The following is a 144179-nucleotide window of genomic DNA, read 5'->3' as shown; positions in this document are numbered from 1 at the left end:
ACTTACTTAAATCTATGGAAGCTCAGCAACTGTTTCAGGGACAAGAACATAAAATAAAGTATGTACTCAGCTTGGATAGTTCAAATTGGAACGGAGCTCTGTAAATTTACCAAAACGGGTCAGGTCAGTTATCTCCTACAACCGGTGAGATTACAACAACAGAATAATAGCATATCAACAAAGGCTAAATTATAAAACAATTAGTTGAGTATTTCTGTGCAATTTTGTTCTGTTCATACAGTTAGCTTTTGGACAGAGAAGCATTGAGGAGGAGGATTCCAATTGGCATCTGTTGCTCGAAAGGCTTCTCTGGAAAACACACTGAATAAAGTTGAAGAAAAGGTTTGAAAAGTACAAAATATCACAAAGGTAATTCAGAACATGCAACATGGCTCCAGATGGTTGATTTTCATTATTAATATCAATATAATTGATGTGACTTACAGTGCTGCATCACGACTAAATTATCTCTATTGTGTTGATATTGACACAGCTCGGTAGAGAACCAAGCGTCCTGAAAATATGATGAGATTTCGGTGCCAATTTTTGTTGCTTATTACCAACAATTTCACTGTTTCTCCACACCCACAGCAACACGGAGATCCTACTCCGATATGGCAAAGTGAAGAATTTAATTTCCTGTTCGTCTATGCATTACAGAGTAGCAGTGAAAGTCAAACAGCTCAGCTCCTCACTGCTACATTTGGAATACCATTGGAATAAAAATGTGCTCTTCATGTGCACGTAGGAAGGGGAAATGAACAGAAATTTATTTGAACCAAGCTTGGACTATAATTATATTCTAAAATTTTAAGTGTAAGTAGGAACTAAATTTTTCCAAAGTTGATTCTTTGCATTAAAGAATTGTGATGTTGGGAAGAGGAATTCATTCTCACTTGACAGAGTAATGCTAGGATCTACAATAGGATGGACAAATAAGTAAAGATGTAGCTCGTCCACCAATGTACACTTTAGGAGCATAATGGAACTTCCATTACTCACATGATTCTTCCGCTAATTCTTTCAAATTTACGAAGAAAGGTTGAGTTAAATATGAAGGGATAGCATTAGGTGAAAAGAGCAATCATTACTGACTCTGGAGCTGTGTGGGTTAGGGATTGACATCAGGAATAGCTTCCAGGCTTTCTGCCTTATGCATTGGTGTTCCTCAGATGTAAGGACCAGCAAGAAGAATTGTGATGATTTCACAAGTTGACCAAGATGAAAGTAGGATGCCACGACTACAATAAATCTAAGTCTCCCTGAGGATGCACGGTCTTCAATGGCATTGCCCAGCAAAGAAATCGAAAAAAAAATTTGTCTGTAAACCATACAGAGTGTAGGAAACAATTATTTGTGGTACCTTGTTTAGAATCATAGAGTAGAATCAAAGAATTTTACAGCACAGAAGGAGGTCATTTGACCCATTATGTGTGTACCGGCTCCTGGAAGAGCTACCGAGCGAGTACCATTCCCCAGCCCTATCTCCGTTGCCCCCTAAATTTATCACTTTCAAATATATACGCAGCTCTCTTTTGAAACTTGCTGTAGAATCCACCTCTATCCCTCCCCCAGGCAGCGCATTCCAAATCTCAACAACACTCTGAGTAAATACATTTCTCCTCATCTCACTCCTTGCTGACAATCTTCAAATTGTAACCCCGAGTAGCTGACTTACCAATTGGTGGAAACAGAATATCCATCTTTACCCTGTCAAAATTGTTTATATGTTTGAACACCTCACTAACGTTCCCTCCTAATCTTCTCTGCTCTAAGAGGAACCAACCCGGTTTATATCACTTAATTGGACAGCTGGTTCATGATGCAGAGTGAGGTCAGCAGTGTGGGTTCAATTATTGTATCGGCTGAGGTTATTCATGAAGGCCTTGCCTTCTCAATCTTGCCTCTCACCTGAGGTGTGGTGATCCTCAGGTTAAATCACCACCAGTCAGCTCTCCCCCTCAAAGGGGAAAGCAGCCTTTGGCCATTATGGGACTACCATGACTTTACCTGAACGCTATGCCTCTGTTTATAAACCTAAGGATCCTATAAGCCTTCTTAGCAACTGTTTCAACTTACCTGGCCACATGCAGAGAACTATGCACTGAAACCCCAAGGTCCCTCTACTCCTGTACTCCCCTCAAAGTTGCACCGTTGAGCCTGTATTGTCTCCCCATGTTTTTTCTCCCAGAATGCATTACTTCAAATTTCTTGAAAAAAAGTGTCGGGAGAAACAAAAGTGATGTCAGACTAAATAAAAATTTGAAAGCCAAAGAGGCAGACACGGGTAGGGAAATCACCAAGGAAAAATGCCAAGAAAGCCTTGGAAGCTGAAGGCAGAAGTTTAACATTCTTGAGTGCAGCAGAAGACACACAAGGGGCGCGATTCTCCACTCCCACGCCGGCTGGGAGAATCGCCTGGGCCGCCAAAATTTCCGGGGACGCCGGTCCGATGCCCTCCCGCGATTCTCCCAAGCGGCGGGAACGGCCCGGTCGAGTTTCGCGGGCCGCAGGCCGGAGAATCGCCGGAGACACCCAAAATGGCGATTCTCCGGCACCCCCGCTATTCTGAGGCCTGGATGGGCCGAGCGGCCAGGTCAAAACGGCGGGTTCCCCCCGGCGCCGTCCACACCTGGTCGCTGCAGTCGTGGGCGGTGCGTGAACGCTGGGGGGGCGGCCTGTGGGGGTGGTGAGGGGGGATCCTGCACCGGGCTTCACCTGGAATGTGGGGTGGCCCGCGATCAGTGCCCACCGATCATCGGGCCGTCCTCTCTGAAGGAGGACCCCCTTCCTTCCGCGGCCCCGCAAGATCCGTCCCCCATCTTCTTTTGGGGCGGATTTAGACAGGACGGCAACCACGCATGCGCAGGTTAGCGCCGGCCAACCCGCGCATGCGCGGATGACGTCCGTTATGCGGCTCCGGCCGCATCATCTATGCGGCGCTGCTTTTACGCTGGTGACAAGGCCTGGCGCGTGTAGATGACGCGGCCCCGATCCTGGCCCATTGTCAGGGCCTGAATCGGTCGGGACCGGGGCCATTCCGCCCCGTCGTGAACCTCGACGGCGTTCACGACGGCGCGGCCACTTCGGCGTGGGAGTGGAGAATCCCGCCCAAGATCTCTTGGAAGTCCAGCTTCAATACCCAGAGTGCAGAGTCAGTAGGCTCAGCAGGGTTGAGCTCAACCTTTTCAATTCCAGGGTTAATCAAGCCCTATGAAAAGTTTTAATAGATCAGTGGTCAGAAATTGCCAAATCAGTCAGAAAAAAACATATTCCTCAGCGGCGATCCTTCTGAAAAGGAAACAGAAAATTAATTAATTAATTTAGAGAATTACGACTAAAAAACTAAAGAATCACCTTTAATTATCAGTAAAAGTCAAGATTTGATAATTTCTTGACCCTAAAGCATAGCACTGAAACTGAGGACTGCCGTTGGTCAATCCAAGCAGCCATTGTTTAAAAACATTCTCAAGGTTGAGCGCCAACTCCATTTTTCGTCAAAACTGCCAAGCGCAGGTAAATCCTTTGTCTTCAAATGAACAGTGATGCCATCTTGAATTTCAACAACTTTTCAAAGTTAAACCTGCACTTAAAAATGTTTACCAATAGAACCAAAATCCATCTTTCCAGATCAATTTAGACTTAGCCAAGGCCCAGATCAATCATATAGTCAGGGACTTTTGTGGTAAAAGTTTCCATAGATACATGAGAGCTGGATAAAAAGATAGTGAACACTTTAACACACTGAAGTAAATACAGAAAATGCTGGATAAACCAACAGGTTATGTGTGGAGAGAAACAGAGGGCACGATTCAAATTAAAGTCATCTGAACGGCGTGATTAGCGGGGTTTTTCTCAGCAGGCTGCAACACCGAGAAATAGCCCACTTTCGAAAGGCACTTTGCCATTTTATTCACCTTGGGGGGTTTCTCCCCGCCGAGGCCGCACTTGGAGGGATTTCCTGCGGCGAGCTTCAGCTCCTCACAGGTCAGGTCGCCATTTTTCCCCTCCTCTCTTTCAGGTACACGCTCCATGCCTTGTAGCCATCTGGGATGGCCACTTCCAGAATACAAAATGGATGCTCACAAAGAATGTAGGGAAATGTGGACAATGCTGGACGACAAGCAGGCACAGTGCCTGAATGTATATTTGGGATGCAGTTACCAGATGGAATCGAAACTCTGGGTCGATTAACATATTGATGGCCCATCTCCGAGGAACAAAGGACTAATACTCAGGTACCCGATACTGTTTCAGACATCCCGGCGCTAGTAGCCCAACCGAAAGACACAAACAAAGCAAGGCCAACGGCCACCTAAGACACGCCCAGCCATCAGGGCACCCACCCCTTTTATTGGTTAAGATCGATAACAATGATCGAGAAGCTGCCCAATTAATTGGAACCAAGTTTAAGGCCCGCCTAAAAGCACGTGAAGCCCCTCAATGTATAAGAAGGAAGCCCCACGAGAGATTCGCTCTCTTGGATTTGTCTCTCAGGCGAGAGACCTATCCACCAGCATCACCAGAAGCAAGTAAGTTAAAGGTCAACGCTCGCTACCAGACGAACGACCTTAGCTGTTCTCCTGCATCACTTTAAACCAACAGCCTCAGATCTGAACAACGGCCATTGTTGCTCTGACTAAGTAGGCACCGAAGTTAAGTATAGGCATTAGCGTTAGAGATAGCTTAGTTTGTAGTACTGTTGTGCATGAGTAGATCTTACTGTGTGTGTAAATAAATAGTATTGACTTTGAACTAACTAACTGGTGTATTGGCTCTTTGATCGGTATTCGGGTTAAACCTTGTGACGGTATCGAGAGATACCTGGCGACTCTGAAAGTAGAAACATAATTAGGATTAAGAAAGGCGACCATATTGACCGCCATATTCATAACCAGATAAGCAGAGCAACACCCTCACCCCCCTAACCTTGGAAAGGCCCTTGGGAAACCCCCTCTACTTGTCAAGGCCCCCCATGCCTGAACCCTGATAGTGCAAAATTCTTACCTGGGCACTCTGGCACTATCAACCTGGCACCCTGGAAGTTCCCCTGGCAATACCATCCGGGCACCCAGAGCGAGTCGGGTGACTTGTGTAAGCCTGGTGCAGAGCCCAGTTTGGGGCTCGAGCGCGATTCACCCCAGATTGCCCCCAGATCCGTGCTGGGCGGAACAGGGTCGCTGAATCGTGTGTAGAGTTAACGTTTAGGATCTAAATGATCCTTCTACTGTTCCAAAACCTTGGGCGGGATTATCATGGCTCCAACGCTGAAATCGCATTCGGCGATCAGCCGGAGAATCCATGTTGGCGCCAAAATCAAGTCCGGCACCACTTTTGCAATGCTCTGCCCCCTCCTGAGGCCCTCCCCCGCCTCCGATGGGCCGAGTTCCAAACGGCGCTGGTCGCAAGTGTTTTTTGGGGTGGGAACTCGGCATGGCGGCTGTGGAGTAAGTCAAGGGCCCCCACAGTCAGGGGGGAGCTGATCCGTGGGCAAGGAGCGCTTTGGTGGGGGCTGGGGGCATTGGTGGCGGGTGGCGAGCCTGGCCAAAGGGGGTCACTATTTGGCAGGCCACCGCCGTGCACATGCGCGGCCATGGACCCAGCAATTCTCCGGCTGTATCTGCAGCTAGAGCCGGGGGCTCTACGCTGCATGCCTGGCAGCCCCACCCACCAGACAGAGGATCAGTGGCCGTTTTGCGCTGTTTTTTTGGCGTTAAACGCCACTGTTCTCACGCCGGCATCAGCACTTAGTCTCAACGTTGTAGAATCCAGCCCATTAACTGTTTCTCCCTACAGATCTTCTAGACCTGCAGGGTTTGTCCAACATTTCCTGTTTTTATTTCAGATTTCCAGCATCTGCAGTGTTTTATTTTTACTTAAGTTATGTCATTTAAGACATGGATGTTTAAGCAATGTACCTTTAAGAAAACAGTGATGTCATAGAGTGGGTGGAGCTCAGCTCAGGTCAGCCATTTTGCAGGTTTTTAGTTTCAGTTTTGAAAAGTGCCTGGCTGGTTTTGCTGGGAGCAGTTTAAAAGTGCCTGGCTGTTTTGCTGTGAGCTGATTAAAAGGAGAAAGCCAGTTTGAGACAGCAGCTTTAGAAGTTCTGGTTTGCTGTGAGTTGTTTGCAGGAAGAAAGCAAGCTGCTGAAGCTGAAGTCACCCAAGCTAATATATCGCTGCCATTCTACAGAAAAAATATATATCCTTTAACCTGATGTGATACTGTTTAAAGGTATTAAGTCTCTTGGAAGTTTGAAGGAACATTTTAAGGAGTTATTTACTGTTGCAATATTTTCTGAGTTATCTTTGAAGTAAGGGGTGTTAAGAGATCCAATGTTTATTTAAGATGTTAAGTTGAGTTCATGGAATAAACAGTGTTTTGTGTTTAAAAACCCACGTGTCCATAATTGTAATCCCACACCGAGGGAAAAAGCCGTGCGCTAGGAAAAGCAACAAATCCATTAAAGGGAGAGATTGGTTGAACTCCGTGATACATTTTGGGGTTCTGAAAACACCTCGCCCATAACAGTTAGCACACTGCTTTACTTGGTAGGCCTGATATCGGATGACACTGTTGCTAGACAAGGAATCAACAAATCATCTGCTAAATTTGAAGAAGTACTGAAACCATTTGATGTTTAGTTTAACCTAAGAAACAACAAAATTTTCAAAAGGATTCAATTTAATAAACGTGTCGAGCAGCCAGGAAAACCTGTCAGTTCGTTCATTAATGATCGATACAGAATGGCTGAAGGCTGCGAGTACTGAGACCTAAAATTTGAATTTATCAGGAATAGACTAGTTGTAGGAGTAGCTGACAATGCACACTCAGACATGCTGCAAGTGAAGGCAGATGTAACCCTCTTGAAGGTTACCCAGATTGTTAGGCAGCCTGAACACTATGTGCAGCACAGGTCCATTAAAAGAGGAGAATGTAAGCTGGTTTAAGGAAGCCCCAAAGCCCAGTTAGTTGAACAAAATAGAAACAAGAACAGTCCAGACCTGCGGAAGCATTACCCTAACCAAGCAATAGAGTGACTGTGCCAGCTCCGTGGAGCAATGTGCCCCACAAACGAGATCAATACCCTGCAGCCCAATGCTTGCAATGTAATAGAATTAGGCATTCTGGCAAATTGTGCAAGGCCAAGACATCTAAAAACACAAAAGACTCAAAGATGATTCAGGAGGTTGAAACTGCACACCAAGAGAACACAGCCATGCTTCTTGGATGAAGTCAAAGATCTTGGGTGGGATTCTCTGTTAGCTGACACCGAAATCGCAAAATGCGATTGGGTGGAGAATAGGCTCCGACGCCAAAATCACAGCGGACACGATTTGACGCCAAATTGCAACTCTCCAACACCGCGACAGCAGCATCAATGCGGTCCGGAATGCACATGCAGTAAACACCGTTTGCATGTCATTAATGGAACCGACCTGCTATTCGCCGGGGAAGCCTCGGTACTCCGTGTCTGATGGGCTGAGTTCCTGACAGCGCAGATCACTTGTGCTTTTCAAAATTGTGAAACCGGTGTCGTGGCTGCTGAGGGAGAGAGAGGGGGACGGAAAGTGCTCAACTGCCACCATAATTTGCTGACAGTTGTGCTGCTGGCCGGAGGGCTTGTGCCAGGGCCGGGGGAGTAGCAGGGGGTGGGGTCGGGGTGGACAGGCATGGAACACAGTTGCTGCAGCCGGAAAGGCAGCCATGCAGCTGCGCACACCGCTCACAGCCCACTTTGAAGTTAGGGCCATAGGTTGTACAGGTGTCCCCCCCCCCCCAGGCCACCCCCCTGGGTGCCCTCTGGCCCCAGCCGACCCATCAGCTGTATGGGCGCCCTCCAGCGCAACCAGTGTCATTTTGTTGGCTGGGATGAGTGTGCGTGGGGATTGCAATGTGTGTATGCTGCTGCAGCTTGTCAGACTCCCGAGTGTCAATCACGGACCCAGCGAATCCCGTACCATTTTTCATTGGAATTGACGGCGTTCCACGTGGCGCCGGTGCTAGCCCCTCCACATTTGCTGATTCAATCGAGGTTCAGCGCCAGTTTTGCTGTCGTGTAAGTCCACGAATTCTGCCCCGGCATCAACACATAGTCTCAAAAATGGAGAATCCCGCCCCTTGGATTTTTGTTCCTGCCTTTTTGGTTAACGGCCATCTCACAAACTTGAAGTTTAACATGTGAGCCAGTGTTACAGTTCTATCAGGCAAAGAGCTGAGGCTAAGACACCTCGAGCTCCACATTATGGGCCATGGAGAATTTGACTTCCAGTCATAAGTATAATTTTGGAGCGATTAAGGTATTGGTGGCAAATATATCTTTGAGGTGAGGTAATCATCCGTGATCAATCTCTCTTGAGCAGATATGTCTGTCTAGCCCCGAATCTCCTCAAAATGGCAGCAGATGTAAAACTACTGTTGTAAATTATACAGAAATGCATGTTCATGAGAGTTCAAACAAGAAAGAGTATCCTGACTAGGGCTTCAGTCCTCTCTCTTTGCAGAGCTGGCTTTTCCATTTTCATTACAGCTGTTGGAGAGGTCCCATTGGTCAGATCAACCAACCGCTCAGATGGTTGCCATGAAGCCTCCAGTGGAGGACAGACAAGGAAGCAAACAGCAACCAGAAGAGCTCAACGTCCGGCTCTGATAACTGTTGACGAGGTCAACACTGTGCCCGCAAAGCAGACGCTGCAATTCCTAGCTTGACACCAAGCAGTAGCCTCCATTGCCAACAGCACACCACACAGCTAAACGTGAACTTTGGAAAAACCATCTCCTCATGGCCATATCCATCACAGAGGGCATTATAACAACCCACACAATAAAGGTAGAAGATGAAAAATGACGTGAAAATGAGTACAACGTTCGTCCACCCTGCAAGAAATGGGATGGAATTCCCGGCTCTGGGTCACTGTCGTTGTGGCGTTTGCACATTCTCCCCGTGTCTGCGTGGGCTTCGTCCCCACAGACCAAAGATGTGCAGGGTAGGTGGATTGGCCATGCTAAATTGCCCCTTTATTGGAAAAAAAATGAATTGGGTACTCTAAATTTATTTTAAAAAGAAATGGGATGGAACGACACCACCTATCACCACAACTGTCGAATCGACAGAATGCTTCAAACCAGAAAATGGAAAAAGAGGGTGGAATTATCCGCCTGTTCGTTAGTCCACTCCCACTAAAGATAATGGACTTTTGAATGAATTGCTGCATTTTCTAGCTCCACCCCCTCTGTGGCGGGGCTATAACATTCAGCCCAGAGAATGAAGAGGCACCTAGATGCCAGGAGAACCGCCAAACTAACAGAGTTTACCTCAAATGACAGGGCGTATGACTCCTCTGACAATAGGCGCCCTGCATGCAGAACAGTATATTGAAGGCTCCATCCAAGGATGAACTTGAATATTTGTGAATATTAATGAAGCATCTCACCAGGAGGTGACAGACCTGTTGACATCATATTTGCAAGCAGAGGTGATATGTTGCCTAGCAATATGAACAGGAAATGACTTCTTTTTTTGATGAAAAAATAAATTATGCAAAAATATGATGTCAAATCTTGAACATGTAACACACTGCAGAGAACATTTCCTAATACATGGTGATAATAAGCCACATGAAAGTTCACCTTGAACAAAGAAATAAAGCCAAGTTTTTGTTTTACAAAATTAACCGCTTTGCCTTTAAACAGCATATACTTTTCTGATCAATTTGTTACACTTTGAAGACAAGGAGCAGGATTCTCCGTCGGCCGACAGCAGAATCGAGAAACGGGATTGGTGGAGAATCTGTTTTGACACCGAAATCGTGGCGGGCGTCAGTTTCATGCCAAACCGTAATTCTCCGTTGCCTCAGCAGCGTCAGAAATGCTTTCCAGAATGCACATACAGTAAACACTGCTGGCATATCACTAGATGGCCTGACCCAGTATTCTCTGGGGTCTTGGTGATTCGCCGCCTCCACTGGGGTGAATTCCGACGGCGAGGTTCACTTGTGCTTTTAAAAGTCGTGAAACTGGCACCGAGGCTGATGAGGGAAAGACATGGGGTACGAAAACATAAAAACATAGAAAGTAGGTGCAGGGATAGGCCATTCAGCCCTTCGAGCCTGCACCACCATTCAATATGATCATGGCTGATCAAGCACATTCAGTGTCCCATACCCGCTTTCTCTCCATACCTCTTGATCCCTTTAGCCCCAGCCATGTGTCTGGATGATGAACTTGTTGTCGAAGGCGAAGACGTTGTGATCCAGAATGAAGCGGATGAGTTGCAGAATTGCGTCTGGGGATTGGCAGTTGTCGGTGTTGAGTACTGAGGCTGTTGCAGCAATGCCGTTGTCATGGGGGATGCTGGTGTAGAGTGCTGAGACGTCCATTGTGACCAGGAATGTTCCTGGTTCAACTGGTCCATGGGTTTCTGTAAGGCGTCCGTCGTATCACGACAGAAGCTGGGCATTCCTTGTACGATGAGTTTCAAGATGCCCCCGATGTAGCCAGAGAGGTTCTCACAGAGGGTCCCATTGCCTGATACGACAGGACGGCCTGGCGTGTTGGCCTAGTGTATTTTCGGGAGGCAGTAGAGATCTCCAACGCGGGGAATACGTGGGATGAGAGCATATAGGATGCTCTGAAGATCTGGATCCAAGGTCTTGATCAGTCTGTTGAGTTGGCGGATCTGTGGGTAACTGTCTGTAGTGTTTCTGGTTGTTGAGTTGTCATTACACTTCTTTGCAGTTCTGTTCAGTATGACGGTGGCCCCTCCTTTGTCTGCTGGTTTGATGACAATGTTGCGGTTGGTCTTGAGAGCGCGGGTGGCATTGCGTTGTGCTTGGGTGATGTTTGGGGCTGTCTTGTGAATGCGAAGGATGAATCTGGCATTGACGCAACTCCTAACGGCTTGAGCATACATGTTGAGTCTAGGCTGGCGGCTTTCCAGAGAGGTCCAATTCGACTCTCTCCTCGCCGCACAGCAGATCTCTTGGTCTGCTGTTCCGGTTCATTGGTTGTCTCATTGGGTTCGCTTGTCGGCCTCTTAGGGTCTGTGGAAGAACTCCCGGAGCCTCATTCGCCTGACGAATTCCTCCATGTTTGCCATGAGACTGATGGGGTCCATTGTGGTAGTGGTGCAGAAATTCCTCTGCTGAGGACTTCCATTTTGTCTGGTTGAAGGCTGTAGTCTTACAAGTTGACAATAGATTTCCCTGTATTTTTTTCTACTGTGGTACCGAGGGAGGCTTGGTTGCTGCTGGTGGTGATGCCAAGTTTCTCAAGCTTCCTGTTCTTGGTGTGCATATAGGTGGCGTAGTATCATTATCTCATCTGTTTGGCAGTATTCCGCAGCTGGTCTGAAGCGTCCTGAGCGCAAGTTGAGAATATGGACTCTATCTTGGTTTCCAGGTTGCGGAATGTTCCCTTCCAGTTGGGGAACACTTCAGCAGTCAAGGGCATTCAGCCTCTGATCTTCGGGTAAGCGTTCTCCAAGGCGGCCTTCAGGACGTGCGACAACGCAGAATCGCCGAGCAGAAATTTATAGCCAAGTTCCGCACACATGAGTACGGCCTCAACCGGGACCTTGGATTCATGTTGCATTACATTCACCCCCCACCATCTGGCCTGGGCTTATGTGTTCCTACCAACTGTCCTGGCTTGAGACAATTCACACCTCTTTAACCTGGGGTTACCCCTATCTCTGGATCTGTAAAGACCTAATTACCTGCAAATGCTCGCATTCAAAGCATCTTTGACTTTGTCAATATATATATGTTTCTGGAACATACCTCTTCATTCACCTGAGGAAGGAGCAGTGCTCTGAAAGCTAGTGATTCAAAACAAACCTGTTGGACTTTAACCTGGTGTTGTGAGACTTCTTACTGTGCTCACTCCAGTCCAACGCCGGCATCGCCACATCATTCCCAGATCAGTTAGAGTTTGAACTATGTGCATGCTATATCCCTCTTATGAGGACATGATAGGCACAGAGAATAAGAAATAAAAACCTAGGCTATAGCGTTCTTTTAGTTCTCCTCAAAAATTAGCCGACCCATGTTCTACAGCATTCGTTCTATTTGTGCTGTATTTTGAGCTTTTGAATTGTAATAGGAATTGTGAGTTAATAGGATTAGTTTGCTTTGTGGTTAATTATTGAGAAAAAACCTATTAACAATGCTGATTCAGCACCAAGGGGACTGTGATAGCTAGGCATCAGTGAAAAGCTGTAATCCACTCCAACCTGTTTAAAGTGTAAAGGATAATAAGGTGGACAGAAGCAGAAAGTTCCTTTGATGTCCGATGCAGAATCTGACTCTTTGAACTACACAGTGAAGGGGGAAATTAAGACTTGTCACATAGATCACAAAACAGTGCTGCAAGGTGCTGCGGGTGACTAACAGATAAAAAGGTATGAAGCACTGCTAACCTCTGTTCACGTTTGATGAAGATCAGCACTGCTGTTACTATGTTGTTAAACTGTTGGAAGCATAACTGACACCCAAATGAATTTGAACGGAATGTGATGTAAAAATTTGCAAATACCTTTCTGAAATAGAATATGTTTGAACGCGAGAGCCCCTGAATTTTCTCGATGCACAATGTGCCTTACAAACTAGCATCAATTCCCCAGAAGCCGGCAGCATTATAGCTTGATCCCTGAACAACCAATACGCCATTCCTCATTGATATTTTTAAAGGAGATGCAGTGCCCACACAGGAAGTGGCTCCACAGTGCTACGACCCTCCAGAGGATCAGGACAGCGTGTGCCGTGCCCAGTCGAACAAAACCGGTGACAATTTGAAAGACCTCTATCTCGTTACCCCTCTGGTTCTAAGAGAAAAGAGAAACAACGTGTTCAGATTTTTTCAGATAGTTATAACCTTGGAGTTCTGATATCATCCTTATAATTCTTTATCACCTCGAAGGCCTCTATATCCCTTTTGAACATCAAGCAAGCAGATCTGTACACAGTGTTCCTGTATTGTCTAACCAAGGATTGACGCAAGCTTAACACAGCTTCTTTCCTTTTCAATTCTATCCCTTTAGGAGTGGATAGCGGTTCATCCTGAGGGAGTTCTGGCATACCCAGTACTGGCACGTTGATGCATGGCCCGCCACACTAGCTCATCACTGTTTAGGAAACAGGGCCAGTTTGAGCCAGTAAGGTTGCAGGAACCCACTTCTTACTGGTTGTAAAGCTGTGCACCAAAACGTGCTCTCCTTGTTGAAACAATCCTCTTCTCGATGGGCCGAATGACCTAATTCTACAGCTGTGTCTTATGATTTTATGGTCTTATGATCTTACGGTTTCTCAAATCTGATGAAAATCTCATCAAGCTTTTCAATGGTTTGTTCTGCAGTTGTTTACTTCATGAAGACCACCTCAGGCAACTTAGCGTGTGTGTCTATGATGGTCATAAACATGTGCCCCTTGAAAGGACCTGAAAACAAAGAACAAAGAACAAAGAAAATTACAGCACAGGAACAGACCCTTCGGCCCTCCCAGACTGCACCGATCCAGATCCTTTATCTAAACCTGTCGCCTATTTTCCAAGGATCTACTTCCCTCTGTTCCCCGCACGTTCATAAATCTGTCCAGATGCATCTTAAATGATGCTATCGTGCCCTCCTCTACCACCTCCGCTGGCAAAGCGTTCCAGGCACCTACCACCCTCTGCGTAAAAAACTTTCCATGCACATCTCCCTTAAACTTTCCCCTTCTCACCTTGAAATCGTGACCCCTTGTAATTGACACCCCCACTCTTGGAAAAAGCTTGTTGCTATCCACCCTGTCCATACCTCTCATAATTTTGTAGACCTCAATCAGGTCCCCCCTCAACCTCCGTCTTTCCAACGAAAACAATCCTAACCTACTCAACCTTTCTTCATAGGTAGCACCCTCCATACCAGGCAACATCCTGGTGAATCTCCTCTGCACCCTCTCTAAAGCATCCACATCCTTCTGGTAATGTGGCGACCAGAACTGCACGCAGTATTCCAATTGTGGCCTAACCAAAGTCCTATACAATTGTAACATGGCCTGCCGACTCTTGTACTCAATACCCCGTCCAATGAAGGCAAGCATGCTGTATGCCTTCTTGACCACTCTATCGACCTGCGTTGCAACCTTCAGGGTACAATGGACCTGAACTCCCAGATCTCTCTGTACATTAATTTTCCCCAGGACACTTCCATTGACCGTATAGTCCGCTCTTGAATTGGATCTTCCAAAATGCATCACCTCGCATTTGCCTGGATTGAACTCCATCTGCCATTTCTCTGCCCAACTCTCCAATCTATCTATATTTTGCTGTATTCTCTGGACAGACCCCTCACTATCTGCAACTCCACCAATCTTAGTATCATCTGCAAATTTGCTAATCAGACCACCTATACCTTTGTCCAGATCATTTATGTCTCTCACAAACAACAGTGGTCCGAGCACGGATCCCTGTGGAACACCACTAGTCACCTTTCTCCATTTTGAGACACTCCCTTCCACCACTACTCTCTGTCTCCTGTTGCCCAGCCAGTTTTTTATCCATCTAGCAAGTACACCCTGAACCCCATGCGACTTCACTTTTTCCATCAACCTGATATGGGAAACCTTATCAAATGCCTTACTGAAGCCCATGTATATGACATCTACAGCCCTTCCCTCATCAATTAACTTTGTCACTTCCTCAAAGAATTCTATTAGGTTTGTAAGACATGACCTTTCCTGCACAAAACCATACTGCCTATCACTGATAAGTCTATTTTCTTCCAAATGTGAATAGATCCTATCCCTCAGTATCTTCTCCAACAGTTTGCCTACCACTGACGTGAAGCTCACAGGTCTATAATTACCTGGATTATCCCTGTTACCCTTCTTAAACAAAGGGACAACATTAGCAATTCTCCAGTACTCCGGGACCTCACCCATGCTCAAGAATGCTTCAAAGATATCTGTTAAGGCCCCAGCTATTTTGTCCCTCGCTTCCCTCAGTAACCTGGGATAGATCCCGTTCGGACCTGGGGACTTGTCCACCTTAATGCCTTTTAGAAGATCTCCCCCTTCCTTATGCCGATTTGACCTAGAGTATTTAAACATCCATCCCTAACCTCAACATCCGTCATGTCCCTCTCCTTGGTGAATACCGATGCAAAGTACTCATTAAGAATCTCACCCATTTCCTCTGATTCCACGCATAAATTCCCTCTTTTGTCTTTGAGTGGGCCAATCCTTTCTCTAGTTACCCTCTTGCTCCTTACATACGAATAAAAGGCTTTGGGATTTTCTAACCCTGTTAGCCAAAGATATTTCATGGCCCCTTTTAGCCCTCTTTATTGCGCGTTTGAGATTTGTCCTACATTCCCGATATTCCTCCAAAGCGTCATCAGATTTAAGTCGCTAGATCTTATGTATGCTTCCTTTTTCATCTTAGCTAGTCTCACAATTCCACCCATCATCCATGGTTCCCTAATCTTGCCATTTCTATCCCTCATTTTCACAGGGACATGTCTGTCCTGCACTCTAATCAACCTTTCCTTAAAAGACTCCCACATTTCAAATGTGGATTTACCCTTAAACAGTTGCTCCCAATCCACATTCCCTAGCTCCTGCCGAATTTTGTTACACTTGGTCTTCCCCCAATTTAGCACTCTTCCTTTAGGACCACTCTTGTCTTTGTCCATGTGTATTCTAAAACTTACGGAATTGTGATCGCTATTCCCAAAGTAATCACCGCCTGAAACTTCAACCACCTGGCCGGGATCATTCTCCAATACCAGGTCCAGTATGGCCCCTTCCCGAGTTGGACTAGTCAAGGCATAGACATTGCCAAGGCAACGAGTTGGACAAGTCAAGGTATAGACGTTGCCAAGGCATTTTAGGTCACTCCGATGGATACAATGGAGACAATGATGGTGTGTTCCTTACCCATGCACTTGACTGGCACAGTCCTACTTTTTCCTTGAATTAGGCATTGATTCCTGGCCACCAGAAGTAGCTCCTCTCAGGTGCCATTATTCAAACTATACCTAAGTGTCCTTAATGAAATTGTTCCAATGCTCTTTGTCACAAGTTTAGAGGAATTATTACCCTCACCCCCCCCCCCCCCCCCCCCCACACACACACACAACAGGCATCCACCCTAGACTGACAACTCGAGTTTTCTGGTAACATATGGCTTTAATTTGGGAAACGTTCCTGCTTTCTTCCCTTGAACACCATTTCCTGTACTTTCCCATCACGGGATTATTTCTGGTCTGTCGTTGGATCTGGGCTGTCGTCACCAGGATATATTCTCTCTGTGAAAAATAGAAGCTATTTTCACACCTGGTGGTACCTGACCAGCAAGCAAAGGCCAACGTGACAATACGCCAGCATTGTCATAGCTTTCTGACTGACTCGTATAAATGTGTAGATAATATTAAAGACCATTGTTGAAGTCTGCTTGCTGCCAACAAATGAATACCCTTATGTGGTCCAAAAATAGTTGTAAAGGGCCTGTGATCCATGAACAATGTAAAGTGTTCTTTCTGGTTGTATCACAGCCTGGTATGGATCCTGCTCTGCCAAAGACAGCAGGAAATTACAATGGGTCGTGAATGTAGCCAAATCCATCATGCAAAACAACCTCCCATCCATTGACTCTGTCTCCAATTCCCGCTGCCTCGGAAAGGCAGCCAGCATAATTAAGGACTCCACGCACCCCAGACATACTCTCTTCCACCTTCTTCCATCAGGAAAAAGATACCAAAGTTTGAGGTCACGTACCAACCAACTCAAGAACAGCTTCTTTCCTACTGCCATCAGACTTTTGAATGGACCTACCTCGTATTAAGTTGATTTTTTCTCTACACCTTGCTATAACTGTAACATTATATTCTGCAGTCTCTCCTTCCTTCCCTATGTACGGTATGCGTTGTTTGTATAGCATGCAAGAAACAATACTTTTCACTTATACCAATACATGTGACAATAATAAATCAAATCAAATCAAATCAAGTGATGACCAGACAGATATTGGTGAAGTTTGCTCACACCAAAAATAATGTTCAATGTCTCCTTCTCCAACTGGCCGTTATTTGATTCAGCACTTGCTAAGTATGCGTCGCAAAGGCTATTGGTCTTCCTTCCCCTGAAGATAGTATGTGTGACACCACTACCCCAACTCCGTATGGCGAGGCATCACAGGCAAGTTGTCCTGGTAACTTCGGGTTAAAATGTACCAACACTTGACTTCTTCAGTTCTTCTTTCACTGATTGATGTGCATTTTTGCATACTGATGTCCAATGTCATGCTTGTATTATGCACAACAAATTATGTTAAGGGCAGCACGGTAGCATTGTGGATAGCACAATTGCTTCACAGCTCCAGGGTCCCAGGTTCGATTCCGGCTTGGGTCACTGTCTGTGCGGAGTCTGTACATCCTCCCCGTGTGTGCGTGGGTTTCCTCCGGGTGCTCCGGTTTCCTCCCACAGTCCAAAGATGTGCAGGTTAGGTGGATTGGCCATGATAAATTGCCCTTAGTGTCCAAAATTGCCCTTAGTGTTGGGTGGGGTTGCTGGGTTATGGGGATAGGGTGGAGGTGTTGACCTTCGGTAGGGTGCTCTTTCCAAGAGCCGGTGCAGACTCGATGGGCCAAATGGCCTCCTTCTGCACTGTAAATTCTATGATAATTTTTTTTAAAAACAGGTTCACTAGATTTGAAACAAATTTGCTATCATACTTAATTAACCCAAGGAATGATCTTAATTGAGTTACATTTGTTGGTCATGGGGCCACCATGATAGCCTCCATCAGCATAGGTGCCTTGTGTAAACTGTTGCTATCAATCACATAGCTTAAGTATTGTATTGACGCTTGAAAAAAATAATACTTATCTTTCCTGATACGCGGACCATGCATTTGAAGGCATCTTGACGTGACTGCTAGGTTACGGAAATGCTCCTGTTCCTTGGTACCAGAGATCCGTAGGTCATCAAGGTAACATTGTACCCCTGCAGACCATTTAAAATCTGGTCCACACACCGCTGACTCAAAACAGGTTCCGATGTTATACCAAAAGATAATCTCTCATCGTGGAGTAGGCCTTTGTGTGCTGTGATAGTGAGCAGGTGTTGAGATTCAGCTTCAACATTCATTTTGCAGGTAGGCCTTGAAGTGTTGGGTGCTCTGAGATACAGACGAACCAACACGGTTGCGATTGGTACAACGCAGTTTTATTCCTTTAAACTATTTATTTAACAAACTTGGTACTCAGCACGTGGTGACTGTGTGAGTGTCTGGCTTTGAGGTTCTTGCCCTGTGCCGTCTCCTGATGGACTGCCCAGGAAGTGTCGTGTTTCTTGTTTTGTACTGTGTATGCTCTTGTCTGTGATTGGCTGTCGTGTTATGTGTGCTAATTGGTCCATTGTTCTGTCTATCATTATGTATGTGTGTATGTGCTGTGATGTTCACTTGAATATCATTACACCCCCCCTTTTTTACAAGATTATTTGCCTACGTGGTTATAAATAGAAATGTGTACTGAGTGCAGCTAAATGTGTGTGTGTGTAATATTTACAGCATGTACATGGGGCTTAACTATATACAAGGGGCGATGGCGGGTGTGACATACTAACGAGGTTGTACCATAACAAAAAAAAACGTGGAAATGTGGAACAATAAAACAAATGCCTGTAACGAGAAGAACATAGACATGTTAAAACAGTGGTTGCATGAGTTCAACGTGTAAACAGTCTCATAAGTCCAGTCTAGTAGGTGGGCGACGAATTTGGGTTGACCGTCAAGGGGGCACACCATTCATCACCCGGATTGATTGTGTTGACCCGGTTCCCATCAATGACCGCAACCCGGAAGGCGTCTTGGTCATCTGTGTCATCGGTTTGGATGTCGTAATGTGGAGGCTGAATGGTCCGCACGTTCCCGCAAGGTTGTCGGAGATGCGAAAGATCAACAGGTTGAGCCGCTCGACAGTAAGCAGCGTAGTGGCCCACCTTGCCACAGCATAGGCATTGTTGGGTTTTTGCGGGACATTGCCCTTTTAACTGAGCAGCTCCACAGTTGCCGCACGTCGTGACATCATGGCGTTCGTTACGCCACTGCGCATGTGCAGTTCGGTTTTGTGTCGAGCGCGCCTGCGCATCACGTCCCTCAATGTTGCCGTAGGTTTTGGCGCGCACAAGCGCGGGAGGCCTCGAAAATCGCGCGAAACGACTGCCCTCGTCCGGGCCGCGGGCCGGGAGAAACTCGATCGCCTGGACCCGTTCGGCCTCGTGGGGCACCTGGCTCGCCGATCCGGTCACGTAAGACCCCCTCCGCGCCGATTCGGTCGCCTGAAATTGGGCACATTATCTCGTGCAGGACACAGGCTTCAACTGCAGATGCTAAGGTCCGGCCTTTTATTTTTAGAAGCTGCTGGCGTAGGCTGCCGAAGGCAACGCCAAAAACGATCTGGTCCCGGATCATGGACTCTGAGGTGGTGTCGTAACCGCAGTACTGCGCGAGTATGCGGAGGTGCGTCAGGAAGGCCTTGCAGGCGCTGCTGGAAGACATACCTCGCAAAGCTCTAGTTGACCTCAGCGATGAAGTGTTGGTCGAGCTTGAGGAGGACCGTGTCATATTTAGATTTGTCCTCGCCTTCCGCGAACACCAGGGAGTTGTATACATGGATGGCGTGCTGACCTGCGGTGGTGAGGAGGATGGCGATCTTCCTTTTGTCCGAGGCGCCCTGTTTTTCGTTGGCTTCCATAAAGAGTTCGAAGCGCTGCTTGAACAGCGTCCAATTGATGCCAAGGTTCCCAGTGACTTGCAATGGCTGCGGTGTGTTGACAGTGTCCATGGCGCAGGATGGCAGATTTGTGGGTAGGTTTGATTCACTTCTGGTACCATGAAGTGTTGGGTGCTCTGAGATACAGACGAACCAACATGGTTGCGATTGGTACAACGCAGTTTTATTCCTTTAAACTATTTATATAACATACTTGGTACTCAGCACGTGGTGACTGTGTGAGTGTCTGGCTTTGAGGTCCTTGCCCAGTGCCGTCTCCTGATGGACTGGCCAGGAAGTGTCGTGTTTCTTGTTTTGTACTGTGTATGCTCTTGTCTGTGATTGGCTGTCGTGTTATGTGTGCTAATTGGTCCGTTGCTCTGTCTATCCTTTGTATGTGTGTATGTGCTGTGATGTTCACTTGAAGATCATGACAGGCCTGTGATAGATCAATCTTGCTGAACTTCTGTCCTACTAAACAGCGAATGCTCTGATGGTAATACCTTTGAATGTCAAGGGGAGATGATTAGAGAGAAATAAATAGCTGTGAATTGCAAAAAAACACAAAATCCTTTCTGTTGTCAGATTCAGAAAAGTGTCATCTTGCTGTTGCCAGTTGTTTAATGGAAAATTTGATATGATATATGTTAATGACCATCAACCCATCTCTTATTGAGAAGAAAAATTAAGTGCAGTCTCATTCCTTCAGGAAGTGAATTGTTGTTGGTGATTTAAAAAATGGCTCATTTTAAATGTAAACATTGTTTTCTTTTCCTGTCCATTGTTCTCCCCCTTAGTCCAATCTTCATTTCCTTCCATTTCTCTTTCTGTAACTGATATGACATTTGTTTGCCCAATTTCTTTCTCTATCACTCCTCTGTTCCTTTTTCAATCCTCAAGTCTCATTGGCACTGAAGGTAGTGTTTTGGTCCTGTCATTCACCAAGGTGCTAAATGGCCTGTTGCCCTGGATGCACCATCGTCAACTTGCACTTCCAGAAAGTTACAGGGGAAAATATTTTTTAAGCTGAAGAATGTGAAAAAAGGTGAACTAAGGGTGCACATCACACGCTGTTATTCGTCTTCAAATTCTGGGGCAATATCAAAATTTGCAGATGATACAAAACCTGGAGGCATTGAGAACTAGGTGGGTGGTAGGCCCGTAACTTTCTGCTTGTGGCAGGAGCCACGGACCTCTGATTTTAAAAGAGAAATGTAATAATAATAATCTTTTATTGTCACAAGTATGAAATTACTATGAAAAGCCCCTCGTCGCCATATTCCGGCGCTTGTTCGGGTAAGCTGGTACGGGAATTGAACCTGCGCTGCCGGACTTGTTCTGCATCACAAACCAGCTGTCTAGCCCCCTGAGCCAAACCACTGCGCTCCGATGATGTGATGAACCTTCTTTTCTCTTCGGCAGCCTGGAGCCTCCAGTGCCCTGGTGTGCGTAGGCTCCAGCGCGAGGCAGGAGGAGAGCAGCCCCACCCCCTTATGATGTGGTCAGCTTGGGAGCACCCATTGGGCGCAATCATTTAAACAGATACAAAACAACAACCAACTATTTTAACAGGTGTTTTAAAGGTAGGCAGACTTTTTAAATAGTTTTTATTGCTTTCTTTTAACCAGGCATCACTATCACTGTTAATTCTTTTAACGTAATTTTTACTTTTTTTTAGGATTCAAGGTGATTATTTACAAGTGAACAAATGTTTTGTTATTTGTTTTAAATCTGTGGCCATGCTAAGTTGCCCCTTAGTGTCCAGGGATGTACAGGTTAGGTTCCAGGGATAGAACGGGGGAGCGGACCCAGGTAGTGTACTCTTTCAAAGTGTTGGTGCAGACTTGATGGGCTGAATGGCCTTCTTCTGCACTGTAGGAATTCTATGGTTCTATTCCATGATTCTATAAACCCATGCAGACATGGGGAGAATGTGCAAACACCACACAGTCACTCAAGGTTCGAATTGAACATGGGTCCCTGGTGTTGTGAGGCAGTAGTGCGAACTAGTGTGCCACCGTATTAGCTGTGTTAAATATGTTTCTGCCTTATTTACTTCAATTACCTTACTCATTTATAATTATTTCAATTAAATGTTATATTCTGATGTTTCAGTAAGACATTTGTGGAAGCTTATAAAGTTTAATGTGTAACATTTATTAACAAAAATAATTTTCTAAATACAACATTTTGAAACTGGTTAACATTTAACTGAACATTTAACTTTATCAGCTGAATAATTACATAAAATAACCTCAACTTTTAAAAATTTCTTGCAATAAAATATATTTTCTCATTTAAACACAACAGTTCCTTCAATTTGTAAAGGGGACGGAGGGAAGAAGGGAAAGGAGGAGGGAAGGGGAGGGTTTTGACTATTTTTGATTGACAAGCTCAAAGCCTGAAAAGCAGCAGCTGCTGAAGTGCAGTGTCCTGGCACATTTTCTCTGACCTCATTTTGGGAGTACACACTTAGGGGTGGGTGATTGATTCGCAGCAATACCTGTCAGACAGATAGTTCACATTAGCTTACAGGAAGCCTGCATATATCAACTAAGTCATTAAACATTGTTAAACCATTTGAAGTAATCACTGAGGCTTCTAAGGATGAACATTACATCAGGGAAACTCATAAACATCTTAGCTAAAAATACATTGAAAAATCCAAATGTACTTTAGTTCCGAATCAGCTGGGAAGACATTTGTGTCCTTGAAGGGGTCAATGGCAGCATGATCATCCAAAACCAACTCCGCTGGGCCACCCAGAAGCTTAAGATGTCAAAGTCCCGACTGCCAAAGCAGATCTTCTTCAAAGACACCTTGCAGGGTTACCTCAAGAAATGGAACATAGGCGTCAATGCCTGGGAGACCTTTGCTCAGAAGAGACCTACTTGGAGGAACATCCTAATTCAAGGGTTATAATTCTTTGAGAACACTCAAGGGCAAGAGTAAGCCAGGGAAACGTGCCTGCGAAAGGAATACCTGCAGCTTAGCGCCAAGGACCAATGCCAACTTTTGGAAACTCCTGCCAAGTGAGTGATTGAAGATGTGGCTCTAGGATCAGGATCATCAGCCATGCAAGGACCCACAGAACCTCTGATCAGTCACACTGAGTATCTTAGGTAGATAATCATACCTGTTAGCAAGCGATCACCGCATTCTATCCATTATAGTTCCTTTAATGGAATTAAGAGCCTCATGACAAACAAAAGTTTTAAAAAATATATCTTCCTTTCATTTTATTTGCATTTTAAACATATTTATAACTGCTAAACACTAACAGTATAACACATTAACCATCCAAAAATGTCTCCCAATGTCTCCTGCTTCAGCGAGGCCAAAACATTTCTGTGTAAATAAAAAGGTATAAAAACTCACCAAATATCAATGTAAGTGGTCCAAGTTATGGCTGTAGCTGGAATTTTCATTCAGCAGATCCACCTCAGCCCAGGGCTTCAAGCAGTCAATACAAAAGGGCCGGGAGTTTAAACGGCGCGCCCTTCCAGCACGTATGCCTGAAAACCCGCACTTCCGGGTCGCTGGTGTGCGGCGCACCAGCGGGCTAAGTCACAAATCATGCAGGAAGTTACGGGCCATGCTTATAGAACTTCAAAAGGACATAGACAGGTTGGTGGAAGGGCAGACAGACAACTTATTGCAGAGAAGTATGAATTGATTCTTTTTGGACAGAAGAACATGGAGAGACAATATAAAATAAAGACTACTGCCAGACTTTTCCAGTCCCACTGTGGCATTGACATTTGGTGGGACTGGAATATCCCGGCAGCAGGTGGTGCTCGAAAATCCTGGCCTACAATTCTAAGGAGGCTGCAGGAGCAGAAATAACTGGATGTATATATACATTACCAGGATATTGGACCTGGCCCCTACATTTGTTAGGATACTGGACAAGAGCCCCAAGCAATTTGTTTTAATTTGTAAAACTATGAGGAAAGTATATTTCACCCCAGGAGTGATCATTCTAATCTATAGGTATCTTTTATGTTAAAGAAACTTAAAATTTAAACACAAAATTAACTGCATTAATGTCACAGGAAATAGCTTTACAATTATCAGTTCAATGGTTCTGAAGCACAAAGAAAAACATAAAACTAGTAGCTATACCTGCTACTAAATTCAGTAAAGCAACCCAATACAGTTCAAAAGCCACATATGAATAAAGTTAACAAACATATTACTTGCTTAGTTGTGTACATACTTTTGGGGATTGAGATCCTTTCGGGATCAGGTTCTGCACACTTCTGATCAACCTAGCAACATTTGGCAAAAACTGCTGTTCAACTTAAAATCCTTCTGTCTTGTCAGACTCACATTGTAAGGCAAACTGCAAAACCGCAGACAGACCTGGCTCCTCCCATTAATTACATCATCTATATCCCACTTAGTTCCATGACCTGCTTACTCAGACTAAACACCACTCCCTATAACTTATCAACTCTCCAGGGAATCTCCAGCAATCATAACAATGTTCCATTAGTCCTCTATATGTAAACAGGTAAATGGTTAGAAACAATCATGACTTCACCTTTTACAACTCCCTAATTACAGCTTTAGCAGAGACACAGTCTGGATACCTTAACCTAGGTTCTTTAGTGGTATTACTGCAAAAATATATACCTTAACTTGGCCTTTTAATAACATTTCTGCCACAAATATAAAATATAATATAGAACAATTTCTGCATTCATCACAGCATACATCATTGAAGGTGGCAGGACAAGCTGAGAGAGGGGTTACCAAACCACATAGCATCCTTGACTTTGTTAACAGCGGCATAGAATATAAAAGCAAGAAAGTTATGACAACCTTGGTTAGAACACTGTCTCAGCCTCAACCGGAGTACCGTGTTCAGTTCTGGATCCGATACTTTAGAAAAGAAAAGATGTGAAGGCATTAAAGTACAGAAAAGATTCACGAGAATGGTCTGAGGGATGTGAACTTCAGTGACATAGATACGTCAAAGAAGTTGAGTCTGTTTTAGATGAAGATTAAGAGGAAATCTGACAGAAGTATTCAAAATCGCAAGGGGTCTGGACAGCATAGTTATGGAGAAACTGTTCCCATTGGTAGAAGGATCAAGAACCAGAGGGCACAGATTTAAAGTAATTGTCGCATGAACCAATTGTGACATAGGAAGAATACTTTAAACATAACAATTAGGATATGGAATGATTAGGACTAGGAATGGGCTGCCTGAGTTTGTGGTGGAGGCAGATTCAGGCATTCTAGTAGCATGTTGATTATTACCTGAAAGAGACGATTCTGCAGTGTTGTGGGGAGGAGGCAGGAGCCCAGCACGAGGTGAGCTGTTCCTGAAGAGAGCCAGCACAGACATAATGGGTCAAATGGCCTTCTTCGTTTCAGTCAGCTTCCATAGAGATCCACACTTTGAGTAGAAAATGGGCAAGAATTTGGCTAGGTTATATACCCAATAAATTGTTGAACTGCCTTCACATCTGTTATTTGCTGTATCTCTACTGCAGACCACACCTTATCAGGATCATGGAGAAGTCTTTCAGCCATCAGTACATGATCTATGTGCTTGATTTCAGTAATGTTCAGTTGCAGTTTTTTCTTGTTCGCCTTCAGGTTCATCTGATAGGCTCCCTTTAGAAATCTCACTAGATTTCAAACATAGTCTGTGATTGCTACTTCCATCAGATCCCCACACCCAAAGACTGGCAGCTCATCCTCACTCACTTCCACTCTTGTACACCATTGATTATCTCATGCTGTTTATTTTGGTATTTTTCTGGGGTTGTATAAATATCAAACGACATGCACAATCATCCAAACTTGTAATCAGAAAACTGCTGCTTTCATCCAGCGTCACTTGGCAGTATCTGTCCTTAGCTTCCAGATTAGTAAAGATATTTGCCTTGCCAAGTTGAGGCAGAATTTGTTCACTGGTTGCCTTCTCTTTATTTCCATTGGGTCTCAAAGCTTTATTGAGTTCTTCTGGATCTATATACCCTCTCAATTTTGAAGGCTTTTTTCCCTGCTACCATGTTGCGAATACAGTCTGGTGGTGCTGTCGCTTTTGTCATTTGGTGTTACAGAATTTAAATGTTGCTTAAAAAAAAGACATGTCCAAGCTTTGCAGGAATACTGATATAAGGGGAAAACAACATTTTTACTGTATGACAACAAGGTGCTGATTGATTGGCAAGTAGACTCTGGTTGGTAGATGTGTTGGAATGGAGAATGCACCAATCACCTGGTGCATTCTCCATGGCAACAACTCTACCAAATAGAGTCCACTTGCCAACTAATCAGCTCTTTCTCCTTCTACGGTATAATTTGGTGTGTTCCCTCTATAACGGAATTCTTGTGAAGTGTCCTGATAGGTGCAAGATGAAAAGCTTTGGCATGATTCTTTTTTCAAGAAAATTCAAGTTGTCACTTTCTTTATTGCTCCTCCATTTTGTCTTTCGGACCAAATTTAAACACAGCTGGAGCACTCCTCTGAAGATGCTGAGTTGGACTCACACTATCATCTTCTTCAAGATGGCATTCACCAGGAAGACATCCAAGATCTGTGAAAGCATCTTTGTAAATTTTTCAGATCTGTTCAGCAGTCAATGAATTATTGTCCTGCAAAACACTGCACATCTCTTCAGCTATGTGGAGGGTTACCATTCCGAGCCATTGACTTGTTTCAACTTAGAGGAGAAGAATTTGCTTAGTCCCCGCTCTCTGGAACTGAAGATATTTCTTGTCATTGCATTGAACTCTCAGCTTAATTTGCGCTCTTGGGGTGAACATCATTTTACTTTTGAGGGCTTCATATTCAGGTTCCCACCTTGAGCAATTTCACACAATTTCATTTAGGAATGTGAGGCATTGTAACTTAACCCCCCTTTGGGACAACCCCAAATCAGTCATACTGCTCATTTAACTCTTTTTACCTTGAAGTAGACAGTCAGATCCGAACAATGTTTAAAATCATGGGCGTCATTCTCCGACCCCCCGCCGGGTTGGAGAATCGCCGGCGGCTGCCGTGAATCCCGCCCCCACCGGTTGCCGAAGTCTCCGGTACCGGATATTCGGCGGGTGCGGGAATCGGGCCGCGCCGGTTGGCGGGCCCCCCCGCTCGATTCTCCGGCCCAGATGGGCCGAAGTCCCACCGATAAATTGCCCGTCCCGCCGGCGTAAATTAAAGTACCTATTTACCGGCGGGACAAGGCGGCGTGGGCGGGCTCCGGGGTCCTGGGGGGGGCGCGGGGCGATCTGACCCCGGGGGGTGCCCACGGTGGCCTGGCCCGCGATTGGGGCCCACTGATCCGCGGACGGGCCTGTGCCGTGGGGGCACTCTTTCCCTTCCACCTCCGCCACGGTCTCCACCATGGCGGAGGCGGAAGAGACTCCCTCCACTGCGCATGCGTGGGAAACTGTCAGCGGCTGCTGACTCTCCCGCGCATGCGCCGCCCCGATATGTCATTTCCGCGCCAGCTGGCGGGGCAACAAAGGCCGTTTCCGCCAGCTGGCGGGGCGGAAATCCCTCCGGCGTCGGCCTAACCCCTCAATGTTGGGGTTCGGCCCCCAAAGATGCGAAGCATTCCGCACCTTTGGGGCGGCACGACGCCCGTATGATTGGCGGCGTTATGGGCGCCAGTCGGTGGACATCGCGCCGTTTGGGGAGAATTTCGCCCCAGAGAATAGAATCATAGAAACCCTACAGTGCAGGAGGCCAATTTGGTCCATCAAGTCTGCACTGACCCTCTGAAAGAACACCCTAAACCAGGCCCATTCCCCCGCTCTATCCCCGTAACTCCACCTAACTGTTGGACACTAAGGGGTACATTTAGCATGGCCAATCCACCTACCCTGGGCATTTTTGGATTGTGGGAGAAAATTGGAGCACCCGGAGGAAACCCCGAGCAGGCACGGGGAGATCATATAAACTCAACGCTGGAATTGAACCTCGGACTCTGGCGCTGTGAGGCAGCAGTACTAACGACTGTGCCACCATGCCACCCTACAAACGGGTTTAAAGAATTGATCTATCTCTCCCCAAAGCATAAGAGCTAGTCAAGATTATGAGAATCTTCCAGACAGCCTTTCAAAATTTAAGGCCAGATTATAATTTTCCTGGGTATTACAATGGTCCAAGCAAAAACTCACCTGCCTAAGAGAATACAGAGTCAGGTTTGCTAGTCAGTGAGATGAAACACTATGAGATGCTAAAAGTTCTAAAATATATTCAAGTTTATTAAAGAATTCAAAGTCTAGGTGGAAACAGTACATTTCAACATTTGATATGTCCGAGAAGAGAGATGGTTCAGTATTATTTCTAATGGAGATTCAGTTTTAAATTTTAATTGCTTCGGAAAAAATGTTTCAAGCAGGATATCTAGCAAACATTAAAGTAACGTTTACCTTAATCGCTGAGTGAGTGCGACTCGCCTAAGCTGATGAAGCGAATTTGCCTTATCCGATTTTGCTCCGAAATATTTAGGGTACCTTTGAGACTATGGACATGATTCTCAAGAAAGATTTCTGAGAATGGTAGTGAGCGGGAAATGCCTTGAGTTTCCTGACGCTCCACCCAGCGAGGCCGGCAATGCTCTTCAATGTTAATTGGCCCACTTAATGAGGCCTCACAGGCTTTTGGCCGCAAATGAAGACTCACCAGCCAATTCACCAGCATCGCACATGCTAGCCCTCTGCTAAAAAGGTTGAGCAGCACTTAAACAGCTCTTGCTCAGCCAACCCCAGCCAGCTCGCAATAATGGCGCCCAAAATTCAGGGATGGAGATCTGGCGAGGCTGCTGGATGCAGTGGGGGCCAGGAGGGATCTCCTGTTCTTCTGAGGGTCTCGGAGTGTCCGTCATAAGGCACCCAGTACTGCCTGGGATGAGGTGGCGGCGGCTGTGAACGCCGGGAGTGTGACCAGGAGGACTGGCATCCAGCGCCGGAAAAAGGTCAATGACCTACACCGGGCAGCACGAGAGAGTAGAGACCAACAACGACCCACCAGCCCACTCCAAGACCTTTCCGCCCCCATGCGAGGGTCTACCCCCCACTCTCCATGTGACCCCTAACCCTCCCTCCACACCCCTCTCCCTTCACCCTCCCCACCACCACCACTGTGAACCACGTGTGTGGCTGTCAGAGTCACAGGGTTTTCAATTCGGTTTCAGTTTGATACTGGCAGCTTATAGAGAAGACCAATTTTCTTTCCTCCGTTTTTCTCCAGAAAGACTGTGTTCCTGAACTGGCAGGGGGCCTGGATTAATCTATTTACCGGAGAACCGTTACAGGCTCTGCAGGAAAAGGCCAGAATCGGCTAACGCTCTCCAGAACGCTGTTGCCAATTCTCTCCAGAAGGAAAGTTATCTCTCACTCCAATAAGCCTGTGGTTGTTGAATTCCTGAAAATACAGAGGCCTAAGATCAAACCTCGAGCTGAAAGCCCAATTTGATGAAGTGTCTCTCCAGAAAGCCTGCTGCCTGTGAGTACCACCTTTTCTACACCACAGATGCTGGAAAACGAACCATAAACTGAAATCAAGGTTTGAGGAAATTCTCCAGGAAAGGTGTGAGTACGGTTCTTTGAAAAACCACAGGAAAACGGTACGGGCTGTAACATAAAGACTGTAGAGGTTTACTGTGGAGAAAGCATGCTAGGAACCACCATCTGGAACAAAGACTTTTCTCTTTCACGAAGCTTGTTCGCCCTTTTCTACCCCTTGGTGTTTGTCTGTCTCTGTGAGTGTCTAGAGGGTGGAGACGCAAGTTATAGTAGGAGTTAGGTACTTATTAATGTTTAGCCAACCATGTCTGCTGCACATTTCATCATTATTCTTGTTATAAACAAACAGTGATTATCTTTCAACTTTCAAACCTGGCCAGGTGCCAAGAGTTCACTTAAAAATTGGTTGATTCACTTGTAATGTGACTCCGGGACAACTGGGGCTAGAATTGACCATGCACATGCCCAGGGTGTTGTAACAGCTTCAAACCTCCCTGCATATCCATCGGTGCAGGTATCGGAAAATTCAAGACCAGAATGATTCATCCAGCTGTCGATCTCCTGTGCAAAGTTTTAATTATTATTTGCTGTTTCTTACATATGTTGGCAATCTTAAAGGTATAAAACTTCACTCAAATCCAGCTGTACACTTGGAATCATGGTCCATGTGGTGTGCAAAATGGGGCGGGATTCTTCGGAAACCGGCGAAGGAGTGGCGTGAACCACTCTGGCGTCGGGCCGCCCCAAAGGTGCGGAATCCACCGCACCTTCAGGGGCTAGGCCAGCACCGTGTGGTTTGCGTCGCGCCGACCGGCGCAGAAGGTGGTTGGCACCACGCCAACCAGCGGCGAAGGACCTCCGCCAGCTGGCGCGAGTTGGCGTATGCGCCGGAGCGCCAGCTTGTGCTGGCGTCATCCCAGCGCATGCGCAGGGGGGGTTCATCTCCGTGCCGGCCATCGCGGACTGGTACACCAGCCGGTGCGGCGGAAGAGAGTGTCCCCACGGCACAGGCTCGCCCACGGATCGGTGGGCTCCGATCGTGGGCCAGGCCACTAAGGGGGCAACCCCCGGGACCAGATACCCCCGCGCCCCTCCGAGGACCCCGGAGGCCGCCCATGGAGCCAGGTCCCGCGGTAAGTACCTGTCATAACATACACCGGCGGGACCCGCCGAAAACGGGCGGCCGCTCGGCCCATCGCGGGCCGGAGAATTGCTGGGGGGGGGCGCTGCTAGCTGCCGCCGACTGGCGCGGCGCTATTCCCACCCCCGCCAAATCCCCGGTGCCAGAGAATTCGGCAGCCGGCGGGGGCAGGATTCAGGGGCGTCCGTTGGCCACCGTGAATCCTGCCCCCGCCCCCGCCGAAGTCTCCGGTACCGGAGATTGGGCGGGGCGGGAATCGGGCCGCGCCGGTTGGCGGGACCCCCCGCTCAATTCTCCGGCCCGGATGGGCCGAAGTCCCGCCCAGAAATTGCCTGTCCCGCCGGCGTAAATTAAAGTTGGTATTTACCGGCGGGACCAGGCGGCGTGGGCGGGCTCTGGGGTCCTGGGGTGGGCACGGGGCGATCTGACCCCGGGGGTGCCCCCACGGTGGCCTGGCCCGCGACCGGGGCCCACCGATACGCGGGCGGGCCTGTGCCGTGGGGGCAGTCTTCCCTTCCGCCTCCGCCACGGTCTCCACCATGGCGGAGGCGGAAGTGACTCTCCCCACTGCGCATGCGCGGGAAACTGACAGGGGCCGCTGACGCTCCCGCGCATGCGCCGCCCGGTGATGTAATTTCCGCGCCAGCTGGCGGGGCAACAAACGCCGTTTCCGCCAGCTGGCGGGGCGGAAATCCCTCCGGCGCCGGCCTAGCCCCTCAATGTTGGGGCTCGGCCCCCAAAGATGTGGAGCATTCCGCACCTTTGGGGCGGCGCGATGCCCGTCTGATTGGCGCCGTTTTGGGCGCCAGTCGGCGGACATCGCGCCGTTGGGGGAGAATTTCGCCCCAGGCTGTCCCCCGGCGATTGTCCGACCCGGCGGGGGGGTCGGAGAATCCCACCCATGGTTACTGCCCTAATGGCTTTATTTGAATATTATAACCTCAGTGGCTACATGTTAATGGCAAGCCACAGTATAGAAACATATTTATCCAGACAAGGGAGGAGCACCTTGAGCAGAATCCCCATTTTATTTTGTCCTTTCTCCCTCTGCACTTTCTTGGTCAATCCGTACTTCCTAGTTAATCAAGAACTGGAGAGCACTTTGTGACATTTCGTTGAAATGCTGAACAGCCAAGACAGTACTGTTTAAAGTGGATGATTGAGTGTGCAGCCCATTCACGAGGGCTAACAGGCCTAATGGCTATGTCTGATTTTCCTTGTCAGTGGCCTCGCTTTCCATTGAGGTGGCCATCAGAACAGATGCCTGAGACACCATGGAACTCATGCTAGTGTGAGAATTCTCCAGTCTCCCTCCAGATCCACAGCAATGTGGTTGAATGCTAACTGCCCCCTCAGGGGCAATTAGGGATGGGGAATAAATGCTGGTCCAGCCAACGATGCCCACGTCCAATTAACTAATAAAAAAAAAGTTGTGCACAGCACCTCTGGAAATGCTGACAGAATCATACACATTTGTTTCTGCTGCTCCAGCACAGTGCTCTTGATCGATGATCCGTGAGCTTCAGCAATTACACCAAGTCGAGTAGAGTTTGGAAGATTCTGTGACCTCCAATACAGCTTTTCCACTGTTGTCCTTGTCTCCACCACCAACTTCTGCTCAATTGTGATGTGTGCCTGTGTGCCGCACCCGTGTGACTACCCAACATGATGATTACTGGAGGGCCACCTCTGGCTCTATGTCTCCCCTGGGAGTTCTGCATTCTATTCTGCAAAGAGAGAGAGCAGAGATTTATGAAAAATGTGCGGAAAGGCTAGAATGACAACATTTGTTAGTGTGACAATGATGGATGGGTTGGAAAAGGTAATAAAATGAGGTTAAGTGCCAGTGGTGGCCATTCAGATGGGGACTTGAGGAGGTGTCTCTCGAGAGATGAAAGGGCAGTGCAGCCAGATATATTGGGTCAGAGGAATGCTGCGGGAGAATGCTGGGGAAGTCAGAGCGAGGGAAATTTGTAATTGACTGTGGAGTGCAACTTAACTTTCTTGGTCTTTGAACGTTTGTCAGCACTGAATCCATGAGTGAGAGACTCCCTCAATGCCTTTCCAGGCAGCAGTAGAGCTTCAGTCATTCTGCCCACCTGCAGCCCATACTTGAATCCTGATCTCTTTGACAAGGCTGATAAATAAACGAAGGTTAGAGCAGGCTCAAAGGGCCAAATGGTCTTCTCCTGTTCCTATTTTCTATGTATGGTACTTGGGCGATGTCTCCCAGCATAGCCCTGTGCCGTGCAAGCATTTGACAGCACATAGATAGGAGGGAAAAGGAAACATGTAAAAAAGAAAAAAAGAAAAGTTGTTGCTTGTGTCAAGAAGGGGGATACAATCCTGAGCACCATAAGGGTCATTTTCTTTTCCTTTGTGGACTAACCACAGCACATAAACGCCACTTGCCAGTTCACACAATAAATGAAAAATTGACAATTCCCATAAGTTGTCCTCTGTGTGAGATTAAAAAAACAAACTCATAGAAAAATAACAAATAAAACACCCCACTGAACAAAACAATTATTATTATTTGAAGTTGATTGAGAAGCTGTGAGAAGAGAAGTACACCTCATCAGTGACCGTTATCAACTAATTTGCCCAAAGATTTGGCACAAAAACTATTCTTACCTCATGATATGTGAATGTGAATCATATCTGATTAAGTAGCCCTAAAATGTAAACAAAAGTAGTGGGGTTGGATTCTCCATTTCTGAGACTACTGTTGACACCGGGGCAGGATTTGTGGGCTTCCACGACAGCCGAACCTGGACCGACTCAGCAACTGTGGAGGGGCTAACGCCACGTGGAACGACGCCAGTTTCGCAGGGTCCGTGATTGACACTCGGAGGCTGACAGGCTGTAGTTGCAAATACACACTTCACTCCCCACACACACCATCCCAGAGAACAAGGTGGCACTGGTTGCGCTGGAGCACACCCATCCCGCTGATGGGTCGGTTGAAGCCAGAAGGCACCTACGGGGGTGCCCTGGGGGGATAGATATGTGACCTGTGGCCCTAAGTTCACGGTGGGCAGTCAGCGGCATGCGCAGCTGCATGGCTGCCTTTCCGGCTGCGGCAATGGTGCTCTATGCCCGTCCACCCCGACCCCACAGCCCACCTCCTGGCCACGCCCACGCTATTCCCTCTGGCCCTGGCAGAAGCCCCTTGGCCAACGGCACAACTTTCATCAACTATGGCGATGTTCGACACCTTCCATACCCCCTCTCTCTCCCTCACCATCCACAACGCCGGTTTCACGATTTTTAATAGCACATGTGAACCTTGCTGTTTTGAATTCGGCCCATCGGAGGCGGATAATCGCGGAGGCTCTGGACAATACCGGGTCGAACCCGCTAATGATTTGCCGACGGTGTTTACTGTACGTGCATTTATGAACAGATTGACGGCCTGTTGAAGTGACCGAGAATTGCAATTTGAAATCGGTGGCCGGCGCAATTTTGACGTCGGAATCGATTCTCCGCCTAATTGCGTTTCGCAATTCCTGCATCCACCGATGGAGAATCCCGCCCTTTGACGTGATGTCGTAAACCAAATTTTTCTCGGGTCGTTTTTGGGGACTATTTCAGACCTAAAAAAGAATTCCATGAAGGTTGCCACAGTCTGTCTTCCTGAGGGGTATGATAGAAATTATTGTAATGTGGACAATTAGAATATAAAGGAAAGGGAAAATCAATTTTTATTTTATTCATTCACAGGATGTGGGCATTGCTGGCTACACCAGCATTGATTGTCCATCCCTAATGAGAAGGTGGTGGTGAACTGCCTTCTTAAATCACTGCAGTCCATCTGGTTTTGGTACTCCCACCGTGATGTTCGGTAGGGAGCTCCAAGATTTACACACAGCCAAAATGAAGGAGTGGTGATATCTTTCCAAGTCAGGTGGTGGTGCTCCCATGAGCCAGCTTCACTTCTCTTTCTATGTGGTAAAGTTTACTGGTCTGGAATGCTCATGTGAAGAAGCATTGGCGAAGTAATCAGCACATTTTGTAAATGATGTACAGTGTGCTGGTGGTGGAGAAAGTGAATGTTTACAGTGTTGAATGGGGTGCCAATTAAATGGGTTTCTTTTTGTTTCCTGCTGGTGTCCAGATTTGTGAGTGTTGTTGGTGCTGCGCTCATACAGGCAGGTGAAGAGTATTCCATCACATTTCTGATTTGTATCTGAAGATGTTGGACTGGATTTGGAGGATCAGGGCGTGAATCAACCATTGCAGAACACCCAGGCTCTAAACTTCTCATGTAGTATATTATTTATATAGTAAATTTTCGGTCATTTTTAACCACCAGAATATTGATTTCTGGGATTCAGCAATGGTAATACCATTCAAATTTCAAGGGCAGGTAGGTAGATCCTCTCTTGTTGGAGATGGTCACCGCCTTGTACGTGTGAGCCACAAATGGTACATGCCACTTATCAGCTCAAGCCTGAATAATTCTCAGGTCTTGCTGCAAGTCCACACATGGTCTGTATCATTATCTGTGGAGCTGCAAATGGTACTGAAAATTGTACACCCATCAACGAATACCCCACTTCCAACCTCATGTGGGCAGTATATCACTGATGAAGTGGTGAAAGTTGAAGATGGTTGGACCTAGCACACTGCCTTGAGGAACCCCTCCAGTGATCTCCTCAGATAAGATGATTGGCCTCCAGCAACTACATCCATCTTTGTTTGTGATAAGCATGATCTCCAACCAATGGACAAATTTCTGAGGTTCTTGATGCCAAACCAATAGCAAGATTAGTAATGCGTTGTGATTTCTTCATATCAGCAGGACATTTCAAAGTCCAAAGTTACAGTCCTTCCTTTTGATTTCCCTTTGTTCCCATTTATTTTATTTTTTCTTTATTGTTTTAGTTGGTCTGGGGATCATTAATTGAGATATACCTTTAAGTCGAGTTGGAGGGAATACAAAATTCAAAGTTTCAAACAGCTTGACAACTGGAACTATGACTTCAAGTTTTGTATTTGGGAAAGGAAATCCCTGACTTTCAGGCACCCAGCAGATTGGAGGGATTTGGTTCGATTGGTTAGTTGGCAGCCAATCAATTGGCCATGGACAGTGTTCTGCCTGGCAACAGACAGCAATTGCTTCCTGCCAATTGGGTTCTTTCAGAGAGAACAGAGCAGAAGACATGAGACCCTCAAAGTAAGAAGCTGGGATTTCTCGGCTGCTGGCTGCCTGTTGTCTTGGCGAGTCAACAGTGAAGACCATTACAAACTGAAGGAAAAGATGACATCCAATCAAAAACCTAAACTGGAGAAAGACTCTTAACTGGAAGATAACCATCTGAATTCAAAGATTCCAAACTTTTTTTATCTTTATTTGTTTCCCTCTCCACCATCCTTTCCCTCTAAGTTGTGTATCTGTGGCATGTGTGTGGTGTGTGTGTATATAGTATGTGTGTGTGTGAGTGTGTGTGGTTGTATATGTGTGTGCAACTGTGAGTGCTGTGTGTGTTTCAGTGTGTGGGTGCATGCTTGTGTGGTGGGTGAGTGGGTGGGTGTCGTGTGTGGTGTGTGTGTGTGTGGTATGTGCAGTGTGTGTGTGGTGCGTGTGTATGGTGTGTGTGTGTATATGTGTGTGCAACTGTGAGTGTGCTGTGTGTGTTTGAGTGTGTGTGTTGTGTGTGTCATGTGTGGTGTGTGTGTGGTGTGTGTGTAAGTATGTGTGTGGTGTGTTTGTGTGTGTGTATGTGTGTGGGTGTATTTGTGTTGTATGGTGTGATGTGTGTATGTGTGAGTGTGATGTGTGTGTGTATGGTGTGTGTATGTAAATGTGTGTATGTGCGTGCGGTGTGTGATGTGGGTGTTGTGTGTGCGGGGTGTGTGTGGTATGGTTGTGTGAGCGTGAGTGTTTGTGGTGTGTGTATGTAATTGTGTGTATGTAAGTGTGTGGGTGTGTGCGGTGTGGGTGTGTGATGTGGGTGCTGTGTGTGTGTGGTGTGTGTGTGAGTGTGTGAGTGAATGTCTATGTGCGTGAGTGTGTATGTGTGGTGTGTATGTGTGGTATGTGCATGTATTCGTTTGTGAGATGTGTGGTGTGTATCTGTGTGTGTGTGGCATTTGTGTGTGTATGTGTGAGTGTGATGTGTGTGTGTATGTGGTGCGTTGGTGTATGTGGGTGTGTGATGTGAGTGTTGTGTGTGTGGTGTGGTTGTGTGTGTGAGTGTGAGTGTTTGTGGTGTCTCTGTGTGAGTGTTTGTGGTGTCTCTGTGTGTGTGTTTGTGTGTGTGTGAGTGTGTGTGGGGTGTGTGGTGGGTGTGCGAAGAGTTTGTGAGGAGTGTGTGTGAGTGTGTTGTGTGTGGTGGTGGGTGTGTGTGTGGGGGTGTGTGGTGTGTGATGTGTGTGTGGGTGTGTGTAGTGTATGTGTGTGTGGGGGGTGTATGGTGTGTGCATGTGTGGGTGTGCGGTGTGTGTGTGTGTGGAGGGTGGGTGTGTGTAGAGTGGAGCAAGTTAGAAAGGGAGCTGTTAGGAATTAATAGTTAACAAGTAGCATTATTGCCTATTTAATACTGATTACTGTTATATTATGAAAGATTATTTGTGTTTAAATTTACAAACCCGGTACGGTGGTTAATAGTGATCAAACCAAAGACATTGGATGTTTCAGTCACTTTAATTTCACCTGTGTAGCACCCCTGGGTCAAGTGGGGCTGGAATTGACTGTGTCCTAGCGCAGGTGTCGTGATACTTGATACCCAGTTAGGTACTTTTGGAACTGAAGTTCCTGTTATCTATATGCAGAAGCCAACTTACATATCACACATTACATAATAATGCATTACAATAGCAAATGAGATAACTACCCAGCCATCCTGTTTTGGTGAAACTGGCTGAAGGACGAATGTTGGCCGGGTAACATAAGCAAAATACTGTGGGTGCTGGAAATCTGAAATAAAAACTGAGCATGCTGGGTAAACTCCGCAGGTCTGGCAGCTCCTGTGGACAGAGAAACAGAGGTATCGTTCTGAATCCATATGACACTTCAACGCTGAAGAGGTGTAGAAATGAGATGGATTATATAGTTGGAGAGGAAGTGGAGCGAAATAGAAGGTCAGGATTATGATTTCTATCATTTCTAAGCCAGAGCTAAAGAGAGATTGACAATGATATCATGGACACCACACAACAGGTGTTTGCCCAGGACACTGATTGACTGTTCTGTTTTCCTTCAAATAATCTTTTACATTCAGACAGATGAGGCTTAATCGAAAAGACAACATTGCCAACAATAATTCCTTAACCTCACAGAGATGACAGCATATCAACAGAGCTAAATTAATCTAGTAAAAGGTTTGTATGAGCTGTTTCAGTCTTTATTGTGGAATATTAGAATCCCAACAGTGCAGAAGGCCATTCGGGCCCATCGACTCTGCACTAACCCTCTGAAAGTGCGCCCTAGCTAGCCCCACTCCCCTGCCCTATTCCTGTAGCGCCAGCTAACCTGCCCAGCTTTGAATACTAAGGGACAATGTTAGCATAGCCAATCTATCTCACCTGCACATCTTTGGACTGTGGGAGGAAGCCGGAGCACCTGCAGGAAACCCACGCTGACACGGGGAGAAAGTGCAGACTCAGCACAGATAGTCACCCAAGGCCGGAATTGAACCCAGGTCCCTGGCGCTGTGAGGCAGCAGTGCTAGCCACTGAGCCACCATGTCGCCCACATATAAGACATCCAAGAAAGGCCTTGGCAATAAATCAAGCAGCTATCCTCAAAAGACACGATTATCAATGTTGCAGCTTCCCATAAGAAACTTAAAGGCCTTTTGTCGAAGTCTGCTTATGTTAACATAACATTATCTTCAGATATTGTAAGACTTTTAAAGCAACTTCCTAATTCCAAGAGTGACAGATTTAGCTCTGTTACAATATGCAGCCCATTTATCGCTCGCCATTTTAACGTCAGCTGTAGCAGAATTTAGTGTCAAATAAATGTGGTGAATAAATATTTTGGCAGTTTATGTGTGCTATTTTTGTGTATTACTTATTTTTGTCGTCATTCATACTTTTGCTGTGATTCTTCTCAGTGGAAACAGGGGTTCTCCATCAGCGGGATCCTCCTCTTCGACGACAGCGCACCCATGCCAACGGGTTTACAGACAACGTGGGATGGCCACAATGGGAAACCCCATTATCTGGCTCCCGGAACATAGGAACCCATGCCGACGGGGGCACGCCCGCACCAGAAAACGGACTGACGGGACGGAGAATCATGCCCACTTTTTTCCAATTTTGGCACCAAGAAGCAAAATCAAGCCCAGCGAGATCTTGCCCATTACAAGACAGAGAAAAAGTAAATATTGTACCCAGTCATTCCCCATCTTAACTCCAACCTCAATTGAATGTTACCTTGCTCAGGAGGACATAAAAACAGAAGAAATAGGAGCTGGAGGTCATACAACACATAAAACCTGCTCCAACATTCAATCCAATCATGGCTGGTCATCGCCTTCAGCTCCACTTCCCTGCTTGATCTCATAACCCCAGATTCCAAATATCTCTTTATAGTCAATGACCTGGCATTAGCAAGTCTCAGAGATAGAAAATTCCTAACATTTTCAACCCACTAAGTGAAGACATTTTTCATCTCAGTCCTAGGTGGCTAACCCCTTATTCTGAGACCATGGGCGGGATTCTACGACCCCCCCGCCGGGCCGGAGAATTGCCAGGGGACGGCATGAATCCTGCCCCGCCACCCCGGCGCCGGTTGCCTAATTCTCCGGTGCTGGTATTTTGGACGGCCCCCCCGGCGATTCCCGGCCCGCGATGGGCCGAGTGGCTGCCCGTTTTCGGCCAGTCCCTCCGGTAAGGACCTTGTTTGATTTACGCCGGTGGGACCTGTCTCGACGGGCGACCTGTAGAGTCCTCGGGGTGGCGCGGGGGATCTGGCCCCAGGAGGTGCCCCCACGTGGCCTGACCTGCGATCGGGGCCCACCGATCTGCAGGCGGGCCTGTGCCGTGGGGGCACTCGTGCCCGCCGTGTCAGTTGCTGTCAACCTCCGCCATGGCCGGCGCGGAGAAGAACCCCCCTGAATGAAATATATATTCCATTGTTTGAGCAGGATGAATGCCTCCATCTCTCATTTGATCCATCTGTGTTAGGTTTCCTAATTGAGACAAGTCATTGGATTGGCAGTCATGCAGAGTCACTGATGGATTTACATGCTTACATCTACTCAGATGTGGGATGAGACTGAACACAGTCATCTCATTTTAGAGTTCCATCAAACCATCCATGTGACTTGATTTAAACCCAAAATACAAACATCAAAGATGCTCTGCTAAGTCACTACAACACTCAATCAGCATAAAATGTTAATTATTAAATGGAAACCGCCAAATGAATTCTTCCTTTTCAATAGCTTCTCCTACATATTCCATTTTCATAGTGCTCTCCTCCTCTTCCTTTTATAACTTTACAATAAAAAAGTGAATTGGATCCACGATCACATTACCATCAAATGATGAACAAATATGTCCTGTTGTGAATAACAGCAGGCTTAAGTTATGAAGAACAGCGCAGCAATGTGATGGCTCACATTGATTTCATGACAATTTATCACAGAATTGAAGTTTAAATTCTTTCACGAAGATTCATATCCCTGCTCTTGATGCCATGTTCTCCACAAATTTTAAAAATACTTTGTTGAAACTTGAGTAAATACCACGGGCTGGATTCTTTGTCGGTGGGATCCTACATTTCGCCAGCGGCGCACTCTTGCCCGTGGATTTCTCGACACCGTAGGGTTGCCTACAATGGGAAACCCCATTGGCTAGCTGGCGGGACCGAGAATCTTGCTGTCGGCGGGGGCGTGTCGCACCAGAAAACGGGTGTGGCAACACAGAGAATCCACACATCAATCAAGTCATCAAAAACTTTCTTGCCGTGTCACTCGTTGCTTGAGGCATTATTTTCCATGTGTGGAGTGTGGTTTTATAGGTATTACAGTACCTTATAGGCTAAAGCACCATTGATGGAAACTGTATGCTTTCTATTGGTTATAATGTATGATAGCTCCGCCCTGCTAGGCGGGGTATAAGGACCCGTGCCACCCCAGCCGCCTTCATTCTGTACCTGAGCTGCTGGGGGAAACATCCAGCTTATTAAAGCCTTCAGTTGGACTACAACCTCGCTTTAGTGGTCATAGATCGTGCATCAATTTAATAAGCTAGTTTTTTATGACGAAAGGATGGAGCTCCGAATCAAGCCGGAGTGTCTGCAACTTAGCCCCCACACGGCGAACTCAGCGGCAATCTTTAAGCACTGGCTGGCGTGCTCTAAAGGGTATCTCGGGACGGCCGAAAACGCACCCACGGGAGAGCAGAAACTGCACGTCCTGCACTCAAGGGTGAGCCCGGAGATTTACACCCTCATCGAGGAAGCGGAAGACTTCGATGCAGCATTATATTCGCCCGGTAAACCAGTTCTACGCCCGGCACCTGCTTGCAACAAGGCGACAAACCCCTGGTGAATCGCTGGAGGAATTCTACCGTGCACACCTGGTGTTGGGAAGAAGCTGCAGCTGCTCGCAGGTTTCGGCGAGCGAACACACGGAACTCTTAGTCCGGGACGCTTTTGTGGCAGGTATGCTATCTTCATAAATCCGCCAGCGTCTGTTAGAAAAGGACACCCTGGGTCTCAGGGAGGCACGAGCCCTTGCAGGCACCCTGGACATGGCCTCCAGGAACGCCCACGCTTACGTTCCCGACCGCGCGGCAGCCCCCTGGGCAGCGTGGAACCCCTCCACGGCCGACCCCGAGGCTTCCCCCATTCCCCCATAGGCCTGCACTGCAAGGCAGCCTGGCAACCCCGAGGGGCCCCGCTGCTACTTTTGCGGGCAGGCCAAGCACCCCCGCCAGCGTTGCCCAACCCGTGCATCCACCTGCAATGGATGCAGCAAAAACGGCCATTTTGTGGGAGTATGCCAGGCCCGTGCGGTTGCTGCGGTCTCCGGCGGCGAATGCGGACCGCAACCACAAACTTCTCCACGGGCCCCGTGCGGCCAGAGGTCGCCGCCATCTTCATATTCCCGGGCCCCATGCGGACACCGTGCACCACCATCTTGTTCCACGGACGCCACGTTGGAGGGATGGACGCCGCCATTTTGTGCATCCCCAGCCATGTGCGACAAATGGGAGCCGCCAACTTGGATGAACCCCCAGGACCCCAGCTCGGCTGACCACGCACTGCCCGAAGAGAACTCTCAACTGCTGCGAATAGCCTCGGTGACTCTGGTTCAGTCTCGGCCTCGAACACTCTCAACTGCTATGACGACCGTATTCATCAACGGGCACGAGACGTCCTGCCTAATCGACTCTGGGAGCACGGAGAGCTTCATACACCCCAATACGGTAAGGCGCTGTCCTCATCCACCCCATTAATCAAAAAATCTCCCTGGCTTCCGGTTCACACTCCGTGGAGATAAAGGGGTTTTGTGTCGCAAACCTCACAGTCCAGGGAAGGGAGTTCAAAAATTTCCGTCTCTATGTCCTTCCCCACCTCTGCGCGGCTACACTCCTGGGTTTAGACTTCCAGTGTAACCTTCAAAGTCTGACCTTCAAATTCGGCGGCCCTTTACCCCCCTTACTGTCTGCGGCCTCACAACCCTTAAGGTCGATCCGCCTTCCCTGTTTGCGAACCTCACCATGGATTGCAAACCCGTCGCCACCAGGAGCAGATGCTACAGTGCCCAGGACCGGATCTTTATTAGGTCAGAGGTCCAAAGGCTACGGAGGGGAGGGGTCATTGAAGCCAGTAACAGCCCCTGGTGAGCTCAAGTAGTGGTGTAAAGACCGGGGAGAAGCATAGGATGGTCATCGACTACAGTCAGACCATCAACAGGTTTACACAGCTGGACGCATACCCTCTCCCCCGCATATCCGACCTGGTAAACAGGATCGCGCATTATAAGGTCTTCTCCACGGTGGATCTCAAGTCCGCCTACCACTAGCTCCCCATCCGTACTAGTGACCGCAAATACACTGTCTTTGAGGCAGATGGGCGGCTCTATCACTTCTTAAGGGTTCCCTTCGGTGTCACCAACGGGGTTTCGGTCTTCCAGCGTGAGATGGACCAAATGGTTGACCGGTACGGTTTACGGGCAACATTCCCGTATCTCGATAATGTCATCATTTGCGGCCATGACCAGCAGGACCACGACACCAACCTTCGAAAATTTCTCCAGACCGCTAAAATCCTTAACCTTACATACAACAAGGATAAATGCATGTTTAGCACCGACCACCTTGCCATCCTCGGCTACGTAGTGCGAAATGGAGTTATAGGCCCCGACCCTGAACGCATGCGCCCCCTTATGGAGTTCCCCCTCCCTCACTGCTCCAAGGCCCTGAAATGTTGCCTAGGGTTTTTTAGCTACTACGCCCAGTGGGTCCCCAACTACGCGGACGAGGCCCGTCCCCTGATCCAATCCACAGCTTTTCCCCTGTCGATAGAGGCCCGCCAGGCCTTCAGCCGCATCAAAGCAGACATTGCAAAGGCCACGATGCGCGCCATCGACGAGTCCCTTCCCTTCCAGGTCGAGAGCGATGCGTCCGACGTAGCTCTGGCGGCAACCCTCAGACCCGTGGCCTTCTTCCCTCGTACCATGCATGCTTCCGAAATCCGCCACTCCTCAGTCGAAAAGGAGGCCCAGGCCATAGTAGAAGCTGTGCGACATTGGAGGCATTACCTGGCCGGCAGGAGGTTCACTCTCCTCACGGACCAATGATCGGTTGCTTTCATGTTTGATACTGCACAGCGGGGCAAGATAAAAAAACGACAAGATCTTGCGGTGGATGATCGAACTCTCCACCTACAACTACGAGATCTTGTATCGTCCCAGGAAGCTAAACAAGCCTCCTGACACCCTGTCCCGCAGCACATGTGCCACCGCACAAGTGGACCGCCTCCGAGCCCTCCACGAGGACCTCTGCCACCCGGGGGGTCACTCGCTTTTTCCATTTTGTCAAGACCCGCAACCTGTCCTACTCCATCGAGGAGGTCAGGACAGCCACCAGGGACTGCCAAATCTGCGCGGAGTGCAAGCCGCACTTCTACCGACCAGAGAAAGGGCACCTGATAAAGGCTTCCCGTCCCTTTGAACGCCTCAGCATGGACTTCAAAGGCCCCCTCCCCTCCATCAACCACAACACGTACTTCCTGAACATGATTGACGAGTACTCCCGGTTCGCATTCGCTATCCCCTGCCCCGACATGACCGCAACTACCGTCATCAAGGCCCTCCATAGCATCTTTGCACTGTCCGGGTTCCCCACTTACATACACAGTGACAGGGGGTCCTCCATTATGAGCGACGAACTGCGTCAATTCCTGCTCATCGCCTCGAGCAGGACGACCAGTTACAATCCCCGGGGTAACGGACAGGTAGAGAGGGAGAACGGAACAGTCTGGAAGACCGTCCTACTGGCCCTACGGTCCAGGAACCTCCCAGTCTCCCGCTGGCAAGAAGTCCTCCCGGATGCCCTCCACTACATCCGGTCACTGCTTTGTACGACCACCAATCAGACACCCCACGAACGTCTCCTTGTCTTCCCTAGGAAGTCCTCCTCCGGGACCTCGCTCCCGACCTGGCTGGCAGCACCCGGACCCAGCCTGCTCCGAAAACACGTGCGGGCGCACAAGTTGGACCCTTGGTCGAGAGGGTCCATCTGCTCCAAGCTAACCCCCAGTACGCCTACTTGGCGTACCCTGACGGCCGACAAGATACGGTCTACCTATGGAACCTGGCGCCCACCGGAACCCCACGCACATCCCAGCCACCAGTCCCACCCTCCCCTCCACCGCAGCACCTTGCAGGAGGATTGGTCCTTCCGCCGGCCCCGTCCAGGCCCCCCCCACCCACCGACGCCCTCCGCAGGCGCTTCCTTCCCAGGTCAACCATTTTCCCCACCAGCGCCGTCTAGGGATGCCGAAGCTGCCATGGAGATTGAAGCCATGCTCCCGGAGTCACAGACGCCCGAGCCTCCACCAGAGTCACCACCGAAGCTCCGACGATCACAGAGGATGGCCAGGGCCCCGGATCGACTGATTGCTTCATTTTAATTGTAAACTGTAAATATAAACCATCAAATGTACATAGCTATCAGAATTGTAAATAGTTACTAAACACTGTACGGAGGTATTACGGTACCTCCATAACTAATCATACCATGTTGCCATGTTTTGTAGTTTCAGGCCACCACCCCTGCCGGACTCTTTTTTAACAGGGGGTGAATGTGGTATTATAGGTATTACGGTACCTGATAGGCTAAAGCACCATTGGTGGAAACTGTATGCTTTCTATTGGTGAGAATGTATGATAGCTCCGCCCTGCTAGGTGGGATATAAAACCCATGCCGCCCCAGCAGCCTTCATTCTATACCTGAGCTGCTGGGGGAAACATCTAACTTATTAAAGCCTTCAGTTGGACTACAACCTCACTTTAGTGGTCATTGTTCGTGCATCATGGATGTACAGTGCAATGTTATAATGGAACGCAACAAAATGTGCTAGTGAAAAACAAAGTTCTTTTCAAAAGAAATTCAGCTCAGCATTAAACATGATGAGAAAAATCAGGGCCAACTTTCTGCCCAAGCAGTAATTCGTTTAGCATCATTTTATCTTGGGAATCATTAGCTTTTTACTCGAGAAGAGATCTTGCTGGAGGCAACGGACTTTTGTTGAAAACACATGTATTGACATATTAACTACTTACAAATGTTAAGTATGACCAAGATAAAGCTGGAGCGACTCTTCAAGATGCTTCTCAGTCATGTTCTCTCAGTTAGTGTCATAGCTCCTTATGAACATGCTCAGTAGTCATCATCAGAGCTAACCCTTTCAACTGAATCAAATGCCACCCCCACCCCAGTTCACTCTTCCTACAACCTGTTAAGTACATGTACTATGTATAGTTTCCATGCAGCTTCTGCAGCCAGACACCCACCCCTTCCAAGTCACTTTCCCAAAATCATCAATTCTCAACAGTGCTCTCGACTCTTTTGGAAATGATGGAGGCTGGAAATGATGGAGGCTATATGTGTCCCATTATCATCTCCTTGGAAGGCAAACATATTGGTGGACTGGAGTAGCCGCTTCTCCTGACAGCCTGCTCCTGGGCGGTGACTCTTACAATGATCTGAATGTATAGGCAGCCAAGATCAAACAAGCAAAAATTGATTCAAGAGAGAACACCTCAGGACTCAAACGGCCACAACCCCTTGAACTGGAATTCTACCAGTGGTGAAAGGTGAAAGACCCGGCTTGATAAAACAAAGCACTTCCAACCCCCTTGAAGAACATTGCAGCTGTACCATTCGCCACTGCCATGGCAACAAGAGAAACATCCAATTCCTGAGCGAGGACTGTGTCTGATAAATGAAAGGAAGAATGAAGAACATTCTAAAGACACTGCTGGGGCTGAGGAAAGAAGGAATTCCCTCCTACTGGGAATTTCTCTTTCTGAGGGTAGTGGCATTAATTCCACATTTGCACCAGCATGTGCTTGCTCTGCCGCAGACAATGATATCTTGGGGTCAGCTGCAGAAAGTAGGATTGCACCATCATCAACGATGGGACAGACTTCAGGACCAGAATCTACAGGAAGTTCATGCGTGATATTCTGGCCTGTAGACTGCTGTGATGTCTTGTTTGTCTTGCCATACTTTGCAAGCCAGTGCATTGTGGGATTTCAGAATTCATGTTGCTGCTCGTACAATTGTTGAAGAAAAATAAAGAGAAGGTGCAATGTTGAATCATCTCCATGCCAACGTGTATTGATTACTCTGCCCGTAATAAAACATAACAAACTGGCAACAAGGATGACGGACCTTTGCGGTAATGTCACTCAAAAAACGAACCTAAAGTAAGGAAACTTATTTTTTCAACTGCGAAAATGCATTGGATTTGGACTGCATTGCAGACAAAGACTGGCAGAGTTAAATAAAGAATCCTCAGACTTTAAAAATAAAAGAAAGCTGCAGAGCACAACAAACGAATTGCTGACATTTGGAAGATTTGGGAAAAAGGAAGGGCAATCAGTAGCATCGTTGCTTTAAGGAAGAAAAAAGCCTGGGGCGGGATTCACCATTTCTGAGACTAACTGTTGACGCCAGCGCAGAATTTGTGGACTTTCATGGCAGCAAAATTGACGCCGACCCTGGGCCGATTCGGCGATTGTGGAGGGGCTAACACCAGTGCCAGGTGGAACACAATCGATTCCAATGAAAAACAGTACGGGATTTGCCATGTCTGCGATTGACACTCGGCAGGATGACAAGCTGCAGCCGCATGAACACATTACAATCCTCACACACACTCATCCCAGCCAACAAGATGGCTCTGGTTATGCTGGAGCGCGCCCATACAGTTGATGGGTCGGCTGAGGCTAGGGGGCACCAAGGGAGAGTGGCCTGGGGGAACGACCCTTGACCCTAAGTTCACAGTGGGCTATTAGCAGCGTGCGCAGCTGCATGGCTGCCTTGCTGGCAGTGGCAATGGTGTTCCTTGCCCATCTACCCAGATCCCACAGCCCACCTCCTGGCCATCCCCCGCTCCTCCAACCAGCCCTGGCAGAAGCCCCCGGCCAGTGGCACAACTGGCAGCAAATTATGACGATGTTGGACACTTTCTGTACACCCACTCTCTCCCTCAGCAGCCACGACGCGGTTTCACGATTTTTAAAAGCACAAGAGAACCGCGCCATCGGGAACTCGGCCCATCAGAGGCGGAGAATTCAGGAGGCCCTGGAGAATACCGGGTCAGGCCCGCTAATGATATAGAAAGGTATTTTACTGTACGTGCGTTCCGGGTCGCATTGACAACACTGTCGAGGTTATGGAAAATTGTGATTTGGCATCCAATCGCCGCCCGTCTCGATTTTGGCGAATGAACCTATTCTCCACCCAATCGCGTTTACTTATTTTGGCGTCAGCCAATGGAGAATCCCGCACCAGGATTTTAAGAAAAAAGGAAGATTTGAACTGAAGTCGATTTTTGGCACCAGAGAACAGGGGGCGGGATTCTCTCAGCCCACGCCGGGTGGTAAAATCGCCGGGCCGGCGCCGCCCCGCCGCCGGTCTGCCGATTCTCCGGTGAGCGGAGAATCGGCGCCATTGGCACCTGCGTGGGCGGCGCAACGCTGCTCGGGGGCCGCTCTACGCTGCCCCCCCCCCCGGCGACTCTCCGCCAGGATGGGCCAAGTGGCCGCCCAAAAAAGCCCGAGTCCCACCGGCACCGTTCACATCTATGGGGCGAAATTCCCCGTTATCGGCGCAAAGTCCGCCGATCGGCGCAAATCCGACTTGCGTCACGTCGGAAAAATGGGTCAAAAGTCTCCAGCCCGAAATGGGCTAGCAGCGACGTAACGGGATCGGCGCTTGCGCACGTGGTTCACGCCATGCAGCGTCATACGCGCCGCACGGCCTGACGGCTCATAATGCCGCGCTGCTCCCCACCACCCGACCGGAACACCCGACCGGAACACCCGACTGGATGGCTGGCCGCCGCTCAGCCCCGAGGTTCCAGTCACGGGATGTGGAGGCGCTCCTGGACGCAGTGGAGCAGAGGAGGAATGCCCTGTATCCCGGGCACGGCCGCAGAGTTGCCCCACGCCACAGCCGGCGTCTGTGGAGGGAGGTGGCAGAGGCCGTCACCGCTGTGGCCCTGACGCTACGGACAGGCACCCAGTGCCACAAGAAGGTGAACAACCTCGTCTGAGCAGGCAGGGTGAGCCTCCCCCATATCCCCCCCTCCCCCATATACCCCCTCCCCCATATCCCCCCTCCCCCATATCCCCCCTCCCCATATCCCCCCTCCCCCATATCCCCCCACCCCCATATCCCCCATATCCCCCCTCCCCCATAACCCCCATATCCCCCCTCCCCCATATCCCCCTCCCCATATCCCCCATATCACCCCTCCCCCATATCCCCAATACCCACCCTCCCCCATATCCCCCCTCTCCATATCCCCATATCCCCCTCCCCCATATCCCCCCTCCCCCATATCCCCCATATCCTCCATATCCCCCCTCCCCATATCCCCCTCCCCCATATCCCCCATATACCCCCTCCCCATATCCCCCCTCCCCAAATCCCCCCTCCCCCATATCCCCCATATTCCCCCCTCCCTCATATCCCCCTCCCCCATATCCCCCATATCCCCCCTCCCCCATAGCCCCCCTCCCCCATATACCCCATATCCCCCATATCCAACCCCTCCCCCATATCCCCCATATCCCCCCTCCCCAATATCCACCCCTCGCCCATATCCCCCCTCCCCCATATCCACCATATCCCCCCTCCCCATATCTCCCCTCCCCCATATCCCCCATATCCCCCCTCCCCATGTCCCCCCTCCCCCATATCCCCCCTCCCCCATATCCCCCCTCCCCATATCCCCCCTCCCCCATATCCCCCATATCCCCCATATCCCCCCTCCCCATATTCCCCTCCCCATATCCCCCTCCCCCATATTCCCCCTCCCCCATATCCCCCCTCCCCCATATCCCCCACATCCCCCATATCCCCAAGTGAATCCGGCCCTAACCTTAACCTCTGCAATGCACACACAACCGATGGCGTGCATTCATATACCTGCCTAACAGTGTTGCCTTTTACCCCTGCCACCCCCCACCCACCCCCCCAACAGGAGAAGCGCGCACACAACAATAGGGAGCATGTGAGGACTGGAGGAGGCCCCGCTAATGAGAGGCCACTGACCGAACACGAGGAAAGGGCCCTGGAACTGGCTGGCGGACCTGAGGACCGGGAGGTTGCTGATGCAGAGGTCGGGGGCGTACTAGCAAGTGAGCCACCGACAGCCCGTCCCCATTTCCTGGCTCCCCCATATCCCCCCTCCCCCATATCACCTGATCACTGCCTGCGTGTCTAACCATGCATGCTTCATTGTGTATCGCAGGACCAAACGTCCAGGCACCCATCCCCGCAGATGCAGACCGCCTGCAGGATGCCCCTCGGAGGCCACGGGAGACAGAGAGACCCGGACCCTCCAGCATGCGACGCCCGCAGGATGACCCTCGGAGGCCACGGGAAACAGAGAGACCCGGACCCTCCAGCATGCGACGCCCGCAGGATGCCCCTCGGAGGCCACGGGAGACAGAGAGACCCGGACCCTCCAGCATGCGACGCCCGCAGGATGCCCCTCGGAGGCCACGGGAGACGGAGAGACCTGGAGCAACAGGGAGACGACACCCCCGTCACGTGCGGGAGCGACCACCCAGCGATGAGGGGGGCAGCCACAGGCCCCCATCACATCCGAGACAGGACACCACTACCCAGGACACCACTACCCAGGACACCACTACCCAGGACACCACTACCCAAGACACCACTACCCAGGTCACCACTACCCAGGACACCACTATCCAGGACACCACTACCCAGGACACCCCTACCCGGGACAGCACTACCCAGGACACCCCTACCCGGGACAGCACTACCCGGGACAGCACTACCCAGGACACCCCTACCCGGGACAGCTCTACCCAGGAAGACAAAATACCGGACAGTGACTCAGAGTGGATGGGTGGAGACGAACCCCCACCCCAAAGTGCCATGGACTCAGAGTGGGACGAAGAGCACGACACAACGCCACTGCTGTCACCAACACCCTCCATCATCGCAGAAACACTCACCTCGGTTGGGCACTTTAGTGATGAGGCGTCTGGTACACTCACTGGTACACAACACAGCCGTCCTGGTACAGCAGGTGGAGGTAGGAGCAGCAGAGGGGCCGGGCGGTCGGAGGGCAGCCCAGGCCAAGCGAACATCTGCCACCCAGATGGATCCCGGGTTCCTGGAGTTACCACACCCACACATAGATCCGATGCAACCACCGACCCGGAGACGAGCAAAGAGGGTGACGGCCAGCTTGTGGCGGCTGCAGTCGCAGGTGGAGGAGTCCACCCACGTCCAGGAGCTGGAAGTAGTGCCGGTCATGCGTGCCACCCAGGCCGACACCGCACGGGTGGCGTCCGCGGTGGAGGCAATGGGTGCGACGGTGTCAGACATGGGGAACGGTTTGCGAGGCCTGGGGCTTACCGTGCAGGCGGCGTCTGTGGCCCAGGACACGGCTGCCCTCTCACAGGAGGCCATGAGCCAGTGCCAACGCCAGATGGCAGAAGCGCTCAACACCATAGCCCAGTCTCAGCAGGCCATCGCTGAGGGCATCGGCGCCAGTGGCCATGTGCGAGCCGGCGTCGCACTGTCACAGACAGGGTTTGCCAACCCCCTGGGCTCTATGGCTGCAAACCTGCAGACCCTTGTCGATACCAGCACGGGCCCGCAGGACTGGCAGCGCCAGATGTCGGGGGGGCGTCGGCCGGCCAGTCCGTTCTCATCCCCCACCCATGTAGAGGCCTGGGGGCCATCGGGCACCCCGAGGGAGGAGGAGGTGGTGTGGTCCATCCCGGCTCCTCCTGTAGGGGAGGTCCCGGAACACCGCGACACCTCGGACTCCCCCCCTTCCGTCCCAGATGCATCGGGTGGGCAACGGGCAGGACAGGCAGGCAGCTCGCCATCCCAGTAGCCCGGGCCGCAGCCTGGCCCATCTAGGCCAGGACGCCCCAGGAAACGGCCGCCAAAGGGATCCCGTGTCAGAGGGCAGGAATCACAGGAGTCCACCTCCAGTTCTGCTGTACCGTCTGGGGAACCACGTAGACGTAGTCAAAGGGCCCGTAAGGCCAAACAATTAGACACTGAGTAAGTTGGCACGGGTGCAGGGTACAGATGTGTTTTAGGGGCTAGGGCATGTGCATGAACTCCTTTGGTTATTAAAGTCAATGTTACACCTACAGAAGCTGCCTTTGTGCTCTGTCCAAAGCGTGCGGGGGTGTCATGTACATTGAGCGCAAGTGTGTGTGTGAGGGCTGGTCTTACCTCAGCCCCAGGTGAGTCTGCCCCCTTCCCCCTGGGCCGCCATCAACATCCCCCCGGGCAGAGGACGGGACCGTGCGCTGCAGTGTCACAGCCGCATGCAGGGATGGTCCGGGTGGATGGTGGTACTGTGGCCATGGGTCAGACATAGTCCAACGATGTGGAGCCAGGAGCTCACAGCAGGGCGGGTTGTCATCATCCTCCATGGCCTGCAATAGACACGCGTCCACCCGCAACTGTGTGAGCCCGGCCCGTTGTGCCGCAGGTGGATCGGCAATGGGGGGGGGGGGGGTGGTGTGCATGCGGGTGGGGTGGGTGGGGTTGGGGAGGGGGGTGAGGGTGCTGGGTGGGTGGATGGGTGGGGGGTGTGGGTGGTCGGCTGTTGCCATGGTGTGCGGTCTGTGGCCATACTACCCGATTCCCACGCCCATCTAGTCAGTGAAGCGGGCGGCTATCAGTCTGTCCCGTGCCCGCTGGGCCAGCCGGTAACGGTGGGCAGCCACCCGCCTGTGTCTACCCCGTCTGTCCTGACCATTGCCCCCATCCCCCTCATCTGGGGAGGACTGCGCCTCTTCCTGCTGCTCCTCCACTCCGCCCTCCTCTGCCTGCGGCACATCGCCCCTCTGCTGGGCTATGTTGTGCAGGACGCAGCACACCACAATGATGCGGCCGACCCTATCTGACCGATGCTGGAGGGCACCCCCAGAGAGGTCCAGGCACCTGAAATGCATCTTCAGCACGCCAAAGCACCTCTCTATCACTCCCCTTGTTGCTACATGGGCATCATTGTAGCGGTTCTCCGCCTCATTGCGTGGCCTCCGTATAGGCGTCATCAGCCACGATCGCAATGGGTAGCCCCTGCCGCCCAGCAACCAGCCCCTCAGCCGGGGATGGCGTCCCTCGTACATGCTGGGGATGGATGACCGCGACAACACGAATGAGTCGTGTACACTGCCTGGGTAACGGGCGCAGACGTGCAGGATCATCATGAGGTGGTCGCAGACCACCTGTACGTTCATCGAATAGGTCCCCTTCCTATTGGTGAATACGGCCCTGTTATCTGCAGGTGGCCGCACGGCGACCTGCATCCCATCGATCACGCCCTGGACCATGGGGAACCCGGCCACGGCAGAGAAGCCCACGGCCCGGGCATCTTGGCTGGCCCGGTCCACAGGGAAGCGGATGTAGCGGTGCGCCATGGCATATAGGGCATCTGTCATTGCCCGGATGCACCGATGCACCGATGTCTGCGATATGCCGGACAGGTCCCCACTCTGTGCCTGGAATGACCCCGTTGCATAAAAGTTCAGGGCCACCGTAACCTTGACGGACACGGGGAGAGGGTGTCCCCCGCCAATGCTACGCGGTGACAGGTGTGCCAGCAGGTGGCAGATATGTGCCACGGTTTCCCGCCTCATCCGGAGTCTCCTCCTGCATTCCCGGTCCGTGAGGTCCTGGTATGACTGCCGGGGCCGGTACACACGGGGCGCCCTCGGGTGCCTCCGTTGCCGTGGGGCCGCGACGTCCTCCTCCCTCTCCTCGTCCTGTCGGTCAGGTGTCCCTCCAGCCTGGGCGGCTGCCGCCTGCCCCTCTGCGGCAGCCTGCGCCGCCTCTCTGACACGCTCCTCCTCCTCCTCCTCATCCAGGGCAACATGGACATTAGCAGCTGCCGCCATGGCGGCCAACATCGCTGGATGATCGGAAATCATGACGGCCTGGTGGGGGGGCGGGGGGGGTGCGGAACGACGACATGTCATCATTGCCCATATCCCCTCCTTCCCCCCAGCCAGGTGGCATGGACCGCATGAGTCCAACTGTTGGACGCTGGCACCTGGCCAGGTGGACCAACTCACTTGCCCTCGCATCCCCCCTCCCCGGCACGGACCCCCCCCATCCCCCTCCCCGGCCCGGACCCCAACCTCCTCCCCGGCACGGACCCCCCCCCCCATCCTCCTCCCCGGCACGGATCCCAACCTCCTCCCCGGCACAGACCCCCCCCCCCATCCTCCTCCCCGGCACGGACCCCCCCATCCCCCTCCCCGGCACGGACCCCAACCTCCTCCCCGGCACGGACCCCCCATACTCCTCCCTGGCACGGACCCCCCCGTCCCCTCCCCGGCACGGACCCCCTCCATCCCCCTCCCCGGCACGGACCCCAACCTCCTCCCCGGCACGGACCCCCCCGTCCCCTCCCCGGCACGGACCCCCTCCATCCCCCTCCCCGGCACGGACCCCAACCTCCTCCCCGGCACGGACCCCGCCCCCCCCATCCTCCTCCCCGGCACGGACCCCAACCTCCTCCCCGGCACGGACCCCCCCATCCCCCTCCCCGGCACGGACCCCAACCTCCTCCCCAGCACGGACCCCCCTCACATCCTCCTCCCCGGCACGGACCCCCCCATCCCCCTCCCCCGGCACGGACCCCAACCTCCTCCCCGGCACGGACCCCCCCCCCCTCCTCCTCCCTGGCACGGGCCCCAACCTCCTCCCCGGCACAAACCCTCCCCACCCCCCCCATCCTCCTACCCGGCACGGACCCCAACCTCCTCCCCGGCACGGACCCCCCCCCCATCCTCCTCCCCGGCACAGACCCCCCATCCCCCTCCCCGGCACGGACCCCAACCTCCTCCCCGGCACGGACCACCCCCCCATCCCCTCCCCGGCACGGACCCCCCTCCCGGCACTCCCCTGGAGCCCAGCCCACTCTAACCCCCCCCCCCCCGCCGCCGCACACACACACACCCCGAGACACACCTCTCCCCACACATTCAGACTGCGGCCACGCCATTGCCTGCCCAGCGGCCAACCCCCCCAGGCCGTCACTCACCTCCACGCTCGTCGGCGCGAACCTGGAGCACAGGTTCACTCCGATGAAAAGGAGGTTTGATTTACATCGACTTGAATGGTCATCACGTCGACGGGACTTCGGTCCATCCGGAAGGGAGAATATCGACAGGCCCAAAATGGGCTGCCTTGCGCAGACCCGTGCCATTCTCCGACGTCAGCGGCGCCATTAACGCCCCGCCGACTTTTCTCCCTTCGGAGACTTCGTCAACCGGCGGGGGCGGGATTCACGGCGGCCAACGGCCATTCTCCGACCCACTGGGGGGTCGGAGAATGACGCCCCTGGTCTTATCCGGCGTGACCTCGGCATCCATCCTGCAGGGGGTGACCTGGTGGGATGGGGTAGGGGGGTCCGACCCCAGGGGGGCCTCCACCGTGGTCTGGCCCCGCGATCCGGGCCTACCAATCGGCGGGCCCGTCTCTCGTGGTGGGGGCCTCTTTTGCTCTGCGCTGGCCCCTGTAGCCCTACGCCATGTTGTGTCGGGGCCGGCGAGGAGAAGGGGGCTACCGTGCATGTGCGCAATCGCGCCGGTCGCAGTGCGCAAGCGTGCATTCGGGCCGATTGCAGAGCGCATGTACAAACCCATGCTCATTTGACGCTGGTATCGGCAGCTGAAGCGGTGTGGGTCGCTCCAGTGCCGTGCTGGCCTCCTGTAGGGCTCAGGATCGCTGCTCCTGGGGGCCTGTTGACGCCGTTGTAAAATGTGACAGCGTTTACGACGGCATCAACACTTAGCCTCAGGATCAGAGAATCCCACCCAGGATCTCTGCAGGTTTTTTAAAGGAAGAAAACATTTAAACCTTAAAGGGAAGCAAAACAGCCACATTGCTGGTGAGTCCTCCAAAATCTGTAAAGCTGGGCAAACTCACAGCACAGAAAGCTGACAACTGCAGAGCAGGCAAGTGAAAAATATCAGTGAGAGCACCGACAGCTCTTAAAGTGGCAATATGTTTAAAACATCAACACAGTTACTGTCGAAGAAGAGAAAATAAAAAGGATGAAAATGATGTGACACACCGGACCTGTGAAACATTTTGACAAGACTGTTGAACTGTGGAACTCCGACACTGAACGTTTTGAGTCTTTTTTCCTTGCAGATGGAATTGAAAATGATGGAAAGGTGGAAATGTTCCTCAGTGTGATAGGAGGTAAAACTGTCAGCTTATTAAGAAGCCTGACAAACCTCGCACAGAATTATAAAAGGCTATTGTAAAAGGGCATACCTTTATGCTCCCCTCAAGGCAGGTTCTGAGGCGGGGATGGGAGCGTAAAATTAAATGGATAGGAATGCCCCTGGGACCACTCCCACCAAAACCCAGATGCAATTTCATGCTTGGGCAGGACCCGGACGGGAAACCCACCCATTCACCTATTAAGGTCCTTAAATGGCCTCTCAATAGTCACTTGTGGGCCTTATCCCGCTCTGCCTCAATTTCTAGGCTGCCAGGAGTGGGTGGTTGTAGGGTGGCAAAGTGACATTTACACTTTTCCTCATCTCGAGTGGGGAGGGCATGGAGCATATCACTTTGAAGGCTCCCTCACAGTTAGGGCACCCTCCCCCCGGTCTACCCCCGATGCCTCGGTCGCCCACCTCCTGACCCTCCTGGGCATTCCCTATCCTTCTGCCCCAGGGTCCTGGGACTTAACGTTGCAAAAGTCCCAGGACTTGGTCCCAGCAGAGCACGGCAATACCACTTTTGGCCACTGCAGCACTGTGCCTGGCTGGGTCGAAGAGCTGTCAGTCAATCTGAATGGCCGGCAGCTCTAATGTGTGGGTCTTGCTTCCAAGGGTGGCCGGAATTCTCACTCACTGCCAATCAATGTTCAAATGAGCATGAATTGGCAGCAGGAGTTTGACAACCAACGGCTACATGTTAGGCACGGACTGTTGGAATGATGAGCGCCGATCGTTCGCCTTCGTTCAAATTCTAGCACTGGAGATGCATTTTTCCCTTAAATCACTGATGACAGAAGAAATATTTAAGTTTCACAAAAGAAACCAAGAAGGGCAAATCTGCTATATATGCCCTGTTTATGAACAGAACGGGACAGCACACAATCTTTCCACTTTATTACGCACATCACAATTTAAGTTGTTTGTGAAATATGCAGTTTTGACTTTATGAACTGATGTGTTGGGTACTCTGGATCTGTGGAGACTGCGTTTACCTTAGCAGGAACATAGACAGGCTACACACTTGTTATAGTACAACTTTATTTTATTTAACTAAGAGCTGTTAAACATACTTGCACTGTGGGTCGGCACTATGTGAGATTGACTGAAGACCTATGCCTAACCTGACCAGCCTATACTGCTAGCACATGGTGGATGTGTGTGCTACTGACTGCGGGCTCTGTCTGTCTCAGAGGCTGCATCCCGAATGAGCGGGAAAACTAGTGCCCTCTGTCTTTATAGTGAGCGTGCCCTAACTGGTGATTGGCTGCTGTGTTGTGTGTGTTGATTGGTCTTGCAGTGTGTCAGTCAGTGTGTGTCTCTGCACCATCATATACTGATGTGTATGTTATGACATCCCCTCTTTTCTAAAGAAATGTGTGTTCGTGGCAATAAATAATGTAGTATGCGAATGTTCCTAACTATGTGTGGCACATGCGAGCATATTTACAGGACTATGTACAGAAACTCTAAGATATTTACATTAGAAGGTGTCTAGTGCAGATGGACAGTATGTACCACAAAATATAACTAGAACAACTGTATGTACAAACCAGTGAGTTAATCAAACAGGGTAATGAAACAATCAGTTCATGAGTTCAAAGAGTCCATGAATTCAGGCAGTTCATAAATTCAGTCTCTGAGGTGGGCGACGAATTCTGGTTGACCAAAGGAGCATTTGACCCTGTTGAGGCGGAGGCCATGCTCATGGATTCATCGGAAGACACGTTGGAGGCGATCAATGTGCTCCTGCGGTGTGGTAGACCAGACAATGATGTCGTCCACATATTCGCGAACCCCTTCGATACCTTCCATCATCTGCTCCATTATTCTGTGGAACAGTTCCGATGCAGAGATGATGCCAAACGGCATCCGGTTGCAGCAATAACGGCCAAATGGGGTGTTAAAGGTGCAGAACGTCCGACTGGATGCGTCGAGTTGGATCTGCCAGAACCCCTTGGATGCATCTAGCGGGGTGAAAAATTTGGCGCGAGCCATCTCGCAGGTGAGTTCTTTGCGCTTTGGAATGGGATAGTGTTCTCTCATAATACTGCGGTTGAGGTCCTTGGGATCAATACATATGTGTAATTCGCCGGATGTTTTTTCCACGCACACCATAGAGCTGACCCAGTCAGTCGGTTCTGTAACTTACGAAATTACGCCCTGGTCCTGGAGGTCCTGCAGCTGCTGCTTGAGGCGGTCCTTGAGGGGCGCTGGTACCCTGCAAGGTGCGTGCACCACAGGCGTGGCATTTGGTTTTAACAAGATTTTATAAGTGTATGGGAGTGTGCCCATGCCCTCGAATACACCATGGTATCGGGTGATGATGGCGTTCAGCTGTGTCCGAAAGTCAACGTCCTGAGATGCGTAAGCGTCAGCGGGTGACAGGGAGCGAACCCTTTGGACAAGGTTTAGAAGTTTGCACACCTGAGCACCAAGCAGGGAGGCTTTAGTGGATCCCACTATTTCGAATGGCAGGTTAGCCTTTAATGACCGGTGCGACACTTCAAGCTGGCAAGAGCCACTGGCAGCAATGGCATTACCATTATAGTCCAGAAGCTGGCAGGCGGATGGCAGGATGGTAGGCTTGACATGGAGGCTTTCGAGGTCAGACCGCGCAATGAGGTTGGCTGAAGCGCCGGCGTCCAGGTGGAATCGGATGCGGGATCGGTTGACCGTGAAGGTGGCACACCACTCGTCATCCGGATCAATGCAGAATATTGGGAGACACTTGGCTTTTGTCTTCTGGAGCATCTTGTGTTTGGTGATGATGCCCACCCGAAATGGTGCTTTAGGGTCCTCGGTGTCAAAGTCCGGAATCAAGTCGGAGTCGGAATCGGTGACCGGTGGCTGGATGGTTCGGACATCCCTGCGTGGCTGGTTGGAGTGACAAGAGGTATTAGGTTGAGCAGACCTGCATAGGGCTGCATAATGGCCAAGCTTGCCACATTGGAGACAGCGTCGGGATTTTGCAGAACATTGCCGCTTTAAGTGGGAGGAGCCACAGTTGCCGCACGTCGTGACATTCAGTATGCCACCGCACATGTGCGGTGAGGTCGTACGTAGTGTGCGCCAGCGCAGTGTGGTCTTTAGCCTTGCCGTCCCCTCGGTCAGTGCGCGCATGCATGGGAGCCCGCGAAAAGCGCGCGAAATGGCCGCTCTCATCCAGGCTTAGGCCCTGGAGTTGTTTAATGGCTTGCACCCGCTCTGCCTCATGGGGCCCTTGCCGCGCCGTTTCAGCTGCTTGAATGTGCGAGTTTTGGTTAGTGGCGTGTTCATGCAGAACGAAGGTCTCGATGGCTATCGCAAGGGTGAGCTGTTTAACCTTGAGGAGCTGCTGGCGTAGGGGGTCCGATTGCACATCGAAAACGATCTGGTCACGGATCATCGAGCCGGAGGTGGAGCCGTAATTGCAGGACTGCGCGAGGATGCGAAGGTGGGTGAGGAAAGATTGAAAAGGTTCATCCTTACCCTGCAGACGGTGTTGAAAGACATAGCGCTCAAAACTTTAATTTACCTCGATGTCACAGTGACTGTTGAATTTGAGCAGGACTGTCTTGAACTTGGACTTGTCTTCACTTTCAGCGAAAGTGAGAGAGTTGAAGATATGGATGGCGTGGTCCCCGGCAGTGGAAAGGAAGAGAGCAATCTTCCTGGCATCTGAAGCAGCTTCCAGGTCTGTAGCTTTGAGGTATAGCTGGAATCGTTGTTTAAAGATTTTCCAGTTCGCACTGAGGTTGCCGGTGATGCGGAGCGGCGGGGGAGGGCGGACGCTGTCCATACTACCGGATGGCTGATTGCTGGTCAAAGGCAGATCACTTGAAGGCAGGTCTATTAAACTCTAACATCACATACTGGTACCCTGATGTGTTGGGTACTCTGGATCTGTGGAGACTGCGTTTACCTTAGAGGTAACAAGGACAGGCTACCAACACTTGTAATAGTACAACTCTATTTTATTTGACTAAGAGCTGTTAAACATACTTGCACTGTGGGTCGAGACTATGTGAGATTGACTGAAGACCTATGCCTAACTTGACCAGCCTATACTGCTAGCACATGGTGGATGTTTGTGCTACTGACTGCGGGCTCTGTCTGTCTCAGAGGCTGCATCCCGAATGAGCGGGAAAACTAGTGCCCTCTGTCTTTATAGTGACCATGCCCTAACTGGTGATTGGCTGCTGTGTTGTGTGTGTTGATTGGTCTTGCAGTGTGTCAGTCAGTGTGTGTCTCTGCATCATCATATACTGATGTGTATATTATGACATGAACAGTGGGTAAAAAAATCATAAATGTGCCAGTATGAAGGTTGGAATTTTCCAGCCTTGGCATGGTGGCTCACGCTGGGGCGGATGGAGTGAGCCAGCCAATGGTCCATTGACTCTAGAAGGACCGGAAGATCCCAATGGTGGGCAAGGCCAGAAAATCCTGCCTGACGCATTTGGTACATTTTTAAAATAAAATCTGATTTGCTGTGGTACATTTTCCCCCGAAGAAGACTTTGGACAGTTGGGATCAGGGTGCTTATCACACTCTCCGACCCCAATTTGAGTGTCTAACTTTGTTGTGTTCCCTTTCCCGATAGCCACCCAGAGAACTCCAGAAAAGTGAAGAAGGCCAGAAAAGCAATGGGAAAGGCCAATAAACGCTCAACTTTTAAAGCGCCACCACAGTGTTTCCACCCTGCAGGAGGCCTCAAAAGCCCCCTCACTGTATCTGCGTGATTTGTGCTCAAAACCAGTCAAAAATGTAAAAGCAAACTTAGATTTCCGAAGAGCCCAAAAGTCATGAACAGTAGCTTAAATGGTAAGGAGTAATTGATGATGGATTGGTAGCTGCTTTTCGCAACAACAAATATAAACAATGGACAGTAAGCAGTCTTACAACACCAGGTTAAAGTCCAAAAAGTTTGTTTCAAATCACTAGCTTTCGGAGCACTGCTCCTTCCTCAGGTGAATGAAGAGGTAGGTTCCAGAAACATAGATAGAGACAAAGTCAAAGATGCAAGACGATACTTTGAATGCATCTCCACATCATAAACAAAGGAGTTCAAGATTAAATTGCAAAGGTAACATGTCATAGATTAGATCCCTACAGTGCAAAAGGAAGTCATTCAGCCCTGCACCAGTCCTTGGAACGTGCACCCTACTTAAGCTCACACCTCCAGCTTTGCGCAAGTCAAGGAGACACAGCCGGAGTGAGGCATATCCAGAGTGGGAATTTGGAACTTGGTAATTTGGTGCAATGAGGTAATTCAGAGCAGTCTGGGAGAAGGTGCTTTTTCCCTACTGTTTTGTTCTCTCTCTTTCTTCTGGCCTGCAACCTTTAATCTGCAGGGAGAGAATCAGAGAGCATCTGAGACCCTCGGAAGGTAAGTAAGTGATTTTTATTCATTTTTACTTTTATTACCTTTTCAAATTGTGTGGGGGGGGGGGGGGGGAACTGAAGTGACATCACAGAAAAGCTGTGATCTGATTGGCTGGTTGGGAATCTACACTAAATTAAAAAAATTAGCATTGTTAAACTAATTCAACAGAATTATTTATTACTTAATTATAATTTAGAGGGGTATCTAAGCCAGAGATCGGAGAGTACTGTATTTAGCTTTCACATTTATAGTAGAAACTAGTGCTAAGAAACATATAGTTAACAGTAACTTTTTAAAAAACTTTTAAATGTAATTTACGAATTAATTGACACAATGTCAATTAGCGGGGTGCAGTGCTCTGACTGTGAGATCTGGCAGGTCAGGAAGGCTTCCAGCGTCCCGGGTGTCTTCATCTGCAGAAAGTGCACCCAACTGGAGCTCCTCACAGACTGCATGGTTCGGTTGGAGCAGCAGTTGGATGCACTTAGGAGCATGCAGGTGGCGGAAAGCATCATACATAGCAGTTATATAAATGTGGGCACACCCAAGTTGCAGGCAGAGAAATGGGTGACCACCAGAAAGGGCAGGCAGTCAGCGCAGGAATCCCCTGTGGTTGTCCCCCTCTCGAACAGGTATACCCCTTTGGATACTGTCGGGGGGAGATAGCCTATCAGGGGAAAACAGCAGCAGCCAGAGCAGTGGCACCACGGCTGGCTCTGATGTTCAGAAGGGAGGGTCAAAGCGCAGAAGAGCAATAGTCATAGGGGACTCTATAGTCAGGGGCACAGATAGGCGCTTCTGTGGATATGAAAGAGACTCCAGGATGGTATGTTGCCTCCCTGGTGCCAGGGTCCAGGATGTCTCCGAATGGGTAGCGGGCATCCTAAAGGGGGAGGGCAAACAGGCAGAGGTCGTTGTACATATTGCTAGTAACGACATAGGCAGGAAGGGGCATGAGGTCCTGCTGTAGGAGTTCAGGGAGCTAGGCAGAAAGTTAAAAGACAGGACCTCTAGGGTTGTAATCTCGGGATTACTCCCTGTGCCACGTGCCAGTGAGGCTAGAAATAGGAAGATAGAGCAACTAAACACGTAGCAAAACAGCTGGTGTAGGAGCGAGGGTTCCGTTATCTGGAGCTCTTCCGGGGCAGGTGTGACCTGTATAAGAAGGACGGGTTACATCTAAACTGGAGAGACATAAATGTCCTGGCCGCGAGGTTTGCTAGTGTCACACGGGAGGGTTTAAACTAGTATGGCAGGGGGTGGGCACCGGGGCAATAGGTCAGAAGGTGAAAGCATTGAGGAAGAACTACGGAATAGGGACAGTATGGCTCTGAGGCAGAGCAGACAGGGAGAAATTGCTGAATACAGCGGGTCTGGTGGCCTGAAGTGCATATGATTTAATGCAAGAAGTATTACGGGTAAGGCAGATGAACTTAGAGCTTGGATTAGTACTTGGAACTATGATGTTGTTGCCATTACAGAGACCTGGTTGAGGGAAGGACAGGATTGGCAGCTAAACGTTCCAGGATTTAGATGTTTCAGGCAGGATAGAGGGGGATGTAAAAGGGGTGGCGGAGTTGCGCTACTTGTGAGGGAGAATATCACAGCTGTACTACGGGAGGACACCTCAGAGGGCAGTGAGGCTATATGGGTAGTGATCAGGAATAAGAAGGGTGCAGTCACAATGTTGGGGGTTTACTACAGGCCTCCCAACAGCCAACGGGAAATAGAGGAGCAGATAGGTAGACAGATTTTGGAAAAGAGTAAAAACAAGAGGGTTGTTGTGAAGGGAGACTTCAACTTCCCCAATATTGACTGGGACTCGCTTAGTGCCAGGGGCTTTGACGGGACAGAGTTTGTAAGGACCATCCAGGAGGGCTTCTTAAAACAATATGTAGACAGTCCAAATAGGGAAGGGACTGTACTGGACCTGGTATTGGGGAATGAGCCCGGCCAGATGGTAGAAGTTTCAGTAGGGGAGCATTTCGGGAACAGTGACCACAATTCAGTAAGTTTTAAAGTGCTGGTGGACAAGGATAAGAGTGGTCCTAGGATGAATGTGCTAAATTGGGGGAAGGCTAATTATAACAATATTAGGCGGGAACTGAAGAACCTAGATTGGGGGCGGATGTTTGAGGGTAAATCAACATCTGACATGTGGGAGGCTTTTAAGTGTCAGTTGAAAGGAATTCAGGACCGGCATGTTCCTGTGAGGAAGAAGGATAAATACGGCAAATTTCAGGAACCTTGGATAACGAGAGATATTGTAGGCCTCGTCAAAAAGAAAAACGAGGCATTTGTCAGGGCTAGAAGGCGAGGAACAGACGAAGCCTGTGTGGAATATAAGGAAAGTAGGAAGGAACTTAAGCAAGGAGTCAGGAGGGCTAGAAGGGGTCACTAAAAGCCATTGGCAAATAGGGTTAAGGAAAATCCCAAGGCTTTTTACACGTACATAAAAAGGAAGAGGGTAGCTAGGGAAAGGGTTGGCCCACTGAAGATAGGCAAGGGAATCTATGTGTGGAGCCAGAGGAAATGGGCGAGGTACTAAATGAATATTTTGCATCAGTATTCACCAAAGAGAAGGAATTAGTGGATGTTGAGTCTAGAGAAGGGTGTGTAGATAGCCTGGGTTCCATTGAGATCCAAAAAGGCGAGGTGTTGGGCGTCTTGGAAAATATTAAGGTAGTTAAGTCCCCAGGGCCTGATGGGATCTACCCCAGAATACTGAGGGAGGCTAGAGAGGAAATTGCTGAGGCCTTGACAGAAATCTTTGGATCCCCATTGTCTTCAGGTGATGTCCCGGAGGACTGGAGAATAGCCAATGTTGTTCCTTTGTTTAAGAAGGGTAGCAAGGATAATCCAGGGATCTACAGGCTGGTGAGCCTTACATCAGTGGTAGGGAAATTACTGGAGAGAATTCTTCGAGACAGGATCTACTCCCATTTGGAAGCAAATGGACGTATTAGTGAGAGGAAGCATGGTTTTGTGAAGGGGGGGTCGTGTCTCACTAACTTGATAAAGTTTTTCGAAGAGGTCACAAAGATGATTGATGCAGGTAGGGCAGTGGATATTGTCTATATGGACTTCAGTAAGGCCTTTGACAAAGTCCCTCATGGTAGACTGGTACAAAAGGTGAAGTCACACGGGATCAGGGGTGAGCTGGCAAGGTGGATACAGAACTGGCTAGGTCATAGAAGGCAGAGAGTAGCAATGGAAGGGTGCTTTTCTCATTGGAGGGCTGTGACTAGTGGTGTTCCGCAGGGATCAGTGCTGGGACCTTTGCTGTTCGTAGTATATATAAATGATTTGGAGGAAAATGTAACTGGTCTGATTAGTAAGTTTGCAGACGACACAAAAGTTGGTGGAATTGCGGATAGCGATGAGGACTGTCAGAGGATACAGCAGGATTTAGATCATTTAGAGACTTGGGCGGAGAGATGGCAGATGGAGTTTAATCCGGACAAATGTGAGGTAATGCATTTTGGAAGGCCTAATGCAGGTAGGGAATATACAGTGACTGGTAGAACCCTCAAAAGTATTGAAAGTCAGAGAGATCTAGGTGTACAGGTCCACAGGTCACTGAAAGGGGCAACACAGGTGGAGAAGGTAGTCAAGAAGGCATACTTGCCTTCATTGTCCGGGGCATTGAGTTTAAGAATTGGCAAGTCATGTTGCAGCTGTATAGAACCTAGGTTAGGCCACACTTGGAGTATAGTGTTCAATTCTGGTCGCCACAGTACCAGAATGATGTGGAGGCTTTAGAGAGGGTGCAGAAGAGATTTACCAGGATGTTGCCTGGTATGGAGGGCATTAGGTATGAGGAACGGTTGAATAAACTCGGTTTGTTCTCACTGGAACAACGAAGGTTGATGGGCAACCTGATAGAGGTCTCTAAAATTATGAGGGGCATAGACAGAGTGGATAGTCAGAGGCTTTTCCCCAGGGTAGAGGGGTCAATTACTAGGGGGCATAGATTTAAGGTGCGAGGGGCAAGGTTTAGAGTCGATGTACGAGGCAATTTTTTTACACAGAGGGAAGTGGGTGCCTGGAACTCGCTGCTGGAGGAGGTGGTGGAAACAGGGACGATAGTGACATTTAAGGGGCATCTTGACAAATACATGAATAGGATGGGAATAGAGGGATACGGACCCAGGAAGTGTAAAAGATTGTAGTTTAGTCGGGCAGCATGGTCGGCACGGGCTTGGAGGGCCAAAGGGCCTGTTCCTGTGCTGTACGTTTCTTTGTTCTCTGTTCCTGGTTCTTTGATTGTTCTTTGTTCCACCCTATCCCATAACCCTAACTAACCCTTTTGGATATTTAGGGGCAATTTAGCATGGCCAATCCACCTAACCTGAACATCTTTGGACTGTGGGAGGAAGCCAGAAAGTGAAAACTCCACACAGTCAGTCACATGAGGCCGGAATTGAACCCGGGTCCCTGGAGCTGTGAGGCAGCAGTGCTAACCACCCTGCCGCCGTGCTGACTTTCTTCATTGTGTGTGTGCTAATAGCCAAAGAAAGAAACTTGGCTTGTGGAGTACATTCAACAATGAATCAAGTTGTCAGTAACCAATGTTAAATTTTGTTGGTCTGCACAAATCCTTGAGGGTAAATTTATATTTGTATCACCATGAAATAATTAATTATTATTAACAAGAGCCTCTCGCACTAAATACAGGACAACTGAGTATGTCAGTAACATGCAATGTCCAGATTCTTTTATCTGGGGGAATCTGATTTTATCTCTCTCTCAGGACAATATGAAATGAGAAATAGAAAATGGTTGACAGACATTGGCAAGTAATAGGGTGCAAAGATTTAGCAGCTTTTGCTATTTTACATTGCTTGCCGCTTTATTTTAATTTTTTCAAAGGAGAATGCGACCCAGAAGTATTAAGGGATTTTCGCAACAATAGGATATAGCTTTCTGATAATAATAATAAACCTCTGTTGTAGATTATGTGGCAATACCATTATTAAAGCTAGGAATTAAGTGCTGCGTGTGGTGAATGAGTGTGTAGGGATTAAAGAGAGTACAGTTCTCATTGAAAGGCAGTTGTGAATACTTGCAACCGATTACTTTTACAAAATAACAGATTAAGATTTTTTTTTTGAAGGTAGCGGATGGTTGCCTGGAAATGGTTGCATAGTTAAGAACATTAAAAAATTTATTTCAGCGATTTACCACTAAAATTGAATATTGCAGAAGAGGATGAACTGTAGAGAATTCATACCAGCGTGTTTTCAATATGAGAAACATGGGCCTAGATATTCCAGTCACCTGATCCGTGGAGACTGGATGTACCGCCCAAGACACAGATTGGGACCCCTCGGAAGTCCCAACCCAATGACTCCATGGAAATTTCCCTGTAAGCTTGAATATCCAATGGGTAATTCACCTTCTCCCGGGACTCTCCAAAAATGTTCCCAACTCTGAGTTAAAGTCAGAGGCTGGAATTTTCTCATCGTTCACATGGGTAGGATCTTCCAGTCCTGCCAATGGCACACCCCTGCCATGGGTTTCTAAGTGCCGAGGGTTGCATTCAACGGGAAGCCCCGTTGACAACAGAGGGACCAGAAGATCCTGCCATTGGCCAATTGGTGGGCCGCATCCACTGCTGCAAAACAGACGACGGGTTGCCTGGAACATCCTATCTAAAATCTTCAGACTTTCCTGACTTACTTAATTGGATGATTGCCCAAGAAATGTTAGACTGAAAAATTCAAATCTGACTTCTGAGTAACTGTACTCCTGATTATCCCAACAAATTCAAATCAACTCCCCCAACATTCCCTAGATCCCCGACTCCCCGTGGCCCAACCCTAACTCATCCACCTAACTCTGCCACTGACCAGCTGACTCTCCCATGGCCCCCTGACTCCCCTCCAACCTGAACTGATCTGACCATACCAGCCTACTCACATGTCACACTGCCCACCTGCCATCCTACACACCTACCACCCTACACAGCTACCACCTCACCCAACTGCCACCCTACCCAGCTACCATCTCACCTACCTGCCACTTTACCCACCTGTCTCCTTACCCACTTACCACTCTATGCACCTGCCACCCTACCTACCTGTCACCTTACCTAACGATCACCCTACCCACCTACCAATCTACCCATTTAACATCCTACATACCTGACACCTAAATACTCAATCTACCTGCCACTGTACCCACATATCACCCTGTCCATATACCAACACCCACCTTTACCACCTGCCACCCTACTCCCTCAACCACTTATCTCACCCACCTCACTTCCTGTCTCACCTATACATTCACTTAGACACTCATTCACTGGAGACCGATTTAGCTCAGTTGGCCTGGACAACTGGTTCATGATGCCGAGCGAGGCCAACAGCATGGGTTCAATTCCCATACCGTCTGAGGTTATTCATGAATGCCATTGCCTGAGGTGTGGTGATCCTCAGGTTAAATCATCACCAGTCAGCTCCTCCTCTCAAATGGGTATGTAACCTGTGGTTATCTGGGACTAGAGCGACTTTACTTTATTCCCCAAATAGACCAACACACTGAAAAGTTGTTTAAATGCCTGAACTATTCAGAATGTTTGTGTACATTCACCAGAAGTCCGCAGCCAGTGCTGTAAAAAGCGGGTGTGACTTTTCATCCCCTGACAATCCTGTATTATTCCTTGTGGCTGAATAAAGCTCGTAGTCTTACAGTTGGTGTAGATGCTTTATTTCTATGAGTTTGTTCTCTCTCCAGCGCTTATATTATGTTACATCTGAGCTGCCTGTCTGTGTCCTGCTCACCAGCTGCCGTTCCTGTGAAGAGAGAGACTGACTTCCTATTTGTCTATGTATATATACATCTCTGGTGCTCACTCTAGTGGCTACCTAGTTGCAGTGTATTTACCTTAACCTCTTGTGTATATACAGTGATGCATATCACTACGTCCCACCCTTTTTTCTTTTTACATATCTTCTGTACTTTGTTGAAGAAAATTGTACAAAACAGATGGATAAATGATGATATGCACAAGTTGCACTGATATTGATGATTATACATTGGCAATTAATATTTATGAGTCCAATCTTAATTTAAAAAATTTGAGTCCAAACTTTATGAATTTGTTCAGTTGAGTTGCTTTCTTCTTCTGTTGTTGAAGTGGTGATGTTGATGTTGTCATTTCTTTGTGCACATCGTCAGTGTTCTTGTGTTTAAGTAAGCAAGAAGTCATCATGTGGTGTTCGAATGGTCAAATCACTTTGTTGGCTGATTTAGACTTTTTTTTCTATGCTTGTGGTAGCGATTCTGTATGGCATCTTTGTTGGCTGACCTGGACTTTTTTCTGTGCTTGCGGTATTGATTCTGTATGTCATCTTTGTTGGCTGACCTGGACTTTTTTCGGTGTTTGCGGTACTGATGTTGTATTTCATCTGCCTTGAAAGCTGGTTTGCTTGTCTGTAGTGGAGCAAATGTGAATTTGTGAGATGCGTTGTCATGCCATGGTATGTTTGTACTCTTGCCATTGTTTTGAGATGTGCTGTTACATTGGCCTTCATGTGCAGAGTTGTAACATGTCGTACAAGTTGTTGTTTCATTGTTGTTTTTGTTGCTTCTGTCTTTGTTGTTTTTGTTGTCGTACTTGTTGTTGTTTTTGTCATGCTTGTTGTTTCTGTTTTTGTTGTTGTTCTTGTTGCGCTTCTTGTTGTTTTTGTTGTTGCTGTTGTTGTTCTTGTTTCTGTTGTGCTTCTTGTGGTTTTTGTTGTTTTTGTTGCGCTCAATGACTGTTCCGTGTGGATAATTCGAGTCATTCTCAAAGTTATTTGTGTCAGTGTCCTTTGTGGTATCTGATGTTTCATTTCATCTTCTTGAGGATTGTGAGAATGACTTGATGTTGCATTGATCTTGGTGACATCACTCTTTTGTGGTTGATGTGATTCCTCTTTGATTCCTTGGTGCTCCTCTTCTGGAGTCATTTCAGGTTCACTTGAATCATCATTGATTTCTTGGTGCTCCTCTTTTGGAGTCATTTCTGGTTCATTTGAATCACCTTTGGTTTCTTGGTGCTCCTCTTCTGGAGTCAAAATCTTCAAGATTTCATTTTCTTGTGGGTAGTTAAGAGTAGATGAGGTTTTAATTGACGTGGTCTCACTGGACTCAGGAGTAGTTTCACTTTGATTGTTGAGTGCTTCTGTATTTACGAGCTGAGATCTGTCAGTCTCGCTGTGATCTTGCACATCCTGTATGGGAATTGTGATTTCTTTGTCACCTGTCTCACATACAGTGGGTAGACATTCAGTGTCTTCTTGTTGGGTAAATGAGCTGGGTGGACTTTCATAGTCTTCTTCTGGTGGCTCAAATAAGCTGGGTAGACTTTCATAGTCTTTTTGTTGTTCACGTGAGCTTAGTAGACTTTCATAGTCTGCTGCTGGTTGCTCAAATAAGGTTGATAGACCTTCATGGTCTTGTTCATGCATGGACTTTGCTGTGGAGTCTTGAGTTGCTTCCATTGTGGAGTCTGTCAACAAGCTCTCTGTGGAGGCTTGCGTCACTCTCTGTGTGAAGTCTTTCATCGCTCTCTGTGTGGAGTCATGCAGTGTACTCTCTGTGGAGTCGATCTGTGGTCTCTCAACGGAGTTGTTCAGTACTCGCTGTGTGGCATCGTTTTCTTCTTGGGTATTTGACAGGTTGCTGTCATCCAATGTATCGATGATCTGCCATTGCATCATGGTATTGGATTCATCTACCATGAGTAGGGTCGTGTTGAGCTTTTCAACTGCGACGCTGATGCTTTTATGATCATCATATCCGAATAACTCAGCCATGTCTAAGTAGTATTCTTCGATAAACAAATCATCTTCTTTTGTTTCGGATTTGTCATTGTGCTCTTCACTTTGGGTGGTGCAAACTGCTTGTTCCAGAGTGCTGCAGAGGTTATTTGCAACTGCTGATAGAAGTTCAGCTTTCGAGGTGAAACAAATTGTGTTTCGTAGCTTTAAAACTCTTTTTTTCAATTTTCGGACATTTCCCCATTAAGTGGGTGTTGTCCGGGGCCTCTGACGCCAAGGCGCTCATGACGTAAAGCATAGGAATCGATTGTGCATGCGCAAATCGATTTTCCTTTACTGTGCGCTTCTTCGTAAACTGCGCATGCGCAGATCCCTCTTCGAGCAGAAAGATTTGCGCCCAAAACTTTTTTTTAAATTGCGCATGCGCGGCTGCCATTTCCTGCGCACACGCAGACCCAGATTTGAGTCTTTTGTTCCCCGAGCAGTGTAAAATGTGCTCAGACGCCATTTTAAGTTCTTCAGACCCGTGGAAGATAATTTTTTTGCCATTTCTTCTTGTTAAAAACTTAAAGTTATTTTTTTCTTGCGATCTGCACTTGTCAATCGTGATTTCTAGCATTAAACCTTATTGTTCTGATGATTGTTTGAGTTTTGCAACACTCATGCCCTGTGCAATTTGGTCTCTGAGCATTGAATGTCTTAAAACAGCATTGTTACTGGTGTTACAGTAAGCTTCAAAATTTTTAAGTATTACTTCTAATTTTGGTGTTGTCTTCACCTTTCAAGTAATTAAAGCAGTTATATATTCCTCTAGCTTCATGTCCTGCTAGTAGAAGTGCTATTTTCATTTCTTCTGAGGCCGCCCTCAACTCATTAGCTACGATATATAGTTTTGAATGTTTGTTTAAAGATTTTCCATCTATGACTTAAATTACCGGTTGTTTTCAGCTGCGGTGGAGTTCCAACGAGTTTGATCGACTCAGCGAAGTCTCCCCCCGTCTGTTTTCGATCTTGCTTTGTCTGCATCTTGTGTAACTTTTCTGGTAAGCGTTCTGAAGTCACCTGGTACTATGTATTATTCCTTGTGTCTAAATAAAGCTCGTAGTCTTCCAGTTGAAGTAGATGCTTTATTTCTATGAGTTTGTTCTCTCTCCAGCGCTTATACTATGTTACATCTGAGCTGCCTGTCTGTGTCCTGTTCACCAGCTGCTGTTCCTGTGAAGAGAGAGATTGACTTCCTGTTTGTCTATGTATATATACATCTCTGGTGCTCCCTCTAGTGGTTACTTAGTTGTAGTGTATTTACCTTAACCCCTTGCGTATAAAGTGATGCATATCACTACATATCCAGCACTATGAGGAAGCAGCTGGATTGAAACCACATTTCTGAAGACGCCCAAATCAGAAGATTCAGCGAGAAATGCGGAGCTGTGGCATGTCACGGGAAAGTTGGAGCAGAGCGGCGATCGAACAGCAATTGTCATTCCTCCGAATATTCATGGAGCTCTTTCTGATGTTATTTTTTGTCCAGATAATAAAATATCAATTTAACAAGCCATAAATTAAGAAGAAAATGGCCAGTCCTCGATTTTATTGTAGCAGAGACAAATACAGACTGTTGAATCTGCGGTAAGCAGAACGCGTAGATGATGAGTAGAAATCAACAAACAAGGTTTATTGCAAGACAAATCCAAAACTCCGCCACTCCCCGAAGGGAGGTCAGGGGTTTTGTAAAAACTGGGGAAGCCCTGCTCCCTTAAAGGGGGAGTTCATATTCCGGGAAGTTCATATTATTGGAAACCGTATGTTCCTGATCCCGGGACTTCCATTGGGGTTATAACATAGACAAAAAAAAAAAGATATTCAGCTGGAAATTTCATCACACACTGCCCATTTTTTAGATGCTGAAAGGACATCGTAAAATGGTGGTCAGGAATACACATAACTCCAGTCAGAAATACGCCAATTTCAATATTAGTCAAGCAGAAGAGTCTGTCAAGCAGTCCTTCTCAGCTCTATTCAATGGAAGCCAAATATCTTGGACCTCACCATTCTAACTCCTGTTCTGAATAAGGTACGCCCAAATGTGGGCAAGGTCATGATTCTATGATTGATACAAAAACCTCTCCACTTTTCACTCAATCCTTTTTCTCACCAGGAATACACCAGTTACAATTTTGGATTTATTGAGCCATTTTGGTCACAATGGTTCCTGTAAGTAAGCATTATTACCTTCAACTACAGGTGCACCATTCAAATTCGAACAGATGATCATTACACACCTACAAGTAGAACGAACCTATTTTCTGAAGTTAATATCGCCTCCTACTATGGTGCTATATGTCATTCTGAACATTTTTATGGGGAATTAAATGCACACAAAGTAAATTTGGCAACCAGCTGAATGTATTCCGAATATCTTTTAAATTGTAAATACAGTGCCACCCTAATGGAGTGTGTAGCTATTGAATTTGGACACAAAATTCAAGACAACGGGTGAAATTTTCCCCAAAAATGGCAAAGAGTCAAACTCGGTGCAAAAACCGGTGCGATTTCCGTCTGCCCAGGGTGCATGCACTGGCTGCAATTTTTAGGCACTAAGAAAAAGAATTATTTCCCCACATATAAAACGCCACATCTGAGGAAGTGTCTGATTCGCCTGCCCAGGGGTCACCGAAGCATTTCAATGAAGTGGACTGCATTTAAATGGCTCCACAGCATTTGCTCTCGTTCAAGCCACAGGATGGTAGGGAAATGAAATGAAAATGAAATGAAAATCGCTTATTGTCACAAGTCGGCTTCAAATGAAGTTACTGTGAAAAGCCCCTAGTCGCCACATTCTGGCGCCTGTTCGGGGAGGCTGATACGGGAATTGAACCGTGCTGCTGGCCTGCCTTGGTCTGCTTTCAAAGCCAGCAATTTAGCCCTGTGCTGAACCAGCCCAAAACCTGCTCCTCACCCTCACCCATATGCCGGATGCCATGGAGGATAGATAGGCAACAATATATCCTCAGGCTGACAGGAGCCCCTCCAACAAGGAAAAAACCTCTGCCTGGCAAACAGTCGCAGCACTGGTCAGTGTCAGCAGCCTGCACAAGACAACGGTGTTACAGTGCTGCAAGAAGGTGAATGACCTACTCTGTTCTGTCAGGTACGTGTTTCCTCTCTCCTCACTGCACTTCACCTTGCTGTCACCCCTCGGAATGTCACTTCAATACCACATGCTGCCCCCTCGCAGGGCCCCAGCACCTGAACTCCCACAAGCTTCCTCGTATCCCATTACTCCTCATCAAAACCCCTCCCTGCTTATGAGCAGTGCCCACACATGCCAGGTATCATTGACATCTGACCTGCCAGGCGGTCAGCTCACATCTAGTCCATTTTTGTTCCTGCAGGAGAAGCTTGCCCACAACTGTGAGCGAGTGAAGAGAGGACGTGGGATGCCCGAGCTGAGAATCCTGACTCCTTTCAAGGAAAGAGCTCTGGAGCTCATAGGGGAGGAGGAGGAGTGGGCCTGTACTGAGAGTGAGTTGGGCCTGCGAGAGAAAAGTGAGGAGCCCATTGCACATTCATCCAGATGACCAAACTCAAGTGAGATGTCTATTCTAAATCTTTGACCTGGCCATGTACTACCATGTTAATTTGCCTTGCAGAACCCGATCAGCCAGTCCCAGCCACCAGCATTGACCCACTACCCATCCTCGGCACGACCTCGGAGAAGATGTCGGAGGAGTACACTGAAGAAGCGTCACGGCTATCATCCACACCATCCACGGGTGCAGCGACACACCTTCGTGGGTGCCTTTAGCAGGCAGGCCACTTTCTGGTGAGCACTATATTGCTTCTGATTTACATCAGCTGGAGGCAAGAATGTTCCAGGGATCGGACAATCACAGTTCTGCTGAAACTCAGGACTCAGCTGTGCCCCAGCCAGGTGTTGTGCCTCTGGACACGTTCGTCCCTCAGCTGCTTGAGATGTAAGGACAGAGCCAGGTATACCTGGAGAGAGTGTCAGCGACACTCCTGCGTCTGCAAAGCAGAATGGGTGAGTCCCACAGCCACCTGTTGCAGGGGATGGTGCTGGAAATGCTTACCACCAGACCAACATTGCGAGGGTGGAGTCCACAGTGGAAAACCTGGGCCTCAAGGTCATATCCATGACTGGAGAACTCCAAAGAATGGCTCAGTCCCTGAGGACCATTGCTGAGTGGCTCAACTACATGCTTCAGACAATGGCGGGCCTCCAGGACTGGCAGTGCTTGATGCTGTTGAGCCTTCTGTGATGCCTCTCAAATATTCCAGGGATCTGCGACTGGTCAAGGAAATCGTTCATAGGCAACCTTCTTACTCAGGCTGCATCATTCAGAGCTTTCATTTCTCACGCCAGCTGGCCCTCCATCCCAGGGTCCCACGAGCATCCAGAGGGAGGTGGATCCATCAGACCACAGCCTGGGGTCTTCCATCTAGTATACCCTGGGAGTGACCAGCCAATCTGAATCTCCCCTACCTGAGACTGGCACAAGTCAGGCACAGTGGGCAGAACAGGGTGATGCGACAACACCAGTGTCACGCAAATGTAGGCTGGGACCCTTTAGGTCTCAAGCCTCCAGAGGACGCCCGCCAAGGGCATCCTCCACCAGCTGGCTGCCTTCACCTCTGATGTGCATCCTGGGAACACACGTAGACATTGTGGGAGAGTTTGCAAGGCTAAGGAATTGTAGGGGCACGGGTGAAGTTAGGCACTTGTGGCTGGGGGGGCATTGTCACTTGTAACATATGGATATGTCACTGAATTAAATATTCTTATTGCTCACCATGTCAATGCCTTAGAATCTTTAACCCTCCTCCCAGTGGCATGGCACAGTTATTCTCACTGGCTCTCCATGCCCGCCAGATGGTTCTCTGTGTGAATGGTTAATTCGCTGAGTTAACACTCAGGTATGATTCAGTGAACCTTAGACCCTTGGTTCTAATCCCTCCCTAGAGCAAAGAGACAAAGGAATATTGGATTGAACTTCACTCAGACATGAGCTAGGGAGTCTTCAAGCTGGCAGCAGACAGACAGAAGTTGTACATAAGCAGCAGCTGAGGAGCATCACACAACACTCCTTGATGCGAGTTGTCTGGATTGTAGGTGTCCCACCGGACCTGTCGAGGAGGCGGAACCAGATCTTCAACAGGCCGATGCACCAATCAATGACAGCTCGTGTCTCAATGTGCGCCTCACTGTACATGGCCTCTGTTACAGTCTAGGGCTCCGCACCAGCATTATCAGCCACGAGCTGAGGGGATATCCCTTGTCCCCAAGGAACCATCAATGCAAGCGGGGGAGACTCTCAAATATTCCAGGGATCTGCGACTGGCTGAGGAAGGTATTCGTAGTCAACCATCTTATTCAGGCTGCATCATTCAGAGATTTCATTGCTGCCGTGCCTCCTGGACAGCAAAATATTAGGTTGACCCCCACCCCATCCCACCATCTAACCCTGCCTCCCACTCCCCCTCCCCCACCCACCCCCGGGTGGCCACCATATTACTTTTTATTTCTCCGTCTCATCCACCCAGCCCATTAGGCTCAGCTCCTTGACTCTCATCACACGCCCCCCCCCTCCCCCCCATCCCCACCCCCACCCCCACCGACCGCCCCGCCCCCTCTCCCCCGCCACCTCATGTGCCCTGCAGCCACCAACACTCCAGACTCCCACTCCATCAACAGCAGACTTACACAGCACTGAAGGCAGATTCCAGGAACACTGACACCTCCCGCTCCCCCCCCTCCCCCCCGCACTCGCTGCCCCTCTGGAGCTGGCCAGCAACTGCAGACAGTGGGGCTGACCTCCTTCCTCCTTCTCTGAGGGAGAGGGAGATCGCATTGTTCATGGTTTCTGTTTTTAAAAAGCTGTAATAATTTTGGTCATTAGTGCAGTTGTACTCTGTGTCTCACATCTTCCATGTAATAAAGGACTTTCCTATTCTTCCTACCACAAGTGCAACCTCACATTTACCTCTGTGGAACTTCATTTTTTTATTCATTCACGGAATGTGGACATCCCAAATTGCCCTTGAGGAGGTGATGGTGAGTTGTCTTCTTGAACTACTGCAGCCAATGTGTTACATCATTGAATGTCAAGGGGGCGATGGGTAGATTCTCTTTTGTTGGAGATGGTCTTTGCCCGGTGAAGCAATTCGCACACAAGAGAGGGCATTTGCTATCTCATCAATGCCTAGCTATAATTAGCCCCTGGAATTCTATCTTCAAGGGGGCAGACATATTTGCTCGGCACAGTCTCACTTTCCACAAGCTCCCACATTTTTCAGTTTGGACACAAGAAAGGAGAGAACAGGGAAATACTTTTAGTTAGCCCATTTTTCCCACAGACCACATGCAAACTGACGTATCATAGGTTCAATCCGTTAGTCACAAGGCGAAAGGTTAATTATTTTTTTCCCTTGCCACCAAAAGTAAATTTATTGAAACCACAATATTTATTCTTCGTTAATTGTATTCCGAGGCAGAGCATTTCTATTTTTTTATGAATTTGAAAACTCAGCTGAGCAAATTTATCAAAAAACATTACTAACTGGACTAATTTAGACAAGCCTCAAATATGTTCCTGCCAGTGATCCATCAAACACCAACATATTTATGTTGGCCTTCTGTACAGTAGAGATTCTATGAATCTGTGTTCAATAATTAAACATATCAGTGTTGCACTAAGAAATAAATTTAAAGATCTCAATATATCTTTTATGTCTGTGAAACATGGGTGACTTACAGTTACCAGGAAAATAATCTTTATATTTGTCCACAAAGCATTATGAGTATATCTAGTTATGACCACACCCAGGTGAGATACCCCAACTTTGTTGATCCAGGCGAGACTCCCTCGATTTGTCACTGTCCAACTACAGTAACCCAAGATTGTTACAAACCTTATTAAAAATATTTTTATTGGTATTTTCAATTTATACACAGTAACACTTTATGTTTAATATTTACAGCACGTGTGGCTCTTAGATACATATTGATATTATCTGTCTTGGTGTGTCTTCTTCCCTCCCCCTTCCCTTCTCCCCCCCCCCCCCCCACTCCCCCCAGGCCCCTCCTTGGTATCCCCCTTTCTCGTTCAGGGTGTACTGTCGCCTGGCTCCTATTTTCCCCTTTACCTCCCCCTTTCCCTTTATGTTTTCTGCTGCCTGCCTTGCGGATTTGGGGGGGGGGGCCTCTCCCCCTCCCTCTGTGCCCCCTCCCTCCGTGCATCTTCCTGTAGTTCCCTCGCGTTATCTCCTCTCCTCCAGCCTCTCCCCTCATCCCAGAATTGTGTGTTGCTGTCTGTCTTCTCCCATCTCACACTTTTTTCCCTGCTCGTTGTTGGCTTCTAACAAGTCTTGAAACAGGCTGACGAATTGTCCCCATGCTTTGAGGAAGCCTTCTTCCGACCCTCAGATGGTGTATTTACAAAGCTGGGCGAGGAGGAGTGATTGGCACCATCTTTATTCAACCCTCCCTGCTGGTAGCTTCAAGGTTTAATCTAGCAAGGTTCACTTCCCTGTGGGTACATTTCCTAGGTCGAATAATTATGCTCAAAAAGGAGCCAATTTAACAGGATTTCTTGAGTTAAAGACAGCGTAAGTTTATTAACTACTAAAAGGGTAAGGATAAAAATGACAAAACACATGCATTTACATTCATACCGATTAGAAGTAAGAATTGAGTCCAAATAGTCAGTAAATATAAGTTAAAACGTATATCGAACAGCCCTTCACTTGTGAGGAGTGGATGATGGAGCATGCGGCCGTTACAATTTGGTTCCAATAGAGTTGACTTCAGCAGGCAATAGTTGATTCTTTGACTCCAGTGTAGTTTGATTTTTAGAGAGACCCAAGAAGCTGAACGGTAGAGTGAAAGTCAGATTATTCATGTCATACCAAATCTGTTTACGGCAGTAAATACACACACAGAATAAGCCCTGTTGTGGCAACCAACATGATGGGCACTGTCTGGGCCGGCCTTTATACTAGATTATTAAGATCCCCAGCTGGGTGGGCCTCTGTCCACTAGCGGGGAAGTTCATATTCCACGAGTTCCATGGGGAGTTCAATCTGGGTATCCACATGAACCTCGTAGGGATTGTTTCATCCCTGCTAGCTCAAGTCTGAAACGTTCCCCTCTGTAACCATCTCAGGAAGCCTTCTGCACCACTTTGCACATGGGTGTGCTTCTGCCAGCGGAGGGTCTGGGTTATGGTGGCGTACAGCGATTTGTCGATTGCCGCAGGGACACTGCCGGGGTTCAGCTCCGGACATGACATTGTCTGTGCGCATGGATGCTTTGGTGTCTATCTCCAAGACTGAGTTGCCATCACCTTGACGGTCCAGGCCTTGGACCACGGAAGATTGCACTCTTATGGAGTGGTCCAAGAGGCAGAGGAACTACCAACGTCACTGGCTGGGCATCCTCGGAGGCGAGCTCTCTTCTTTTAAGGTGGTCAATATGCTTTCACAAGGTGTCCCTTGTGTCTTGACCTTGTAAGAAACGTTTTCTCCAACATGATCCCCAGGAGCCAAAGGGCACTATCTCCAAAATTCAGGACATAAACAGAGCCCCCCAGTTGAAAAGTTCTCCCAGACATCCTGTGCTCATGATCCTTATTTTGAATATCTTACTGTAGTTGACCCTCCTGCCCCAGCTTCGGAAATTCAGTTTTAAGCGCGTTCGCAGCTCTGACAGTGATATCCCTGTTGTGACATGCAGCCTGGTCCGATTATGAAAAAGGAATCTTGCCACTTCTTTGACCAGGGAGCCCGTGGTCTGCATCCGCAGGCCTCGCTTGAACGCTTGCACTCTCTCTGCCAAACCATTTGAGGATGGGTGGTATGGGGTGGTCCGGATGTGTCTTACCCCGTTTGTGCCATGAACTCCTCACTCATGAATAGGGTCCAGTTATCTGAAGCCATCACCTCTAGTATCCCATGGGTACTTAACGGGTACCTTGATTTTTCAATAGCGGCTCTCCAGGCGGTGGGGGTCATCCTGTGTATATCCAGGTCCTTAGAATGGGCGTCCATAAGGATCAAAAACATGGACCCATGAAAGGTCCATCGAAGTCTGTATGCAACTGCCATTCCCAGGGGTGAAGTGAAGCCTAAGGAGGAAGTTTCTGCTGCTTTCCACTGATGCCGTTAGCCTGAAAAATGTCTCTAATTCGCTCAGCGTGCTGGGCCCAATCTTCAGGGCCTGCATCAATGGCCTCGAACTTCCCAAAGAATTGTTAAAAGGTCTGTCTATACATTGCTGCATGGCAATATCCCAGAGCGGCTGGGACATCCAGAACCAAAATAACAGTTTTCTTTACCTCATTGGCAGTTTAAAACCCAGGGGGCCACATGGTAGGGTGAAGGCTGGGTTATTACCTGTCATAAGAAATCTGCCGATGGCAGTAAATACATACACATATGTCCCGTTGGTACCATCAACGTGTCGCTCCCTGTCCAGGCCGGTCATTATACTAGATTGTTCTGAGTCCCAGCTTGGCGGCCCTCTGCCAATAATGGAGAAACTCATATTCCACAAGTCCCATGGGGAGGTCACCCTGGGTATCCCCGGGGGCCTTGTGGGCATTATAACAGTTTTGTGCAGTAATTCCCCAGTTCTCTTTTCCTGCTGGGTTCCTTTTGCTGCTTGGAGCTCGCTTCCACAGTCAGAGAGAGAGATTTGAGATATACAGCTGCTTATCTTTTCAGACCACACGCAGACAGACCCTGGGAGACTTTCTTTGCTGTCTTAAACCTATTATTTGGATATTCCAAATGGATGGAGAATCTACAAGTCAGTCTAGGCATTACCGACAGTATCCTATGAGATGAGATGGTCATTATGTCTTTACCGAAGATGGTAATCAGTCTCTGGATGCTTTTAGAAGTACTTGTCTGGAAAGAGTGAGGGTTTCTATTGTCCCTTAGAGAAAAAACCTACAGCAGTTCCTGACAGTGGCTGACTGTACATTCTTAGTCATTTTGGGGGTATGTGTCCATTCTATAATATAAAACTCAGCTATTTTTTAAAGTTCAATATTTCAGGCGCAATTCCGTCACTTTGTTCTCCATAATCATGACAATCCTTTCAGGACAAAATCACAAATGCATCAGTCCTCTCAAAGACAGAGCTCCGGAGTGTGTTGGCACTAATCAATGAGAGTTAACTTTGGTGGATTGACTACCTCTGCAGGATGGAAGGCAGCCAAATCCTCAAGGACATTCTGCGAAGTGAGGTAGCCAGAACCATTCAACCAGTGGGGTGCCCATGACTCCATTTCAAGGATACTTTCAAGCACAGCATCAAGGTCCCGAACATTGACTGTTGCATCTAGCAGTCACTTGCCGAAGAGGTAAAGGGCGACACCTCCTGTGGGATGGTATGCACAACAACCAGTGGCTACAACAGTTTGGCAATAGGCGCTACAAAGGCTCAGGGGGCCCAAGGGCGGTATGTGGCACAGTGGTTAGCACTGGGACTGCAGTGCTGAGGTCCTGGGTTTGAACCCTGGCCATGGGTCACTGTCTGTGAGGAGTTTGCACATTCTCCCCATGTCTGTGTGGGTTTCACCCCCACAACCCAAATATGTGCAGGTTAGGTGGATTGGACATGCTAAATTGCCCCTTAATTAGAAAAAAAATAATTGGGTGCTCTAAATTTTAAAAAAAGCTCAGGGGGCATGACAAGGTAAATCCAAAAGAAGTTTAATTCAACAACGAAAGTAAAGGTCGCAACGCGGCTTTACAGTTGTAAGATCCCACACGCGACTACCATTCACTCCGATCCCAGGACAGGCCGGCTTTTCTGGGATGACTTCTACGAGGCCCAGCTGATGGGCCTCCACCCACGAGCGGGCAAGCTCGTAGTCCATGTGTCCCACAGGGATATCAATTTTGATGTCCCCATGGGTCTTGTGAGGGTTATTAAAGGCACCAATGCCATAAACAACAACCCACAATGTCACTTGGTAAGTTCATGTGCGCTACTTGTGGCCCTTCAAGAATTGGCTTTCACAACCATTAGCAAAAGCTGCACCAAATGAAAATTCCCTTTGTAGATGGATTGTTTGTCGCGTGTCCATCATTTCTCCGAGAAGGAAGTGTGACAACACATGAGGCAATTTTAATGATCTCAGTGATATATCTCATATCAGAATTGAATTGTCATCTTGTTGACATTAGGGTTCTCCCCCTTTCTCCCATAAGACCCAAACTTCTGCTGCTTATTTTTGCTGCCAGAGTATAGTCCAGATTGATGAGCAAGGCAAACCAAAAGAAGTCTCTGTGGATCTTGTTTTGAACAAACACTAGGCTACTGTCCATTACGATGAAAATATAAGGGACCATTTGTGCAAAACTTTAGTTCATCTTATGCCAGACAGATCCCGTGGGTATTCAGTTGAGCCCCTGTTCATTAAATTGTTCAGGTACCTTGCCGATTTATTCAGTTGGAAATCTCTTCAATGACCCTTTGGCTGTTCATTTGCTAGCACTCTTATTGAAATCTGCTGATAAATTATTACAAGAGCTGTGACCAAATGTTTCCTATTTTAAGCAGCACTTTATTTATATGTTCAAGATCGTTTGACCACTTTAGGGCATTTGCAAATACCATATACTCCTGTTTCTTACGAATATTTGTTTCTTATGACCAAGCATTACGGACAACATCTATTTATGCCAGTATACCTGAAGACATAATGATCTAGATCATCATTGCATATGTACGATTAAATCTATAACCTGGCACAGTTTTGTTTTCAGGTTCTAGAGTTGAATAAAAGGCTTTAATCAACCCAGTTTGACAGGCCAATGTACATCCTCACTGAATCAGAAGGTTGAGTGTTCAAGTTGCACAGCCAGGTCAGACTTTTACAGTCGGACAACAGGTGGGTGTCTCTCCTGATCTGCTGTGAAATAAGGCGTAGTGATGTCAGGTCAGATCCCGACACCATTACATTTCAAAAGCAATACCATGAAAGGCGAGTGGGTCAAAAAGTCAGAAACCTGTCTGCCTTCCATTACTGGCCAATTCGCAACTGGTTGTGGCATTTAAATTGTCAATTCACTGATTTTCTTTGCTGTCCGTGTGCCTTTACATTAATCACAGGGGGTGCCTGGGCGGTTGGAATTTGGTTTTTAAATCATTCATGGGACATGGGTGTCGCAGGCTGTGCCAGCATTTATTACCCATCCCTAATTGCCCTTGAGTTGGTAGTTAAGTGTCAACCACATTGCTGTGGGTCTGGAGTCACATGTGGACCAGACCGTGTAAGGATGGCAGATTTCCTTTCTGAAAGGACGTTAGTGAACCAGATGGGTATTTTTGTACGACAATTGACAATGCTTTCATGGTAATCATTGGACTTTTAATTCCAGATTTTTATTGAATTCAAATTTCACCATCTACAGTGGCAAGATTTGAACCTGGATCCCCAGAGCATTACTTTGGGTCTCTGGTTTGTTAATCCAGCGACAATACCACTCAGCCACCACCTCCGTGTTTGCAGCAAGGAACATACAAAGAGCGCAAGGGGCAGGATAAACAACTTCATCAGCGGGGCACATTGAGGAGTTGATGACTGCAGCTGAGACTGCAGGAGAGGTGAGGGAAATAGTTTTCTGAGCAAATGTCTGATATTAAGGGTTCAGCTGCAAGGGAGTCACTGGAAAGAGGGGCTGCAGCCAAAGAGGGACCATCACAGGGTCGGCTGAAATAAAGGAGGCACAAAGTGAAGTTAAACTGAAGTTAAACTGATTGGCCTATAGTTGCTGGGCTTGTCTTACCCCCTTTTTTGAACAAGGATTTAATGCCTGCAGTTTTCTGGTTATCTGGCAGCGCCCAAGTCTAAGGAAGATGAAAAAATTATAGCCAGTGCCTCTCCAATTCCTACTCTCACTTCTCTCAGTATCCTTGGGTACATCTCATCAGGTCCTGGTATCTTGACAACTTTAAGTACAGATAGCCTATCCAGTACCTCCTCATTATCAACTTGAACCCTTCGAGTGACTGAATTTTCATTATGGACTGGGTAACATCTTCTTCCTGGGTAAAGACAGATGTAAAATATTCATATAATACCTCAGCCATGCCTCCTGCTCCCCATTGTAAATCCTCTTTTTCGTCCCTAATCGACCCTACCCCTTTTTACTACCTTTTTGCTAGTTATATGCCTAAAGACTTTCTTTAGTTGCCACCTCTTTTCATACTCCCGCTTTGCTTTTCTAATTTGCTTAGTCACCTACCCTCTGAACTTTCTGTAGATAGCCTGGTTCTCAATTGTATTTTCTACTTGTAAGCACACCTTTTATTCTTCATCTTAATTTCTATCTCCTTGGTCACTCAGGGAACTCTGGATTTGTTTGCCCTCCCTTTCCGCTTCACGGGAATATATCTTGACTATCTCTTCTTTGAAAGTAGCCGATTATTCAGCAACAATTCTTCCAGCCAACCTTGGGCTCCAATTTATTTAGCTCAGGTCCGTTATTTCCCCCATTGAAGCTGGTTTTCCCCCAGTTACTTAGTCTTCCTCTGGATTATTCATTATCCTGTTCAATCGTCATATTAGACCTTATGATACCAATAATCAATGTCCCCTAAATTTTCTCTCCCACTATCAGGTAGTCCATTCCTCATTCCCAGGAACCTGATCTTGTAGTGTTGCTTTTCTCATTGGATTTCCACATACTGCTGCAGAAAGCTCTTGCCCTTATTTAAAATAAATTTAGAGCACCCAATTCATTTTTTCCAATTAAGGGGCAATTTAGTGTGTCCAATCCACCTAACCTGCACATCTTTGGGTTGTGGGGGCGAAACCCACGCAAACACGGGAAGAATGTGCAAACTCCACATGGACAGTGACCCAGAGCCAGGATCAAACCTGGGACCTCAGCGCCGTGAGGCAGCAGGGCTAACCCGCTGCGCCACCTCTTACCCTTTTTTGACCTTTACACTTACACTACCACTATCCCAGTCTATGGGCTGGATTCTCCGTTTTTGGGTCTATGTCCCCATGCTGTTGGGAAAACTGTGGTCTTTTAAGCCAGGAAAACTGGCATCAAAAGGCCACAGATTCCCCGATTTGCTGGGGGCTAGCAGGCAGCTATCGTAGAGCTCGCAACTCTAGCCCCCCAGCCCGCCAATTGGCCCTTCCCCGACTGTGGCGGCCACGGACTGAGTCCGCAGCCACCACGCGAGGATCATGGACGGTGGGACCTTGTTAGAATCACGCCGTCAGGAATTCAGCCGGTCGGGGACAGAGCATTATTGCTGGGCGGGCCTCAGGCAATGGCCTGAGGCGGTGGTTACTCGGCGCGGCATACTCCATGAATATGGCAATTTTTGGGGGGCGGGAATTGCGTAACTGGCACAAGTCCTGATTTCGTGCGCCAATACGGATTTTCTGCCCTGTCGCCGAACGTGATTTCGGCGTCAGGGAAGGAGAATCCAGCCCTATATTTAGATAATAAGGTCCCCCATTATAACTGCTTTGTAACTTTTGCACCCATAAGCAAATTAATAAATAAATCAAATGATCAACCCCTTAAATGAGCACTGCAGCAAGAACAACACTTTGAAGGAAATTTATAAAAATTTAATTTAAAAAAACATTATTGATGGTGCTGTTCACAAAAGGTCTCAAGCCAAGCCAAGGAGCAAACTAAGGAGGAAGTCCTCTACCCTGCCCAGCCCACTTTGTGTGGCCAAAGTTCAGGAGCTTAATCTATATAACAAGGACCAGTAACTCCTCAAGGCTACAGGTGTTCCAGGTGGCCTGGGAGACTATGAACCAATTTAGACTTCTTTCACATGGGACTGCTGGGCATAACAACATCCACACCAAATCCCTGTTGGTAAAAGAGAGGACTCCCACATAAAGAGCCTCTCACCAGGGAATAGTTGATGAGGGCAAGGAGGTAGAGAGTATACAGCAGCAGACTGCAGAGGAAACCCCTCAATGCAGAATGGAATGGCAGGGAAGGAACCTCCGCACGACGGCTCAAATTGTGGGGCTGGGGTTCCCAGGGAAGTTTCCGGATCCGGGGTCAGTGTAAAATTGCACATGAATGGGGGTTCGTTCTGACAGGAGTCCACCACATGCTTGAACCATCTTTTCACATCAAATATCCATTTGACCCTGGGGCAGAGCACCATGTCTTTAAGACTCTGGGCGGCTTTGGCCATGAGCTGGATGACAGCAAACGCATAATCTGTAAGTTCTTGTGGCATTATCCAGCCTGCTCCTCCACCATCCAGCATGTCCACAACTCTGGTAAACCCAGAAACCCAAGCCCTCTGTTCTGCCTGCTACATGGATTCCTAATGATGGAGGTATGGAATCCTGAGCAGCAACTCTGTGACGATTACTGCTACTCATGAGAGAGAGCTCCAGTGGGAGGCAACCATGTTGCAAACCTTGTTTGAAGTCAAATGTCTCTTTGTACTCTTTTGAGTACAACAATAAAGTAAACTGTCAGGAAAGCAGAGGTAGTTTTAAGAGATCTCTTTGTTTTGGTAAATATTAGAAATAAGGTATAGTTTTAAGTGAGTTTAATTTAGTGCTTCTGTGTAGGAAAGAAAAAGTTAGACTCCTGCTGGACCAAGTTGTTTGTATGTGTGGGGGTTGGGATCAATTAACTTATGCTTCCATTATGCTTAGGGAGGGTTATAACGTGAAAAGTAAGCATGAGGTTGGAGAAGGAGAAGTCATTGCTTCGTAACCAGGGCCACTTTCCAACGGGAAGAGATTTGCTTTTCTCTTTGTTAAACTGGAAGCCAGGCCATCTGGAGGTAGGATGCTGGTGAGTAAAAATCTCTCAGCTCTGCCAGAAGGAGAAAAGCTGGACGGGACAAGGAGGATGCAAAAAAGGCAGCTTTTCCAAAGAACCAGATAAAGTCTTTACCTCCAGGAGATTGAGACAGAAGGAATATCGCATGAAGACTGAAGTTAAGGGAACAGAGACCAAGAAGGTGAACAAGGTACTATTCAGGAGAATTCAAGGCGAAAGCAAATAAAGTGTTCTGAGTTTAAAAGACAGATGTGGGAAAGCAGACTTCAGAGGTAAATCAAAAGCTTGGCACCATCTTAATGCAGTCGAGAAATCGATAGTCAAAGCAACTCTGAAGACAAAGAAATCCTGAAAGGGATGGAGGGGAGAATGCAAACATGCAAACCTAGAAGTGAATTTTTGATGGAAGCAGCTGGAGCAAAGCATTGTTTAAAAGAAGAGTTTAAACCTGTTCTTTTTTGAAAGCAGAATTTTAAGTCACTTGTATGGAAGCCAGAGTTCAGTGAAACTAAACGGCTCAGGGTATAAAAATCATCTGAAGGGGGTTTTGAGGATAAATCCACAGATATTCACTTGGGTTCAGAGTAGAGTGGGCCTGACCACAGTCGACCTGTGCTTAAAGGAACTTTTTGTTACTGAGACCACTGTAGTCTAAGATATACTTTGTAATCCATGTTAACCTTAAAACCTGTGTATATTTTGAAGCTAAGGAAGGAGTAAAGGAATATTGTTTCATAATCAACTTTATCATGTTTAATAAATGTTTTTTTTTCTTATTGTTAAAAGTAATTAGCAGTCCTGTGACTCTGTTGAGCCACGTTTTCTAAACAGAAGTAATGATTACAGCCTTTTGAGCCAGTGTTCCAATCTGGGATCTTCCCGTCCAGTTATAACATCAACTAGGATCATAATAAAACAAATGAACTAATAATCAAATTAATAAATTAACAACCACTTAAAGGAGCACTGTCACGAAAACATAAAAATTAAAATAATATTTTGTATTGAAGTGCACCCTGATATGTGTATGAGTAATTGTCCATAGAGTGTACGGTGTAGACATTGAAACTTAATTTACATGATAAAAGGTTAAATTTTAATTCTTTCTTTCGATAAAGCTTAACAAATAATATTCACAAACAATATTTGAAAACAAATCTCAGAAGGAAATATGATTTTCCATATTCTCTCTGAAGCATTACATGACAAAACAGCCCTGTTCTAGGACCCAAGTAATCTTTCGGTAACAACACTCCCTTGGTTGAACAAAACAGATAATTGATGATGGATAATTGATCAATGCTTTTGATCTTGGAGGTTTCCTTTTCTATAATATTTGCTCCATGCTAGCAAGGTGAATCTTCTTCAGTTGCACTCTTTGTTGAGTGTATGTTATCCCAAAGGAAGGATGATCTATGTGACGTTCAATGGGCATTTCCATTTTTTCAGTGTGTAGAATTTCTGCTAAAATATTTTCCAAGTAAAATTCCATATCCACTGCTGCCTCAAGACCCAGGGTTTATGCAGTGAAAGTACTTTTTATTTCCTTTGCTTCCCAGGCTAACAGACAACATTTCCCATTTTTGTGCAGCAAAAATGTTCTGAAACCTGCTGCATTTGTATACCCATCAGGAAGATTGACTTTAAAAACACCACTAAAAATGTACTACTTTCTCAAAAATGAAATTTAAGCATGGATTGCTCCATATTTATTTATTTTTTCTAATTTACTTTTCCCTTAAACATTCCTTGATTTTAAGATGCGTCATCATTGCTTCATCATTGTTCATCATAGAACATAGAACATACAGTGCAGAAGGAGGCCATTTGGCCCATCGAGTCTGCACCGACCCACTTAAGCCCTCACTTCCACCCTCTCCCCATAACCCAATAACTGCTCCTAACCTTTTTGGTCACTTAGGGCAATTTATCATGGCCAATCCACCTAACCTGCACGTCTTTGGATTGTGGGAGGAAACCGGGGCATCCAGAGGAAACCCACTTGTGCTACCGTGCTGCCCACACCATAGCTCCATCATAGCTTCATCATAGCTTTGACGCAGTTCATCAAAGCTTCATCATAGTTTATCAGTCTCATCATACTTCATCATACCTTTACCATAGGTTCATCATAGCTTCCTCATAGATCATCAGAGCTTCATCATAGTTCACTGAATCACAGATATAGTGCAGAAGAAGCCCTTTGTCCCATCGAGTCTGCACATCGTGCATGAGAATTACCTAACCTGCCTATCTAATCCTATTTTCAGATCATAGAATCATAGAATTTACAGTGCAGAAGGAGGCCACCTGGCCTATTGAGTCTACACCAGCTCTTGCAAAGAGCCCCCCACCCAAGCCCAAGCATTTTCTAGCACTTGGCCCATAGCCTTGAATGTTATGATGTGTCAAGTGCTCATCCAGGTGCTTTTTAAAGGATGTGAGGCAACCCGCCTCTACCACCCTCCCACGCCGTGCATTTCAGACCGTCACCACCCTGGGTAAAAAAAGTTTTCCTCAAATCACCTCTAAACCTCCTGCCCCTCACCTTAAACTCGTGTCCCCTCATAACTGACCCTTCAACTAAGGGGAACAAGCTGCTCCCTATCCACCCAGTCCATGCCCCTCATAATCTTGTTCACCTCAATCAGTCACCCCTCAGTTTTCTCTGCTCCAGCGAAAACAACCCCAGCCTTTTCAACCTCTCTTCATAACTTAAATGTTCCATCCCAGGCAACATCCTGGTGAATCGCCTCTGCAACCCCTCCAGGACAATCACATCCTTCCTATAATGTGACGACCAGAATTCGCATCATATCCTAGCTTCATTATAGCATCATCATAGCTTCATCAAAGAATCATCAAAGTTCATCATAGCTCCATCGTAGCTTCATCATAGCTTCATCATAGTTCATTGTAGCTTCATCATAGTTTCATTGTTGTTCATCATAGTTTATTCTAATTCATTAGAGTTCATCATAGCTTAATCAGAGCTCATCCTAGTGCATTACAGCTTCATCATAGCTTCATCATAGTTCATTATAGCTTCATCATAGCTTCATCATCGTTCATCACAGTTCATCATAGGTTCACCATAGTGTCATCATAGCTTCAAGATAATTTATCAAAGCTTCATCATAGTTCATCATAGCTTCATCGTCGTTCATCATAGTTCCAATACATCAAAACTAGCATAAGACCATAAGACATAGCAGCGGATTTAGGCCATTCAGCCCATTGGGTCTGCTCTCGCCATTCAATCGTGGCTGATGTTTCTCATCCGCATTCTCCTGCCCTCTTCCCATAACCCCGATCCCCTTATTAATCAAGAACCTATTTATCTCTGTCTTAAAGACACTCAGTGACCTCCACAGCCTTCTGCGGTAATGAGTTCCACAGTTTCACGACCCTCTTGCTGAAGAAATTCCTCCCCATCTCAGTTTTCAAGGATCGTCCCTTCAGCCTGATGCTGTGCCCTCGGGTTCTAGTTTTTCCTACTAGTGGAAACATCCTCTCGAGTTTAGGGCAAGCCACCAAAACATTGCGTTCATGAGGACTTCTGCTTCTAGTCCCATCTCAAGACTATTCTGCCCTCATTTAATTCTGTAATCTATTCATAGAATCACCACAGTGCAGAAGAGACCATTTTGCCCATCGAGTCTGCATCGAACCTCCGAAAAAGCACCCTACCCAGGCCCATGCCCCATCCGATTTCCATAACACAGTAACCCCACCTCACCTTTTGGACATGAAGAGGCAATTTAGCGTGACCAATCCACTGAACCTGCACATCTTTGAACTGTGGTAGAAAACCGGAGCACCCAGAGGAAATCGATGCACACATCGGGGGAATACTTCAATCTCCGCACAATCAGCCATTCAAGGTCGGAATCGACCCCGGGTCCCTGGTGCTGTGATGCAACAGTGTTAACCGCTGAGCCGCTGTGTGTATTCTCTACTTTACTTTGCTCTCTTTTTGGGTGACTACTGTAAGATCTCGCTCATGCGGTTGGCAACTCTTTCTCTGAAAAGTAATGATTTTCTACCAAAAGGGTCACTTTCAGACCATCATTATAATTCGCTCTGTGCTTTCTTACTTTCCATTTTTTTTCCCCTATTCTGCTAGTCCATGGACTTCATTTCTTGGCCAACATCCTGAATATTTGACCAATATTTAAACTTATTTTTTCTGCACATCCCACAATAGCCACATCCCTTCTTTCACTGGACCCTTCTGACACATAGGCCATTCAAGTACTGACTTTCAGCAATTGGCAGCACCACTTTAACTCGGATATCAGCAGGTAATTCGACCTATACGCTCACCTCGTCACCGACTTTCAGCCGCTCTGAGTGTCACTGTTTCTGGAAATCCTGGTATATATAGCTAATATACCAGCTAACGTGTGACTACTGTGGGATCAATGATCTGGGATGGAAGCGGAAAAGGTGCCTGCGTCTGCTTCTGTTCATGTGACCCACTTGCACAACATAAAATCAAGCCCCCGAGATTTGAGTACAGTTTCCAAGCTGACACTTAATGACAATAATCTTTATTAGTATCAGAAGTTGGCTTACATTAACACTGCAATGAAGTTACTGTGAAAAGAGCCTGCGTGTTTCAGGTATGACATTAAACTGAGGTCATGTCTTCCCTATCACCTCGACATAAAAGGTCCCATGGTACCATCTTGAACAGGAGCAGAGAAGCTTTATCTCATAACCTGGCTAATAATTATCCCTCTACCTACATTGCTGACGAGTGTATTATTTGGTCATTTATCACTTTGCTGCTTTTGGAACCTTACCGTATGTAAATTGGTTGCTGTGCCCCCTACATTACAACAGTGATTGGTCTTCAAATGTACTTAGTTGGCTTTAAAACACTTTGTAACATGCCAAGGTTTTGAAAAGAACTAGATAAATGCAAATCATTCTTTTCTTTCTTTGATAGAATCCAGTGCAATAGCGGGGGCAGAAATAATACCTTTCACATATAAAACAAAAGGACACCCTATGTTTTTCAGATAATACAAGTTGCAGTATTATTTTAGAAACAATTTTGGTTCCATTCACTTTTGTGTGAAAAATAATCCACATGTATATACAGCTGCTTGCACAATCCAGGAGCAGGTGAAGTGATATTTAATCATTGCTACCTTCTGTGGCACGCATTATTTTACCTTCCTCAATTATTTTCCAAACACTCTTGGATGTTTTAGAAATTAAGTTGATTGATGGAATTATGCTCAGTCCCATGAACAATGCCAATAAATTGGCCTTAATTTTCCCTTTCCATTCACAAGGAAAGAATCCTCAGATCTCCTTGTTGCGCATGTTGCTTGTGACCTTCCTACCAATGAGGAAAACAATTTGAACAAAGGAAGGGCAAGTTCTGATAATTGAGAACATTTTAAGCAGTAGCAAACAGTTAATGGAGAAATAAAAAGCCATAAAATTCTGTAAATTTCCCCCAAAATTTGGGGTTACAGAATACTGACAAAAGGATCACAAAATTATTATTTTTCCTTCAACACCACGATCACAAGTGCTGGATGACATCATTATTTGTGGCTGTCAAGCAACTATGGCTGACAATGGAATTAATTTAAGAAAAAGAACAGATTACAGAATTGAACAGACAGTTAACATTACTGCAAATTGTCAAAGAAACAAACTGCGAGTGCAAGAGAGAGATAATTTATTCCATCAATGACTGAACTATGGGAAAGCTAAGTCCAGTGATTGTCAAGAATGTACCTATGTTAAAACAAATTCATTTTCATATATTTTGTCTTCTATATCACCTGATGTGGGTCTGGTTCCATGCCTATCTATCTAATAATAGCTGAGGAACCATGTACAATGGTATCCCTTCCTGGTCCTTCATTGTTATCTCTGGTGTTCCCCAGGAATCTATCCATCGCAATTGTTCCTTTGCCAAGACAAATTTGGATTTTGTTTTGGTTATTGTCATGTGTACCGAGGTACAGTGAAAAGTATTTTTCTGCAAGCATCTCAATAGATCATCAAGTACATGAAAGGAAAACAAAATAAAATAAAATACATAATAGGGCAACACAAGGTACACAATGTAGCTACAAAAACACTGGCATCAGGTGAAGCATTCATACCTGTTGTCCTCCAGAACCTTGATGCAGATCCAATAATAGCCAGAGAATCACTTGCAATGGCTTCTCTTCCTACTCCCACATTTGTACCTCTGGTGTCCCTCAAGAATCTATCCTTATTTTTCTACATGCTGCCCAGAGATATCATCCAAATACATGATGTTAGTTTTCACATATACGCTGATGAAACCCAACCCGACATCACCTTTACTTCTCTCAACTCCTCCACTCTTGCTCAATTATCAAACTTACTGGCCGAGACTTTTGTGGAGTCTTTGCACCTTATCCAAAATGGCATCGGGACCCCTGATATGGAATTACTGTCTCCATATCCAGCACAAATCATTTTTGCCGAAGGGGTAAAAGGGCTCTGACGGACTTCACATGCGAACGTTTCACTGAGCAATTTTCAACATTGCCATTGCCAGAAACCTGGCTCATGTGACTTTGTGCAAAACTAAAGTGAGCCAAAGGTCTTTGGAAACATGAGTACAATTTTTGGAGAGTGCAAAATCTTTTAGGAAAGTGCCACAAAAGGTCCCTCAGCAAAGATACAGATTGACACCTGGTGGAGTTTGAGAGTGAGACCTGTGACCTTGGAAGAGCATATCCCTTCAGCTCTCCTTGTCCGGGCATCAAGGTGGGAAGAAGGATAGTGTACCAGATAAAGAGCGTGCATTGTACCTGACAAGCTGCTGGAATGGGGCTGTCACAATTACATTTACGGGCGATAGAGACCAATGAGTATAATCAACGTGCGCCCAGAAGAGGGGACAAGGTCAGGAATTGGAGGAATTGCAGGATGCACCAGACAGGAGGAGGAGGCGGACCACAAAGTATTACCCCGAGGTAAGGGGTATATCAACTCTGAAGGGCACATCAAGACGTGGCGGAAAACCAGTGTAGTAGAAGGCTGAGCTTACATTGAGAAATGGTTGAAGTGATATGCACCATGGAATCTAGCACCACAGTCCTAAATTCTCAGATCCTGTGAATGACACTTGACAGTGGTTCTAAATTCTTATCCTGCCCCTTTGTTCCAGCGATCAGATGTCTGTAGCATTTTACAATTAACTGCTTTCATGTGCATCAAGGTTATTTTAAATGCCCTCTTTGCTTGGGTGGGGAAGTACATAAACTTCCCAATAGATATATCGACACTGACACAGAGGGCCAGACACTTCACAAAAATAGTATGCTTTCCTCAAGCATAGGGAGCCACAGACTGAACCCACATCACCATAAGGGCACCAAGTAATCAAATGGAGACCTTGATCAATAGGAAATCCTTCCAATTCTTGAATGTCAAGTTGATGTGTGACCACGTCACGTTGTTCCTCAATGTATGGACACATTATCCTAGAAGTGCCATGAATCTTTTATACTGAGGAATTTGCAGATGCCTCACCTTTTTCAGACCCAACCCAAGTCTGTGGTAGGCTTCTGGGGGACAAGGAGTAACAATTATGCAGTGACTGATGACCCCATTTAGGTGGCTGCACACAAAGCCTGAAAGGCAGTATTACAACACCATGTGCTTACCCGCAACACAACTGAGCAGGTTATTGGCACCTTGAAGGTGTTCGTTAGATGTTTCTTACTTCGCAAAAGGTATGTCATATTCATAACTTTGCACATGAACTGAGCTTGTGTGCAGGTTTCTGGATTGCCTTTCATTTGTTTAAAACGGACATTGCTGAACTGTAAAGTGGCCACCAGAGGATCAGGTGACCTGTGCTCATTCACCACACATTATCAAGATTCTGGAAAATTCCAAATGGATTAACCATGAGTGCGGGTCTGCCCCATGCCAAGACAAATGTTATCTGTGGAATTCATAACTGCAATTCTTCAAAGCTCACTCAAAACACAGAGTCAATGGGAGAAATTCTCTAATAATGGGGCTATGTCCCCACGCCGGTGTGAAACGCGGTGCCAACCACTCCGGCATCAACGTTCCCCGAAAGTGAGGAAATCTTCCCTTCCTAGGGGGCTAGGTTGGCGCTGGAGTGGCACCTGCAGCTCAAGCCGACATGGAACGGCCGGCGTATTTCTGCTCATGCGCGCTACGCCCAGCGTATTTCTGCGCATGGCAGAGCCCTACAGAGGCCCGGTGCGGAGTAAAATAGGCCTCACGGAACCAGCCCGCCCACCGATCGGTCGGCCCCGATCGCGGGCCAGGCCACCGTGCCCCCCCCCCCCCCCCCCGGGGGTCGGATCCCCCCCGCCCACCCCCGCAGACTCACCTTCCAGGTCCCGCCGTGTAGGACCTGAGTAACCCACGCTGGCAGGACTCGGCCAAACTCGTCGGCCACTCGGCCCATCGGGTCCCGGAGTATTACTGGGGGGTGCCGCTGTCATCGTCCCCCGACCGGCACGGCGGGAATCCCACGGGCGCTTGAGAATCGGCGCCGGAGAATGGGGAAGCCGGCATCGGGGCGGCGGGGGGCGATTCTCGCGTTCCCCCGGGGATTCTCAAAGGAAAGCTGATGCGACCAATGATTGATCGATCAAGCATGAAAGACCACCATTCACATCCTACTGCATATAAATGTCCTTTTAGCTTTCAGCCATCATGGGTGGACAATGGCTGTTGACCATGTGACTGAAACTGGATGATAATACTGAGATGCTTTATTATCGCAAGACCCAGAAGAGTCCAGCACAGACTGCAGAAGAACACTGACACAACAGTTGTAGAGAAAGGTTGTACCATCTTTCCCTTTTAAGAACCATCAGTTGTTACCCCATCAGAGACCCAGACTCAGAAATCAGCTGCAAGTCATCAAGCAGAAAGTCCTTAAACTGATCCAGTTCCAACGTTCACTGAGAACAAACCTCCTCGATACTGAACTGCACTATCACAACCTGCTGTGAACCCTTTGTTTTACATGACCTTCCTTTCAAATTTAAATAATCAAATCCATTCAAGAAACAACATGCCTTACCAAGTAGGAGACAGGAAATCATAAATTAGAGATCAAATTAACTGTAATCTGTAAAAGTGTGTATTTTTCCATCTTTATCAATTCCTTTTGTGTATGTACCTATGTGTGAGACTGTGACTGTGTGAAATTGTGCTAATTTTGAGTGAGAATAAATAATCATCCTTATTTAACACTCATGAAAGCTTGCTGCAGAATTATTTAATTGGAATACAAGCGTAAGAAAAGTCGCACCTCTTTTCATATAAAACATCCCAATCCTGGCAGTACTAGAGCAAATATGTTATGACTGTGACAGATGCTGTAGCCGTTCTAGAGGATCTCAATCAAGGAATGTGGGCTTTGCTGGCTCGGCCAGCAATCACTGCCCATTTCTAATTGCTATTATGAAAGTGGAAGTGAGCTGCCTTCTTGACTGCTGCAGTACATTTCTATTCACTTATAAAGGCTCCAGAAGTCATTGTGTGCTGCATGAGCATGAGTGGAGGAACTTACAACCTAAGGAGATAGAAATTGGCAGTATAGTTATGATATCTAAGGAAGAGGACATTGAGAAAGATGCGGAGGAAGAAGCCCATGTGCAGGGTTATGGAATTGACACACAGAAGGAGGAAGAGGGCAGCAAAAGAAGACCACCTCAGTGGCAGGCTACTGTGACTATGACAGATTTCTTACAGATTGAGGTAATCGCAGAAGCCTCTTAGTGCACACGCTTTCATAGTCCATCCGAGACATGTTCCCCGTGCAGGGTCTGCCTCTTCATAGCTACTGCTTCAGGGGTCAGTGGGCCTGATTCGATCAGGCACCCACTGATCCACTTTCTTGGATTGAAAATCTGGCCACGGGGGCAGTTTCTCCTGCGGCAAGTTCGGCAAGCCAAGAATTTGTCAATTCTGTGCATCCACCTTGGGAGCGATAAGCCAGGCTTTTATCCAACATCCAGAAGAGAATGCCCTCAAAGTAAATATTGGGAAAACTAATGCCATTGACTTTGGTCCCCACACCAAGCGATCCGCCAGCCACCGACTCTCTCCCTTCCTCTGGCAACAGTTTGAGATTCAGCCAGTTTGTTTGCAACCTTCGTGTCACATTCTATCCTGAGATGAACTTTCAACCATATGCCCATGCCATCACTAAGATCACCTGATTCCACTACTATTACGTCATTTGAATTTGCCCCACCTCACCTCATCTGTTGCTGAAAGCCTCATTCATGCCTTTGTTACCTTTAGTCTCACCTATTCCAACACACCCGTGGCGGATCTTCTACATTCTCCCAGTCTGTGAGCTTGAGATCATCCAAAAGACTGCTGCCCGAGTTTAACCTGCTCCAAGATCCGTTCCCCATATCACCCCAGTGCTTGCAGACTGACGTTGGCTCATTGTGGAACAACATCTTGATTTTTAAAATCCCCTCTTGTAATCTACTCCAGCCCCACAAACCTCCAACATGTTACACTCTTCCAATTCTAGTTTTTCGAACATCCATGATTTGAATCATTCATTGGTCACCCTGCCTTCAGTTGCCAAGGCCACAAGCTCTGAAATTCCCACCCTGAGGTGGGACTCACCTCTTGGCCTCAATTTCTTCCTTTAAGACGCTCCTTAAAACCTACAACTTTGTCGAAACATTTGGTCATCTGACCAAATGCCTCCTTCCATGGCTTAAGCATTAGACTTTGCTTTATAACTGTGAAGAGCCTTGGGGATGGAAAATAACTATGAATTGTTGTTGAGTAAGAGTCTCTGGAGATAAGCCCATTCTTTGTTAGTAGGCCCCATCATAGGATGTGCCACCATGCATCAGCATGGACATTCACATTTCAGGGAGCCCATTTGGGCAGTTAGTTGGATTTTCACCTAGAGCTCGCAGAGGAAAGCAGCAGAAATTGGTGGTAGGGAAATCTTTGGAAAGCCTGTTAGGGAGTGCAATCCTCTCCAAGACCACTCAGTTACATACTAACGCTGAACCACAGGGGTCAACATTGAGAAGGAGAGTGCTGATGGTGCATCAACAACTTAGCCAGGGTGCACCGACTCTGCAGGCTAAAGAGATAAAAACAAGGCCAAGATCGGGTATTAAACTGAAGCACTGGCTTAGCCCATGTTCAGCAGAAGACACCATCTTGATCACGGAGCTGAACCTGGTGCCAGAACGACCATCCAGGCACTTGTTATACAGCTGATTTCCACTGAACCCGCCTGCTAGCATGTAATAAAGAGGCTGCAAGGCATTTTGGAGGCTCACAACCCAACTAATACTTTCTAATAGCAATGAGCTCTTTGGGAGTAAATGCCACAGTCACAGCACACCACCTGCCCTGCCATCTCTGTCTAACCTTACATATTTATTTGATTAATTGATGTTGATTTCAAGCACTACTTAAAGAGATACTCAACGTTTGAAGGGGTGCTCAATGTTTCATAGCCCTTGCTTCTGAAACTGTGAAGAGGTCCTGAGTGACTGGTTCTGACTGTGAAGAGGAAAAGAATGTTTCACAAACCTCTCAGTGGCAATGGCAGTTAACTGTCAATCAGCTGAATGTGGTTGCCTGAATAAGTGTAGCAGGAAACTGACTTTGCAGTTGTAACTTGGGTACGAGTCTTGCATTCTCCATATAAGTAGACAGTGTTTACCACTGCAGCAGGTTGGAAGCACAGAATGAATGGGGAACAGAGAGGCAAATGTGAAAGCTAAGCATTTGGTACAAGTGGGGGTTTGGGGCATTGGGGGGGGGGGGGAGTGAGCACCTTTTGTTCCAAGCTAGGAGACGGTAACTGGCTATTGCTTTACATTACTAATTATTAACAAATTAATTAATCAAATAAATAAGGTTGGACAGACATGGCAGCGCAATTGGTGGGAGTTTGGAGAATGCTTTGCATTCCTGGACAATCATATCTGTGGCAACTGTTGGCAGCTTGAACAAATTCAGCACAGGGCTGTGGAGCTGCAAACATCATGGGGCATCAGGAGGAGTAAGAGTTGCTTGGACACTTGTTCTGGAGGCATTCACACCCCTTAGATTCAGGAAAGCTTTAGACTTGGTCAATGGTAAGGGACAGGATGGCATGACTGTAAGTCAGGCAGGTATCGAAATCCAACAGGTAGTGATGGAAGTCCCTTAGCCCTTGACTTTGACAATTAGGTATGAGATATTCTCTGCCTGTAGCGATGAAAACAAGGACTGCAGGATGATTGAGCACACTGGCCAGTGCAAAATGGTGCAAGAAACCATTAAAGTTGTGTGTGTGTGGGGGGTGGGGGGGGGGGGGGGGGAGGGGGGGGCGGGGGGGGAGGGGGGAGAGTATTAATGTGGTAGTGACAAGGGGATCGATACAGTTGTGACTGGAAGTTCTGAAGGTTGTGTTGCCTGCCTGGTTCTATGGTTAAAGTCAATCCCTTGTGGCCGGAGATTAACTTAAAGAGGTAGGATCCAGTTAATGTGGCCCATGACAAAATCAATGACATACGTAGAATGAGGTATGTTCTTCAGAGAGTGCTAGAGGACTGAGGATCCAAATAACACTGCAAAACCACAGTTTGTTCTGTGATCAAGGATTGTTCCTTGATCACTGAAAAAAGTGGCTTAGGGTCAGTTTAGTGAATTAAATCCGTGGTCTAAAATGTGGAGTGGGAGGAAGAGGTTTTCATCAGGGGTTATTTGCACCAGTGCTGGAAAGGTAAGAGCTGTTCCATTGGGATAGGCTCCATTTGAACAGGGCTGGCATCAGTGTTCTGGTGAATCATACAACAAGGGCTGTGGATAAGACTTTAAACCAAACATGGTGGCAGGGGTCAGGTGAAGGGAGATTTACAGTAAAGGCAAGGCAACACAGAAGTGTAGCAATCTGGGTAAAGACAGGCAGAATGAGAGAGAAAAAGAGAAAGATTGTGATGGTAATAATGTATCCGTCAGGAATAGTAGTAAATCATGGCGCCGAGGTCCCAGGTTCGATCCCGGCTCTGGGCCACTGTCCGTGTGGCGTTTGCACATTCTCCCCGTGTTTGCGTGGGTTTCGCCCCCACAACCCAAAGATGTGCAGGATAGGTGGATTGAACACACTATATTGCCCCTTAATTGAAAAAAAATGAATTGGGTACACTAAATTTATTTTTAAAAAGGAATAGTAGTAAAAATATCAACTTAAATGCTTTCTATCTGAATACATGAAGAATTGATAACAAGTTAGATGAACGAGCGGTCAAATAAAGATAAATGGTTTTGATCTAATTTCCATTACAGAGAAATTGGCTAAATTTTATGAAGTTAATTGCACGAGATGGCTGTGTAAAAAGCTGGACCCAAACCTACACTAGCGGCACTGAGACCTTCTCAGTAATATTATAACAGGCGGCCTCCTAATTGGCCCACTGTCCTAGTAAGGATGATTGGCAGCTTCACATGCTGACACTCGCAGGGACAATAGCAGGGATGCCAGCTTCATTTAGTTGCCGGCCTTCCATGTGGTAAAACACTGATGGCATCTTAAAATTGTCCCTAACTGTACCATTGAATATATAAATTGGCTGCCGCCACCTTTGGTGCAGGCAGCCTCCTGTAACAATAGAGGACCCCACCACAAGCTTCATGGTGACTCCACCACCATGTGAGTATTTGAGGATACTCTCCCTCCACTCCCTCAAAGCTCTGAGCATTTTCTGGCATGCACCCCTCCACCACACATAAGGGGAAGCCCCCCTCCCCCAAAGGAGAAGGATGTTCCTGCTCTCCCCTCTCAGTTCCCTCTCTCAGAGCCTCCAGGGGGCACTGCCCAGCCTCGGCCCGCAACCTTGGCATCCAGGCACTTCTGCATCCATGGCATGGTCACCATGAGTTGCCTTCGATTTTGAAAACCAGTGGTGATTCCCGCCGGTGTGAGTTATGCTGGTGGGGGGAACATCTAATGCACTTGGGAGCAATGACATTGAGCAGTATAATGATATTAAAATACATCTAAATTGATGGAAATCATGGTGTGAACTTGATTACGTTGTCAGCAGGGTGCTGCAGGGAAGATCTCAAACTGAGATCACACCGCCACACATTCTGTTATGGCCCTTTCATGAGATTTAGTATAGTGCCCAGTATGTGTGGTGATTAGGAATAATGAGGGTCAGAAAACACTGGTTGGATTAATTTACAGGTTCCCTAAGAGTACCTATCGGAGGTTATAAATAAATACATAATCTTTAATTGTCACAAGTAGGCTTACATTAACACTGCAATGAATTTACTGTGAAAAGTTCCTCGTCGCCACATTCCGGTGCCTGTTACTGCTGGACACGATGTTAGGCAAGAAATAATTAGAGTTTGTAACAAAGGTAATGTAATAATTGGGAGCGACTTTAATCTTCATATAGACTGGACCAACCAAATTTTCAAAGGTAGTCTGAAATATAGGTTTGAGTAATGGTTTCAGCGCAGTTTCCTGGAGGCCCATGTTATGGGACAAGTTAGGGATGAAGCTATTTCAGATCGAGTATTATGCATTGAGGCAGGGTTAATAGACACATTCCATTCTGAGTAGGATTCGCGGGGTCCAAGCATTGGGAAAGACCCTGCTAACGAACGGCACTCTTTTTTTTCTGACATTAGCAGTGAATGTCCCACCGAGGCCGCACTCAGTCATATGGTGCCATTATCTCTCGACCCCCTCTGACATGACGCCTGGACTCCTCCAACTACCCAGGTTACCTGTTGGGGAGTCCTCGGACCCCCCCCCCCCTGCACCCCATATCATATATGGAGGTCACACCCAGGCCCAATTCCCGGCGTGGGCAAATTTCCACCTGGGCACCTTCGTACTGCCAGTCTGGCACCTTGAGTGTGCCACCTGAGGACACTGGCAGTACCAGGCTTGCACTCAGGTGACACTGCCAGAATGCCAGTACCAAGGTGCCCTTGTTGCATCAACAGAAAGTCGGCTTCGACCCTGCACCGATCCTCTATCTGGTGGGGGGCTAGCAGCCATGCAGCGTAAAGCCCCTGGCTTTACTTTTGGATACGGCCAGAGAATGGCCGGGTCTGTGGCCGCGCACGCACACGGTGGGGGCCACGGCGTGCAGCATGGCGCCGACCATATGTGGACCCGCCCTGCCAAAAACTGCCTCCTTGTAACCAGCCTCGCCAACCCCGGGCCACCCCCCACCAGTCCCCCCGGCCCCCCGGCACCCTGCCAGCGGAACAGCTCCCCACCCCCGCAGCCGCCACACGAGGACCCCGAACGGTGTGAGCGGCGGAGCATCAGGGGAGGGCCTCAGGCAACGTGGAGTACACCATTTTTGAGGGGGTGGAACATCGGGTGGCCCCGATTCCGGCGTAAACGTGAATTCGCCGGCCGATCGCTGAATGTGATTTCAGCGGCGGCTATCGAAAAATTCAGCCCGTTAAATGAGTAGGCAACAGGGTGGCAGGTAGGAATATAATGCGAGAAGTGTGAGGTTATTCACTTTATTGTAAGAACAGAATTTGTTTGCAAAAGTCTGAACCTTTTAAATGTTGGTCTTCAGTGAGGTTTAGGTATACTTGTAAAAGGAACAGAGAGTAAAGGGTTAACTCTACTGAGCACGTGCATAAGGAGCTATGTCAACAGGCTGTCACTCACTCAGGGAACTTGAGTGAGAAGCACCATAGAGAGGAGCTGCAGATATGTCCTGACATTCTCAAATCATACAAATAGTATGGTAAAGAAAGATATTTTGAATCAAAGATCATTGCCTGCAGCAAGATCTGTTCTGGAGTAAGGAACCACGGAATCTAGAGCCAAACAACTGTATTGGTGGATGCATCTGCAACAGGACTGAAAGCTGTGTTATTCCAGGTCCAAAATGATGGGACATGAAGGCCTGTCCACCATGCATTCAGGTCGGTAACCTGAACTTAACAGTGCTATGCTGCCATAGATAAATAAGCCGTCGCAGTGACTTGGGCTTTGATTACATCCTGGGCTTACAGTATGAGATTGAAACTGATCTAAGCTGCTCATAACCTTGTTAAACACAAAATAAATCACAAAGCTGCCACTCAGGATCCAGAGGTTTAGGTAAAGTCTCACCACTTACCCAGCAGAAAAAGATAAAACCTTCATTCAGGATCTTGAATCACAGAATCACAGAATTGTTATGGTGCATCACCTTTCCAAATGAAGCCCTCACGACCTCAGCTACTCAATGTTTACCTGCGATAGAGCAAAAGTTGCAAGAATTTCATGAGGCTCAAAAGCAAGATGAAGAGTGCATTCAGATTCACACATACTTTCTGGACAGGTGGCCACAGCACCTTCCAAGCAACCTTGTCGAGAGGCAATACTTTGGACGATGTCACCATATTAATGTGACAGATGATCTTTTTGTACACAATGAAAAACTGAAAGTAGTTTGTGTTCTCCACCTGGAAGTCCTCCAGAAAATCCACCAAGGACATCTTGTGCTAAGTGTTGAGCCAGGGCACAACAGTCCAAGTGGTGGCAAGGTATTTTTCACTCTATTGAAGAGATAGCGACCAACTGCAACACCTGCATGATTCACAGACAAGAGATAGTCACTTCTGCCCTCCTCCTTCCCATCCAAGCCTTCTGAGCACCTTGATATAGGCTTGTTTGAATTCAATGGGGAAGTACTTCTCATAGTAGTAGACTATTATTCCCATTGGTTTGAGGTGCAACAGCTGGATGTTCTCGTGCCTGAAGCTGTTATTACCGCCATGAAGGGAATGTTCTCCACACATGGCATTCCCAGATGTTGCCATCTCTGACAATGGGTCACAATTTGCCGGGTGTTTCCTAACCTTCGCAGCATTTGTCCACTTCGGGAGTTTGCCAAAGTACCCTCAGTCTCGCAGAGATAGTGGAGTACGCACTATAAAAGATCGACTGAAGAAAAATTATGACTTTCAGATCACTCTGCTCAGTTATCACTCTACACCATTGTTGAATGGTTTCGTCCCATGTGAGCCTCTCATGGGATGTAGGCTAAGAAGCCTACTTCCTTTCCTTCTTCACATGGAATCCATAAAACCCCTACAGTGTAGAAGGAAGCCACTCACCCCATGGAATATGCACCAACCTTTCAAAAGAGCACTTTACGTAGACCCACTCCCCCACCCTACCCCCGTGACCCCCGTGCATTGGTCATGGCCTATCCACCTAATCTGCCCATCTTTATACCGTGAGAGGAAACCAGAGCACCCGGAGGAAACCCACGCAAACACGGTGAGAAAGTGCAAACTCCACTCCGACAGTCACCCCAGGCCGGAATTGAATCCGCGTCCTTGGCACAGTGAGGCAGCAATGCTTACCATTGTTCCACCATGCCACCCACAGGTTGACACCAAATGTCACGGTGGAAGATCACCGGGTCAGGTCTGAAAAAGGGAGGAAACATGTCATGCCTAGAAATTTAATCAAAGATATATGATTCATGACCTTTCTAATCTTGAAAAGGGAGAGGTAGCATGGACGAGAGACGAGCAATGAAAATGTACTGAAATAGAGAAGTTACAGCAACTGCCATTGTATTTGGTCCAAATGCAGTCAGGTATCATTGGAAGGAACAAACCTGACCTGAGTTCATTCAGCGGAATGGGCTGCATACCCTGATCCTCAGGAGAACGTTGTTACAACACCCTGGGCTAGTGCTTGGTCAATTCCAGCCCCACTCAGCCCCGGAGTCCCAACACAGGTGAATTAACCAATAATTTGTATACAAACAGTCGCCATCTGGGATGGCCACTTCCAGAATACAAAATTGATGCTCGCAAAGACTGTAGGGAACTGTGGACAATGTTAGGAAAACAAGCAGGCACAGAGCCTGTATGCATATTGGAGAGACAGCTCCCAGACGGAATTGAAACTACCGGTCAATTAATATATTGATGGCCCATCTCCAGGAACAAAGGAAAGACACTCAAGCAACTGATACTGCTCCAGACATCCCGGCACCAGTTCCCCAAACCGAAAGCACAAACCAAGCCAGGCCAATGGCCCCCAAAGATATGCCCAGCCATCAGGGCACCCACCCCTTTATTGGTCAAGATCAATATCAGTGATCAAGAAGCAGCCCAATTAATTGGGGCCAAGTTTAAGGCCCGCCTAAAAGTGCACAAAGCCCCTCCGGGTATAAGAAGAAACCCCCTTGAGAGATTCGCTCTCTTGGAATTGGCTCTCAAAGCGGAGAGACCCATCCACCAGCTGCACCAGAAGCAAGTAAGTCCAAGGTCAACGCTTGCTACCAGATGGACGACCTTAGCTGTTCTCCTGTACCACTTCGAACCCAACAACCTCAGATCCGAACAACGGCCATTGTTCCTCTGACTGAGTGGGCACCTGAAGCTAAGTATTGGCATTAGCATTAGAGATAGTTTCGTTTGTAGTAATTTGTGCATGAGTAGATATTACTGTGTGTGTAAATAAATAGTATTGACTTGGAACTAACTAACTGGTGTATTGGCTCTTTGATCAGTATTCAGGTTTGACCCTTGTGGCGGTATCGAGAGATACCTGGTGACTCTAAAGCAAACATAATTAGGATTAAGGAAGGCGACCATATTGACCGCCATATTATAACCAGAGAAACAGAGCAACAAAACTCTTGAAATCTTTGGCCTTTGGCTACCCAGTATTTACAGTCACCAGGTGTGTAAGTTGAAACACAATTAATGCTTATTTATAACAGAAATAAAGATGAAACATGCAGTAATTTCAGCTGGATAACAGGAAATCTAACCTACTAGCCCCACCACCACCTTAACTGTTCCACCCTCTACCCACACACAGGACAGACAAACACAGAATGGTGGAAAGGGGTAAAAATAATAAGGGATAAAGGCAAAAAAAAATAGTCCTTACTTCAGATGATGAGTTTGTTGCAGTAGGCTTTCCTCCCAACATGCTGGTTGATCAAAGCCTCTGCTTTACAGTTGGTGGTGGTCTTCTTGCAGAGTCAATTGTTCAGTGCTCACAACTAGTAGGTTTTCTTCTGGAGAGACAGGTTTATCTTCAGGTGTGTATCTTTTTTGAAACCCTTTGTCTCAGATCAAACCAGGCTTCCAGCCCACAGATGCTTTGTATTCTCCAAAGAATGACATCCAGTCTTACTGAGGTGAGAAAAGAGCTCATACACTGGATGTTTGGGGAACAATACATCAAATCAGAGGGAGAGAGACTTCGAGCTGTTCCTACCATGCCTCAGAACCAAAAGCAAAACTAGAAACCCTGCTGTTTCTCTGAAAAAACATCTCAGTGTGATCAGAACCAATCACTACTGGTTACTGGGCAAAGCACAACATTTTGAGCCAGTTCATTGGCCACCAGCCAAGTCAGTCTAAGTGAGTCATCACTAATCTCTCCTGCTGCTACAACCCTCTGCTTGTATTAAAGACACAGGCCACATACAAGCTGTTTTTCCTCAAAGTCACAGGTCCATTAATCATCCAGTAATCAAAATGATAATTGCAAAAACTAAAAGGAAGGAAAAAATAAGGGTATAGACCGGAACAAACAGGAGGGCCCTAACAGTGTTCCACCTACAGAACCAGAAACAAGGGAAACCAGGCATGACAACCCCAGGAATTTAATTCAGAGTGAACATACTCACATCAACTCAGAAACAGATCATCACTCATTCAGGAAAACTAGTAAAACCACCAGGGAGTTTATCCCTTTAAAAGCAGAGACTCTGGGGGGGAAGTATAAGAAGATGTATACATAATAAAGTAGGGATAAAGACTTGGGAAAAGACGTAGAGTAAAGAATTAACAGCTGTATTTTCTGCATGTTTCATTAAAGTTCTTGTTACTAATAAAAAGGAATTGTGTTTACATTTACAAACCTGATGACTGTAATTATTGGGCAGCCAAGTGTCAAAGACTTTGGGTATTTGCCTCAGAATTATTGGTTCATTCACTTGTGTTGTGACTCCGGGTCAAGTGGTGCTGGAATTGACTGCGCACTAGCCCAGGGTGCCGTAACAACCTCCAAAATATATCTGAAGACTTGCGAAGAAAATTTGTCTGGCAAGACTTTATCTAAAACCTGAGCAAAATATATTCTGGAAATTCTCTCAGGACCTCACCAAAAAAGACAAAGTGTTGTGCTACTTCACTTTATTGGGCACCTTCTAAGGATCAGCAAGAGAAGGTGAGCATTTATCATATGCATTTTGCTATAGGTTTCCCTTGGTCTGGATGAGAGATAGAAGGAGGAGATTAGGCCAGGCAGAGCAGCACTAGTTTATGCAGGAGAGAGGGACAGAAGAAGGAAGTGGCGCCCCACCTTCCTGGCTGAGATCAAGGCCAGTGATGTTTATTCTATTTCCCACCATCAGCTGTCCAGCGCTTGCCGGCCTAAAAATTGAGGCTGAGTGAGAAAATTAGGGCAAGAGTTGACTTCCTGTCAGAGGCCTTGCACACGTCGCCATAAACCCGCATCTTGGTTTGGGTGGCTGGGGTCCCAGATGAAAACCCATCCATGCAATTTCACATACACCCTGAATCTCCCCGCCCCCCCCCCCCCCCCCCCCCCGCCCCACCCCCACCCTTCCCGGGAAGCATAACATTTATGTCAATAAGTAAATGTGTTCAAAATATTTTTTTAATTCTAAAGAAAAAGGGTGAATGTATAATAAATGTATAATGCCACGAAGGATCAGAATGTTGAGTGACAGCTTAAAAAGACAGTATATATATTCACTCACAAAAACATCAGTGAAATTGTGAAATAAAGAACACAACATTTGCAAAACATTGTAAAATACTCGATTGTTAATATGTTAATGTGGAAATCTCTTTTAAATTGAAATTGTTCGGAGTAAACTCTTTGGACAGACCAGCATAGTCTCATAATTCAAAGGCATTTAAAATCAGTGTGCACAAATGTCAATATTGTTAATGCACACTGCTAACCCATAGCACAGTTATCAGAATTCATAATATGGATGCAAAATAAAGGCTATGAGAGAATGTGAAAATGCTATGAATCAGAATATTACCCTTTCACATCTCTGACTTCATTCTGAATCTAGTGCCGATTGATGAGATAAAAGTCTCCCTTTCTGCTTGATGGGCCATTTAATACTTTTTAAAAATATCTGTAAATAGGGTCATTAGTCGTCTACTCAGGAAAGCAGTCAGTATTCTTTCCTAGGGGTTAAGTTTAAACATCCTTTTACATTTTCTGAAATCATCTAGTATTTAAAAAAAATCTTAATTTACAAAAGCGGAGAATGAATTGCAGTGTGACAAGATGTCACTATTTTAAATGAATAATTTTTGCAAAATCTTAAAATCACAATTAACAAATAATGGAAAGCCCAATATATCTTGGCATGTCCTGAGGAGAAACTACCCAGATTCAAACTGAAGGCAAGAGAGAGAGACTCTTAAATCCGTTAAAGAAATGCACAGACCTAAGGCATCTTTATGTCTCAGATCGTGTTTTCCGGGTCCTTAGGGGGGAGGGGGAGCAGCCCCAAGTCGTGGTCCACATTGGCACTAACGACATAGGTAGGAAAGGGGACAAGGATGTCAGGCAGGCTTTCAGGGAGCTAGGATGGAAGCTCAGAACTAGAACAAACAGAGTTGTTATCTCTGGGTTGTTGCCCGTGCCACGTGATAGTGAGATGAGGAATAGGGAGAGAGAACATTTAAACACGTGGCTACAGGGATGGTGCAGGCGGGAGGGATTCAGATTTTTGGATAACTGGGGCTCTTTCTGGGGAAGGTGGGACCTCTACAGACAGGATGGTCTACATCTGAACCTGAGGGGCACAAATATCCTGGGGGGGAGATTTGTTAGTGCTCTTTGGGGGGGGTTTAAACTAATGCAGCAGGGGCATGGGAACCTGGATTGTAGTTTTAGGGTAAGGGAGAATGAGAGTATAGAGGTCAGGAGCACAGATTTGACGTCGCAGGAGGGGGCCAGTGTTCAGGTAGGTGGTTTGAAGTGTGTCTACTTCAATGCCAGGAGTATACGAAACAAGGTAGGGGAACTGGCAGCATGGGTTGGTACCTGGGACTTCGATGTTGTGGCCATTTCGGAGACATGGATAGAGCAGGGACAGGAATGGATGTTGCAGGTTCCGGGGTTTAGGTGTTTTAGTAAGCTCAGAGAAGGAGGCAAAAGAGGGGGAGGTGTGGCGCTGCTAGTCAAGAGCAGTATTACGGTGGCGGAGAGGATGCTAGATGGGGACTCTTCTTCCGAGGTAGTATGGGCTGAAGTTAGAAACAGGAAAGGAGAGCTCACCCTGTTGGGAGTTTTTTATAGGCCTCCTAATAGTTCTAGGGATGTAGAGGAAAGGATGGCGAAGATGATTCTGGATATGAGCGAAAGTAACAGGGTAGTTATTATGGGAGACTTTAACTTTCCAAATATTGACTGGAAGAGATATAGTTCGAGTACAATAGATGGGTCGTTTTTTGTACAGTGTGTGCAGGAGGGTTTCCTGAAACAATATGTTGACAGGCCAACAAGAGGCGAGGCCACGTTGGATTTGGTTTTGGGTAATGAACCAGGCCAGGTGTTGGATTTGGAGGTAGGAGAGCACTTTGGGGACAGTGACCACAATTCGGTGACGTTTACGTTAATGATGGAAAGGGATAAGTATACACCGCAGGGCAAGAGTTATAGCTGGGGGAAGGGCAATTATGATGCCATTAGACGTGACTTGGGGGGGATAAGCTGGAGAAGTAGGCTGCAAGTGTTGGGCACACTGGATAAGTGGGGCTTGTTCAAGGATCAGCTACTGCGTGTTCTTGATAAGTATGTACCGGTCAGACAGGGAGGAAGGCGTCGAGCGAGGGAACCGTGGTTTACCAAGGAAGTGGAATCTCTTGTTAAGAGGAAGAAGGAGGCCTATGTGAAGATGAAGTGTGAAGTTTCGGTTGGGGCGATGGATAGTTACAAGGTAGCGAGGAAGGATCTAAAAAGAGAGCTAAGACGAGCAAGGAGGGGACATGAGAAGTATTTGGCAGGAAGGATCAAGGAAAACCCAAAAGCTTTCTATAGGTATGTCAGGAATAAGCGAATGACTAGGGAAAGAGTAGGACCAGTCAAGGACAGGGATGGGAAATTGTGTGTGGAGTCTCAAGAGATAGGCAAGATACTAAATGAATATTTTTCGTCAGTATTCACTCAGGAAAAAGATAATGTTGTGGAGGAGAATGCTGAGCCCCAGGCTAATAGAATAGATGGCATTGAGGTACGTAGGGAAGAGGTGTTGGCAATTCTGGACAGGCTGAAAATAGATAAGTCCCCGGGACCTGATGGGATTTATCCTAGGATTCTCTGGGAGGCCAGGGAAGAGATTGCTGGACCTTTGGCTTTGATTTTTATGTCATCATTGGCTACAGGAATAGTGCCAGAGGACTGGAGGACAGCAAATGTGGTCCCTTTGTTCAAAAAGGGGAGCAGAGACAACCCCGGCAACTATAGACCGGTGAGCCTCACGTCTGTAGTGGGTAAAGTCTTGGAGGGGATTATAAGAGACAAGATTTATAATCATCTAGATAGGAATAATATGATCAGGGATAGTCAGCATGGCTTTGTGAAGGGTAGGTCATGCCTCACAAACCTTATTGAGTTCTTTGAGAAGGTGGCTGAACAGGTAGACGAGGGTAGAGCAGTTGATGTGGTGTATATGGATTTCAGCAAAGCGTTTGATAAGGTTCCCCACGGCAGGCTATTGCAAAAAATACGGAGGCTGGGGATTGAGGGTGATTTAGAGATGTGGATCAGAAATTGGCTAGCTGAAAGAAGACAGAGGGTGGTGGTTGATGGGAAATGTTCAGAATGGAGTACAGTCACAAGTGGAGTACCACAAGGATCTGTTCTGGGGCCGTTGCTGTTTGTCATTTTTATCAATGACCTAGAGGAAGGCGCAGAAGGGTGGGTGAGTAAATTTGCAGACGATACTAAAGTCGGTGGTGTTGTCGATAGTGTGGAAGGATGTAGCAGGTTACAGAGGGATATAGATAGGCTGCAGAGCTGGGCTGAGAGGTGGCAAATGGAGTTTAATGTAGAGAAGTGTGAGGTGATTCACTTTGGAAGGAATAACAGGAATGCGGAATATTTGGCTAATGGTAAAGTTCTTGAAAGTGTGGATGAGCAGAGGGATCTAGGTGTCCATGTACATAGATCCCTGAAAGTTGCCACCCAGGTTGATAGGGTTGTGAAGAAGGCCTATGGAGTGTTGGCCTTTATTGGTAGAGGGATTGAGTTCCGGAGTCGGGAGGTCATGTTGCAACTGTACAGAACTCTGGTACGGCCGCATTTGGAGTATTGCGTACAGTTCTGGTCACCGTATTATAGGAAGGACGTGGAGGCTTTGGAGCGGGTGCAGAGGAGATTTACCAGGATGTTGCCTGGTATGGAGGGAAAATCTTATGAGGAAAGGCTGATGGACTTGAGGTTGTTTTCGTTGGAGAGAAGAAGGTTAAGAGGAGACTTAATAGAGGCATACAAAATGATCAGGGGGTTGGATAGGGTGGACAGTGAGAGCCTTCTCCCGCGGATGGATATGGCTGGCACGAGGGGACATAACTTTAAACTGAGGGGTAATAGATATAGGACAGAGGTCAGAGGTAGGTTCTTTACGCAAAGAGTAGTGAGGCCGTGGAATGCCCTACCTGCTAGAGTAGTGAACTCGCCAACATTGAGGGCATTTAAAAGTTTATTGGATAAACATATGGATGATAATGGCATAGTGTAGGTTAGATGGCTTTTGTTTCGGTGCAACATCGTGGGCCGAAGGGCCTGTACTGCGCTGTATTGTTCTATGTTCTATGTTCTATGTTTATAATCATTGTCACTTGTTTCTTCAGTGATTAATACATTGTTGATTTTACTTCGAATGACATAGAAATTACAGAATCAAGCCATTTGGCCTCTGCTGGTGTTTGTTTTCTACCCATGCCTCCTCCCACTCTATTTCATTTTATCCTAACAGCTTATCCTTCAATTCCTTTATGTCTCGTGTTCTAATCCAGCTTTCCCTTAAGTGCATATTTGCCATCACACTATTCCATGTGCCAATTCCAAGTTCTATATTCTAATTGCTCTTTGGGTAAAGAAGTTTCTCTCAGATTCCATTGTTGAATTATTTGTGACTATCGTATATTTATGACCCCTAATTGAACCCTTTCATAAGTGAAAAACATCTTCTCCATATATTGTCTCTAAGAGGAAATGAACTTTCTACAGATTGCTCTGCAGATTATTGTTGTGACGGAGACGGCTGCTTCTTTACAGGGCAGACAATATAAGTACTAGAAACAGAGGAAGACACATGGTCCGAGATGTTAGAAACGAGTTAATGTTCCCCAGTGCATAAGTTAGAATTGAAACTTGAATTGTTTAATAGATCACACTTATTGTTTGAAAGACTGCACATAAATATAAAGGAGATACAGTTGGCACTGTGGTGTTGGAGGAGATGTGCACGTGGCCCACAATAAAATTGGAGTTAGAAAAGTTAAGATTTGCTTTCTAGTTCGAATTACAGAGATACCATAGGGTATTAACAATGACAGCAGAGTAAGATTGCAAACTAAGATTTCATTGGGCGAAAGACTATATTCTGAATTCTAAGCTAAAAGAGTGGTTTTGATAAACATGGATACATTAATAACTTTCATGGGTTATTAAAATTTACTAAAAGGACAATTTTGGCAGATTTAGAAAGTCAAAGAGTACTTAATAGCATTCAGCAGGCTATAAACTAGGCTGCAAAAATTCCACCTAAGAATCCCTCAATCAGTACCGGCAATTCAATTATTGTACTGTGCTAAAGTTACAAATATGGATAGGCTTCTGGTTTGACAGGAGTTAAACATGCAGAAAGACATACCCTGTTCAAACAAATGTCAGAAAAAAAGATTCCTGGACAAACAGAAAGAATCATTTTATTAGCACAGGTATAGCATTGAAAAAAAACACTTTATTATTCAACCGACCATTGATGAAGAAAGCACAAATGAAACTTACATGCAAAACAACAAGGCCATCATATTTGGAAAAACTGTGGAGTTACAACAGTGTCCGAATTGTGTTAATTGTATTCCATTAATTAATCCTAATTTTTTTTTGTGAAGAAATCATGGAAGTACTATTGGCATCAGAGAACAGGAGTGAGATACTCCGACCCCCCGCCGGGTCGGAGAATCGCCGGGGGCTGGCGTGAATCCCGCCCCCGCCGATTGCCGAATTCCTCGGCACCGGAGATTCGGTGGGGGCGGGAATCGCGCCGCGCCGGTTGGCGGGACCCCCCCCCCAGCGATTCTCCGGCACGGATGGGCCGAAGTCCCGCTGCTGGAATGCCTGTCCCGCCCGCGTGGATTGAACCACCTCTCTTACCGGCGGGACAAGGCGGCGCGGGCGGGCTCCGGGGTCCTGGGGGGAGCGCGGGGCGATCTGGTCCAGGGGGTTGCCCCCACCGTGGCCTGGCCCGCGATCGGGGCCCACCGATCCGCGGGCGGGCCGATGCCGTGGGGGCACTCTTTGCCTTCCGCCTTCGCCATGGTCTCCACCATGGCGGAAGCGGAAGAGACACCCTCCACTGCACATGCGTGGGGCTGCCGTGAGCGGCCGCTAATGCTCCCGCGCATGCACTGCCCAGTAATGTCATTTCCGCGCCAGCTGACGGGGACCAAAGGCCTTTCAGTCCGGCGCAGGCCCAGCCCCTCAAGGTTAGGGCTCAGCCCCCAAGATGCGGAGGATTCCGCACCGTTGGGGTGGCGCGATGCCGGACTGATTTGTGCCGTTTTTGGCGCCGGTCAGCGGATATCGCGCCGATTATGGAGAATTTTGACCCAGGAGTCTATAAAACAGAGTTCAACAGCATTCTTCCGTTGCCGGCGCCAAAATCACCTTCAGCAATCAGCTGTAGAATCCCCGTTTGCGCCGAAATCAGGGGCGGCGCTGCCCCGCCCCCTCAAAAAACGGCGCACTCAAAGAGTATGCCGCATGCCGTCAGGTTGGCCTCAGGATGTCACCTGCGGACCTCCCCCAATGCTCCACCCCTAATGGCCCGAGTTCCCGGTGGCGTGGAACACTTATCCTTTTTTTTCATGAACCCAGCGTGGCGGCTGTGGACTGAGTACAGCGCCGCCACAGTTGCGGGGGGGGGGGGTGGGGGGGGGCACCATTCTGCTGGCAGGGGGGCCTTCATCGTGGGCTGGGGGGACTGATAGGAGGTGGTCCGAGGGTGGCGAAGGGGGTTACATGGGGGGAAGTTTTGGCAGGCCCGGTCCGCGCACGGCTGCCGCCATGTAGCACAGCATGGCTGCTGGATCCGGCAATTCTCCAGCCATATCCACAGGTAAAGCGTGGCTGCTACCCCCACTAGACGGAGGATCAGTGCAGCTTTTGCGACATTTTTTCTGGCATAAAACGCCACTGTACCCATGCCGATGTCAGCACTTAGTCTGCAAATCGGAGAATCCAGCCTGTTGATTGCATTAAAGTTGCAGTGGCAATTTGCCCATCCGTCTTCCCAAAGATTAAAACATTTTCTCAGGAAACTGTGCATAAGAGATGAAGAATATACAAGTTTATGGAACGGATAAACAATAGATGTGATATATGTAATAAATATAGAACACCATCGTGACCCATAGTGAGTATGCCCTTCGAGAGAGATTTATGAAGTTGTGGTTATGGATTATAAGGTGTGCGATAAAGAAAAGAACATTTTCTTTTTACATTTTGTAATCTTAGCAACCAGGTTTAGTCCATCAGCAAATTTCCTCACCAATAATTGGGGGGAAAGGGTCGCCTTTGCTAACTATGAATTCAGGATATGTGTGAGAACAGTTATGAATACAGCTGCAGAAAGCCCATAAACCCATTTAGTATTTGCGTTTGCAAGATAAATCCTGCCGTGATAGATCAAATGCTTTGTAAAATTTTAGCAGATGTGCCAAGTAGTAAATTAACTTGGGCTTTAGCATGGGATGTCCATCTAAAGTATTCACTACTGATGGTAAGGGGCTACAGTCCATCTCAGTTGTTTTTTTGGGGCGAAATCTCAAAATTATTCTGTCATGAATGATAATCCTCCAGTTTGGGAGGGGACTGCGACTAGCGCTACTTTGCATTTGAATGCACTGCACACAGGCAGGAGAGCATTTCTTAAAGCAGATATCTCAAAGAATTCAGAGAGCTTTGAGCCACAATGTACAGCCATCGGAAACTATTTTCAAACAGGGAGACATGGCTTATTATAAAAGATGGATACAATGAATGGAAAGGTCCAAGAAAGGTTATGTGTACAGATGTTAAAGCAATCATCTTGCAGCATGGAAACCAGACTGTTCGGGTACACTTATCAAGATTAGTGGGCACAGATTACAAATTTGCAGATTCTAAAGGGATTATTGAAAGTGCTGAGGATCCAGATACTTCTCAAACACATATGTTACAAAATTATGAAGACCATATTGGGGACATTGAAAGGGTGTCTGCAGAGGGTCATAGTGATTGAACGAGATGAGCTTATTTGTCCCAAAGGACAACTGCCAAAAGTTGGCACTAAAGTGACATACTTGCCAAAAGGGCCTGGAAGTTATTGTGAAAAGTCCTTAGTCGCCACATTCCAGCACCTATTCGGGTACACAGACGGAGAATTCAGAATGTCCAATTCACCTAATAGCACGTCTTTCAGGACTTATGGGAGGAAACAGGAGCACCCGGAGGAAACCCATGCAGACATGGGGAGAACGTGCAGACTCAGCACAGACAGTGACCCAAGCCAGGAATCGAACCTGGTTACCTGGCGCTGTGAAGCAACAGTGCTAACCACTGTGCTACCATGCCAGGGGTACTCAGGGAATTAAATAAATGTGAACGTGGGTTGAACAACACCTCGAGGGTTTGGTATTTATCAGTGAGGTTGTTTTTGTTAGCATGGGCCTGTCGTCACTGGAAAGCAGACCCTGCAATGGTTTTTGGAGGGAAACTTTCGGCAATCCTCACGATGCATGCAGATGATATTTTGTGGGGTGCTAGTAGCGAATTTGAAAATATTGTCATTAGTGGGCTTAGAATGTTCAAGATTAGAAGTCAGGCATCTGGTGCATGCAAATACATTGGGTTAGAAATTGGGCAGAGTACGACACCGAAGACCAGAGTTCGATTCTGGCCCCGGGTCACTGTCCGTGTGGAGTTTGCACATTCTCCCCGTGGCTGGGTGGGTCTCACCTTGTTAGGTTCTTTGGTTTGTGCTCCAAGATAGCCAAAGATGTAGTGTTGACAAAAAACATAAAACTATATGTTTAAATCAAAACTAATTTATTTTATACTACTTAACTTGATTAGGTTCGTACACTTTACTGAGTAATAGATAACAAAATAATAGTACTGAATCTGTGATACATTAATTAATAATCTATCCAATGTGTAAACTAAACTTTAACTCTACACTATCCTTCTACATCAACATCTCCATCAGCTTCTCCCAGTATGCCTAGAGTCGCAGCCTTTTATACAATCACTCAATGACGCCATCTAGTGTTGATATAAATGTAATCTCTCTTGTCAACTCTTTACTATACTTGGACTATACCAATCATTACAACCCCCACAAACTAAAGATGTGCAGTTGTAGGTGGATTGACCACGCTAAATTGCTCCTTAATTGGAATTTTTTTTCAAAATAAACTAGGCAGAGTATTCCACAAGTCACTCTACATCAGCAGCCTGACTTAGAGAATATTAACCCCACAGCAATTACTAGTGGTGGGGCCTCACAGTAGGATCCGGCGGTTTCTGAAAAAGAAGAACTCCGAAGTTTAATGGGCAGCTGAATTGATTAGCTGGACAAATAAGACCGGACAACAGTTTTGACGTTTTTGAATTTAGTACCAAAATGAACGATCCCAAATTTGGCCAAATTGTTCAAGCAAACAAAACATTGGCAAAATTAAACTTGGATAATTGTGTTTTGAAATTCCCATCTTTCGGTCATATTAGAAAACAGAAACCAATTGTTTATGGTGACGCTTCTTATGCTAAGCTTTCTGTTGGCTTTTCAAGTGCGGGAGGATTTATAATTTTACTCCCAAAAGAAAGGAAAACGTTGCCCTTTGGCTTCGAAAATTCAAAAAATGCGTAGAGTGATAACACGTACATTGGCAGCAGAGACATTGGCCTGAGTGGAGGCAGTAGATATTGAACTTTTGAATGGAACAGGGCATTCGGGAATCGTACCTATTGAGTGTCGGATCGGCAATAACTCCCTTTGGGAGAATATCCACTCTATGAAAAGTGTCACTGAAAAGACATAGCTATGTCATGAATTGACATAGCTAGCCTAAAACATATGCCAGAGAACAGGGAGATTGATAAAATCAGATGCTGGTATTGTTACTCAGTCCTGGGCAAGCGCATGGTCGATTCCAGCCCCACGTGCTCCAGAGTCACAAAATGAGTAAATTAACCAATGATTCTTAATTTTAAAAAACTAAATCTTCAGCTCTTGGCTTTTTATTAATTCCAGTCACCAGGTTTGTAAGTTTAAACACCGCTGCTGTTTATTTATAACTAAAAGAAATTTGAAAAATGCAGTGAATGAAGTTGGTTAAATGCCCTTAACCATCCCACCCTCAACCAACACACACAAGGCAGACAAACACAGAGGGGGATGAAAAGAGTGGAAAAAAAAGGATTACTACCAGTGCACGTGCTAGTCAGAGTACAAACAGCAGGATATGTTGAATGAATGCATGGCTGACGTGATAGTGTGAGCCGGAAGGTTTCAGATTCCTGGGACATTGGGACTTCTTCTGGGGACCTTGGGACCTGTAAAAATTGGACGGGTTACGCCTGGGCAGGACCGGGACTGATGTCCTTGGGGGAGGGGGTGGGAATTGCTAGAGCTGTTGAGGAGGGTTTAAACTAATATGCATGGCAGGGGGATGGGAACATATGTAAGGATTCAGATCAGGGAAACCAAGAACAAGAGAAAAACTCAGCAAGGAGGATAATAATAATCACTTATTGTCACAAGTAGGCTTCAGTGAAGTTAATGTGAAAAGCCCCTAGTCGCCACATTCCGGCACCTGTTCGGAGGCTGGTACGGGAATTGAACCCGCGCTGCTGGCTGTGTTCTGCATTACAAGCCAGCGATTTAGCCCAGTGTGCCAAATCAAATCGGCAGACAAACCAAGGGCTTGTATCAGATAACGGCACTGTATAAAATAGTAGGGAGCAGTCAAGGAATGTTAAAAGGACTAGCCTTAAGGATTTGTACATGAATGCTCGGAGCATTCGAAATAAAATGGATGAATTAGTTGTGCAGATAGATGTAAAGGGGTGTGATATAATTGGGATTACAGAGGCATGGCTCCAAGATGACCAAAGATGGGAACTAAACAATGAGGGCTATAGAGATTTTAGGAAGGACAGATAGACAGAAAAAGGTAGTGGAGTTACATTGTTGATTAAAACAATATTGGTACAATATTGAGGAAAGATATAAGCACAGATGATGTGGAATCTGCATGGTTTGAGTCAAGAAACCACAGGGCAAAAAACATCTACAGGGTTTATGTACAGACCACCAAACTGCAGTGTAATGTTGCAAATAGCATCAGACAGGAAGTAAGAGATGCATGAGTTACAGGAACATCTGTGATTATGGGTGACTTTAATCTGCATATAGATTGGATGAGCCAAATTAGTCACAGTGCAATTTCTGGAGCATGCATGGGATGGTTTTATCACCAATACGTTGCGGAACCAAGAAGGAAAAGGCCATCTTGGTCTGGGTGTTGTGGACTGAGAAAGGATTAGTTGGGAACCTAGTTGTGAGAGAAATCTTGGGGATGAGTGACCTTTATATGATAGAATTCTTTATAATATGGGCAGCATTGGTCCTGAATTTTAATAGAGTTAACTGTGAAGGTATGAGGTATGAGTTAGCTATGACGGACTGAGAAACATTACTGAAAGAGGAACAGTGGCCAGGCAACATCAGACATTCAAGGAATGAATGGCTGAACTCCAAAAGTTGTTTATTCTATTTGGTGCAAGAAATGGAACCGTAGCTAAACTATGGCATACAAAAGGAAATTACAGACAGTATTAGATTCAAAGAAGAGGCATACAAGTTAGCAAGAAAAAGCAATAGACCCGAGAATTGGGAACAGTTTAAAATTCAGCAAAGGCAGATCAAGGGATTAATTAAGAAAATGCAATATTAAAGTAAATTAGGGGGGAACATAAAAACTGAATGTAAATTTCCTATGGGTATGTAAAAAGAAAAAGAATGATAAAAACTTAGTCAGAAATTGGGAAATTCATAATGGGGAACAAAGAAATGGCTGAGGAACTAAATTCAACTTTGCTTCTGTCTTCACAAAGGAAGACACGAATAATGTACTGGAGGTTCTGAGAGACACAAGTTTTAGTGGGGAGGTGAGGCAAATTAGTATTAGTAGGGAAATAATTTTCGGGAAATTAATGGGTCTGAAGGCAGATAAATCTTCAGGGCCAGATAATCTTCATCGCAGAGTACTTAACACAGTGGGCTAAACAACTGGCATGTAACGCAGAACAAGGCCAGCAGCACGGGTTCAATTCCTGTACCGGCCTCCCCGAACAGGTGCTGGAATGTGGCGACTAGGGGCATTTCACAGTAACATCATTGAAGCCCACATGTGACAATAAGCAATTATTATTATTATTAAAGAAGTAGCCCTCGAAATAGTAGATCCATTGGCGGTCAGTTTAGAAGAATGAGGGGGGAATCTCATAGAAACTTATAAAATTCTGACAGGACTAGACAGGGTAGATTCAGAAAGAATGTTCCCAATGGTGGAGGAGTCCAGGGCTAGGGGGTCATAGTTTGAGGATAAGAGGTAAACATTTTAGGGCTGAGGTGAGGAGAAATTTTTTTACCGAGAGTGTGGTAAATCTGTGGAATTCACGACCACAAAAAGTAGTTGAGGTGAAAATATTCAAGAAAGAATTATATGTAGCTCTTGGGGCCAAAGGGATCAAGGGATATGAGGGAAGGCGGAATCAGGGTATTGAACTCAATGATCACAGTCATTAGCACTATTGCTTCACAGCGCCAGGGCCCCTGCTTCAATTTAACAATAATAATAACCTTTTATTGTCACATGTATGAAGTTACTGTGAAAAGCCCCTAGTCGCCACATTCCGACCCCTGTTCGGGTGAGCTGGTACAGGAATTGAAGCCGTGCTGCTGGCCTTGTTCTGCATCATAAACCAGCTGTCGAGCCCACTAAACTAAACCAGCCCACTAGCTAAACCAGCCCATTTCCGCTTGGGTCACTGTCTGCACGTTCTCCCCGTGTCTGCGTGGGTTTCCTCCGGGTGGTCTGGTTTCCTCCCACAAGTCCCGAAAGATGTGCAGGTTAGGTGAATTGAACATTCTGAATTCTGCCTCAGTGTACCTGAACAGGCGCTGGAGCGTGGTGACTAGGGGATTTTCACAGTAACTTAATTACAGTGTTAATGTAAGCCTACTTGTGACAATAATAGAGATTATTATTACAACTCAATGATCAACCATGATCATAATGAATGGTGGAGCAGGCTCGAAGAGCCGAATGGAGTCCACCTACTTCTGTTTTCTATGTGTGTTTCAATGTATGATCGGGTCCTGATTTTAATTTAGAAAAGGTTCTCAGCCGACTCAGCGGTCATCCCTTATGAGGATGATATTGGCTACTTCATCAGCAGGAATGGTGTGTGGGACACCACTGTTCTGAGGAGACTGCCCCATTTCTACCGTAGGCTGAAAATCTCCTCTGATGAGCCAAATAGCCTTCAACTATGTCCTCCAGATATATCTGACATGAAATACTTATGCACCACTATTGGAAGAGTGGCAGGAAAGTTCTTTGCAGTGTCCTGCCGAATAGTTTTCCTTCAGTCAATATCACAGAGGAAGAGTTGATTGTATTGTTGTTTGCGGGAGTTTGTTGTAAGCAAATTGGCTGAATTGTTGCAATAGTGTAACAGTTACAAACACCAAAGTAGTTTAATCAGCTGTGAAGCACTTTTAGTCTCCTGTGATCACAAAGGGCAGTGTTTGAATGCAAATCTTGCAGGAAGAAAATAAAAGAAGCTTATTATCTAAATGGTGAGAGATTGAAGTGCTCGGAGACGTAGAGGGATCTGGGTGTCCTAGAGCACGAATCATAAATGCCTCGTATACAGGTACAGCAAGCAATTAGGAAAGCTACATTGTTGTTTATAGTGGGGGAAATTGATTACAAAAACAGAGAGGTAATGCTTCAATCATAAAGGACATTGGCGAGACCAGGCCTAGGTATTGTGTACAGTATTGGTCTCCTTCTTTGAGGAACAATGTAAATGTCTTAGAAGTGTAGCCATCTGGGATGGCAACGTCCCGATTACAAAATGGACATTTGCAAAGAATGCAGGGAAAATTGGACAATACTAAGAAACAAGCAGATGCAAGGTCGGTCTGTTGATTAGAACCTCAGCCCTCAGACAGAACAGAAACTGCTAAGCAATCGACATACTAATAAGCCATCTCCGGGGGCAAAAGGGAAACATTTAGATACACAATGTTAAGGCGGACACCCCGGCGCCAGAAAAGACTAAAACAAAGCAGGCCAACGGTCACCTAGGACACGCCCAGCAATCAGGGAACCACCCCTCTATTGGAGAAAGATCGATACGAATGATTGGGAAAGGCCCAATTAATTGAGGCCAAGTTCAAGGCCCGCCCAAAAGCGCGCAAAGCCCTTTAGAGTTGAAAAGGTATCCCCCAAGGGAGAACGCCCTGCTTTGGCCTTGGCTCTCAGCGAAGAGAGAGACCAGCCTAGCAGCTACAGCAGACCAAGTAAGTTCCAAGTCAACGCATGCTACGAGATAGACGCTCCTAATTGCTACCCTGTAAACAGCTCAACCCAGTAGCCTCAGAACTGAGCAACGGCCATTGTTCCTCTGACTGAGTGGGTGCCCAAAGCTAAGTATAGGCTTTAGTAATAGTGGTAGTTTAGTTTGTAGAGTTTATGCATGAGTAGATTTGACTGTGTGTAAATAAATGAGCATTGCTTTTGAACTTACTAACTCGTGTATCGAGTCATTGATCAGTATTCGGTTCTGAACCTTGTGGCGGTGTCGAAAGATACCTGGCGACTCTTGAGCAAACGTAACTAAACAGAGCCAAATTAAGAAACAGCCAAAGTTAGCAACATTTACTGGCGACATCTGACAGGACTCGATTTAGAAGTGGCCTAACCACTCCGAGAGAACCCAAATTTGAATTGAGAAAAACCACAAGCGTAAGAACACTACTGATCAAGCCTCTGAGATTCGGAAGTGTGTTAATGAATACGTACTAACAGGGATATAAGGTAAACCTGAGAGATTTTGTTGCGTAAAACTGTTGGGAGTTTTGTAGGCCGGAAATCTGTTCCAAATTCAGTAGAGAACCGAGATAGAGAAAATGGCAATGAAGGCAATGGAATGCCTTATGAACCCCCAGGAATTCAAGGTCACAGCGATCTGTAGAGTAGGACAGTGTCCCGTTTGGGAAGATGAGATCAGGAAATATCTTAAAGGGAAAGGATGGCCCCTTTGGAGTGAATTCTGCGATAATGAGGACAGGACCCGGGAGTATAGGACATACTTGGTGGGAGAACCTGTCAGAGATACACAAGAAGAGCTTAGGGAAAGCTCGCAAGCCGATGGCAATCATGTCCTGTTTGGCACAATTGCGAAGCACAGAGGAGGTCGTTAGGACGCTCCGTAGAGTGATAGAGGAGAGAGAGAGAACCAGTGAGGTAGATGTAAGTTAGGTAGAGAAGGAGAATCGAGAGTTAAAAGAGTAGTTAGCAGCAAGGGACAGAGAGGTGGATGATGCCAAGTGGGCACATCAGTCTTGTCTCGCGCATTTGAACAGTTTTCAGACGCAATATGATAAGGCCTACCAGGACACGCAACGTGCGGTCTTGGTAAGACAAGAGACCGAACAGCAAGTTGAGAAATTGCAGAAACAGTGCAATGATTTAAAAACAGCCCTACGAGCACTCCACACTTCCACAACGGAACAAAGGCAGAGCTCCGTAGACCATGCAAAGTGCCGGAAGCAAATTGCAGAATTGCAATCTCTGCTTTCTGTTCAAAATGGATTTTAAAATACATTCGGACACCAATTAGATCAAGAAAATGGCCCCCACTGGCAGGAATTAAACGAGACTGCCCATAGGTACGTACATGGGACATATAGGCAGGAAAAACCCCAGAAAAGGAAAGCGCCCCAACACCCAACTGAACAACTGAACAGGCAGAACACACCCCCATGAACCCTGTAACCACACACCGCAGGGCTGGAGAAGGAGAAGCAGATTTCCTTTACACAACCCCGTTAACCGTGACCCAACTACGGAACGCGTGTGAAAAAATTACACCGTTCCTTCCCACATCCGACCCCCACCAATTTTTCGCGAAAGTCAAACAACAGGCAGCCATGGACGAAAAGGAGCAGGTGAAGCTCACAGTTTTAAGCCTCGACCCTTCAGTCGTAGCAGCCCTTCCCGGCCCACAGAATGTAGGAGGAGGCACACTCCAAGAGATGCACACAGCGATCCTTGATGCGATCGGCTTTAACAGAGGAGACCCCGTAGAAGGCCTAAATAAGTGTAGGCAAAAGAAGACAGAGCACCCCACAGCGTTTGCTGGATGCTTGTAGATTCACTTCACCGCAGTTTTGGAGAGTTATCCCGCGCCCATTTGTCCCCAGATAATATGGCCAAATGGGCCCGAATTCTAGTCTCCTACGCCACAGAAGCAGGACGAAAAGCTTGCGCAAATTATGACCCCTCAGATGAGGCCCATAATGAAAAATGGGTTTTGAAGAGATTGTCCCGCGCTTGGGAGCAATCAATTGGAGGCAAAACCGCATTTATAACGCCCGATGAAGGGCAGGCAGAGATGAGCCCAATTAAAGTGCACCAGAACCCCGCATGGGTAAATGAGGGCAGGAACAGCCCACCCCAGCCCAAAGCTCAGGAATGCTACAATTGTGGACAGTTATGACATTACGCACGAGAATGTCAAGCCCCCCTGAAACAGCAACGGAATCAGCCCCCGAACCAGCAACGACACCAACAGCACCAACCCCCCACCCAGGGAACCATACCCAAGGGAGCAATACCCCAGAGAGCCTGCTCCACCTTAAGTGCCCCAGGGGTCATGTTATGACTGTGGGCAGCCAGGACATTTCACCCGAGATTGCAGAAGACCCCCTCCCCCAGATATGAAAGAGAACACCACCCACAGCAGCTACAAGGTCCCAGCTGCCTCATGCAAACTGTGAGTGCTTACCCACCACTTCTCATGGCAGCGTTACCTCAGCAAGGCCACTTCATTTTTCTTTCGCTCCTCGTTCCTCTCTTCTTCGGTCATACTACACTGCCTCCATATGCTAGTTACACCCCAGTCCAAATGTGATTTACGATGTCCTTTCTGATGGAACCTGCATCATTTTCATTGTATGTTTGTTCGTTAGTGTTAACGTTAAGTGTTGTTCGTAAACCAAAAGTTTTCACGGCCCCACGTCACCACTCCTTTGACGCCCAACGTCTGTTAGAGGAACAAGTTTGTCCCCAGACAATAGTTCAGAGGAACTAATTTGTTGACAGACACGACTCATAGTTATTCTCCTGATTCGAGAGGAAGCCCCCACGACGACCAACCTCTGACCCATTCTTGCCGGTTGCTCAGGCAGTGGAGAAATGGCATTGATGCCCGCCCTGCCTGAGGACCCCCCACTGGTCAGCTATGCTCGGGTAGAGCACAAACGGTATTGATCACCATCCCACCAGGGATTCCACCGATTTCTTACCCGCCACGGCCCATACGTACCCCATTTTGGCTCGTTACATTCAAAATTCTTTTGTTTGGCTTTGGCGACCCTTAGGTTGCTTCCCTATGCTATTTACATCCTCAAACACTGGGATGGTAAATCACACAGGCTGCGAGGTGCCTCGCAGTACGGCAGTATTTTTCTTAGATGTCTAGTCCAAATATTCGGTTTTTTTTTAAAATGAGGGAGTCACAGATGGTGACCAATTATAAAGGGAAATTGGCAATAAAGGACAGACAGACAGACATACGAGATCTTAAGCAAGGTAACAACAGAAATTATGCTTGTGTTCACAGAACTCCAGAACCTCAGGAACCCCAGAGGAAGACAAAGAAGAAGACCAACAAAGATGAAGACAGCCTTCGTGTTCACATGGATCTTAGCGGGATCCCTTCAGTTGCGCGCAGACGCTACCCCCCTGACCCCTACTGTCATGATATGCATCAGCATATCATGGTGCAATCACACACACACTGACACACTGATGGACAGACAGTAGGACCAACCAGCAAACACAACATCGCAGCCAATCACCAGTGAGAGCACATGCACTATGAAGACAGGGGACACCAGAGTTCCCGCTCATTCTAGCAGCAGCCAGCTCAGAGCACAGAGCTCACAGCCTGCCTCTCAGACATTCACCATGTGCTGAGTGCCTCACCTAGATAGTGATAGGACAGGGTCCACAGATAAGCTGGTAATGCATGTACCCAAGCTTACAGTATGTTATTACAGTTGAGTTGTTAATAAAATAGAGTTACACCATCTCCAGCCGTGTTGACCTGTTTGTAGACCAGAACCCCCAACACGACATGGTTCCAGGAGTAGACGCATACTAGCCCCTGTGAGACCTACCTGCAACTTGTCAGCAATCCGCCATCCTGCAGCATGGAGAACATCAACCTGCCGCCGCCGTTACGCATCGCTGGCAATCTCGGGGTGAATTGGAAGCTTTTTAAACAGCGCTTCCAGCTCTTCGTAGAGGCCACAGACAGGGAGAATGCATCGGACACCAGGGAGATTGCCCTTCTTCTCTCCACAGCAGGGCAACACGCCATCCACATCTTTAACTCCCTTACATTCGTGGACGGCGAGGATAAATCCAAATACAAGACGGTGCTCCTAAAATTTGATGAACACTTCAGCGTCGAAGTTAACAAAAGCTTCGAAAGGTACCTGTTCCAGCAGCGCCTGCAGGGTAAGGACGAGCCTTTCCAGTCTTATTTATCGCACCTCCGCATCCTCGCGCAGTCCTGCAGCTATGGGCCCACCTCTGACTCCATGATACGCGACCAGATAGTTTTCGGGGTCATGTTGGACACCCTGCGCCAGCAGCTCCTTAAAATCAAGCAACTCACCCTAGCGACGGCCATCGAGACCTGCGTCCTGCATGAGAGTGCCACCAGCCGATACTCACACATACAGGCAGCTGAAGCGGCGTGGCAGGGGCCCCACGAGGCGAAGCGGGTCCAGACGATCGAGTACCTCCCGGCTCGTGGCCCGGAGGAGAGCGGCCGTCTCGCGCGCTTTCCGAGGCCTCCCGCGTTTGTACGTGCCAAAAGAGGGGCCGTTGACGCGGAGGAACGCGATGCGCAGGCATGCACTACGCAAGACCGCACCGCGCATGCGCGGTGGCGCAATGAACGCAGTGACATCATGACGTGCGGCAACTGTGGCTCCGCCCATTTAAAGCGGCAATGTCCAGCCAAAGTGCGACAATGCCTACGCTGTGGCAGGCTAGGCCACTATGCTGCCTGCTGTCGAGCACCGCAGCCTGCCAACTCGCAACAATTTAACCAGCCTCGCAGAAATGTTCAGACAATTCTATCCACGTTCATCGAGTCCGATCCTGACATCATACAGACCAGTGACACGGAGGACAGGGAGCCTTTCCGCATTGCTGTCATCAACAAGAACAAGTTGTCTCCGAGTCGAACGCATCAGCCGCCGTCGGCGCACAGCATTGATCCGGACAACGAGTGGTGTGCCACCCTGACGGTCAACCGATCCTAGATCACATTTCGCCTGGACATGGGTGCTTCTGCAAATCTCCTCGCATGGTAAACACTTCAAACCCTGAGGGTCAAGCCAGCAATTCTCCCATCCATCTATCAACTGGTCGACTATAATGGCAACGTCATCCCCGCCACGGGGTCGTACCAACTCGAAGTGACGCACAACTCGCGTAAAGCCATCCTACCCTTCGAGAGCCTGGGCTCTTCAAAGGACTCTCTGCTAGGCGCACAGGCATGCAAACTCCTCCACTTCGTTCAGCGAGTACACTCTCTCCAGAAGGCATCTCTGACTTCCAAGATGCGGAATTCAGGGCGCAACTGAACTCAATCCTCTCTCACAACCAGGATGCTTTCGAGGGCATGGGTACACTGCCCTACACATTAAAAATCCTGCTCAAACAGGATGTCACCCCGGTAGTTCATGCACCTCGCAGTGTCCCAGCACCCCTCAAGGACCGCATCAAGCAGCAGCTGCAGGACCTTCAGGACCAAGGAGTGCTTTCCCGGGTGACGGAGCCAACTGCATGGGTCAGCTCCATGGTGTGCGTCAAGAAGCCTTCCGGCGAGCTCCGAATCTGTATTGACCTGAAAGACTTAAATCGCAATATAAATCGCATTACCCTGTACCCAAACGTGAGGAGATCACGTGCGAGATGGCTCGGGCAAAAATATTCACCAAGCTTGATGCCTCAAAGGGCTTCTGGCAGATTCAATTGGATCAGTCCAGCAGGTAGCTGTGTACCTTCAACACTCTATTTGGCAGATACTGCTACAATAGGATGCCACTTGGAATCATATCGGCCTCTGAAGTTTTCCATCGCATCATGGAACAGATGATGGAGGACATCGAAGGCATGCGCGTCTATGTGGATGATATCATTATTTGGCCTATCACACCGCAGAAACATATCAGTCGCCTCCATCGCATCTTTCAACGGATACGGGACCAGGGCCTGCGCCTTAACAAAGCCAAATGTTCTTTTCGCCAAACCGAGCTCAAGTTCTTGGGGGACCACATCTCCCGGTTGGGTGTGCGGCCGGATGCCGACAAGGTGGCAGCCATCACGGCTATGCAGAAGCCGACAGACAAGAAGGCGGTGCTACGCTTCCTAGGAATGGTCAACCTCCTAGGAAAATTCATCCCTAACCTTGCTTCCCACATCACAGCTCTCCGGCACCTTGTCAGGAAGACAACTGAATTCCAGTGGTTTCCCACCCACCAGCGTGAATGGGAGGAGCTCAAGGTCAAGCTTACCACCGCCCCGGTACTGGCGTTCTTCGATCCTGCAAGGGAGACGAAGATCTCGACTGACGCCAGCCAATCCAGCATTGGGGCGGTCCTCCTGCAACGAGATGACGCCTCATCATGGGCCCCTCTCGCCTATGCGTCACATGCCATGACCCCCACAGAGCAGCGCTATGCGCAAATTGAGAAGGAGTGCCTAGGCCTGTTGACTGGCGTTGACAAGATCCACGACTATGTGTATGGCCTTCCCCAGTTCACTGTGGAGACCGACCATCGCCCGCTGGTTGGCATCATCCAAAAGGACCTTAATGACATGACCCCTCGACTCCAGCGAATTCTGCTCAAACTCCGGAGGTATGACTTCCAACTAGTATACACCTCGGGTAAGGACCTGATCATAGCAGACACTCTGTCCAGGGCAGTCGACACTCCGTCCGACCCAGAGGGGTTCGTTGGCCAAGTCAACGCACATGTAGCCTTCACTTCTGCCAATCTGCCGGCCACTGACAAACACCTTGCCCACATTCGCCGTGAGACTGCGGCTGACCCCCTTCTGCAACGTGTAATGCGCCACATGACGGACGGGTGGCTCAAGGGACAATGCCCACAGTTTTACAACATTCGGGACGACTTGGCAGTCGTGGATGGTGTCCTCCTGAAGCTGGACCGCATTGTGATCCCACACAGCATGCACCGGCTTGTCTTAGAACAGCTGGACGTAGGCCATCTTAGCGTTGAGAAGTGCCGACAGAGGGCCTGAGAGGCTGTATACTGGCCGGGAATAAATGAGGACATTGCCAACACTGTGCTCAATTTCCCCACCTGTCAGCGGTTCCAGCTGGCACAACCATGTGAGACCCTTCAGCCCCATGAGTTGGTCACGTCCACCTGGTCGAAGGTGGGCGTGGACCTGTTCCATGCACTCGGCAGGGACTACATCATCACCGACTACTTTTCCAGCTATCCTGAGGTCATACGCCTGCACGACACCACGTCATCGGCTGTTATCCGGGCCTGTAAGGAGACCTTTGCTCGCCACGGCATTCCGCTCATCGTGATGTCAGACAATGGCCCCTGCTTCGTGAGTCAGGAATGGTCTTCCTTCGCTAGTGCACACAACTTTGCACACGTGACGTCCAGTCCCCTGCACCCTCAGTCAAATGGCAAAGCAGAGAAGGGCGTCCACATTGTAAAAAGGCTCCTCTGCAAGGCTGCTGATGCAGGATCTGACTTCTGCCTCGCCTTGCTGGCCGATTGCTGGCCCAACTGCTTATGGGTCGCACCCTCAGGACCACTGTGCCGTCCATTCACGTCCCAGACCTCGACCATGCTCCGGTACTTCGGCGGATGCAACAAGAGCGTGACCAACACAAGGCGGCTCATGATGCTCGGGTAACTGATCTTCCTGCCCTGGTCCCTGGAGATCATGTCCGCATACATCTTCCGGAGGGTGGCCGGTCGGCAACCTCTGAGGTTCTTAGACAGGTGGCCCCTCCCTCATTTCTGGTTTGTTTGCCCGATGGCTCCATTCGCCGGCGCAATCGGCATGCCCTTTGTCTGGTTCCACGCTCACTACAAAATTCTGCACCGGTGCCACGCCCTCCTGTTGTCCCTGACATGGACTTTGTTGAGCTTCCGGATACCCTGCCTCCTCCTCACTCGACCATGGCCCGGCCCATTCCTCAGCCGATGGATCCTGAACCACCCTTGAGGCGGTCAACCCGAATTCGTCACCCACCCCAAAGACATGATTGATAAATCTTGCACTATTGGACTCACTGACTTGTTCTGCCGTACTGTTGAAGAGTTTTTCATCGTTTGTTAATCGCATTTGTTTCGTTCTTGGTGTAACATAGTTTTCCTCTGCACCTGGCACTTTCCCGTGTATATAGCATAGCCACTTGTACATACTAATGTCAATAATGCACACACATGATCAGACACACTCACTACACTTTATTTATTCTCATGTAGGCACATATTCTTTGCGAAAAGGGGGGGATGTCATGATATACATCAACATATCATGGTGCAATCACACACACTGACACACTGATGGACATACAGTAGGACCAACCAGCATACACAACATCGCAGCCAATCACCAGTGAGAGCACATGCACTATAAAGACAGGGGACACCAGAGTTCCCGCTCATTCCAGCAGCTGCCAGCTGAGAGCACAGAGCTCACAGCCTGCCTCACCTAGATAGTGCCTCACCTAGAAGTGATAGGACAGGGTCCACAGATAAGCTGGTAATGCACGTACCCAAGCTTACAGTATGTTATCACAGTTGAGTTGTTAATAAAATAGAGTTACACCATCTCCAGCCGTGTTGACCTGTATGTAGACCAGAACACCCAACACGACACCTACCACTCAAGCCATAAATGATTCCCACCCCTGCAATACACGGAACCCCGAGATAACTAGCCCCACGACAGCTAGCAATACCCCGAACTGGTGTGATAAGTTTATCACCTGGTACTCACTCTCATATGTAGTCGAAGCACTCTTACTGCTAGCGATACTTTGCAGTGTCGTGCAAACCTTTAGAGTTAGGAAATGGCAAAAGAGAGCATATCGCTCTCGCACCCCTGTATACAGGTTTAGGTCCCCCATTTTCAGATTTCACCAGACCCCCGAACCCATCGGGACGGATTAAAGTGCATCCATTTTTCTTTATGTATTCTGTGGAATAAAGAGCTGTAAACCTCTGTGTCTGACTGCCAGGCCAGAGAAATTTGTGTGCTGCTATTTTGTACAGGTTAAGATGTATAGATGTTTTGGATTGTTTGAATGAGGATAGTTTATTGAGAATAGTTAGAGTTTTTTATTTTTCTGCAATGCATGTATTAATGTCATAGCACCCCATAGAGTTTTATGATAATGAATGTATTTAAAATGGTTTAGGTAAAATTGTGTTGCATAGGATAGGACAGCGTAGAGCCTAAGTATGGGTGCCCCGGTTGGTCAGAGGATGAAGACGACGTAGTAGTGAGGATCACAAGGAGGGGGTGTAGCCATCTGGGATGGCCACGTCCCAATTACAAAATGGACATTTGCAAAGAATGCAGGGAAAATTGGACAATACTAAGAAACAAGCAGGTGCAAGGTCTGTCTGTTGATTAGAACCTCAGCCCTCAGACAGGACAGGAACTGCAAAGCAATCTACATACTAATAAGCCATCTCCGAGGACAAAAGGGAAACATTTAGATACACAATGTTAAGGCAGACACCCCGGCGCCAGAAGAGACTAAAACAAAGCAGACCAATGGTCACCTAGGACACGCCCAGCAATCAGGGAACCACCCCTCTGTTGGAGGAAGATCAATACGAATGATTGGGAAAGGCCCAATTAATTGATACCAAGTTCAAGGCCCGCCCAAAAGCACGCGAAGCCCTTTTGAGTAAATAAGCACTCACCAAAGAGAGAATCTTTCTTCTTTGGCCTTGGCTCTCAGCGAAGAGAGACCCGCCGAGTTGCTGCATCAGACCAAGTAAGTTCCAAGCCAACGCACGCTTCAACATAGACGCTCCTAGTTGCTATCTTGTAACAGCTCAATCCAGCAGCCTCAGAACCGAGCAACGGCCATTGTTCCTCTGACTGAGTGGGCACCCGAAGCTAAGTATAGGCTTTAGTCATAGTGATAGTTTAGTTTGTAGAGTTTATGCATGAGTAGATTTGACTGTGTGTAAATAAATAAACATTGCTTTTGAACTTACTAACTGGTGTATCGAGTCATTGATCAGTATTCGGTTCTGAACCTTGTGGCGGTGTCGAAAGATACCTGGCGACTCTTGAGCAAACATAATTAAACAGAGCCAAATTAAGAAGCAGCCAAAGTTAGCAACAGAAGCAGTTCTGAAGAGGTTTACTGGACTAATACCAGGAATTGGCGGATTGTTTAACAAGGAAAAGCTGCCGAGATTATGTTTGTATGCACTAGAGTTTAGAAGAGTAAGCGACAACTTGACGAAAACCTTTTAGATCCTGAGGGGTAGCGACAGGGTAGATGTGGAGAGCATGTTTCGTCTTGTCAGAGAATCTAGAAATGGGGGTCACCCTTTAAAAATAAATGGCCGAACATTTAGAATAGAGATGAGGAGAAAACTACTCTCTCAGGGGACTGTGAATCTTTGGAACTGTTCCTCAAAAGGCAGTGGAAGCAGAATCTTCGAATATTGTTGAGGCGAAGCACGACAGCTTCTAGATTAGCAAGAGAGTCAAAGTTTTTCGATCGGCAGGAATGTCGGGTTGAGGTTACAATCAGATCAACCATGATCTTATTGAATGGCAGAGCAGGCTTGAGGGGCCGAGTGGTCTTCCCATGCTCCTAATTCATATGTTTGTATGTTTTGTCACGAAGAATGCTGATGTTATCTGCCAGGGTATCCCAATGTAAAACAGTGGTTCGTAGAGGTGTACAGTTTTGTTTTTGGAATGGTGTGAGGAGTCAAGTGAAACCCCAGTGAGTAACAATTATTAAAGACTATTTGTTGAATTAAAAACAAATACACACAAACAGGACTATGCTATGCTGAGACAATTAAGTCTTCTCTTGGACAGTCCCACAGTGTCGAGGGTGGCTTGCTTCCACTCTGGGGAGGTGGGTTCTGCGGTGTCTGAGTAGTCCAATCCTCGATCAACAGGCTCAGCCACAGGTTTGGCAGGTGGTGTTTGATGAGTTGGGTGGGACTCTCTGGATTCTGCACTCTCCTTCCGCTGTCTATGCTTCGCCTCCTCGTGCTTCACCCTGTGACTCTCGAGGTGATTGGCACCTTCGCAGATGTTTCTTCTCAGTTTGTGCGTTCTAAAGCAAGCGATTCCCACGTGTTTATGGGGATGTTGCATTTATTTAGCGAGACTTTAAAGTGTCTTTTTAACCTTTCCTCTGCCCTCTTAGTGATCGTTTGCCATTGTGGAGCTCGGAGTAGAGCACTTGTTTCATGAGTCTTGTGTCAGGCATGCGGGCAATGTGGCCCGCTTATCGCAGCTGGTCGAGCATGACCAGTGCCTCGATATTGCGGCTATTGGCCTGGAAGAGGACGCTCATGTTGGTATGCCTATCCTGCCAGTGGATTTGTAGGGCTTTGCATAGGCAGCGTTGGTGATACATCCAGGGATTTGAGGTGTCTGCTGTACGTTGTCCATGTTTCTGATGCATACTGGAGGGCGGGGACCATGGCTGCTCTGTAGACCATGAGCTTGGTCCTGGATTTGAGATCTTGGCCTTCGAACACTCTGTTCCTCAGACGTCGGAAGACTGCACTGGCACATTGGAGTCGATGCTGGATTTTGTCATCAATGTCTGCTTGCACTCAGAGGAGGTTCCCAAGTTATGGAAATGATCCACATTGTCCAAGGATTCACCATGAAACTTGATGAATGGGGGGAAGTTATGTGTGGTAGGAGCAGACTGGTAGAGAACCTTTATTTTCCAACGTTTTGTCTGAGGCCCATTCTCTAATATGCCTCAGTTAATGTGTCAACGATGGTTTGTAGCTCGGCCTCTGAATGTGAGAACACACAGGTATTGTCTGAGTACTGCAGCTCGATCACAGAGGTTGGGTGGTCTTGGTCCTAGTCTGGAGGCGTCAGAGTTTGGACAGTTTCCTGCTTGTCTAGTAGGTTAGCTCCACTCCTATGGGGAGCTTCAGGGTGACGGGGTGAAGTGTTGCGAGGAAGCTGGAAAAGAGTGTTGGCACGATGACGCAGCTCTGTTTGACACCAGTTTGCACACTTATTGGGTATGTGGTGGTTCCGTTGGTGAGGATCATGGCTTGCGTGTCTTCGTGGTGACGAATTTCTGCGGGAAACCAAATTTAAGGAGGATGTTCCACAATCCTTCGCGGTTGACAGAGTCAAAGGCCTTTGTGAAATCGAAGAAGGCTATGTAAGAGGTCGATGATGCTCCCTGCATTTATCCTGAATTTGTCGAGCACTGAAGAATATGTCCACTGAGCCTCTTGATGGGAGGAAGTCACACTGAGACTCAAGGAGGAGCTCTTCAGCCACTGGGAGGAGGCGGTTGAGGAATATTCGCGCGGTGACCTTTCCCGTGGCAGAGTGGGAGAAGTGCCTCTGTAATTTCCGCAGTCACTCCTGTCTCCTTTCTTGAAGATGGTCACAAAATTACAGCATCTCTGAGATCGTCCAGCATGCTCTCTTCCTTCCAGACACGGGTGATGAGGTTGTGGATTCTTGACAAAAGTGCCTCTCGGCTGCATTGAGCGGGGATTCCATCTGTGCCAGATGCCTTGTTGTTTTTCAGCTGTCGGATGGTCTTTTCACCTCACTGAGAGCTGGGGTTGCGATGAGGTGGTGGCGGGTAGTGTGTTGCAGAATGGTGTCGAGAGCACTTGCGCGGTAGGCTGTATCTTGGTTGAGGAGCACCTCGAAGTGCCCTCTCCAGCAGGCATTGACTGCCTCTCTGTCTTTGATGAGCGCCTTTCCATTTTTAGCTCTCAGTAGGGTTGGTCCCTGGGTAATCAGACCGTAAATAGTTTTGATTGCACTGAAGAAGCCATGCACATTGTGGTTGTCAGCAATTAAATACAAATACACATAACCATGACTGTACTATGCGGAGACAATTAAGTATCTGAACCACTAAACACACACACAGTTTATGTAGAATGTACCCCTTGTTTCCAAATATATCTACAATCCTTTAGCTCCTTACGTCTTACCCATTTCCCCCATTTCCTCCAAACAACATTGAAATTAAATAAATCTATAAGTTAAAACCCGCTTATAGTTACCACACAATGCAAGGATGACAATTAGGTCTGGGAAATGTCTTCTCCTGGTCCAGCAAAGACATTTAAAATACTTATGTGACGATTTTATGGACTGTTTTGCCTCTAAGAGGATGTTAGAATATAAAACCTTGCCTCCAGGCTGCTAGCTGGAAACTGGCTTGTCTGCTACTGAGGCTGCTAGATATCAAACTGGCGTGCCTTGCTTCTGAGGGAACCTGGCATTATACCTTTGTTCCACTTTGATGCTGCCTTCTGTGTATTTGTCTGTCTGTCCCTATCAAACTCCTTGACTCTAGATATTAGCATGTGTATATACCTCATTGATCTCCCAATCATCTAGATAGGCTGTTCCTACTAATAAGCTATTTACAATCTGATTCTTATCTAACATACCTTCTAATCTTGTTACTGAGAGAGACACATTTCATCAAACATTTTGAATACTGGTTACTGCTGTCGCTAGGCACATTTCTACCTGTTGCTGTGTAGGTCACATCCTATTAAGTTTTGCCAAAGTCATGCCACTGCTGCCACTAGGCAAATCCATGACAGCATGTTAACACATTCCATGTCAGCATGTTAACACATTCTTTCTTCACCTTCATTTAAAAACATGCAAACACTTGTCTTTCAGTCAACAGTAAAGCAAATATCCAGCAAATTCCGATGCATGAATAACTGTCATTAAGGGACAAGCTGAATTTGGCAGTGCTGGATAGCTTGGCTCGTTTACTGTCCATTTACTGCCACCATCAAAACTTCAACTCAACCCTTGTAAGTGTTATTCTTACTTCATAAACTGATGGTGCTGAATCTGCTCATGCACTGGAGCCACAAAACACCCGCAAGGAATTCACCATCAGAGTTTGGGATGAGATGGATGCTGAAACGTTTACTCCACCAGCACCATTAATACTTGTTGGCAATTGCCAAAATCCATCCAGAATGTCTTTAAAATCAACCAACATTAAATTCAATTGTTTCTTCAAAGATTTTAGACGTTTGTCTCTGCTACCTTTGCTAGAAGTTAATTCCGTCCATGGTATCACCTCCACCTCTGTCACTGAGCTGCAGTCTGCTGATGAAGCTTGAGTATGTGCTCACTCAGCTGCCGAGCTCCAAACTATTGTCCACGCGTTCATAGAGGCGAATGAAAGAATGGACCTTAGGTTAAACATCTGAAAGATATAGATCCACTACTAACCTGCTCCCGTTGCGCAACACTCCACCCCACTATTAAGATCCGCAGCAACCTATTGGGAAATGTGAATCATTTCTCATACTTTTGTCGCCTCCTCTCAGCAAGGGCAGCCATTGAGGAGGAAACTCAACATCCCCTCCAGTGTGCCAGTGCAGCCTTCAGCCACCTGAGGAAAAGAGTGATGACAAAGACTTGAAACCCAGCATGATGCTCATGTTCTACAGGGTTGCAGTGCTTTCTGCCCTCCTGTATGTGGCAGAGCAGAGGCGGATTTACAGTTAATGGGAACCTGTACTGACCTTTATTTCTATGCCTACCCTCACCCCACGCAAGCCTACCCCCTCCCCCTAGCCTGCCCCCACTCCTCGGAACACAAAGGCGGAAACCAAGAAAGTACATCTATCGATCGTTGCTTCTTCATTTGTAAAATCATACCTGTATAAATAATTGCTTTGCTAAAGTCAAAGTGAAGTCTTCTATGAAGCTATGATTCTGATCATGGAATTCCCACAACACTCGCTCTAGCCCCGGCCATACCCCCTTCACAAACTCTCGCCTGTCCCACTCCCTCGCACTCATCCTCCCACTCCATCAAACATTCACACTCTCACCTTGCCCACATCTGGGGTCCTCCACTCACTCCGCTGCCTCACCTCTGGGGTCCTCTCCCTGCTCCATTGACTCACCTCTGTTTGCTGCCTTGCCTGCGGTTCGGTTCCTTGCCTGAAGCCTCACCTGCCACTGGGCCGGAGTCCACTGCCTCATCCACTCGTGGCGCTCACCGCACCCGCCTCTCCCTCCCCTTGGAACTTTTCCCATGCTCGCTGTTTTTCCCCCACCTGCTTGTCAAAATCAGTGCCATCTCTCAGGCCACCATCCCCAGTGTCGAGGCACCTGTTACAGCTAATCAACTACGTTGAGTGTGCCACATGCCTGAAACAACACTGGCCAAAAAATTCTGAGCTTCATTTTGGCAAGTGGTCATCAGGATGGCAGAGGTAACATTTCAGGGGCATCCTCAAAGCCTCCCTGAAAAAATACAATATCCTCCCTGATATGTGGGACTCTCTTGCTCAACACCATCCAAACTGGAAAAGAAGCATCCGCGAGGTGTCAACCATTTCAAATGAATGTTTCAAATTTCAGTGAAATGGTTCATTTTGGGCAGCACGGTAGTACAAATGGATAGCACTGTGGTTTCACAGCGCCAGGTTCCCAGTTTTGATTTCCCGCTGGGTCACTGTCTGTGCGGAGTCTGCACGTTCTCCCCGTGTCTGCATGGGTTTTCTCCAGTTTCCTCCCACAGTCCAAAGACGTGCAGGTTAGGTGGATTGGCCATGCTAAATTGCCCTTCGTGACCAAAAAGGTTAGGAGGGGTTGTTGGGTTGCGGGGATGGGGTGGAAGTGAGGGCTTAAGTGGGTCGGTGCAGACTCGATGGGCCTAATGGCTTCCTTCTGTACTGTATGTTCTATGCTCCAAATGTATCTGACAGGCCAAGCGCAAACAGTGGAAGTAGACTAACAAAGTCCAAGCATCCCACCCACCCTCTTCATCGGAAACTACCAACCCTACCTGTGGCCGAGAGTGCAGATTCAGCATTGGATCTTTTACTCACTTCAGGACCCACAACCCAGGAGTGGAAGAAATCCATCTTCAGTCCCGATAACATCAATTGTGGCTCAGTTCTAAGCAGCCTTGCCTCTGAATAATACGTTTTTGGATTCAAGTCCCACTCTCGTGCTTCAGCACAAAAATGAAGGCCGATATACTAGTTTAGTGCTGAGAGAGCATTGCAATGTTTGAAGTGCTGTCTTTCAGATGAAATGATAAACCAAGGACCCAACTATTTGGTTGGATAGATGTAAATTAGTCAGTGGTACTATTTCAAAGAAGAGCAGAGGAGCTATCTTCAGTAATATAAAAAGATACTGTGGATGTGGGAGATCTGGAATAAAACCGGCAAGTGCTGGAAAAGCTCAGTCGGTCTGGCAGCATCTGTTGGAGAGAGAAGCAGACCTAACATTCCGGGTCCAATATGACTCTATTTTCCAACTATCTCCAGTATCCTGGCCAGCGATTACCTTCAGTCAACATCACAAGAAACAGATTACCTGGCTGTTATCACCTTCTCCGCAATCGGCGCGATGTCCGACGACCGGCGCCAAAAACGGCGCGAATCAGTCCGGCATCGTGCATTCTCCACATCTTGAGGGGCCGAGCCCTCACCTTGAGGGGCTAGGCCGGCGCCGGAGTGATTTCCGCCCCGCCGGCTGGTGGGAAAGGCCTTTGGCGCCTCGCCAGCTGGCACGGAAATGACTTTGCCGTGCGACGCATGCGCGGGAGAGTCAGCGGGCATTCATGGCATCCCCGCGCATGCACAGTGGAGGGGGTCTCTTCCGCCTCTGCCATAGTGAAGACCATGGCGAAGGCAGAAGGAAAAGAGTGCCCCCACTGCACAGGCCGGCCCGCGGATCAGTGGGCCCCGATCGCGGGCCAGGCCACCGTGGGGGCACCCCCCGCGGCCAGATCACCCCGCGCCCCCCCAAGGACCCTGGAGCCCACCCGCGCCACCTTGTCCCGCCATTCAAAAGGTGGTTCAATCCACGCCGGCTGGCATGGGTTGACAGCGGCGGGACTTCGGCCCATCGCGGACCGGAGAATCGCCAGGGGTGGGCCCGCCGACCAGCACGATTTCCACCGACCGGCGTGGCGCGATTCCCGCCCCCGCCGAATCTCTGATGGCGGAGAATTCGGGACACGGCGGGGGCGGGATTGACGTGTAATTTATGAATGAACAGGATTGCATTTAACAGCGACTACACGTCCAAAAGTTTTTCATTCGCTGTGAAGCACTTTGATATGTCTGGTGGTTGTGACAAATGCAAGCGTTTCCCTTTTAATTACAGTACATTTCTTGGCATCCACTGCCAAATTAGAGTTTACTCATTTGAATCTGCAGCCCCCAGTTCTCTTTTCACAATTCCGATAGTTAGTGGACCATATTTATCTTTCCATTCCTTAATTATTTTATATGCCTCCGATATGATCTCAAATTACAATTTCAATGACTGGAAAAAAAAGAGCTACTGACACTAATCCGATTGCAAAATCAAGACCTAAACATTTCAGTTCAATTATAAAGTTGCATTAGCAACTCCAATTGCAGATGCATCTCATTGCCAGGACTAGGAGAGTCAGTTTCTGCTCTTATATTCTACCATTTGGATGATCGCTTGCATGCAACAAAATCAAAATCTATCATTTTTTAATCTTTCATTAAAAATAAGTAGCAGGTATCAAGAAAAGAATTAACTCTGTGAGAAAATTATGTTCAAACTTTTCAAGAGGATTTACAGCAGATGTGGAAGGGGAGATCAATCTTACGAATGCTAAAACTAATTATCCTGAAAGATGTATTAATCCGTAAGTTAAACTTTGCCCGCAGCCAGTGATAATGTGCCATGCTTTGTTATTTTCTTTATTAAGTGCAACATTACAAAATAGATTGAAATTCACTGATTACTGTTTTCTGTTCATTCATAATTACACGTCAAATAGACCATCCTGTTGGCTTCCGGTTAATCTTGTCTCATTAGCGATGTTTATCAACCTGCCTTCCAAAAGATCGAGAAATGCAGCTGAGGCTTAATCTAGTGTGAAAATTAGGGATTTCACTAATTCACACTATCAACTAACTAGATATTGGACAGCAAAGGAGACAGAGGATCAACTTGGGTGAGACTTGTTTTTGATTTGCAAATGGGTAACAAGCCCATATACGCCATTCAGTCATTGCCCTGTATCCAATGGTTTGCAAGGTAAGCGAGACACTTTGGAAAAATAAGGCAGGAGTGTCCAATAGCATATACAGTTCCACATGATTTATGTACTACTTTGAACAGTGATTCATTTCAATTTATCTTTTCCTGAAAAATGTTCACCATTTAGCCATTGCAATTACACTTTCCAATGGAAGCTGCCAAAAACAATGGCCACAATTTCAAACTTCTACCATTCTTCTAATTTCCAATGTGTATGAAAAATAACACTTGCACAATTATACTGAATCTATTTTTTAACATACCTTAAATGGATTCACATTGGTATGTGCAAACTAATGAAATTGCCTAGGTTTCGGTATTGATTCAACACAACCAGAACCATCTCAAGACTATTGAATTCAAACTTGAGATAAAACCAATAAAACAATATCTCCAGCAAAGAAAGCAAAAGGCAAAGTAGAACCTGATTGTATCATTATTTGACCCGTAACTACAGACAATTCATAACTGGCTGAACTATCTATTACAGTAAATGCACTGTCTCTTTATTTTTCCACTTGCATATCTCCTCCTTGCACTTTTGTGTTGAAAACAGATCCTAAATTAATTAAGATTGTCAGCACTAAGGGGAAGCACAGTGGCACTGTGGTTAGCATTGCTGCCTCACGGCACCAGGGACCCGGGTTCAATTCCGGCCTTGGTGACTGTCTGTGTGGGGTTTGCACATTCTCCCTGTGTCTGCGTGGGTTTCCTCCGGTTTCTCAGGTTTCCTCCCACAGTCCAAAAATGTGCAGGTTAGATGGATTGGCTGTGCTCAATTGCTCCTCAGTGTCCAAAAGATGTGCAGGTTAGGTGGGGTTGTGGGGGTATGGGGATGGGCCGGGGGAGTGGGCCTAGGTAGGGTCCTCATTCAGAGGGTTGGTGCAGACTCGATGGGCTGAATGGCCCCCTTCTGCACTGCACCGATTCTATGAATCAAAGTTGTTTACTTTTTGATGATCAAACATTCTGCAAGCCATAATTCTTCATCTTGAAATTTAAAGTGCTTCTGAAGTGTCTGCACCATTAAAAAAATCATGTCCCATGTCCTCCTCCAATTCCCCCAACAGACCAGCTGAGACCCCCTAGGAGGAAATCCTTTTCTCATGGCGAATCCTGAAATGTTGAGATCCAGAACATTTTAGACAAAGTACTCAGAGAATTTCTTGAATAAATGTTGGCACAACATTGGTGAAATCTTGATGAACCTTCTTTTATCCTACTGATACCTCTTCAGCATCTCACGGATGATGCTTTATATTATCCAACAATATCTCTTAATCGTTTTTCAGGTCATTCAACCTATTTATTCTCTGTATGTGATTGACATAATTACTGATGCATTCCTTGCCCCTCCCCACAAAATCTCATTACTTTTCCCAACCATAATAAATGCCTGCGCATTTCTCAGTCTAAAGTTTTGATGTAAGTTTACAAAGTCAAATCAGAGTTACCTGTCCTTTCTCTTTGTAGATGCTGACTGATCTGTTGTGTATTTTCAGGATTTGCAGTTAAACCTTTATCCCTTTTAGTTTACCTTGATTATTCTGTTTTTCTTAGTTTTCTGAAAAAAACGCATACCGCATTGTGGTTGCTTGTTATGTTGTGATCAATGTCACAAAAATGTAAGGACCGTATAAAGTCTGTTTAAAAAAATCAATTCAGATATTTGTATTATACTCACTGCTAACAAATAAATGCATTTTATAGACATCTAAAATAATTGCAATGTTAAACGAAATGCATGGGGCTATTGGGTTGCTACACCTACAGGAATGTACATCTATTCATATTCCGGTGTTTAAACGCATACTGAGAAATTCAAACTCCCTGACAGAGTTTGGCTAAGGAATAGATGTCAGTAATGATCCTATGGCACTATTTTGAAGAAGACAATGTGAGTTACCCCCAGTGTCCTACCAAGATTTATCCCTCAGCCAACATCACTGAGGCAGATCATCTCATATTTAGCACATTGCTGTCTGTGGGAGCTTGCTGTGCACAAATTGACTGGTATGTTTCCTACATTGCAACAGTGACTACCCTTCTAAAATATACTTCATTGGCTGGAAAGGACTTTAAAGCAATCGGTGGTCATGTAAGGCACCATATAAATACAAGTGTCTTTCTTTCTCTTCAGGTTTCTGATGGTTTGTAAAACCCTTTTGTGAGTGTCGATTCCCATCACTCCTGATCATTTATGGGAAAATCAATAATGATGTTGCAAATCATTATCACATGGCTTCAGATGGAATTGCATACATGAAATATAACACGCAATTGGATGGGGCAATTACAAATTTCCAAAGGCCCATGGAATTGGCTTCATATTGGAGTAATACAATTATCAGTGTATCTCCAGTTTTAAACCAGCATGTTCAATTTGAGAGGATAAAAGTGTGAGATAATCAACAGCATTAATCATTCAGTTCACAAAGAATTACAAGAACAATTACCTGTTAATGTCCACACGATCAATACCCAAAGGAAAAACAAATGCGCTTCTATTTTCTATGCAGTGTAATTTCTTTTGATGTAATCAACTCTAAGGAGGGCAGAGAGTTCAAAAAGTATTTTTACGTTTAGTGTTTCACGGGCTATTTAACATTAATTACTTCAAAAGCGTTGTATTGCTGAGGTTAAAGGAAGCTTTATCCTGCCCAAGGATGCTTCCTTGTGCATGTCTTGTGATGGAATAGATCAAAATTGTCACAATAACATTTTAAATTTAGACCAACAAGTTATATAATGCCACCAACAAAGGAATGCTGTAATTGCTAGGAGGTGCATTACTTCAGGTATTAATTGATGCTGTCACACAAAATGATTTGCACAGTATCAGAGAGGTGAGCTTGATGCTTTTTTTCACTTTATAGCATTGTTGCTGATGACTGTCATGTCTTCAACAGCACACTGTAAACTAACAAAGTGCTGCCACTGCGCCCATAAATTCAAAGACTCAATTCAAGTGGTGTGTGTTTCTAGTTGAACATTGCCCACAGCAGCAATGTTAATGTTGGCATTGAAGGGACAGGCTGCCACCTTTATGCAAGTTTCAGTTACCTTAATAAAATTGATCACTTTAAGATTCTTGAGGCCATATTATACTTCTCTGCTGCTGAATTGTCAATTCTGGATCGTCTACAGCAAACCAGGTATAAATTGTAAATAAGCTTACATTGGTACTAATTTGGTCGATGTAAAACTTCAATGAGCTTCAAAGTTTCAGTCACGATCTACTGGCCTTGCCGCGCCGGATGAGAGAATGAGCAGACGGGTTAGATAGCGGGAGAACCGAAATTGGATACCACGATGGGCGTCAATCGGTTTCCGATCGAACCAGCCAGCTCCCATTGGCGAGATGAGGATCTCACCGCGGCGTGACGAGAAACCAGTAATCACCAATCAAGATCAATCTCCATCATATTAATGGGAAGGATCCCCTATCGAATGGTTCCCTGTGATCTAACCACCTCCCCAGCGAGAGGCCACATGAGCGACGTTTAGCACACCTATTTAAAAATGTGAAGCTGGTGGAGTAGCTGCTGTGGGGATCGGAGGATGTGAGTAGCCATATTGGAAATTGGGCAGTCAACTCAGGGGTACTGGGACAGCTGCCCCAGTGTGCGGAGGGGAGGAGCCTTCGGGGGAGACGGGCTTGGTCTGGGGGCTGGCCGCAAATGGTGGGGGGAACCAGTACCCTGTCCAAGTAACATTCCCAGCAGGTTATGGGGTCTAGGGTCCGGTTCCCAAGAGATCCTGCTGTGGCCAGGTGTGTGTGTGAGTGTGTGTGTGTGCATGTGCAGGGCAGATTGGATGGCACCCTGAGGGTTCTTAGGGGATGTGAGGGTAGGGGATGCCCGGGGATCTGAGGGACCACCTGGTGCTGATGGCAGGCCAGGTGCCAGACACTGGGAAAGGCAGCGGCAGTAGCGTTGACGGTGGCCCATGTGCATGGCTCGCTCCACACCTGAGGACCCAGCACCCATCAGGCCAGGGGGCGGGACCCAAAGGGTGAGGCCAGCAACAGCCCAAGGTGTACAGGCATCGCTGGTCTTTTGAACAGGTAACGGACAGCATGTGCCACAGGAGGCAACAAGGGGATGGTGCGGCACCTGTGCCACGTACCTGTGGATTTGGCAGCATGTGGAGGAGGAGGATACCTGCTCCCAGTGACTGTCAATATCACCGCAGCCCTGAACTTCTACACCTCGGGATCATTCCAGCACACAAGCAGGGGCTTATGTGGCTCCTCTAAACCTACAGCCTACAACAACGAGCCTGGGGAGGACCCATGGGACCAGCTGAAGGATGGAGGACAGGGCGGCTATCATCCGGCATGCCCGGAGGACAAGGGCAACCCTCATCCTTGTCCTCTTCACATAGGACGTGGCTTCACCCATCATCTCTTCCTCTCTCCCATTCCCACACACCGTCTGTTCTGGTGTTTGGCCGGTAGGAATGATGCACAGTAGACCGTCTAGTTCTTGACTAGTTAAAGTATTGTATTATAAAATCAATGCATGGTAAAGATAACTATAAGAAATATATTACAAACTACTAATACCGATAAATTATCCTAGAGCTACTGCAAGTATGACTATCCACAAACACGACTATCTCCCAACTCCTCGAGGTACAGAGATACATGGTAGATTTACACTGCCACCTGCTGCTCAGAGGTCATCTACATCATTATCTATATGATTGCTTATGCATATCATCACCGTCCCCCCCATCCCTTGCCCTCCCTGCAATCCGGTCTTCCTCACATTGTCCCCACCCGCCCCGCCATTCCCCCAGCAATCTCTCCACCCATCACCTGCCCACATTTCCCCCCCTCCCCCTCCCCCAGCATACTCGAATACATACTTTGGTTCTGTCTTCACAAAAGAGGACACAAATCAGACACCAGAAATGTTGGAGAATGAAAGGTTTAGTGAGTGGGAAGAACTGAGGGAGATCGGCATTAGTAGAGAAATGGTGCTGGAAAAATTGATGGGATTGAAGGCGGATAAATCCCCAGGGTCTGAGAATCTGCATCTCAGAGTGCTTAAGGAGATGTCTCTGGAAACAGTGGATGCATTGGTGGTCATCTTCTGGGATTCTATAGACTCTGGAACTGTCCCTGCAGATTGGAGGGTAGCTCACGTAAATCCAATGTTCAAAAAGGGAGGTAGAGAGAAAGCAGGGAATTATAGACCAGTAAGCCTAACATCGGTAGGGGGGAAAATGCTTGAATCCATTATCAGGACCTTATTGGGGAACATTTAGAAAGCAGTGGCAGGATCAGTCAGAGTCAGCATGGATTTATGAAGGGAAAATCATGCTTGACAAATCTGTTGGAATTCTTTGAAGATGTAACCAGTACACCTGACAAGGGGGAGCCGGTTGATGTGATATATTTGGATTTTCAGAAAGCGTTTGACAAAGTCCTGCATTAGAGATTATTGTGAACAATGAAAGCGCATGGGATTGGGGAAAACGTATTGAGATGGATAGAAGACTGTTGACAGAGAGGAAACAAAGAGTAGGGATTAATGGGTCCTTTTCAAATTGGCAGGCAGTAACTAGGGGGGTACCACAGGGATCGGTGCTGGAACCCCAGCTATTCATAATATATATTAATGATTTGGATGAGGGAACAAATGCAACATCTCAACGTTTGCAGATGATACTAAGTTAGGTGGGAGAGTGAATTGTGACGGGGATGCAGGGTTCCTATATCATGATCTGGACAGGTTGTGCTAGTGGACAAATCAATGGCAGATGCAGTATAATTTGGATAAGTGTGAGGTTATTCACTTTGGAAGCAAAAACAGGAAGGCAGATTACTACCTGAATGGTTGTAAATTGGAAGAGGGGAGTGTGCAGCGGGTCCTGGGTGTCC

The sequence above is a fragment of the Scyliorhinus torazame genome, chromosome 2 (genome assembly GCF_047496885.1).
Source record: "Scyliorhinus torazame isolate Kashiwa2021f chromosome 2, sScyTor2.1, whole genome shotgun sequence".
NCBI lineage: Eukaryota > Metazoa > Chordata > Chondrichthyes > Carcharhiniformes > Scyliorhinidae > Scyliorhinus > Scyliorhinus torazame.
Note: the sequence above shows the minus strand (reverse complement) of the source record.